This window comes from Pristiophorus japonicus, chromosome 26 (genome assembly GCF_044704955.1).
Source record: "Pristiophorus japonicus isolate sPriJap1 chromosome 26, sPriJap1.hap1, whole genome shotgun sequence".
NCBI lineage: Eukaryota > Metazoa > Chordata > Chondrichthyes > Pristiophoridae > Pristiophorus > Pristiophorus japonicus.
Window position 1 is genome coordinate 10226471 of NC_092002.1, and position 144179 is coordinate 10370649.

At 51.5% G+C, this 144179-nt stretch overlaps 1 protein-coding gene across 2 annotated transcripts; it reads left to right on the forward strand.

Moving 5' to 3' along the window:
* Positions 1 to 32309: 32309 nt before the first annotated feature.
* LOC139239076 (dapper 1-like) lies at positions 32310 to 109857 on the forward strand. 2 transcript variants are annotated; one of them, XM_070867589.1, is made up of 4 exons: positions 32310 to 32589; positions 80187 to 80319; positions 96366 to 96530; positions 107616 to 109857. In XM_070867589.1, exons 1-4 carry the CDS (start codon positions 32329 to 32331, stop codon positions 109535 to 109537), a joined length of 2481 nt encoding a protein of 826 aa, XP_070723690.1. In that variant the 5' UTR covers positions 32310 to 32328; the 3' UTR covers positions 109538 to 109857. The 2 variants fall into 2 exon arrangements, with proteins under 2 accessions (XP_070723690.1, XP_070723691.1); XM_070867590.1 differs by lacking the exon at positions 96366 to 96530.
* Positions 109858 to 144179: the final 34322 nt, after the last annotated feature.

Below are 144179 nucleotides of genomic sequence, written 5' to 3' on the forward strand. Positions count from 1 at the left end.
GGGCCTGGTCTCTCTCCCCCGGGACACCCCCCAGACACAGGGCCTGGTCTCTCTCCCCGGGACACTCCCCAGACCCAGGGCCTGGTCTCACTCCCCCGGATACTCCCCAGACCCAGGGCCTGGTCTCTCTCCCCGAGACACTCCCCAGACCCAGGGCCTGGTCTCTCTCCCCGGGACACCACTCGCTCTCTAACAAAATGGTTGAAAGAACAAAGCTGGTTCTCTGGATCTTTGTGACCAATGGGTGGGGAGGAGGGGGAGGTGGGGGGGTGGGTTTGGAGGGAAGTTGGGGAGGGAGGAGGAAGGAGTGGGGAGGGAGGGGGAGGGGGAGGAGGGAGAGAGGAGGAGGTGGGGAGTGGGAGACGAGGGGGGAGGGGGTGGGTGTTTGGGAAAGGTGGGAATGGATGGGGAAGGGGAGGGGAGGGAGGGAGGACGAGGAGGGAGAAGGGGTGGGGATGGAGGGAGGAGGAGGCGGGGGTGGGGTAGGGGGAGGGAGGGAGGACGAGGAGGGAGAAGGGGTGGGGATGGAGGGAGGAGGAGGCGGGGGTGGGGTAGGGGGAGGGAGGGAGGACGAGGAGGGAGAAGGGGTGGGGATGGAGGGAGGAGGAGGCGGGGGTGGGGTAGGGGGAGGGAGGAGGGGGAGGGAGGTGGAGGAGGAAGAGAGGGAGGAACGGGTGGGTGTTTGGGGAAGTCTGGGACAGACGCTCCTGTGGTGGGCAGTGAAACAGTTAAATCCCTCAGTCGATGTCCCACAGCCGACTCTTGCAATAAGTCGCTGTATTCACTGCCTGGCTCCCTGAGCCTCCCGGGTAATGATCTGGCCGACATCCAGACTCGGCTCCCACCTCCACACAAGGAGATATTAATCCATCGGCAAGTGAGAATCGGGCAACGCAATGTTGATTCAGATTTGGCATTATGAGTATTTTGTTTTATTCCTTCCTGGGATGTGGGTGTCGCTGGCAAGGTCGGCATTTATTGCCCGTCCCTACTGGCCCCTTGAGAAGGTGGTGGTGAGCCGCCTTCTTGAACCGCTGCAGTCCGTGTGGTGAAGGTGCTCCCACAGTGCTGTTAGGGAGGGAGTTCCAGGATTGTGACCCAGCGACGATGAAGGAACGGCCGATATATTTCCCAGTCGGGATGGTGTGTGACTGGGAGGGGAACGTGGAGGTGGTGGTGTTCCCATGAGCCTGCTGCCCTCGTCCTTCTAGGGGGTAGAGGTGGCGGGTTTGGGAGGTGCTGCCGAAGAAGCCTTGGCGAGTTGCTGCAGTGCATCTTGTAGACGGTGCACACTGCAGCCAGGGGGCGCCGGTAGTGGAGGGAGTGAGTGTTGAAGGTGGTGGGTAGCGTGCCGATCAAGCGGGCTGCTTTGTCCTGGATGGTGTCGAGCTTCTCGAGTGCTGTTGGAGCTGCAACTCATCCAGGCAAGTGGAGAGTGTTCCAACACACTCCTGACTTGTGCCTTGTAAATGGTGGAAAGGCTTTGGGGAGTCAGGAGGTGAGACACTCGTCGCAGAATACCCAGCCTCTGACCTGCTCTTGTGGCCACAGTATTTATGTGGCTGGTCCAGTTAAGTTTCTGGTCAACGGTGACCCCCAGGGTGATGATGGTGGGGCAAACGCTGTTGAATATCAAGGGGAGGTGGTTAGATTTTAGCTTGTTGGAGATAGTCATTGCCTGGCACTTGTGTGGCACGAATGTTACTTGCCACATATCAGCCCAAGCCTGATCTGTGGAACTGTGAGGGTCAGTGTGTGTGGGACTGTACCCCAGTGAGAGTCAGTGTGTGTGGGACTGTACCCCAGTGAGAGTCAGTGTGTGTGGGACTGTACCCCAGTGAGAGTCAGTGTGTGTGGGACTGTACCCCAGTGAGAGTCAGTGTGTGTGGGACCCGTACCCCAGTGAGAGTCAGTGTGTGTGGGACTGTACCCCAGTGAGAGTCAGTGTGTGTGGGACCCGTACCCCAGTGAGAGTCAGTGTGTGTGGGACTGTACCCCAGTGAGAGTCAGTGTGTGTGGGACCCATACCCCAGTGAGAGTCAGTGTGTGTGGGACCCGTACCCCAGTGAGAGTCAGTGTGTGTGGAACTGTACCCCAGTGAGAGTCAGTGTGTGTGGGACCCATACCCCAGTGAGAGTCAGTGTGTGTGGGACCCGTACCCCAGTGAGAGTCAGTGTGTGTGGAACTGTACCCCAGTGAGAGTCAGTGTGTGTGGAACTGTACTCCAGTGAGAGTCAGTGTGTGTGGAACTGTACCCCAGTGAGAGACAATGTGTGTGGGACTGTACCCCAGTGAGAGTTAGTGTGTGTGGGACTCATACCCCAGTGAGAGACAGTGTGTGTGGGACCCATACCCCAGTGAGAGTCAGTGTGTGTGGGACCCGTACCCAGTGAGAGTCAGTGTGTGTGGGACCCATACCCAAGTGAGAGTCAGTGTGTGTGGGACCCATACCCCAGTGGGGGTCAGTGTGTGTGGAACTGTACCCCAGTGAGAGACAGTGTGTGTGGGACCCATACCCCAGTGAGAGTCAGTGTGTGTGGAGCTGTACCCCAGTGAGAGTCAGTGTGTGTGGGACCCATACCCCAGTGAGAGTCAGTGTGTGTGGAACTGTACCCCAGTGAGAGACAGTGTGTGTGGGACTGTACCCCAGTGAGAGTCAGTATGTGTGGAACTGTACCCTAGTGAGAGACAGTGTGTGTGGGACCCATACCCCAGTGAGAGTCAGTGCCTGTGGAGCTGTACCCCAGTGAGAGTTAGTGTCTACAACCGAGGACGGGACAGTAGATGTGGAATTAATGCCTTGGCCTTGGCCAATATTGCCCTGCGATGCTGCTGCCACCTGTTGACAGATCACGGAACTTCACAACTGTATGATTGATGAATGTTAAAGTATTTATTAAATGTAGATTAAAGAGGATGTTTTAAACAGTGGCTCTGGATCAATGAGGGGGATAGTGTGAGATAACTAGTAATTAGTAGAGTTATTAAAAACTACCAGCAGTTCACTGATAGTATTTCTCAAGATGCGTTGGAGGATATACTATTTTATAATGATTGGTGTCTCATTAATAATGGGGGTGGGGGAATGGGGGAGTGTGACACAGGAAGTGACACAGGAACTGCGCAACACTTTTAATGCATTATTGGTAAATCAGCCATGATGTTTCCCACAAGCAGTTTATACACTAGAGGGCGACAGAGTTGGGGGAAGAGTTTCAGAAACTTGCTCCATAGCGCCGCCTACTGGCTACCGCCAGCAACTACACCGTTACAGCCAATGATTTACATACAGAATTCTCATTCTAAATGTTCACGTAGTCAGTTTCAATGTTAAATGTTGACCTAAAGGCGTGATCAAAGGAAGTTGGGCAAGAAGTGTGCGGGCTCACAAGATTTTTAATAAGAATATAAGTGTTATGTGTGTAAACATCACCAATGTGTAAGACTTACCACCAGGGGGCGCACCTGTGGGAGACCAAAGGGTCACCTGCACACCCCGGGCAAACAGGTATAAAAGGCAGTCTACCATGCTACCTCCTCACTCTGGAGTTACATTAAAGAGACCAAGGTCACAACAGTTTGAGCTTAAGATATAGAGTCTTGTGGAGTTATTCTAAACATAACAATTGGTGACGAGTAACAGATCACGAACTTTCACGCAGTTATGGCTGCTGTTGGTATTCATGAGAGATTTGTTGAGGGTGATGATTGGGAAGCCTTCGTTGAGCGTCTTGACCAGTACTTCGTGGCCAACGAGCTGGAAAAGGAAGAAACCGCGGTCAAGCGCAGGGCGATTCTCCTCACCGTTTGCGGGTCCACGATATATGGCCTCATCAAAAATCTGCGAGCACCGATGAAACCAATGGACAAGACATATGCAGAGCTGTGCACGCTGGTCCGGGAACACCTCAAACTGAAGGAGAGCATCTTGATGGCCAGGTATCGCTTTTATACGCACCATTGCTCCGAGGGCCAGGATGTGGCGAGCTATGTCGCCGACCTAAGGCGCCTTGCGGGACCGTGCGTATTTGCTGGATTTTTGGGGGAAGTGTTGCGGGACTTTTTCGTGCTTGGAATCGGCCACAAGGTCATTCTTCGCAAACTGCTGTCTGCCGAGTGCCTAGATCTGAGCAAGGCCATCACGATAGCCCGGGCTTTTATGTCCACGAGTGATAACATTAAGCGGATATCTTTGCAGCATCGAAGCTCACCGGCAAGTACTGTGCATAAAATAATGCCTTCAGCAGGCAGAACTGTACATGGCAGGGCCGACACGCCCGCAGAGGCCAGACCTAGGGTGACTCAGAGCCCGCCGTGGGGCGTGAATGCGAATCCATTAACACCATGTTGGCGCTGCGGGGGTAATCATCGAGCCCATCGATGTCGATTCAAGCACTACGTGTGCAAGGGCTGTGGAACAATGGGGCACCTCCAGTGAATGTGCAGGCGTGCTGTGACTCACCGCGTGGCAGAGTCGGCAGAAGGTGAGCGATCTGGTGAGGATCATGCTGAACGAGTGAGAGAGGCAACTCAACCCGAGGCTGAAGAGGAAGTGTATGGGGTACACACCTTCACCACCAAAAGCCCTCCGATAATGTTAAAAGTCAAATTAAACGGCATTCCAGTTTCCATGCAATTGGACACAGGCAGCGAGTCAGTCAATTATGAGCCAGAAGGCTTTTGGGAAACTGTGGGGCAACAAGGCACAAAGGCCAAAACTAAGCCCGATCCACACCAGGCTGCGCACTTACACCAAAGAGCTCATACCAGTCATTGGCAGTGCGGCAGTGATCGTGCGATGGAGCTGTGGATGATTTATCACTGTGGATTGTACCAGGCGATGGCCCAACGCTGTTCGGTAGAAGCTGGCTAGGAAAGATCCGATGGAACTGGGACGACATCAAAGCACTGTCTTCGGAGGATGACGCCTCGTGCACCCAAGGGCGAAACAAATTCGAGCCAGGCATCGGCAACTTCACAGGTGCCAAAGAGCAGATCCACCTCATCCCCGATGCACGACCCGTTCATCACAAGGCCCGAGCGGTTCCATACATGATACAAGAGAAAGCCGAGATCGAGCTGGACAGACTTCAACGAGAGGAGATCATGTCGCCAGTCGAGTTCAACGAGTGGGTCAGTCCAAGTGTTCCGGTGTTTTAGCGTGATGGGACAGTCAGAATCTGCGGGGACTACAAGATAACGATCAACTGAGTCTCGTTACAGGACCAGTACCCACTACCCAAAGCAGACGACCTGTTTGCAACGCTAGCAGGGGGGATGTCGTTCACCAAGCTGGATTTAACCTCTGCTTACATGACACAGGGGCTGGCTGACCCTTCGAAAAAATTGATGTGCATCAACACGCAGAGAGGGCCCTTTGGGATTCGTTCGGCGGCGGCCATCTTCCAGAGGAACAGGGAGAGTCTGCTGAAATCGGTTCCGCGCACCGTGGTGTTCCAAGATGACATCTTGATCACTGGCCGCAACACCACCGAACACTTGCACAACCTGGAAGAGGTTCTCAAGCGACTGGACAGAGTGGGACTCGGGTTGAAACTCTCCAAGTGTGTTTTCCTGGCGTCAGAGGTTGAATTTCTGGGGAGAAAGATTGCGGCGGACGGCATCAAACTCCAAGACGGAGGCCATCAAGAACGCACCCAGACCACAGGATGTGATGGAGCTGCATTCGTTCCTGGGACTCCTCAACTATTTTGGTAACTTTCTACCGGGGTTGAGCACTTTGCTGGAACCAGTGCATTTATTGCTACGCAAGGGTGAAGACTGGGTTTGGGGTAAAGCTCAAGGGACAGCCTTTAACAAGACCAGAAACCTGCTATGTTCTAACAAGTTACTTATATTGTATGACCCATGTAAATGTTTAGTACTAGCTTGTGATGCATCTTCGTATGGGGTCGGTTGTGTTTTACAGCAAGCCAATGGATCAGGCAAACTGCAACCGGTTGCATATGCATCCAGGAAGCTTATCTAAGGCTGAAAGAGCCTAATGGTTGAAAAAGAAGCATTAGCATGCATATACGGGGTTAAGAAAATGCACCAATACCTATTTGGGCTCCAGTTCGAGCTCGAAACCGACCACAAGCCGCTCGTTGTTCTCAGAAAGCAAAGGTATTAACGCCATTGCTTCGTCCCGTATCCTGTAGAATTGATCAATATCTCGCAAAGATTCCAGGTACCTTTCCCCTGCAGAGGAGAAGAATCCCTTTCTGGGCTTTTAAAATGAGTTTAAAGGGGCAGACAAAGTCTGCGGGGGATAAAAGGGGATGCGTTCATGGAGACCCCCCCCCGCACCCCCAGTGTTTGGACTCATAGGAAAGGGAATTCAAAATGGAGCTAAATTACAGAAGCTTGAGATCCCCTAAACATCTACGGGAAGGAGCATATCAATTTTAAGATTCTACAACATTTTGGCTGCGAAAAAGAGTTACCAAATACAGGAGGTGGGGCCAACCTCTGAAGCAAATTCGTGTATTAAAGACCCCAGGCTATTCACCCCCTAAGAGATAATCGAATTACCCAATCAAGCACAATGGGAATCATGGTCAGGAAACGGGACAATCCTAAAACAATGCAAACCCAGTGACAGCACATTCTCACACCCTAATCGAGTTACTGCTGACAAAGGAGACATTGGAAAATCAATGGACAGAACAGTTTAAACAGAGCCCAAGAGATTTTCTGGGAGATAACGGAGCCTTTTTTTGGGATATATTTTACAAGGAAAAAACTAGCAGAACACAGACTGGAACTCGCACTGACCCGAACAGAACACAGACTGGAACTCGCACTGACTCGAACAGAACACAGACTGGAACTCGCACTGACTCGAACAGAACACAGACTGGAACTCGCACTGACTCGAACAGAACACAGACTGAAACTCGCACTGACTCGAACAGAACTCAGACTGGAACTCGCACTGACTCGAACAGAACTCAGACTGGAACTCGCACTGACTCGAACAGAACACAGACTGGAACTCGCACTGACTCGAACAGAACACAGACTGGAACTCGCACTGACTGGAACAGAACACAGACTGGAACTCGCACTGACTCGAACAGAACACAGACTGGAACTCGCACTGACTCGAACAGAACACAGACTGGAACTCGCACTGACTCGAACAGAACACAGACTGGAACTCGCACTGACTGGAACAGAACACAGACTGGAACTCGCACTGACTCAAACAGAACACAGACTGGAACTCGCACTGACTCGAACAGAACACAGACTGGAACTCGCACTGACTCGAACAGAACACAGACTGGAACTCGCACTGACTCGAACAGAACACAGACTGGAACTCGCACTGACTCGAACAGAACACAGACTGGAACTTGTACTGACTGGAACAGAACACAGACTGGAACTCGCACTGACTCGAACAGAACACAGACTGGAACTCGCACTGACTCGAACAGAATACAGACTGGAACTCGCACTGACTCGAACAGAACACAGACTGGAACTCGCACTGACTCGAACAGAACACAGACTGGAACTCACACAGACTCGAACAGAACACAGAATGGAACTCGCACTGACCCGAACAGAACACAGACTGGAACTCGCACTGACCCGAACAGAACACAGACTGGAACTTGCACTGACTGGAACAAGGACACAGACTGGAACTCGCACTGACTCGAACAGAACTCAGACTGGAACTCGCACTGACTCGAACAGAACACAGACTGGAACTTGCACTGACTGGAACAAGGACACAGACTGGAACTCGCACTGACTCGAACAGAACACAGACTGGAACTCGCACTGACTCGAACAAGGACACAGACTGGAACTCGCACTGACTCGAACAGAACACAGACTGGAACTCGCACTGACTCGAACAAGGACACAGACTGGAACTCGCACTGACTCGAACAGAACACAGACTGGAACTCGCACTGACTCGAACAGAACACAGACTGGAACTCGCACTGACTCGAACAGAACACAGACTGGAACTCGCACTGACTGGAACAGAACACAGACTGGAACTCGCACTGACTCGAACAGAACACAGACTGGAACTCGCACTGACTCGAACAAGGACACAGACTGGAACTCGCACTGACTCGAACAAGGACACAGACTGGAACTCGCACTGACTCGAACAAGGACACAGACTGGAACACAGACACAGACACAAGCAACCTGCTTGCTCTACAGTGAAGAAATGGAATAGTGAAGGAAACTACCAGAACTGATCAGAAACTGACCGAGCTCGAGGCCCACGAAACAGAAGATTGTCAGCAACCAAATTGACAACCGCTCTACAATCTACTTCTGAACGACCCAACAGGGGGAGAAATTACCAAAAGGGACTAACTAAAACTATTCCTAACCAAAGAAAGTGGGTACTTACCCCATACATCCAAAACGCAACTTAGCGCATCAACGGACGCACCCCAACCGAAGACTACGCAGTCCGAAGTCCTCTCCTCCGTCCGGGGTGCGGCTCGTCTAGAAGGCCAAGTGCAGCGAACCCCGAAACCGCGATTCACCGGCAACTGTCTAAAGGGATTGGTGAGCATAGCCCCTGAACCCCCAGAGCTATAACTTAGTTAGTTAGGGGAATTGGGAGGGGGGAGGCTGGGATAACTTGTGTAAATGCATTTAGAGTTTAAGCTGTATTCTTTTCCCCACAGGCTGTAATTTGACATTTTATTCAATGTGTTGTACTTCTCAGTGTGTATTGGTCTGTGTGTGTTATTAAAGGTGTGCCTTTTACTTCTTTTTAAACACAATAAAGCCAGACCTGCTTCCTACCTTGAAACCGATTGTCTGTCCAAGTCTGTCACAGTCCCTTCATAATTCCAGTGTCTAGAACCAAGGGTGTGGGAGCGATTCGGAACCACTCATATAAGGTCAGAAGAAAAAGCTGACCCCCTGAAAACCACCCCTTACAATCCAAAGCTGGGCACTAAAGTTATCTGTGTATGATGATGTAATCCGCCACAGACCAGGCACTGAGAACTGTGTGGATGCCCTCAGTCGGCTACCATTGCCCACCATCGGGATGGAAATAGCGTAACTCGCAGACTTGCTTCTTGTAATGGATGCTTTTGAGAGCGAGGGGTCGTCCGTCGCGGCCCGCCAGATCAGGACCTGGACTAGCCGGGACCCGGTGCTATCATAGTAAAACGCTGCGTCCTCAATGGGAGCCGGTCGGCCGTCCCAGGGGAAATGAAAGAAGAAATTAAGCCGCTCCACCGACGCAAGGATGAAATGTCCATCTGTTCGGACTGCCTCCTATGGGGGAATCGTGTAATTTTGCCAAAAAAAGTCAGGGAAACGTTTATACGTGACCTTCACAGTACCCACCCAGGCATAGTCATGATGAAGGCTGCCGGCAGGTCGCATGAAGAGTGACCCTTTGGGTGAGGTGTCAGAGGGAGCTTCCTTCAATTTAATATACCCCGACAAAGAGACATACCCCTTCCAGTCTGATTCTGGGAGGACGAGAGAGAGAAAGAGAATTGATGACCTCTGTAATAACTATGCCATCATAGGCAGTCCCTCGGAATCGAGGAAGACTTGCTTCCACTCTTAGCATGAGTTCTTAGGTGACTGAACAGTCCAATACCAGAACCACAGTCCCTGTCACAGGTGGGACAGACAGTGGTTGAGGGAAGGGGTAGGTGGGACTGGTTTGCCGCACGCTCCTTCCGCTGCCTGCGCTTGATTTCTGCACGCTCTCGGCGACGAGACTCGAGGTGCTCAGCGCCCTCCCAGATGCACTTCCTCCACTTAGGGTGGTCTTTGGCCAGGGACTCCCAGGTGTCGGTGGGGATGTTGCAATTTATCAGGGAGGCTTTGAGGGTGTCCTTGTAACGTTTCCCCTGCCCACCTTTGGCTCATTTGCCATGAAGGTGTTCTGAGTAGAGCACTTGCTTTGGGAGTCTCGTGTCTGGCAGGCGAACTATGTGGCCTGCCCAGCGGAGCTGGTCGAGTGTGGTCAGTGCTTCAATGCTAGGGATGTTGGCCTGGATGAGGACGCTGATGTTGGTGTGTCTGTCCTCCCAGGGGATTTGTAGGATATTGCGGAGACATCGCTGGTGATATTTCTTCAGCGACTTGAGGTGTCTACTGTACATGGTCCATGTCTCTGAGCCATACAGGAGGGCGGGTAGTACTACAGCCCTGTAGACCATGAGCTTGGTGGCAGTTTTGAGGGCCTGGTCTTCAAACACTCTTTTCCTCAGGCGGCTGATGGGTGGACTGGCGCACTGGAGGCGGTGTTGGATCTCATCATCAATGTCTGCTCTTGTTGATAGGAGGCTCCTGAGGTAAGGAAAGTGGTCCACCGTGTCCAGGGCCACGCCGTGGATCTTGATGTCTGGGGGGCAGTGCCTCATCTCTCTCATCTGGAGGGAGGAGAGCATGCCGGGAGATCTTAGAGAGGCAGTGATCGTGACAGTCTTTAAAAAAGGGGACAAGTCCGACTGTGGCAACTACAGAGGAATCTCCCTGCTTTCAGCCGCCACTGGGAAAGTCATTGCTAGAGTCCCCCTCAACCGTCTTCTCCCCGTGGCCGAGGAGCTCCTCCCGGAGTCACAGTGCGGATTTCGTCCCCTCCGGGGCACAAGGGACATGAATAAACTACAACTCGTGCATTGGCTATACATGCAGTTCCATTGTACAGCCACAAGAGGTCAGCAGAGGTACAGTGAAAAAAAAAAGATAGACTTGCATTTATATAGCGCCTTTCATGACCACCGGGCGTCCTAAAGTGCGTTACGTCCAATGAAGCACTTTTCAGACGTGCAGTCACTGATGTAATGTGGCAAACGCAGCAGCCGATTTGCGCACAGCAAGCTCCCACAAACAGCAATGTGATAATGACCCAGATAATCTGTTTTTGTTATGTTGGTTGAGGGATAAATATTGGCCCCAGAACACCGGGGAGGAAGAGGGGAGAGTAAAAGTGGTGGCATGGAGGGAGCAGGGAAGAGTCAGAGAAGCATAGGCCATTCAGCCCTAAAGCCTGTTCTACTATTCAATTGTGTACAGCAGTGTAGTGGTAATGTTACTAGACCACTGATCTGGAGACTGGGGTTCAAATCCCACCATAGGCAGCTGGGGAACTTAATATCAGTTAATTAAATAAATTGGGAATAAAAAGCTAGTATTAGTAATGGTGACCATGTAACTACTGGATTGTTGTAAAAACCCATTTGGTTCACTGATGCCCTTCAGGGAAGGAAATCTGCTGCCCTTGCCTGGTCTGGCTGATATGTGATTCCAGACCCACAGCAATATAGTTGGCTCTTAACTGCTCTCTGAAATGGCCCAGTGAGACACTCAGTTGTATAAGGTGGCTCACTACCACCTTCTAGAGAGCATTTGGGGATGGGCAATAAATAGATGCTGGCCTTGCTGGTGATGCCCATGATGCCCATGTTGCAGGAATGAATAAATAAAAAAAAAAAACAATTAGATCATGGCTGATCTGTATCACTGCACTGGGCGTGTCAGCCTGGATTTATGTGCTCAAGTCTCTGGAGTGGGACTTGAACCCACAACCTTCTGACTCGGAGGCGAGAGTGCTGCCCACTGAGCTACAGCTGACATAACGCAAGTATGTTGTTGATGATCAGACATCAGCCTCTCAATCAGTGTGTATGGGGCCCAGCCCACACTGTGCGATATGTGCAGCAGAGCTGGTCTCCAGTCGTCCTGGTTAACCCTTGCCACTGGACCAAGGCCTCGCTCTGTCAAGCCCCGTGTGGTGGCTGGTGTGCAACGGTCACCCCACGTTAAAAAAATCCACGCACAGGCACCTTCCACCCCTGGAGTTCAGGACTGGAACATCGGGTCCTTCATTGAAACATCTGCAAACTCACCTCCTTTTGGTGTGGAAGCAAGTCACCCTCGTTCGAGGGACATGATGATGACTAGCGAACCAGGATCAATTTTACTGATGGGTGCCGAGGACTTACTACGTCCATAAAGAAGTTTTGGGTGCCTCGGGAAAATGACCATTTTTGCACCTGGGTTTAATCAGTGAGGTGATTAAAGGATGGAGCTGAGTAGATAGTGGGCCACACCCTCGCCTCTGAGTCAGGAGGTCGTGGGTTCAAGTCCCACTTCCAGGAACTTGAGCACATAAATCCAGGCTGACACTCCCAGTGCTGAGGGGGCGCTGCACTGTCGGAGGGGCAGTGCTGAGGGAGTGCCGCACTGTCGGAGGGGCAGTACTGAGGGAGTGCCGCACTGTCGGAGGGACAGTACTGAGGGAGTGCCGCACTGTCGGAGGGGCAGTACTGAGGGAGTGCCGCACTGTCGGAGGGGCAGTACTGAGGGAGTGCCGCACTGTCGGAGGGGCAGTACTGAGGGGGCGCTGCACTGTCGGAGGGGCAGTACTGAGGGGGCGCTGCACTGTCGGAGGGGCAGTACTGAGGGGGCGCTGCACTGTCGGAGGGGCAGTACTGAGGGAGTGCCGCACTGTCGGAGGGGCAGTACTGAGGGGGCGCTGCACTGTCGGAGGTGCCGTCTTTCGGATGAGACGTTAAACAGAGGCCCCATCTGCCCTCTCAAGTGGACCTTAAAGATCCCACGGCACTATTTTGAGGAGGGGAGGTATCCCCGATGTCCTGGGCCAATATTTATCCCTCAATCATCACAACATAAACCAGATTATCTGAACCTGTGTGGATCATTCTCCCAGCACCGACATCCGGATTATTAATGAAAATAGTAAATAGCAACGGCTCAAACACTGATCCCTGCAGGACATCTGTGACAACTGGTCTCCAAACAGATATGTTGACAACCATGTCTCCCGACAGGCTTTTCAACCAATTCTCAATCCACCACAGCATGCTGCCGTTAATTCCATTACAATTTATTTTGCAGTAAAGCCTCTTATCAAAGGCTTTGTGAAAGTTCAGTTAGATACAGTCTATCCCTGGAGTTTACATTACAGACAATTACACCGGATATACAGCACAGAAACAGGCCATTTGGCCCAACCAGTCCGTGCCAGCGTTTATGCTCCACTCGAGCCTCCTCCCGTCCTTTCTCATCTAAATCTATCAGCATAACCCTCTATTCCCTTCTCCCTCATATGTTTGTCAAGCCTCCCCTTAACTGCATCGATACTATCCGCCTCAACCACTCCCTGTGGCAGCGAGTTCCACATTCAGTTAATTCAGAGACTAGAGTCCTGAACTTAGGGAAAGGTAACTTCGATGGTATGAGGCGTGAATTGGCTAGAGTAGACTGGCGAATGATATTTAAAGGGTTGACGGTGGATAGGCAATGGCAAACATTTAAAGATCACATGGATGAACTTCAACAAATGTACATTCCTTCCTGGAGTAAAAATAAATTGGGGAAGGTGGCTCAACCATGGCTAAGAAGGGAAATTAAGGATAGTGTTAAATCCAAGGAAGAGGCATATAAATTGGCCAGAAAAAGCAGCAAACCTGAGGACTGGGAGAAATTTAGAATTCAGCAGAGGAGGACAAAGGGTCTAATTAGAAGGAGGAAAATAGAGTATGAGAGGAAGCTTGCTGGGAACATAAAAACAGACTGCAAAAGCTTCTATAGATATGTGAAGAGAAAAAGATTAGTGAAGACAAACGTAGGTCCCTTGCAGTCAGAAACAGGTGAATTTATAATGGGGAACAAAGAAATGGTGGACCAATTGAACAAATACTTTGGTTCTGTCTTCACGAAGGATGACACAAATAACCTTCTGGAAATACTAGGGGACCGAGGGTCTAATGAGAATGAGGAACTGAAGGAAATTCTTATTAGTCAGGAAATTGTGTTAGGGAAATTGATGGGATTGAAGGCTGATAAATCCCCGGGGCCTGATAGTCTGCAACCCAGAGTACTTAAGGAAATGGACCTAGAAATAGTGGATGCATTGGTGGTCATTTTCCAGCAGTCTATCGACTCTGGATCAGTTCCTATGGACTGGAGGGTAGCAAATGTAACACCACTTTTTAAGAAAGGAGGGAGAGAGAAAACAGGGAATTATAGCCTGACATCAGTGGTGGGGGAAATGTTGGAATCAATTATTAAAGATGAAATAGCAGCGCATTTGGAAAGCAGTGACAGGATCGGTCCAAGTCAGCATGGATTTATGAAGGGGAAATCATGCTTGACAAATCTTCTGAAATTTTTTGAGGATGTAACTAGTCAGGGGAGAACCAGAGGATGTGGTGTATTTGGACTTTCAAAAGGCTTTTGACAAGGTCCCACACAAGAGATTAGTGTACAAAATTAAAGCACATGGTATTGGGGGTAATGTATTGATGTAGATAGAGAATTGGTTGGCAGACAGGAAGCAGAGAGTAGGGATAAACGGGTCCTTTTCAGAGTGGCAGGCAGTGACTAGTGGGGTGCCGCAGGGCTCAGTGCTGGGACCCCAGCTATTTACAATATACATTAATGATTTAGATCAAGGAATTTGCATGTTTGCAGATTAAACTAAGCTGGGTGGCAGTGTGAGCTGCGAGGAGGATGCCAAGAGGCTGCAGGGTGACTTGGACAGGTTAGATGAGTGGGCAAATGCATGGCAGATGCAGTATAATGTGGATAAATGTGAGGTTACCACTTTGGTGGCAAAACCACGAAGGCAGAATATTAGCTGAATGGTGTCAGTTTAGGAAAAAAGGAGGTGCAACGAGAACTGGGTGTCATGGTACATCAGTCATTGAAAGTTGGCATGCAGGTACAGCAGGCGGTGAAGAAGGCAAATGGCATGTTGGCCTTCATAGCGAGGGGATTTGAGTATAGGAGCAGGGAGGTCTTACTGCTGTTGTAAAGGGCCTTGGTGAGGCCTCACCTGGAATATTGTGTTCAGTTTTGGTTTCTTAATCTGAGGAAGGACATTCTTGCTATTGAGGGAGTGCAGCGAAGGTTCACCAGACTGATTCCCGGGATGTCAGGACTGACATATGAAGAAAAACTGGATCGACTGGGCCTGTATTCACTGGAGTTTAGAAGAATGAGAGGGGACCTCATAGAAACATATAAAATTCTGACGGGACTGGACAGGTTAGATGCAGGAAGAATGTTCCTGATGTTGGGGAAGTCCAGAACCAGGGGACACAGTCTAAGGATAAGGGGTAAACCATTTAGGACCGAGATGAGGGGAAACTTCTTCACTCAGAGAGTTGTTGACCTGTGGAATTCTCTACCGCAGAGAGTCGTTGATGCCAGTTCATTGGACATATTCAAGAGGGAGTTAGATATGGCCCATACGGCCAAAGGGAGAGAAAGCAGGAATGGGGTACTGAGGTGAATGATCAGCCATGATCAGATTGAATGGCGGTGCAGGCTCGAAGGGCCGAATGGCCTACTACTGCACCTATTTTCTATGTTTCTATGTTTCTCGTCTCACCCCTCTCTGGATAAAGAAGTTTCTCCTGAATTCCTTATTGGATTTCTCGGTGACGATCTTACATTGATGGCCTCTAGTTATGCTCTTGCCCACAAGTGGAAACATTCTCTCTGTATCCACTCCATCAAAACCTTTCATCATTTTACAGACCTCTATTAGGTCATCCCTCAGTCTTCTCTTTTCAAGAGAAAAGAGACCCAGCCTGTTCATCCTTTCCTGATCTGTATACCCTCGCATTTCTGGTATCATCCTTGTAAATCTTCTCTGCACCCTCTCCAGTGCCTCTATGTCCTTTTTATAATATGGCGACCAGAACTGTACGCAGTGCTCCAAGTGGCACCCCCAGCATTGAAGCACTGACCGCACTCGACCAGCTCCGCTGGGCAGGCCACATTGTCCACATGCCCGACACGAGACTCCCAAAGCAAGCGCTCTACTCGGAACTCCTTCACGGCAAGCGAGCCAAAGGTGGGCAGAGGAAACGTTACAAGGACACCCTCAAAGCCTCCCTGATAAAGTGCAACATCCCCACTGACACCTGGGAGTCCCTGACCAAAGACCGCCCTAAGTGGAGGAAGTGCATCCAGGAGGGCACTGAGCACCTCGAGTCTCGTCGTCGAGAGCGTGCAGAAACCAAGCGCAGGCAGCGGAAGGAGCGTGCGGCAAACCAGTCCCACCCACCTTTTCCCTCAACCACTGTCTGTCCCACCTGTGACAGGGACTGTGATATGTGGGCGCACTAGGCCCGTGCAGCAGAGCTGGTCTCCAGTTGTCCTGGTTAACTCTTGCCACTGGACCAAGACCTCGCTCTGTCAAGCCCCGTGTGGTGGCTGGTGTGCAACGGCCACCCCACGTTAAAAAAGATCCACCCACAGGCATCTTCCACCCTTCAGGATGCAGTTCGGGATCCGGAATATTAGGTCCGTCATTGAAACACCTGTGAACTCATCCCTTTTTGGCGTGGAAGCAAGTCATCCTCGTTTCCAGGGACCGCCAATGATGGATGAATTCCCGTATCGGACTGTTCAGTCACCTAACAACTCATTTATAGAGTGGAAACAAGTCTTCCTCGATTCCGAGGGACTGCCTACGATGATGATGTTCGTGGGAGCTTGCTGTGCGCAAAATGGCAATCGCGTCTCCGACATTGCAACAGTGACTGCACGCCAAAAAGTGCAGCGCGGGCTGTGTCGGGCTTTGCGACGCCCTGAATGCAGGTCTTTCAGCACCACTGCAGACAATACATCTGCCCGATGAGCTGTGCGGAGTAACACATGCTTTCAATCCGGGCGTGGCAACAAGCCCAGGCTTCTTAGAAGACTTAAAGAGCTTCGCAGAGGGAAAAGATAAAAGCCTCAAGGAGCCATTCTCAATTGTTCCTTCCCTCTCCTCGAACGTTCCAATGCCTGGCGCAGACCCACCGGCCCGAAAGATAAAATCCGAGACGTGGAAAAAATGATCCTGTCATTTTTTTTTTCTCTGTTGCTAAATTCCGGAAAACACATTGCCTGTAAAATCGCGAGACGGACGTCCAGGGTCTCGGCGACTGAGAATGCCCCTTCCATTTATCCCCCCCGCTCCCCCCCAACCGACAGCTTTCGACTCTGCCCCGAGCATTATTAGGTCGACAGGATTTAAAAACACACATTTTTATTGACAGCAGCCTGGGACGAACGACATCTGTGGCGGACGCTAAGGTCCCGGCGGAATGCAGTTGCTTTAAGCCTTTTATGGACTTCTGTGCAATTTCTCCGGGCAGCCGGCCAAAATGCTAAGAGCAAACACACAGACAATCATTCTCACAGATTCAATCTCTCAGTACATAGGAGCAGGAGTAGGCCATTCGGCCCCTCAAGCCCGCTCCGCCATTCAATGAGATCATGGCTGATCTTTGACCTCAACTCCACTTTCCCGCCCGATCCCCATATCCCTTGATTTCATTAGCGTCCAAACATCTATAGATGTCTGTCTTGAACATACTCAACGACTGAGCCTCCACAGCCCTCTGGGGCAGAGAATTCCAAAGGTTCACCACCCTCTGAGTGAAGCGGTTTCTCCTCATCTCAGACCTAAATGGCCGACCCCTTATTCTGAGACTGTGTGACCCCTGGTTCTAGACTCCCCAGCCCGGGGGAAACATCCTCCCTGCATCTACCCTGTGAAGCCCTGCAAAAATGTTGTCCATTTCGATGAGCTCATGGCTGATCTGCGCCTTAAAGAAAGAAAGACTTGCATTTATATAGCGCCTTTCACAACCACTGGACGTCTCAAAGCGCTTTACAGCCAATGAAGTACTTTTGGAGTGTAGTCACTGTTGCAATGTGGAAACGCCAAGGGAGTGCTGCACAGTCGGAGGTGCCGTCTTTCAGATGAGACGTTAAACCGAGGCTCCGTCTGCCCTCTCAGGTGGACGTAAAAGATCCCACGGCCACTATTTTGAAGAAGAGCAGGGGGAGTTCTCCCCGGTGTCCTGGGGCCAATATTTATCCCTCAATCAACAGAACAAAAACAGATGATCTGGTCATTATCACATCGCTGTGTGTGGGAGCTTGCTGTGCCCAAATTGGCTGCTGCGTTTCCCACATTACAACAGCGACTACACTCCAAAAGTACTTCATTGGCTGTACAGAGCATTGGGACGTCCTGCGGTCGTGAAAGGCGCTATATAAATGCAAGTTCTTCATTTCTTCATTCTCTTTTTTTCTTTAATTTGCTCGCGCTCTTTTTCTCCTTCTCTTCTCTCAATCCCCGTCACACTCTCTCTCAAGCCGCAATCACTTTAGCAGCACGCCCCCTCAATTTTCATCTCTATCTCGCTTCCGTGATCAAAAGTCCTTTCCCATTTTGTTTCCCCGGATTTCAGTCGCGCACTCTGTGCGAAACTAATTGGAGATACTTGCCTTTATTAGCCGAGGCATAGAATACAAGAGCAGGGAGGTTATGCTTGAACTGTATACAACACGAGTTCATCATCATTATAGGCAGTCCCTCGGAATCGAGGAAGACTTGCTTCCACTTTAAAAATGCTTCCTTAGGTGGCTGAACAGTCCAATACGAGAGCCACAGACCCTGTCACAGGTGGGACAGACAGTGGTTGAGGGAAAGGGAGGGTGGGACTGGTTTGCCGCACGCTCCTTCCGCTGCCTGCGCTTGGTTTCTGCATGCTCTTGGCGATGAGACTCGAGGTGCTCAGCGCCCTCCCGGATGCACTTCCTCCACTTAGGGGCGGACTGGTCTTTGGCCAGGGACTCCCAGGTGTCGATGGGGATGTCGCACTTTATCAGGGAGGCTTTGAGGGTGGTCCCTTGTAACGTTTCCTCTGCCCACCTTTGGCTCATTTGTCGTGAAGGAGTTCCGAGTAGAGCGCTTGCTTTGGGAGTCTCATGTCTGGCATGCGGACAATGTGGCCCTGCCCAGCGGAGCTGGTCGAGTGTGGTCAGTGCTTCGATGCTGGGGATGTTGGCCTGGTTGAGGTCGCTAATGTTAACACTGTCACTTCTTTGACACTGTCAACCGTGAGGGTCTTGGAGCGTCCTCCTCCGTTTCGGATGCCCGTAAAAGTTCGGCACCATCTTCCGCCTGCTCCACGACGACATGCAGGCCGTGATCCTTACCAAAGGATCCATTACAGACCCAATCCACGTCCGGACCGGGGCCAAACAGGGCTGCGTCATCGCCCCCCACCCTCTTCTCAATCCTCCTGGCTGCCATGCTCCACCTCACAGTCAAAACACTGGTTAGGCCACAGCTGGAGTACTGCGTGCAGTTCTGGTCACCACATTACAGGAAAGATGTGACGGCACTGGAGAGGGTACAGAGGAGATTTCCGAGGATGTTGCCTGGACTGGAGAATTTTAGCGATGAGGAAAGATTGGATGGGCTGGGGTTGTTTGCTTTGGAACAGAGGAGACCGAGGGGAGATTTAATTGAGGTGTATAAAATGATGAGGGGCCAGGATAGGGTGGATAGGACGGACCTGTTTCCCTCAGCAGAGGGGTCAACAACCAGGGGGCATAGATTTAAAGTAATTGAGGGGGAGGTTTGGGGATTTGAGGGGAAATTCTTCACCCAGAGGGTGGTGAAGGTCTGGGGCGGAACTCGCTGCCTGAAAGGGTGGTAGAGGCAGAAACCCTCACCATATTTAAAAAGTACTTGGATGTGCACTTGAAGTGCCGTAACCTACAGGGCTACGGACCGAGAGCTGGAAAGTGGGATTAGGCCGGGTAGCTCTTTGTCGGCCGGCGCGGACACGACGGGCCGAAATGGCCTCCGTCCGTGCTGTAAATTTCTATGATTCTATGATAGGTCGTCCCTGTAATTTCCCCTCCCCCACTCCTCCCCGACGTGATTCCCTGACCTGGTGCAGCACCAGCTGTGAATCATTGCTTGGTCACGGGTGCTCGCTCCGACCTGCATTCGAGTGCGTTATTGATGGTGGTGGGGTCACCCGCTGATCACCATCATGAGCAATGATTTCTCCGTCAGCTGTGGGGGGGGGGGGGCGGCGGTGGGGGGGTGGGGGGGGGAGGGCTGACTCTCTGCTCCTGCAGGAGCACAGACTTCCTGACGATCAGCGCCCACTGTCTCTCTCTGTGTCCCGGTTTGTAATGTATTTGCTTCATGGGTTCTTTGCTTAATAATTCATAGCAACACGTTGCCATTAAGAACTAGTTGGTTTATTCGCAAAAGGTTTAACAATCACTCTACACATTACCGGTTCATCCACCAGGCTCACAATCGTGGATCCCCCGAACCCAACTGGCTGGGGTTTTATTGAGTCTTGTGAACATTACGTGACTGGCTAAGCCACTCTCAACTCAACAGCTCCACAACTATTTTAGTTGAGCATAAATGAAGTGCCCCCTTTTTGGCACTAGAACCCACAAATTAACAGTTTAAAACTGTAACAAAAACCTTCAATCAAATTAAAATTTGGTTGCCGGGGGTGATGATGCACTCCAGTCCCTCCGGCGCCCACCTCTCGCGGAAGGCCGCGAGCGTACCGGTGGACACCGCGTGCTCCATCTCCGGGGACACCCCTGGCTCGGATGTAACCGCGGAAGAGAGGCAGGCAGTCGGGCTGAACGACCCCCTCGACCGCCCGCTGCCTGGACCGGCTGATGGCCCCCTTGGCCAGGCCCAGGAGCAGGCCTACGAGGAGGCCCTCCGACCTGCCCGCTCCCCTCAACAGGCTCACAGGTGCATACATTTGTCGGAAGTTGCAGTTTGGGTTCTTCTTTCGAAGCACCTGTGAACTCATCCTTTTTGTGGCGTGGAAGCAAGTTATCCTCATTTTGAGGGACTGCCTATGACTGATGATGATGATGACATTTCATGGTTCATCGCTACTCAGAACAGGTCGCTGCCCATCTTTAGAAACCATTGGATACCGGTATCGGTGCCAGTGCTCCAGATGTAAACTTGCCAGATTTGTTGAGGACAGTAGCAGTTAGTACCCAAAAGCAGGACTCAGTGCCCCTGCCGTAAAGCGAGAAACTTGCATTTATATAGCGCCTTTCACGATCTCAGGACGTTCCAAAGCGCTTTCCAGCCGATGAAGTACTTGTTTTAAAAGTGTAGTCACGGTCGTAATGTACGAAACGCGGCAGCCAATTTACGCACAGCAAGCTCCCACACACAGCAATGTGATAATGACCAGTTCACCTGTTTTATTTTTAGTGACGTTGGTTGCAGGATAAATATTTGCCAGGATACCGGGGGTAACTCTTCTTCGAAATAGTGCGGTGGGGTATTTTACGTCCACCTGAGAGGGCAGACGGGGCCTCGGTTTAACGTCTCATCTGAAAGACGGCACCTCCGACAGTGCGGCGCTCCCTCAGCACTGCACTGGGGAGTGTCGGCCTGGATTTACGTGCTCAACTCCCTGGAGTGGGACTTGAACCCACGACCTTCTGACTCAGAGGCGAGAGTGCTGCCCACTGAGCCACGGCTGACGGATTGCAGCTGGTGTGTGCCAACAACCTTGCCACTTTACATCGGCATACTTCCACATCAGCCAAAAGATCGCTCTGGGATGGCGGAGGATGGGGGTGCAGGGTGGGGAGGGGGGGCGCGATGTGAGGGAGACACCAAGGGGGAAGTGGCACGGGGTGGGGGGGAACAAGCCAGAGTCAGAGAAACAGAGGAATGGGAGGGGGCCATCCAGCCTCTCGAGCCTGTTCCGCCATTCAATGAGATCACGGCCGATCTGTATCTCCATTTACATCGCTCCATAGCCCGCGATACTCTTACCCAACACAGTTCTGTCGCTCTCAGTCTTTAAAGCGGCAATCGGCCACCAGCATCCACAGCCTTTTTGGTGGAGGGAATTCCAGACGGTGCATCCTGGTGTGTAGGCTGAAAGAGATTCTACACAGGGTGAGAACATAAGAAGATAAGAAATAGGAGCAGGAGTAGGCCATTTGGCCCCTCGAGCCTGCTCCACCATTCAATAAGATCATGGCTGATCTGATCTTGGCCTCAGCTCCACTTCCCCGCCCGCTCCCCATAACCCTTCACTCCCTTATCGCTCAAAAATCTGTCTATCTCCACCTTAAATATATTCAATGACCCAGCCCCCCACAGCCCTCTGGGGCAGAGAATTCCACAGATTCACGACCCTCTGAGAGAAGAAATTCCTCCTCATTTCTGTCTTAAATGGGCGACCCCTTATTCCGAGACTATGTCCCCTAGTTCTAGATTCCCCCACGAGGAATCTACCCTGCATCTACCCTGTCAAATCCCTCTAAAGTCTCGCCCTTCCCTATCCCTGGAATCACCTCCAGCCCCGCAACCCCCCCGCCCCCCCGAGATGTCTGCGTTCCTCAGAATCTTATATGTTTTAATAAGATCCCTTCCAATGTGTACAGGCCCAACCTGCTCAATCTTTCTTTAACTGACAATTCCTTCATCTCAGGAATCAACCCCGTGAACCTTCTGTGAACTGTCTCCAATGCAAGTATATCCCTCCTTAAATAAGGAGACCAAAACTGTACGCAGTCCTCCAGGTGTGGCCTCACCAATACCCTGTACAGTTGTAGCAGGACTTCTCTGCTTTTATACTCCATCCCCCCTTGCAATAAAGGCCAACATTCCATTGGCCTTCCTGATCACTTGCTGTACCTGCATACTAACTTTTTGTGTTTCATGCACAAGGACCCCCAGGTTCCCTCTGTACTGCAGCAATTTGTAACCTCTCCCCATTTAAATAGTAATTTGCTTTTTTATTTTTCCGACCAAAGTGGATAACCTCACATTTTCCCACATTGTACTCCATCTGCCAAATGTTTGCCCACTTGCTGAACCTGTCTATATCCCTTTGTAGATTCTTTACGGCCTCCTCACATCTTGCTTTCCCACCTAATCTTTGTGTCATCAGCAAATTTGGCTGCGTTACACTCAGCACGGGCACGGTGGGATTTGACGGCAAGCCTGAGGAGTTTCTGCTTGTGATGATTTTATTGATAGATTTTCCCAGTTTTCCATTCCTTTGCCCATACCCGCCCTCCCTTCCCTGACTCTCCCTGCAGACCGGGTGGTCCCACAGTCCAGCATTCCCAGAGTGCCTTGGTCACCCCGGATTAGGGGCTTTAGTCCCAGCCGTCGAACCCACAACCTTCTGACTAAAGGCATGTACCACTCCCCAGCGGGGGGGCTCCGGGCTGTACCACACCTCAGTGGGGGCTCCGGGCTGTACCACTCCCCAGCAGGGGTTTCTGTCTGGACTATACCACTCCCCAGCGGGGAGGCTCCGGGCTGTACCACACCCCAGTGGGGGCTCCGGGCTGTACCATTCCCCAGCGGGGGCTCCGGATTGTACCACTCCCCGGCAGGGGCCCCCAGACTGTACCACTCCCCAGCAGGGGCTCCGGACTGTACCAAGTCTCGTTCACCCATCAACCCCTGTGCTCGCTGACCTACATTGGCTCCTGGTTAAGCAATGCCTTGATTTCAAAATTCTCATCCTTGTTTTCAAATCCCTCCATGGCCTCGCCCCTCCCTATCTCTGTAATCTCCTCCATCCCCACAACCCCCCGAGATGTCTGCGCTCCTCTAATTCTGCCCTCTTGACCATCATTGATTATAATCGCTCCACCATTAGTGGCCGTGCCTTCTGTTGCCTGGGCCCCAAGCTTTGGAACTCCCTCCCTAAACCTCTCCGCCGCTCTACCTCTCTTTCCTCCTTCATAGAAACATAGAAACATAGAAAATAGGTGCAGGAGTAGGCCATTCGGCCCTTCGAGCCTGCACCACCATTCGATAAGATCATGGCTGATCATTCCCTCAGTACCACTTTCCTGCTTTCCACAGGTTAACAACTCTCTGAGTGAAGAAGTTTCTCCTCATCTCAGTCCTAAATGGCCTACCCCTTATCCTAAGACTGTGTCCCCTGGTTCTGGACTTCCCCAACATCGGGAACAATCTACCCGCATCTAACCTGTCCCATCCCATCAGAATCTTGTATGTTTCTATGAGATCCCCTCTCATCCTTCTAAACTCTAATGTATAAAGGCCCAGTTGATCCAATCTCTCCTCAAATGTCAGTCCGGCCATCTCGGGAATCAACTTGGTGAACCTCCGCTGCACTCCCTCAATAGCAAGAACGTCCTTCCTCAGATTAGGAGACCAAAACTGAACACAATATTCCAGGTGAGGCTTCACCAAGGTCCTGTGCAACTGCAGTAAGACCTCCCTGCTCCTATACTCAAATCCCCTAACTATGAAGGCCAACATACCATTTGCCTTCTTCACCGCCTGCTGTACCTGCATGCCAACTTTCAATGACTGATGAACCATGACACCCAGGTCTCGTTGCACCTCCCCTTTTCCTAATCTGCTACCATTCAGATAATATTCTGCCTTCGCCTTTTTTCCCACAAAGTGGATAACCTCACATTTACCTACATTATACTGCATTTGCCATGCAGTTGCCCACTCACCTAACCTGTCTAAGTCACCCTGCTGCCTCTTAGTGTCCTCCTCACAGCTCACACCTCCACCCAATTTAGTGTCATCTGCAAACTTGGAGATATTATATTCAATTCCTTCATCTAAATCATTGATGTATATCGTAAAGAGCTGGGGTCCCAGCACTGAGCCCTGCGGCACCCCACTAGTCACTGCCTGCCATTCTGAAAAAGGACCCGTTTATCCCGACTTTCTGCTTCCTGTCTGCCAACCAGTTCTCTATCCATGTCAGTATATTACCCCCAATACCATGTGCTTTGATTTTGCACACCAATCTCTTGTGTGGGACCTTGTTAAAGGCCCTTTGAAAGTCAAATACACCACATCCACTGGTTCTCCCTTGTCCACTCTACTAATTACATCCTCAAAAAATTCCAGAAGATTTCTCAAGCATGATTTCCCCTTCATAAATCCATGCTGACTTGGACCGATCCTGTCACTGCTTTCCAAATGCGCTGCTATTTCATCCTTAATAATTGATTCCAACATTTTCCCCACTACTGATGTCAGGCTAACTGGTCTATAATTACCCGCTTTCTCTCGCCCTCCCTTTTTAAAAAGTGGTGTTACATTAGCTACCCTGCAGTCCATAGGAACTAATCCTTAACTGATCAAGATGCTCCTTAAAACCTACCTCTTTGACCAAGCTTTTGGTCACCTGCCCTAATTTCTCCTTATGCGGCTCAGTGTCAATTTTTTTGTCTTATAACACTGCTGTGAAGCACCTTGGGATGTTTCACTACGTTAAAGGTGCTATATAAATGCAAGCTGTTTTTGTTGTACCACTCACCACTGGGAGCTCTGGACTGTGCCAACTCTCTCAAGCTGGATTCCATCCTGACATTGCCTCTCATCCCCCTAAACCCACCCTCCCAGAGGTCATTGCTCCAATAGCAGCCCTCACTATAGATTCAGCCCTCATCCAGACAGTGCAGTACTGAGGGAGAGCTGCACTGCCGGAGGTGCCGTCTTTCGGATGAGACCCCATGTTTGGAAATAAAAGATCCCATTGGCATTATCCGAACAAGGGCAGGGAGTTTTCCCAGTGTCCTGACCAACAGTCCTCCCTGGGACAAAAACACATTATCTGATTACATGTCCCACTGGCTGTTTGTGGGAACTTGCTGTGCGCAAACTGTTAAGTTTGTAACCCTGTAATTACCATGTCTAACCACCAGAGGGCTTATCCCCTGGAGTCCCAAGGGATCCCATAATCCCTTGGGAGCACCTGTATATAAGGAGGCCTCACAGGCTGGAGAGGCACTCTGAGATCTGCAATAAAGAACTACGGTCACACTTACTTTGAGCTTGCAGTATCTGGTCAGATTCTTTATCAAAGACATAACACAAACGTCCAGTTGCATTTCCCTGCGTTACGATAGTGACTGCACTTCAACGTTAGCTGATTGGCTGTGAAGGGCTGGCATGTCCTGAGGATATGAAGGATGCTCCACAGATTTATAGATACATCGGTGTCAGCAGTGGCTCGTTCCTTTAGTCAGAAGGTTGTGGGGCCGAGTCCCACTGCAAGCACGTAAGCCCATAATCCAGTGAACTACTGAGGGAGTGCCGCACTGTCGGAGGCGCCGTCTTTTGGATGAGACGTTAAACCGAGGCCCCGTCTGCTCTCTCAGGTGGATGTAAAAGTTCCTATGGCACTATTTCAAAGAACAGGGGAGTTCTCACCGGTGTCCCCGGCCAATATGTGTCCCTCAACCAGCATCGCTAAAACAGATGATTTCAAAAAAATCATTTTTTAATTCATTCATGGATGTGGGCATCGCTGGCAAGGCCGGCATTTATTGCCCATCCCTAATTGCCCCTTGAGAAGTAGGGCGGTGAGCCGCCTTCTTGAACCGCTGCAGTCCGTGTGGTGAAGGTGCTCCCACACAGTGCTGTTAGGGAGGGAGTTCCAGGATTGTGACCCAGCGACGATGAAGGAACGGCCGATATATTTCCAAGTCGGGATGGTGTGTGACTGGGAGGGGAACGTGGAGGTGGTGGTGTTCCCATGCGCCTGCTGCCCTTGTCCTTCTAGGAGGTAGAGGTCGTGGGTTTGGGAGGTGCTACTGAAGAATGATCTGGGTCACTTATTTTCTTTGCTGTTTGTGGGAGCTTGCTGTGCGCGAATTGGCTGCCGTGTTTCCCACATTACAGCAGTGACTGCACTTCAAAAGAGATGCATCAAATTGGCTGAAAAGTGCTTTGGGACATCCTGAGGTCGTGAAAGGCGCTATAGAAATGCAAGTCTTTCTTTTCGAGTTCAAAGGGGGCGGAATTGACTTCAATGTAAAATATAAATCGAGCGAGGTGTAACACTGTATACTGTATGCACCTGAGAGTGTGCTCACAGGTTTGTAGAGCTTCTGCAAACAGGCAGGTCCGAAGGCCTCCTTGTAGGACCGCTCCTGGGCACGGCCAAGGGGGCCATCAGCCGGTCCAGGAAGCGGGCGGTCGAGGGGGTCGTTCAGCCCGACTGCCTGCCTCTCTTCCGCGGTTACATCCGAGCCAGGGTGTCTCTGGAGATGGAGCACGCAGTGTCCACCGGTACGCTCGCTGCCTTCCGCGAGAGGTGGGCGCCGGAGAGACTGGAGTGCATCATCACCCCCGGCAACCAAATTTTAATTTGAACCACTAATGTAAAAATTAATTTGATTAATTTGTCGATTTTAGTGCCCCTCAAGGGGGCACTTGATTTATTGTTCTACCAAAATAAAGCTGTTGCATTGTGAGTGGTTGAGCCAGACATGTGATGTTCACAAGACTCAATAAAACCCCAGCCAGTTGGGTTCGAGGGATCCATGATAAGGTATGCAGTTGTGAGCCTGGTGGATGAACTGGTAATGTGTCGTATGATTGTTAAATCTTTGATAATAAACCAACTAGTTCTTAATAGCAATGTGTTGCTATGAATTCTTAAGCAAAGAACCCATGAAGCAAATACATTACACGCTGGTGGACGATTCACTACCAGCCCGTTTCACACAGCCGGCGAAGATCAATTTCACCCCTAAATTTCTTTACACATCCAATCACGCAAATATTCGCAGAGGCACAAGAACATGTGCAAAAGAGGTGCACTAGCGTATGCAGTAGCTGGCCACCTCAAGTCGCTGGAGATATATCACCAACGATGTCTCCGCAAGATCCTGCAAATCCCCTGGGAGGACAGGCGCACCAACGTCAGTGTCCTCGTCCAGGCTAACATCCCCAGTATTGAAGCACTGACCACACTCGATCAGCTTCACTGGGCAGGCCACATAGTTCGCATGCCAGACACGAGACTCCCAAAGCAAATGCTCGATGCGGAGCTCCGTCATGGTAAGCGAGCCAAAGGTGGGGCAGCGGAAGCGTTGCAAGGACACCCTCAAAGCCTCCCTGGTAAAGTGCGACATCACCACTGACACCTGGGAGACCCTGGTCGAAGACCACCCGAGGCGGAGAAAGTCCATCCGGGAGGGCGTTGAGTTCTTCGAGTCTCAACACAAAGAGCGTGAAGAGGTCAAGCGCAGACAGTGGAAGGAGCACGCGGCAAACCAGCCCCACCCAGCCCTTCCCTCGATGAATGTCTGTCCCACCTGTAACAGGGTCAATGGCTCTCGTATCGGACTGTTCAGCCATCAAATAACTCACTTCGGGAGTGGAGGCAAGTTTTCCTCGATTCCGAGGGACTGCCTATGATGATGATGATGATGAGGACCAGTACCTCCTGCACTGCTGCATGAATAATTACTCCAACGGGCAACACGACAGTTTCTGTGTACAATTAATTCCAGTTAATGTAGTACTGATATGAAATCATTAATCTAAATTATTTACTTATCTAACAAAAGATTTCTGCAAACTGTTTGGATAAACCACGTGCCACTGTACAAGTTCAGGGACAAGCAAATTCTTTTAAAGTGTGCATTTGTTCACGGAGTGTGGGTATCGCTGGCAAGGCTGGCATTTATGCCCATGTATTGCATGTCAGCTGTGGGTCAGTGGGTACCCCATTGTGAGAGAACACCTCCGCAGGTCGGCAAGTATAAGAGCGGCGTATCACTTCAACCTCCAGCGCGAGCTGCTCCAAGTGTGCGACGTTTTTGAGATGGGCAACTGGGGTGACGTCATCAAAACCCTGCTCGCCGTTTTGGAGCATGGGCAGGAACATCGGCAGGACCCAGGTACAGAGGAGTGGGAAGGTCAGGGCGGGTGAGCGGTGAGAGATCGTGGCGAGATGCGGCGAATGCTTATGGCGGAGGAGCGGCGAGAGATCGTGGCGGAGGTGCGACAGATGAGGGTACGGGGCCCAGAAGAGGCGAGGGCCCAGGGGCAGCACGGGCCCAGCCCACACTGGGGTGGCCAGCTACTGCACGGGCCCAGCGACTTGAGGTGGCCAGCTACTGCATACGCTAGTGCACCTCTTTTGCACATGTTCTTGTGCCTCTGCGAATATTTGCGTGATTGGATGTGTAAAGAAATTTAGGGGTGAAATTGATCTTCGCCGGCTGTGTGAAACGGGCTGGTAGTGAATGTGTGCATGGTCGGTCCGTGCAGCAGAGCTGGTCTCCAGTCATCCTGGTTAACCCTTGCCACTGGACCAAGACCTCGCTCTGTCAAGCCCCGTGTGGTGGCTGGTGTGCAACGGTCACCCCACGTTAAAAAAATCCACACACAGGCATCTTCCACCCTTCAGGATGTAGTTCGGGATCCGGGATATTGGGTCCTTCATTGAAACATCTGTGAACTCGTGGAAGCAAGTCATCCTCGCTCGAGGGACCGCCCATGATGATGATGATGAGTGGGTACCACACTTGCCTCGGAGTCAGAAGGTTGTGGGTTCAAGTCCCACTCCAGGGACTTGAGCACAAAAATCTAGGCTGACACACCCCAGTGCAGTGCCGAGGACGCGCCGTGTTTTGGATGAGGCATTAAATCGAGGCCCTGTCTGCTCTCTCGGATGGCTGGCACTATTTCAAAGAAGAGCAGGGGGAGTTAACCCTGGTGTCCTGGCCAATATTTATCCCTCAATCAACATCACAAAAACAGATTATCTGGTCATCATCACATTGCTATTTGTGAGAGCTTGCTGCCGCGTTTCACACATTACAACAGCGACTACACTCCAAAAGTCTTCATTGGCTGCAAAGTGCTTTGTACAGAAAAACACCTGTGTTGTGCCATGTATAATGAAACTCCCTGCACGGTTTAGTAACTTGTAAAGAACTGTAAATGTATTCTCTTCCGTTCCGTCTACTGCTTTCATCTGCATAGTGCTACATGTCACGTGATTCGTGATCGGTATTGAAATGTATCCTGGAATGTAATGTAAACCTGTTCTTATCTGCTCCATGTAATACCCTTATTTGCACAGTACTACATGTAACGTGATTTATGGATTGTACTAAACTGTACCTTGAAATGAAATGCACACTAGTGCATTGTATGGAACTGCTGTCAGCGTCCAAACGAATTGTTTGGAATTGCTGACCGTAAGGTACTGAGCTATTTTGCAATGTATTGTGAAAATTTTATATGAATAAAGTATATTTTTGAAAAAAAAAGCACTTTGAGACACCCAGTGGTCGTGAAAGGCGCTATATAAATTAAAGTCGTTCTTTCTTCTATCGCTAATTGCCCCTTGAGAAGATGGTGGTGAGCCACCTTGTTGAACCGCTGCAATCCGTGTGGTGAAGGTGCTCCCACAACGCTGACTTTGTCGTAGTGGTTTGGTACAACTGGGTGTCTCGCTGGGCCATTTCAGAGGGGTTGCTGTGGGTCTGGAGTCACATATCGGCCAGACCGGGTAAGGGCGGCAGATTTCCTTCCCTGAAGGGACATTAGTGAACCAGATGGATTTTTATGACAATACGGTAGTTTCATGGTCACACTAGCTTTTTTTAAAAATTCCAAATGTATTCAATTAACTGAATTTAAATCTGTGGTGGGAATTGTATTCACATCTCTGGATCATTAGTCCTACCTCTAGCTGACTAGTCAGCTAGATTACTTACTACCATATCTATCTGCATCAAAAGCCAGCATCACCTGGAGACGTAATAAGGCACAGAGATTTAACACGGATTCCTCTTTCCAACAACACCATCATCATCATAGGCAGTCCCTCGGAATCGAGGAAGACTTGCTTCCACTCTTAACATGAGTCCTTAGGTGACTGAACAGTCCAATACTAGAACAGGTGGGACAGATAGTGGTTGAGGGAAAGGGTGGGTGGGACTAGTTTGCTGCATGCTCCTTCCGCTGCCTGCGCTTGGTTTCTGCACGCTCTCGGCGACAAGGCTCGAGGTGCTCAGTGCCCTCCTGGATGCACTTCCTCCACTTGTGGGCGGACTGGTCTTTGGCCAGGGTCGCCCAGGTGTCGGTGGGTATGTTGCACTTTATCAGGGAGGCTTTGAGAGTATTATGCAGTAAATGTCAGCCATGGCTCAGTGGGCAGCACACTTGTCTTTGAGTCAGAAGGTTGTGGGTTTAAGTCCCACTCCAGAGACTTGAGCACAAAAATCTAGGCTAACACTTCAGTGCACTGCTGAGGGAGTGCCGCACTGCCAGAGGTGCCGTCTTTCAGATGAAGAAAGACTTGCATTTATATATCGCCCTTAATGACCACCGGATGTCTCAAAGCCCTTTACAGACAATGAAGTACCTTTGGAGTGTAGTCACTATTGTATTGTGGGAAACACGGCAGCCAACTTGTGCACAGCAAGCTCCCACAAACAGCAATGTGATAATGACCATCTAATCTGTTTTTGTTATGTTGATTGAGGAATAAATATTGACCAGGATGAAACATTAAACCGAGGCCCCGTCTGCCCTCTCAGGTGGATGTAAAAGATCCCGCGGCACTATTTTGAAGAAGAGCGGGGGAGTTATCCCTGGTGTCCTGGGGCCAATATTTATCCCTCAATCAACATCACTAAAACAGGTTATCTAGGTCATTATCACATTGCTGTTTGGCTGCTGCGTTTCCCACATTACAACAGTGACTACACTCCAAAAATTCCTTCATTGGCTGCAAAGCGCTTTGGACCGCCTGTGGTCGTGAAAGGCGCTATATAAATGCAAGTCTTTTCTTTTAATTGAGGGCTGTTCCTTCATTAAGTGGGCAATTGGATTATTGCTTTACACCGTTTCATTGGAACCCAAAGCTTATTCTCTGAGACACTGAGCAAATTCCATTTTTGTTTTTCAATTTCGAGTCCTGGCTTCCTAGTTTTGGATTTCTGGATTCGATCGCCCATGAAACCAGTGACATCTTCCCCATCAAACATGAGGCACATATACTCCCTCCCTCCCTGCTTCCCTCCCTCCTGTCTGCAGCGGTGAAAATTCAGTCTCTGTGCCCAGCGCCGACTTCCAAGGCAAAACTGGCCTTCATTATCACCCTTCAATAAATATGATCCTCCTTTGATTCAACTTTCAACGTGGCTCCGCTCTCTCGCCTCCCCTTGCAAAATCCACAATTTTAAGAACAAAAATCAACTGTGGACAAAATTCACTTCCAAGTTACAGAGACAGGAGCAACAGAGGGAGGGGGGGAAGAGACAGAAAGAGAGGGAGAGAGAGAGACAGTAATAAGCGCACACACACACACACACACCTTTAACAATGTACCAGCAATAAAAATAGATATTGTAAGAGCTTCATATAAGGAGCTGGCTTTTGAAGGGTGATGTAATGAGAGAGGGAAGTGGACGAATCAGAAGGGATGAGGGGACGGGGCTTGTATGTTAATGACCGATTGAGTGACACAGACCTTTCTACATGTCAGTTTCCCCTAATGAAATTGACCAAAAAAAAAGTGTGACACACACACACACACACACAGACTGTATCAATTGCTCAGGGATACAGTGTCACAACGGGCCACATGGAAACTCTTAGGCTGCTGATGCACTGCTGCTAGAGAGAAAGAGGGAAGGGGAGGTGTGGGAGGGGAGGGATAAAATAAGAGGAATTGTGCCTCAAACAGCGAGATGCTGCCGGCTTTCCCGTTCCCTGCGAGCCTGGAGCGGAGCAGGAATAAAGAGCGGCTGGAAGCCAGTCTGGCCGGCCTCTTGGAGTTGCAGTTGCTGAGACAGAGGCAGGAGTATCTGGTGCAAGAGGCTCTGCAACTGGCCGGCAGCAGACGGGAGCAGGACCCGCTGTTGCTGAACTGGGATTACACCGAGGACGAGAGCTCCTACCTAGCTCCGGGCTTCAGAGAAGCAGAAGGCAGCAGCCTGAGGAGGCATCTGGTGAGTGCAGATTTTCCAGCGTTCCCTGTCTCCCTCCAAACCCACCCCCCTCTCCTCTCTCCTCTCTCTCTCTCACCTCCCCTGATCACCAGCATTAATAATAAGCAGGAGGGGGGGGGGGAAGACATCAGATCCTGTTGCAAGAGCCATTCATGCTTTGCACACTCTCCCAACCCTCCTCCCAGAAATTAATGTTTTTTGTTGCAAATTTCTGGATTTGAAAGCATTTATGTGTGTGTGTGTGTGTGTGTGTGTGTGAGTGACATTGCAAGAGACGTGAATATTTCTTGTACAAGATGTTGTCTCGCCCTTTTCCCCCCCGTCCTTGCAAAATTGCGATTGGGGGTACTTTTGAAGCAGTTTTAGTCTGGCCTCAATCGGCACAGTCTTGAGCTCTCCTGTTTTAACAAAAAAATGCGTGACGATAAAAAGTCCAGGAGAAGGGAGTTTAGCCCACGATTGAAAAATAGGAGGAAAAAAAAATTAAGTGGTAGCACAATTTCAACAAAAAAAAAATGTGTGAATCAGCATTAACCCATTCCCCTCCCCTCTCCCCAAGACCACAATCCAATCTCCAGCCCTTTGAAAATTAAATTGGAACAGGACTTTCAGAGAACCAGTACAGGCATGATGGGCTGAATGGCCTCCTGTGTTGGATCATTCTATGAGCCAATGACATGTAAGCCTAATTTCTGATACCACTTAATTGCAACAGTTTCAAAAAAAATAATCACCCGTGTAAAAAGGTGTGCAGATGTAGGTGTGCTGAACTATAAGAACATAAGAAATAGGAGCAAGGGTCGGCCATTCGGCCCCTCGAGCCTGCTCCGCCATTCAATAAGGTCACGGCCGATCTGATCTTGGCCTCAGCTCCACTTCCCCACCCGCTCCCCATAACCCTCGACTCTCTTATCGTTCAAAAATCTGTCTCGCTCCACCTTAAATATATTCAATGACCCAGCCTCCACAGCTCTCTGGGACAGAGAATTTCACAGATCTACAGCTGTCCGCGAGAAGAAATTCCTCCTTATTTCTGTTTAAAATGGGCGACCCTTTATTCTGAGACTATGCCCCCCAGAAGAAGGGGTCGCCAAATCTATGTGCCAGATCTTGCTCTGAAATAACAAGTTACATAAGGGATATTTTACAGTATTTTAACAGGGATTTAAAAGCAATTAGCTCTTAATATTGTGTTGCATAAACAAAGCAGGCAGTTTCGTCTTAAAAATGATAATTTAACATGCCTGAGAATACAATGTGGAGTGGAGATGTCCCTGCCCAGTGTCAAACAACGGCAGCCCAGTCAGTTTAAATAATCAAGGATGTGTTTCAAGACAGACACACTTTCCCTTTAAGAGTGAAATAATTAAGCCGGTAAAGATCATGTGGAACTTAAAGGGGAAGTGCAAATTATTGGCCCACATGGGATTGTTGCAAACTGGGCGAGTTCAATGAGAGGGCCACAAAGTGGGGTGATGACGTTATGTTTTCGGTCAATTGTGAACTCGTCTTCATCTTGAAACGTACCTCCTCCCTCCCCTCAGTGGGAGCAGTCACCACTCGGTGATGTCCTAAGCCACAAGCACTGAGAGGATGGAGTATAAAAGCAGAGAAGTCCTGCTACAGCTGTACAGGGTATTGGTGAGGCCACATCTGGAGTACTGCATACAGTTTTGATCTCTGTATTTAAGGAAGGATATACTTGCGTTGGAGGCTGTTCAAAGAAGGTTCACTCGGTTGATTCCGGAGATGAAGGGGGTTGACGTATGAGGAAAGGTTGAGTAGGTTGGGCCTCTACTCATTGGAGTTCAGAAGAATGAGAGGTGATCTTATTGAAACTTATAAGATAACGAGAGGGCTCGACAAGGTGGATGTAGAGAGGATGTTTCCACTCATAGGGGAAACTAAAACTAGGGGACATAGTCTTAGAATAAGGGGCTGCCCATTTAAAACTGAGATGAGGAGAAATTTCTTCTCTTTGAGAGTTGTAAACCTGTGGAATTCTCTGCCCCAGAGAGCTGTGGAGGCTGGGTCATTGAATATATTTAAGGTGGAGATAGACAGATTTTTGAGCGATAAGGGAGTCATCATCATAGGCGGTCCCTCAAACGAGGATGACTTGTTTCCACATGAGTTCACAGATGATTCAATGAAGGACTCGATGTTCCAGCCCTGAACTCCACGTGATAAGGGAGTGAAGGGTTATGGGTAGCAGGCAGGGAAGTGGAGCTGAGTCCATGATCAGATCAGCCATGATCTTATTGAATGGTGGAGCAGGCTCGAGGGGCCGAATGGCCGACTCCTGCTCCTATTTCTTACGTTTTTATTTCAGGTCCCTGGTCTGTGCTGAGTTGGCTGTTCCCAGCTGGGACATCAGTGGGGGAAAAAAACAACAGCCTGTGTTTTCACTAGCCATTGATGTCTGCCTGTCGGGTGAGGGGAAGGATATCATTCGGGTGTGAAGCTTCACGCAGCCGAAGAGCCATCCCCTCCCCCACCCGTGGCTCATATGAGTGCGAATGCTTTGGAGGGGACGATTTCAGCACTAGTGAGCAACGTTAGGGAAAGTGAAGAGCTGAGCTCTCTGCAATTCTTCTTTTTAGGCAGTCCCTCAAATCTTGCCTCCATGCCAAAGGGGATGAGTTCACAGGTGTTTCAATGAGGGACCATATTCCATGTCCCGAACTGCATATTGAAGGGTGGAAGATGCCTGTGGGTGGATTTTTTTAACGTGGGTTGGCCGTTGCACACCAGCCACCACACGGGGCTTGACAGAGCGAGGTCTTGGTCCAGTGGCAAGGGTTAACCAGGACGATTGGAGACCAGCTCTGCTGCACGGGCCTAGTGCGCGCACATATCGCACAGTGTGGGCTGGGCCCGTGCTGCCCCCTGGGCCCTCGGCTCTTCTGTTCCCCGTAACTCACACCTCTCCTGGGCCCCGATCACCAAGTGGATCTGCACTCCAGCCCTACTGCAACCCTCCGAGATCTCTGCATTCTCCCCCCCGCCCCTGACTCTGGCTTCCTGTCCAGCGTTCCCGCTAAGTTGTGCGGCCGGGCAGCAGTCTGGAGGCTGTTTCTGGAAGAAACTACGCATGCGCGGAAACTTGAATGGTCTGTGCAGCCAGTTAAAGGGACAGTGCGTGCGGAAAAAAATTAGGGGGACTATTGTTGCTTTCCATCCCTCACTTCCATCATCCCCATCATTGGTGGCCGTGCCTTCAGCCGTATAGATCCTAATCTCCGGAATTCCCTCCCTAAACCACTGCACCTCGCCACCTCTCCCAAAGAGACTCCAACAACAACAACTTGCATTTATATAGCGCCTTTAACGTAGCAAAACGACCCAAGGCGCATCAAAGGAAACAAAAAATTTGACACTGAGCCGCATAAGGAGAAATTAGGGCAGGTAACCAAAAACTTGCTCAAAGAGGTAGAGGTTAAGGAGGAGAGAGAGAGAGGCGGAGAGGTTCAGGGAGGGAGTTCCAGAGCTTGGGCCCAGGCAACAGAAGGCACGGCCACCGATGGTGGAGCGATTATAATCAGGGATGCTCAGGAGGGCAGAATTAGAGGAGCGCAGATATCGCGGGTGGGGTGGGGGGCGGGGGGTGCTGGAGGAGATTACAGAGATAGGGAGGGGCGAGGCCATGGAGGGATTTGTAAACAAGGATGAGAATTTTGAAATGGAGGCGTTGCTTTAAGGCTACCTCTGACCAAGCTTTCGGTCACCTGCCCTAGTGTCTCCTTTTGACTCAGTGACAGTTTGTTGTCTGATTTACGCTCCTGTGAAGCGCCTCGGAATGTTTTACTATGTTAAAGGTGCTATATAAATGCAAGTTGTTATTGTTGTAATTTGAATATGCACATGGCTACTTGTGGGATGAAGCTTTTACTGTAACAGCACCCGTCTCCGCCGTTGCCTCAGCTCATCCGCTGCTGAAGCCCTCATCCCTGCCTTTGTTACCTCCAGACTTGACTATTCCAATACACTCCTGGCCGGCCTCTCACGTTCTACCCTATGTAAACTAGAGGTGATCCAAAACTCGGCAGCCCGTGTCCTAACTCGCACCAAGTCCCGCTCACCCATCACCCCCTGTGCTCGCTGACCTACTTTGGCTCCCGATTAAGCAACGCCTCGATTTCAAAATTCTCATCCTTGTTTACGAATCCCTCCGTGGCCCTCGCCCCTCCCTATCCCTGTAATCCCTTCCAGCCCCACAACCCACCGAGATGTCTACGCTCCTCTAATTCTGCCCTCCTGAGCATTCCTGATTATAATCGCTCCACCATCGGTGGCCGGGTCTTCTGTTGCCTGGGCCCCAAGCTCTGGAACACCCTCCCTAAACCTCTCCGCCTCTCTACCTCTCTTTCCTCCTTCAAGACGCTCCTTAAAACCTCCCTCTTTAACCAACCTGCCCTAATTTCTCCTTATGTGGCTCGGTGTCAAATCTTTTGTCTCATAACACCCCTGTGAAGTGCCTTGGGACATTTCACTACGTTAAAGGCGCTATATAAATACAAGTTGTTGTTGTTATGGGGGGGGGGGGTGGTGTCTGCATCCTGTGTACTGATTGTCTGCTCGCTTGTCGCTGCCCCGTGTCCTAACTCGCACCAAGTCCCACTCACCCCCCATCACCCCCTGTGCTCGCTGACCTACATTGGCTCCCGGTTAAGCAACGCCTTTTTCTGTGTATTCCTTTAAATGGTGCATCAGGGATGAATCATATGCCGGAGCTGGAACAGGCCATTCAGCCCCTCGAGCCTGTTCCTCCACTCAATTAGATCGTGGCTGATCTGTATCTTAACTCCATCTGCCCACCTTGGTTCCGTAACCCTAAAGGCCCTTGCCTGACAAAAATCTGTTAAGCTCAGTTTTGAAATTCTCAATTGACCGCCCCCCCCGCCAGCATTCACAGCTTTTTGGGGTAGAGAGTTCCAGATTCCCACCGCCCTTTGTGTGAAGTGGTGATTCCTGACATCACCCCTGAACGGCCTGGCTCTCATTTCCCCTTGTTCTGGACTCCCCTCACCAGAGGCAATAGTTTTTCTGTCCCTCTCTAACCCTACCAAATCCTTTAATCATAGTAAGCACCTCAATTAGATTGCCTGTTAATCTTTTATGCTCCCGGGAATACAAGCCTAATCTATGCAACCTGTCCTCATAATTTAATCCTTTTAGCCCCCGGTATCTTTCCGGTGAATCTGCACTGCAGCCCCTACAAGGCCATAATATCCTTCCTAAGGAGCAGGACCCAGAACTGAATGCAGTACCCCAGGCACAGTGCCACTTAAGGGGGTTTTCAGGGGACATAGATGGGAGTTGAAGAACTGCTGCATTCTCGCTGACATTTACTCTCATGTGAGACTTACCTCTGATTAACGGAGTTCGTCAGGCCCAGCTTGGGAGGGGGGGGGGCAGGGTTGGACCATTGAGCTATCGATAATGCTTATGGCGTACGATTCACACCGCAGCCGAATATCCAGCAGCCACTCCCAATGTCGAGGCTCATATATATTGTGTAGACCACTTGGGTAATGTCAAGAAAGAAAGGATGAAGGAATGAAGGAGGGAGGAAAGGAAGAGAGAAGGAAGGAAGCAAAGAAAGAAAGAGAAAAAAAAGACAGACTTGCATTTATATAGCGCCTTTCACGACCACCGGACGTCTCAGTGCTTTACAGCCAATGAAGTACTTTTAGAACGTAGCCACTGTTGCACTGTAGGAAAGTGGGGTATGTCCAGTGTGTAACCCTGGCAAGAGGTAGCAGCTTCGAGGGGGAGGTGGGGGGGAAATTGGGGGAAGGGGCAATCAATTATATTCTGATAGTAAGGCGGGAGGAGCAAGTGGCAAATCTCGGGGGGGAAGGGTGGTCAGCGAGCAAAGCAAACACCCAGGCAGAGTCCGAGTTCACAATCTGCTCCAGTCTACCAGCGATTCCATGATTTCCTGCTCCCCCACCACTTCAAATCTAAATGCAGATTGAAAGGAGGGCGACACCAAACTGATATCTGTTGCCCGGAGACGTGCTTGTAGATGAAAGGCCCACGCTGGTGTCGGACCAAACACCATCCTGCTGTCGGGTGTGGGATCCAAAATCAGCTGCCCCGTGTCCTAACTCGCACCGAGTCCCGCTCACTCATCACCCCCTGTGCCTTGTGTCCTAACCCGCACCGAGTCCCGCTCACCCATCACCCCCTGTGCTCGCTGCCCCGTGTCCTAACTCACACCGAGTCCCGCTCACCCATCACCCCCTGTGCTCGCTGCCCCGTGTCCTAACTCACACCGAGTCCCGCTCACCCATCACCCCCTGTGCTCACTGCTCCGTGTCCTAGCTCGCACCGAGTCCCGCTCACTCATCACCCCCTGTGCTCGCTGCCCCATGTCCCAACTCGCACCAAGTCCCGCTCACTCATCACCCTCTGTGCACGCTGACCCCGTGTCCTAACCCGCACCGAGTCCCGCTCACCCATCACCCCCTATGCTCGTTGCCCCATGTCCTAACTCGCACCAAGTCCCGCTCACCCATTACCCCTTGTGCTCGCTGCCCCGTGTCCTAACTCGCACTGAGTCCCGCTCACCCACCACCCCCTGTGCTCGCTGCCCCATGTCCTAACTCGCACCGAGTCCTGCTCACCCATCACCCCCTGTGCTCGTTGACCTACATTGGCTTCTGGTTAAGCAACGCCTCGATTTCAAAACTCTCACCCTTATTTTCAAATCCCTCCATGGCCCTCGCTATCGATGTAATCTCCTCCAGCCTCACAACCCCCGAGATGTCTGTGCTCCTCTAATTCTGCCCTCCTGAGCATTCCTGATTATAATCGCTCCACCATCGGTGGCCGTGCCTTCTGTTGCCTGGGCCCCAAGCTCTGGAACTCCCTCCCTAAACCTCTCCACCTCTCTACCTTTCTTTCCTCCTTCAAGACGCTCCATAAAACATACCTCTTTGACCAAGCATTTGGCCACCGGCCCTAATATCTCTTTATGTGGCTCGGTGTCAAATTTTGTGAAGCGGCTTTTACGACGTTAAAGGCGCTATATAAATGCAAGTTACTGTTGCTTGCTGTATGGCCAATTACACTTGGGAACCCCTGCAGGCTGCAGGGGACCACTAAGGTTAGAAAGATTGTGAGAGAAGGAGAACAAGGGGACATAACTGTAAAATTCGAGCTAAGCCGTTCAGGGCTGATGTCAGGAGACCTTTCTTCACAGGAAGGATAGTGGACATTTGAAACTCTGTCCCCCAAAAAGGCCAGTGGGGGGGGGGGGGGAGCCAATTGAACATTCCAAAACTGAGGATTGATAGATTTTTGTTAGTGAAGGGTATTAAGAGTAATGGAACCAAGGCGGGTAAATGGAGCTATGATATAGGTCAGCCATGATCTCATTGAGCTGCAGCGAGAGATCGTGGCGGAGGTGCGGCGAATGTTTGTGGCGGAGGAGCGGCGAGAGATCGTGGCGGATGTACGGCGAATGGGGCTACGGGGCCCAGAAGAGATGAGGGCCCAGGGGACAGCACGGGCCCAGCCCACACTGTGCGATACGTGCGTGCGCTAGGCCCGTGCAGCAGAGCTGGTCTCCAGTCGTCCTGGTTCAACCCTTGCCACTGGACCATGACCTAGCTCTGTCAAGCCCCGTGTGGTGGCTGGTGTACAACGGCCACCCCACGTTAAAAAAATCCACCCACAGGCATCTTCCACCCCCTCAATTGGAGTTTAGGATCTGGAACATCGGGTCCTTCACTGAAACATCTGTGAACTCATCTCCTTTTGGTGTGGAAGCAAGTCATCCTCGTTCGAGGGACCGCCTATGATGATGATGATGATGATGAGTGGTGGAGCAGGCCTGAGGGGCTGAATGGCCTCCTCCTGTTCCTATGTTCCTAAACAGCATCTAGCCGACACAAAGCGTGGGGTTTGGAAGTTGGAGGACGTTGAGGCTGAAGGTTTTGAGAGGTGATGTATAGTTTTTGCGATCTTGCGAAAGAATGAGATGCTGCGATAAGTTTGGGTCTCCTAACCTAAGGAAGGATATACTTGCCGTTGAGGGAGTGCAACGAAGGTTCACCAGACTGATTCCTGGGATGGGGGGATTGTCCTACGAGGAGAGATTGAGCAGACTGGGCCGATATTCTCTAGAGTTTTGAAGAATGAGAGGTGATCTCATTGAAACATACAAAATTCTTACAGGGCTTGACAGGGTAGATGCAGGGAGGATGTTTCCCCCCGGGCTGGGGAGTCTAGAACCAGGGGTCACACAGTCTCAGGATAAGGGGTCGGCCATTTAGGACTGAGATGAGGAGAAACTTCTTCACTCAGAGGGTGGTGAATCTTTGGGATTCTCTGCCCCAGAGGGCTGTGGAGGTTCAGTCGTTGAGTATATTCAAGACGGAGATCGCTAGATTTTTGAACTCTAGGGGAATCGAGGGATATGGGGATCGGGCGGGAAAGTGGAATTGAGGTCGAAGATCAGCCGTGATCTCATTGAATGGCGGAGCAGGCTCGAGGGGCTGAATGGCCGACTCCTGCTCTGATTTCTTATGTTCTTATGAACAGTGAGGAGGCAGGGAGAATTCCAAGATATGTCGGATGTGATATTTGAGCTGAGGTGGAACAAGAATGGAAAATTCAGAGAAGCGCCAACAACAATAGAAACTTGCATTTATATAGCGCCTTTAACATCGTAAAACGTCCCAAAGCGCTTCACGGGAGCATAGTCAGACAAAAATTTGACACCAAGCCACTTAAGGAGATATTGGGAAAGTGACCAAAAGCTGGGTCAAAGAGGTCGGTTTTAAGGAGCGTCTTAAAGGAGGAGAGAGAGGCGGAGAGGTTTAGGGAGGGAGTTCCAGAGCTTGGGGCCCAGGCAGCTGAAGGCACAGCCACCGATGGTGGAGCGATGGCAATGGAAGCTGGTCAAGTGGCCAGAATTAGAGGAGCTCCGAGATCTCGAAGGAGGTTACAGAGAGAGGGAGGGGGGAGCGGGGGGCGAGGCCATGGAGGGATTTGAACACAAGGTTGAGAATGTTAAAACGCGAGGCAGCAAAAGGGTGAAGAACATTTGTGGCGGCCCAGGCAGAGGATGGATGCCCACAGCCCTGGATCGCGGGTGAACAGAAGGATCGAAGGTCCCGACACTAGGACTCATTGGCTAATCTGCGACAGACGAAATTTTAGTCTGGACTACCCATCTGGTTCACTCATGCCCTTCGGGGAAGGAAATCTGTCGCCCCTTACCCGGTCTGGGCCGATACGTGACTCCAGACCCACAGCAATGTGGTTGACTCGTAACTGCCCCCCTGAAATGGCCCAGAGAGTCACTCAGTTGTATCAAGGGGCAATTAGGGATGGGCAATAAATGCCAGCCTTGCCAGCGATGCCCACATCCCGTGAACGAATTAAAAAAAAAATAACAAAATGCCACTTTAAGACAGGAAAAAATTGAGGGGTTTAGGTAAAGAATAGGAGGAGCCTCATTGGATAACTCTTTCAAAGAGCTGGCACAGGCACGATGGGCCGAATGGCCTCCTTCTGAGGTTCTGTAAGATTCTGAGGTGTCTACTTTGTACAGTAGGCCCCTCAAAGCACCAACGTCGGTGTCCTCGATCAGGCCAGCATCGGAGCATTGACCACACTCGACCAGCTCCGTTGGACGGGGCCACATTGTCTGCATGCCCCGACACGAGACTCCCAAAAGCAAGCGCTCCACTCCGAGCTACAACACGGCGGGCGAGCTCCAGAAGGGGCAGAGAAAACGCTTCGAGGACACCCTCAAAGCCTCCTTGGAAAAAATGCAACGTCCCCACCGACTCCTGGCGATCCCTGGCCCGAGACCGCCCAAAGTGGAGGAGGAGCGTCCGGGAAGGCGGCAGACACCTCGAGCCTCTTCGCCGGGAAGCCAAGCACAAACAGCGGAAGGAGCGCGCGGCAACCCAGGTTCCCCCACCCGTCGTCCCTCCAGCCACCGTCTGCCCCACCCGTGACCGAGGCTGTGGGTCCCGCATCGGACTCATCCGTCACCTGGGAACTCATGTTAGTGCGGAAGCAAGTCATCCCTCGACTCCGAGGGACTTCCGAAGAAGAAGACCGGCACGATGGGCTGAATGGCCTCCTATAGACTGTCAGATTGTGAATTGTGTACTGTACGTCATCATCATGGTAGGCAGTCCCTTGAAACGAGGATGACTTGCTTCCATGCCAAAAAAGGATGTTCCCAGGTGTTTCAATGAAGGACCCAATATCCCGGATCCCGAACTACATCCTGAAGGGTGGAAGATGCCCTGTGGGTGGATTTTTTTAACGTGGGGTGACCGTTGCACACCAGCCACCACACGGGGCTTGACAGAGCGAGGTCTTGGTCCAGTGGCAAGGGTTAACCAGGACGACTGGAGACCAGCTCTGCTGCACGGACCCAGTGCGCGCCCACATATCGCACAGTGTGGGCTGGGCCCGTGCTGTCCCTGGGCCCCTCGCCTCCACTGGGCCCCGATCACGTCGCTCCGCGATCTCTCGCCGCTCCTTCGCCCCGACCTCGGCCGCTCCCGCTGTACCTGCCCACGCTCCAATCACCGACCCGGACCTTGATGATGTTACTCTTCGATGCCGTCGCCCTCCTGCACCAGATCGCGCTGCACCTTGCCGTGGTAAGTCGCCATGCTGCTCCAGAGGCCGCTCGCCACTCCTTTAATGGCCCCGACCTGCCGCTGATGGTCGCTCGCAGGTCGCTCCTGCCACGATGTATACATCGACTGTATCATCGGTACTGTAAGTACCCATCGCGCAGTCTCTGGTGAGAGAGCATGCCTTGCTTTTTGCGGTCTGGACTCGAGGTTGTCGTGTAGCCGGTGTTGGACGAAGTCAGCAACACTCCCCTCCCCCACCCAGCGATCGAGGGAGAGGAGAGGCTCTCTCCGAGGGGGATGGACTGATCTTCGGTGCTGCTGGGAATGTTAAACAGCACAGGGTTGCGACAGTAACACTTTGCTGGGCTCCATCTCGCACCTCGGTGTTTGGTTACACAGACAAGCGTCTGGCATGGGCTTGTACACACAGCGCCGTGTGAAGGCAGATGTTCCCGTGTCCGAGCCACATGTTCCGCACTTTGCCTTTTGACCCCCCCTCTGCTCTCCCGCTCGGATAACGCCAGAAAGAAAGACACACTTGCATTTATATAGCGCCTTTCATGACCACCGGACAACTCAAAGCACTTTACAGCCAATGAAGTACTTAGTGTACTCACTGTTGCAATGTGGGAAACGCGGCAGCCAATTTGTGCACAGCAAGCTCCCACAAACAGCAATGTGATAATGACCCAGATAATCTGTTTTTTGATTGATATTGGGCCAGGACACCGGGGAGAACTCCCCTGCTCTTCTGCGAAATAGTGCCGTGGGATCTTTTACGTCCAACCGGGCTATTCGACCATGGGAGGAGCATCTCAATGGAGGGCCGATCCAGCAGGGGGGTCACAAGATCGGGATCAGAAGTAGGAACCCTGCCTGATTTATTCCTCTCCCTCGTCCCGGAATACTGACAGTTGTAGCGTTCCCTGGCGACGACTGGAATGAAAACTGAGACACAGAATGAGGAGGGCAGAGAGAGACCGAGAGAGAGTTACTTGATCCCAGCTCATCCGAAAGACGGCACCTCCGACAGTGCGGCGCTCCCTCAGCACTGCACTGGGAGGGTCAGCCTAGATTTATGTGCTCAAGTTCCTGGAGTGGGACTTGAACCCACAACCTTCTGACACAGAGGCGAGTGTGCTGCCCACTGAACCACAGGTGACAACAATCCAACAAAGTATTTCTTGGGGTGTAGTCACTGTTGTAATGTAGGAAACGCAGCAGACAATATACTGAGCGAAGGAATGGAGGGAGACAAAGGGAAGGGGGAAGAGAGAGAAAGGGACTGGGACAGACAGAGAGAGAGAGTGCTGGACAGACAAGAGAAAGGGATGGGACACAAAGGGAGAGAGCTGCAGAGATTCGGAGGGAGAGAAGGAAAAGGAGAGCAAGTACAGGAGAGATGAGAAAGGGGAGAGCGAGACGGGGTGGAACAAGGAAAATAGAGAAAGAGGAAGAAAGATTGGCGGAGGGATGAGAGAGAGAGAGAGAGAGAGAGAGAGACGAGGGGAGCAGACAGAGTGGTGTAGGATGTGCGAATGTATTTAACTGTGACAGACAGGAAATGAATTGTCTCAAGTTCCTTGTGGAGATGTTTTTACAAGCTGCAGGATGTGAAGAAAGTCCAGGGCAAGACCTCCCTCTGAGGGGCTCGTGGCCCCGGAACCCTAGCACGGAGGTTCTGGGCGGGGGGGGTGGGGGGAGGTCCCTCAAAGACCATCCGCCTGTTCTGTCTCTGAAACTGACTGTGTCATGTAGCGAGCTCCGGAGGGGGGCGATGGTGGGGGGGGGGGGGGGCTTTGTCTCTACCCATGAGTTATGGTCAGTCTCACAGGGGCCGCATAACACTGCGGCCATTCAGTGCCTTGTACGACAGTCGCAAGTCAATCGCTCAGGTCAGCGACCTCCCCAGCCTCACTCCAAACCCCAACTGACCTTTGAACTTGACCTCGGACCGGCGTGGTTCTTTTGCCTCTCCCCCTGCTGCCCAGCGGGATGCCAGCTGCTCTCCAGTACTTCACCCGCAAGGGCCATCCTCCATTTGGACGTGGCATCAGCCGGGCTATTCGATCACGGGAGGAGCATCCCAGCGGATGGCCGATCCAGCAAGGGTCACTGGACCGGGGTCAGGATCAAGAACCCTGGCTGATTTATTCCTCTCCCTCGTCCTGGAATACTGAGACCAATTGTAGCATCCCTGGCCACGACTGGAATCAAAACTGAGAGACAGAAAGAGGGGACAGAGAGAGACAGAGCAGGAGTTACAGATAGAGAGACAGAAAGGGACAGAGAGAGAGACAGAGGGGCAGAGAGAAACAGACAGACAGAGATACGGACAGAGAGGTAGAGAGAGAGAGCGAGAAACAGAGAGAGAGAGAGAGGGAGAGAGCGACAGAGAGACAGGCAGATGGGCAGAGAGAGATAAACACAGAGAGACACACACATAATAACATACAGACAGGGAGAGAGAGAGAGAGATAGATACGGACAGAGGGGTAGAGAGAGAATGAGAGACAGAGGGAGAGAGAGATGCAATCAGGGGTAGAGGGAGAGACAGACAGGGAGGGACAGAGAGAGATACAGACCGACAGGCAGAGTAATAGACAGAGTAAGGGAGGAACAGAGAGAGGTGCGGACAGAGAGACAGAGAGAAAGAGAGTCTGAGGTACAGAAATGCACAGGAAGAGAGGAACAGAGGGAGAGACACACACTCTCTCTCTCTCTCTCTCTCACACACACTCTCACACAGGAACAGGGAGAGTGAGAGTCAGTTACAGAGGGAGAGACACACACACTCTCTCTCTCTCTCTCTCTCTCTCTCTCTCTCACACACACTCTCACACAGAAACAGGGAGAGTGAAAGTCAGTTACAGAGGGAGAGACACACACTCTCTCTCTCTCACACACACACACACACACACACAGACAGGGAGAGTGAGAGTCAGTTACAGAGAGAGACACACACTCACAGGAATAGAGACAGAGAGAGTGAGATCAGATACAGGGAGAGACAAAGTTTGACGGACACAAGAGTGAGAACGAAACAAAGACACGGAGAAAGAGGATTATCATGTTTGTCAGAAAAGTCTCACCGTGCTTAACATACAATGAGCACAAAGCATACGACCATTCAGTGCTCGCCCAGTTCATAAACCCTCCGTGGATCTCTCCCTCCAACTCCCGGTGTCTGGGCCAGGGACTACCTGTGGCCAATTCCAGGAGAAGCCGACACTGTCCTCTCCACCGCCTGGACATCAGCAAGCTCGGTTAGATCACCTTTCTTCAACTTGTTCTTGCACTGTGGGTGATACATCTCCACTTGCCCCTGTGAAGGTGGTGTGGGGGAGTTTCCCCTCGGCCCGCGTGCTGATGGTGATGGGTGGGGAGTTCCAGGATGGCGATAGCAGTCCAATAGGGAATTCAGAAGAAAGAAAGAAAGACTTGCATTTATATAGCACCTTTCACAACCACTGGACATCTCAAAGTGCTTTTCAGCCAATGAAGTACTTTTGGAGTGTAGCCACTGTTGTAATGTGGGAAACGCGGCAGGCAATTTGCGCACAGCAAGCTCCCAGACACAGCAATGTGATAATGACCCAGATAATCTGATTTTGTTGTGTTGATTGAGGGATAAATATTGGCCCCAGGACACCGGGGAGAACTCCCCCTGCTCTTCTTCGAAATAGTGTCTTTTACTTCCACCTGAGAGAGCAGACGGGGCCTCGGTTTAACGTCTCATCCGAAAGACGGCACCTCCGACAGTGTGGCACTCCCTCAGCGCTGCACTGGGAGTGTCAGCCTGGATTTTTGTGCTCAAGTCCCTGGAGTGGGACTTGAACCCACAACCTTCTGACTCAGAGGCGAGGGTGGGCTGCCCACTGAGTCACGGCTGACATCTAGATGATTATTCGAGGGAAGCTAGATAAAGACATGAGGGGGGAAAGGAATAGAAGGATATGGTGATGGGGTGAGATGAAGGAGGGTGGGAGGAGGCTGGAGTGGAGCACAAACCCAGGCACGGAGCGGTTGGGCCCAATGGCCTGTTTCTGTGCTGTAAATACGAAGGCCGAGAAATCCCGTGCATTTACATCTCCCGTAGGCGCCCCCGCTAAATGGGACGCTAACGCCTTTGCGCCTGCGGGGGGGTTTAGTGGCAGCGCTCCAGCGTTACGCCCTGATCTCCTGCGCCCGGAGACCGTGACATCATCGGCGTACGCGCCAACCCCCCCCCCCCGCCCCGTTAACGCCCCGAACCCGAAATGGACATTCGCCCCCGTGCAGCGGGCGAAAACACCGGCAGCCGCAGGGGAGGGGGGCGCGTCTCGGGCTGTTACCGGGGGCGACTGTTAAAGGCGAGGTGGCCGAGGGGAAAAATGTAAAAAAAAAAGTAGCTTTGTTTACGCTGTGTTCGTTTGCTTCGAGAGTTCCTGCTCGCGATCGCTCGTCGTGACGCTCTGCTCGAGTGTCGAGCTGACTGCGTGTGTCCCCCCTGGTGGTCCAGGGAGGTCCATTTTAATTTGCAGGGCCTACAGCGATGCCCCCTGTCCCTTTTTAAGGGGTGTGGAGGGGGGGGGAGGGAGGAAGCGGTCCCTTTGCACATGGCTCGGACCAGCATGCAGCACTGTCGAAGTGCTGCCCCTCCATTAGCGCTCTGAGAGAGAAGTGTAGCGCTCGATTTAGCTCCACTTCCGTCCGGGCAGCGCTAAAGCCCGTTGTTTGAAAGCGGGGGGCAGCTTCAGGGCCGGGCGCCAAGTTACCCCCCCCCCCCCACCCCCCCAAACGGGGCGAGAATCCACTTCTCCCCCTTTGGAACACTTTGTGACAGATGTCCAAGTCGGGCTGGCGTGTGACCTGATGGGGAACTTGGAGGGGGTGGCGATCCCACGACATCGCTGCTCTGGTCCAGCTCAGTATCGGAGATCACCACGACGCATCCACCAGCGAGACTCAAACGCCCCACCCTCCCACCCACCACCTCCACTCCCCATATGTTTCAGTCACCCTCAGTAATGCGGGGTGACGGCGACCATCTCTGCCCTGTCAGCCTCGCTCTCAATGGTCACTCGCCCTGACTGCCTTCAGTAGCCCTGCCGGCCAAACATGGGTCCATCAACCCCTTAACATGCCTCACAGCCTCTGCCTCCACCTCTCCTGGATCGCCATTCCACATGCCACAACCCGCTTGGTCCCTCTCTCCCTCTCTCCCTCTCTCCCTCTGTCGGTCTCGCTCAGTTCCTCTCTCCCTCTCCATTTCCCTGTCTTCTCCCTTCTCTCTCCCTCCCTCCCTCCCTCCCCCTCTCTCTCTGTCTCTCTCTGTCTTCCTCTCTCTCTGTCTCCCACTCTCCCTCTCTCTCTCTCTCTCTCTCTCTGTCCCTGTCTCTCTCCCTCCCTCTCTCTCTCTTTCTGTCTCCCTTTCTCTCTCTCTCTGTCTCTCTCTCTGTCTCCCGCTCTCCCTCCCTCTCTCCCTGTCTCCTGCTCTCCCTCCCTCTCTCTCTCTCTTTGTCTCCCACTCTCTCTCTCTCTCTCTCTCTCTCTCTCAGTCCCCCTCTCCGTCTCAAAGTCCCTGTCTCTCTCCCTCTCTCTCTGTCTCCCTTTCTCTCTATCTCCTGCTCTCTCTCTCTCTTCCCCCCCCCCCCCCCCCACCTCCGCCCCTTATCTCCCACTCTCTCTTTAACCAAACCTTTGGTCATCTGCCGTAATTCCTTCGTATCTGGCTCGGTGTCAAATTTATATTTTGTCTTAAAACACTCCTCTAAAGAGGCTTGGGACATTTTGCTAGGTTAAAGGCGCTATACAAATGCAAGGTGTTGATGTTGGAGATGATATTGTGACTGCACGTCCCCAGGGGGAGCTTGCCAGGTGGGAGCAGTCTCTAAAACTCAGGCCGCATTGCGCTTCGAGTTCCCAACGCTTCAACGGAGAAGGTGGAAAATTGCGGGAGAGTGTGAAGGAGACCGAGAGAGAGAGGGACGAGAAAGAGCGGGAGCGAGAGAGAAAGAACGACAGAGACAGAAGCAGAGAGGGAGAGGAAGAAGAAGACAGAGCGTAGGGGGAAGGGAAGGGAGAGACAGAAATAGAAAGATAGACAGGGGCAGGAGGAACGAGGGAGAGACGGAGAAAGATAGAAATTGAGCATGTGTACGAGAAAGAGTCAGCGATGGAGAGTGCGAGACAGAGAAAGTGTGTGTGCAAGAGACAGAGGGGAGAGAGAGAGAGAGAGAGAGAGAGAGAGAAACAGAGGAATTGTGAGAGACGGGGAGACAGACGGAGAGGGGGAGAGCGAGCGAGCAGGAGGGAGACGGACGGAGAGGGGGAAACGGACGGAGAGAGGGAGACAGAGGGAGACAGACGGAGAGAGGGAGAGCGGGAGACAGAAAGAGAGAGAGAGAGCAGAAGGAAGATAGACAGGGAGAGGCCTGGGGCACTAGAGATGTGCTCCTTGTGGCTATTGTACCTGCCTACCCCACGATAACTCAATGTTCCCCCCCTCTCCCCATGGTCCCCACAAACTCCTGTGGGGTCCACACTGAGGGTCCATGCCAGTGCAATCCTGGAATAATCGTCATTGCGAGCCGAGGAAGTTCAGGGACAGACTCTTCGAGACGCTGCAGAGAAACCTGGAACGGGAATCAGTGACGGAACTCAGGCAGGAAGACATTAATCGCTGGCGTGGCTGAGATTAAAAACAGAGGGAGAGGGAGAGGGAGAGGGGGAGGGGGAGAGGGAGGGAGGGGGAGAGGGAGAGGGAGAGAGGGAGAGAGAGAGGCACACAGAGACAGGAAGAGAGAGAAAGAGACAAGGAGAGAGAGGGACACAGAGACAGGGGGAGAGAGAGAGAGAGAGAGAGAGAGAGAGAGAAAGAGACAAGGAAAGAGAGAGACACACAGAGACAGGGTGGGGGAAAGAGAGAGAGACCAGGAGAGAGAGAGAGGGAGAGAGGGGGGGAGACAGGGAGAAGGGAGACCGAGACAGACACAGACTGGGAGAGACAGAGACAAAGAGGGAGGGGTGGAAGAGGTTGGAGAGCACAACACTAAGAAATAAAACACACATCTTGGGGCTGAGGGAAATTGAAAGATTTATTTTTTAATATTATAAATGTGATGTAATCAAATCTGTTTAAATGAAAAGCAAAAGATTGAATTTAAAATTAAATTATGTGCTGCTAAATCAACATATAAGTATTTCTTAAAGGTTTTCTGCCTGAGCGTGATTTATTTCCGAGTGTTATTGTATATGAGCTGATTCCATTACCCTTGTGTGTATTTTAGGCCGTCGGTTCGGTTAAGGGAGGTAAGGATTACTGCAGGCTCCGTTGGAGTAAATGGTGTCTAGCAGAGAATAAAGGGGTCTTCAAAGTGGTCAGAAAATCAGGCGAGGACCACAACTACATTTCTAGAGGTGCGTTTTGTGTGGGGAAGGTTACTGACAGGAGCGAGTAGTCAGAAAACTCGGCCAAATACTCACGTTTTGACGTGTTTGCTCACGGAATGTGAAGCTGATGACCAGGCCGCATTTATCGCCCGTGACTAGTTGCCCTGGGAACATCAAGGTGGTGAAATTGGCCATCGGCAGTAGCCCGAAACTAGCAGCCTGTTTTTCTCATCCTTCATCAAAGTGGCAATTGAGCTCTGGCTGACCCCGGCCTCTGAGATAAAGAGCTTGCAATGATACAGCACCTTCCATGCCTTGGGGATGTCCCAAAGAGCATCTCAGTAAGTGAAATGCACCCAAACTGTAGTCAGTTTTGCTATGTAGGAAAGCATTGCAGTGCTGAGAGAGCGCTGCACTGTCGGAGGTGCCGTCTTTCGAATGAGACCTTAAACCGAGGCCCCCGTCTGTCCTCTCAGACACAAAAGATCCCATAGCTACTATTTCAAAGAAGAGCAGGGGAGTTCTCCCCAGTGTCACGGGGCCGATATTTATCCTTCAACCAACAAAACTAAAAACAGATGACCTGGCCATTATCTCATTGCTGTTTGTGGGAGCTTGCTGTGTGCAAATTGGCTGCTGCGTTTCCCACATTACAACAGTGACTACACTTTGAAAAGAGGTGCATTATATTTGCTGTAAAGCGCTTTGGGGACGCCCTGAGGTGGTGAAAGGCGCTATATAAATGCAAGTTCTTTCTTCCGTTCTTATTTCCACTGTTTTGTGGGAGCTTGCTGTGCGCAAGTTTGCTGCTGCGTTTTCCCACATTATGACAGTGCCTGCACTCTAAAAGTACTTCACGGGCTGTAAAGCGCTTTGGGATGTCCTGAGGTGACGAAATGCAATCCTTGTTTTATTATTATTATTTTTTAAAAAACCACAAGTTCGGTTTTTAGTGCATGCTGGACCCTTCCGTGATGTGTGAATACAGATTATTCCTGCATCTTTAAGCCAGCGGTTTGTAACGAGAGTACTTGCTGGAGTCAATAACATAGTCAGTGTCAGACCAAATTGAAAGTCATTTACAATCAGCCCGGGCTGATTGCTTGTTATAGGTTTAGCAGTGAGGAAATGATTACTCTGCTACAACTTCCACTGGCAACGAATGTTTACGTGACAGCTGGATATTAGGAGTCCGCAGCCAGCTCTATCAGGGCTCTTTAAACACGGCCCACTGACTCTCTCTGTTTTTATGCATTTTAAACAATTTGTGAATTTTCTGGCCTGGAGTGGAATATTTCTGCTGCTTCTGCTCACTGGCTCCCTTCACCCCCCCCCCCCCCCACACCGCCCCCTCAGTCGCTCAGCCCGTGGCTCAGTGGGCAGCACTCTCGCCTCCGAGGCAGAAGGTTGTGGGCCAGGGACTCGAACGCAAAAAATCCAGGCTGACGCTCCCAGTGCAGAGCTGAGGGAGTGCTGCACTGTCAGAGGGGCAGTACTGAGGGAGTGCCGCACTGTGGGAGGGTCAGTACTGAGGGAGTGCCGCACTGTCGGAGGGGCAGTACTGAGGGAGTGCCGCACTGTCGGAGGGACAGTACTGAGGGAGTGCCGCACTGTTAGAGGGACAGTACTGAGGGAGTGCCGCACTGTGGGAGGGTCAGTACTGAGGGAGTGCCGCACTGTCGGAGGGTCAGTACTGAGGGAGTGCCGCACTGTCGGAGGGACAGTACTGAGGGAGTGCCGCACTGTTGGAGGGACAGTACTGAGGGAGTGCCGCACTGTCGGAGGGACAGTACTGAGGGAGCGCCGCACTGTGGGAGGGGCAGTACTGAGGGAGTGCCGCACTGTCGGAGGGACAGTACTGAGGGAGTGCCGCACTGTCGGAGGGACAGTACTGAGGGAGTGCCGCACTGTCGGAGGGACAGTACTGAGGGAGTGCCGCACTGTCGGAGGGACAGTACTGAGGGAGCGCCGCACTGTCAGAGGGGCAGTACTGAGGGAGTGCCGCACTGTCGGAGGGCAGTACTGAGAGAGTGCCGCACTGTCAGAGGGGCAGTACTGAGGGAGTGCCGCACTGTCGGAGGGCAGTACTGAGAGAGTGCCGCACTGTCGGAGGGCAGTATTGAGGGAGCGCCGCACTGTCGGAGGAGCAGTACTGAGGGAGCGCCGCACTGTCGGAGGAACAGTACTGAGGGAGTGCCGCACTGTCGGAGGGGCGGTACTGAGGGAGTGCTGCACTGTGGGAGGGGCAGTACAGAGGGAGCACCGCACTGTGGGAGGGGCGGTACTGAGGGAGTGCTGCACTGTCAGAGGGGCAGTACTGAGGGAGTGCCGCACTGTCGGAGGGCAGTACTGAGAGAGTGCCGCACTGTCGGAGGGGCAGTACTGAGGGAGTGCCGCACTGTCGGAGGGCAGTACTGAGAGAGTGCCGCACTGTCGGAGGGCAGTACTGAGGGAGCGCCGCACTGTCGGAGGAGCAGTACTGAGGGAGCGCCGCACTGTCGGAGGGGCAGTACTGAGGGAGTGCCGCACTGTCGGAGGGCAGTACTGAGAGAGTGCCACACTGTCGGAGGGCAGTACTGAGGGAGCGCCGCACTGTCGGAGGGGCAGTACTGAGGGAGCGCCGCACTGTCGGAGGAACAGTACTGAGGGAGTGCCGCACTGTCGGAGGGGCGGTACTGAGGGAGTGCTGCACTGTGGGAGGGGCAGTACAGAGGGAGCACCGCACTGTGGGAGGGGCGGTACTGAGGGAGTGCTGCACTGTCTTTCGGACGCAACGTTAGACTGAGACCCTGTCTGTCCTCTCTGGTGGGAAAGATTCCGTGGGGCGGGCGGGGGGGGGAGCAGAGGAATTCTCCCGGGATACACGTGCTGATGTTCCCAGGGAAGGGAAAGGTTAGGGTGTGTGCCTGGGGCTGGAACCTTTTGTCATGGCACCGTGTTTGGGCGGGGGGTGGGGGCGGTGCACAGACCGCTCCACGCGGCCAATTTATCGAGGTTCCATTTCAAGCTGCCCCGTCTCTCGCTCCTCAGTTATTCACACATTCCGTGTCTCGTAAATGTCGTTCAATTCTCTCATTCCACCTCCGATTGTCTCCTGTCAATATCCCTCCTGCCAGTTCACCCTCTCCTGCTTTCCACTTAAGCACTTTGCTGCTCATTTATTTCTAATGTGTGTATCTGTCAGTGTGTGTATCTGTCAGAGTGTGTGTCTGTGTGAGTGTGTGTCTGTGTGAGTGTGTGTCTGTGTGAGTGTGTGTCTGTGTGAGTGTGTGTCTGTGTGAGTGTGTGTCTGTGTGAGTGTGTGTCTGTGTGAGTGTGTGTCTGTGTGCATGTGTGTCTGTGCATGTGTCCGTGTGTATCTGTCAGAGTGTGTATCTGTCAGAGTGTGTGTCTGTGTGCATGTGTCCGTGTGTATCTGTCAGTGTGTATGTCTGTGTGAGTGTGTATGTCTGTGTGAGTGTGTATGTCTGTGTGAGTGTGTATGTCTGTGTGCGTGTGTGTCTGTGTGCACGTGCCTGTGTGAGTGTGTGTGAGTGTGTGTCTGTGTGCATGTGTCCGTGTGTATCTGTCAGTGTGTATGTCTGTGTGAGTGTGTGTCTGTGTGTGTGTGTTTGTGTTTGTGTGTGTGTCTGTCTGAGTGTGTCCATGTGTGAGTGTGTGTGTCTGTCAGTGAGCGTGTTTTTTATCTTCCCCTTCCCTTTGTTCTGAGTTTATTTAAATGCTGTTCATCAGTAATATCCTCCAGTTGTAACGAAGAGCTGGTACAGGAATTGTTACCTTACATGTTCTGTTCCATCTGCCCCGCTGAATGTTTGCAGCAATTTCTGTTTTTAGTTCAGAATCTCTGTGGTACTTTGTTAGTCTTTGTTTTGGAGGCGGTTCCAGCAGGGAGCGCGGTGTCAGCATGGGGGGATGGGACATCTTCCCAGTTTGGACACGGAGCATTGAGTGATCCCAGGCCAGGTACAGCACGGGTTAAATAGATTAACCCCCAACCCGGGAACGATTCCCCTTCGCTGCACCTATTGTGACATTTTAATTTCCCACACCAAGCCTCTCTGAACAACAATAATAACTTGCATTTAACTAGCATCTTTAACAAAGTAAAACATCCCATGGTGCTCCATAGGAACGATTATCAAACAGATTTGACCCCGAGCTACACACGGAGATATTAAGGCCAGTGACCAAAGACTTGGACAAAGAGGTCGGTTTTAAGGAGTGTCTTTAAAGGAGGAGAGAGAGGCGGAGAGGTTTAGGGAGGGAATTCCAGAGCTTAGGGCCCTATAGCTGAAGACACGGCCACCAATGGTGGAGCGATGGAAATCAGGGACCAGAATTGGAGGAGCGCAGAGATCTCGGCTGGAGGAGGTTACAGAGATAGGGAGGGGGCCAGGGAGGGATTTGAACAGGAGGACGAGAGTTTTGAAATCGAGGTGTTGCCGGACCGGGAGCCAATGTAAGTCAGCAAGCACGGTGGGGGGTGATGGGTGAGCGGGACTTGGTGCGAGTTAGCACACGGGGCAGTGGGGTTTTGGATGAGTTTGCCAGTTCAGTGCTGAATTGTGTCCCGGTGACAACTGGCAAGTTTATTGTCAAATGATTAATCTCATAATACACTCCTGTGAAGCGCCTTGGGGACGTTTCACTACGTTAAAGGCGCTATATAAATGCAAGTTGTTGCCGCAAGCTTGTTGAACGCCCTCACAGTCGAGCCTGATCCCTTCCTCAGCCCTCCCCTCCCCCAGTGTCTTTCCATCAGCGGGCGGGGACAGGGTGGGGGCGCTCACTGCATGGTGACCAGGAGCGGAGGAATTTCACCCCCACCCCCTCATCCAGTTGTAGAATTCGTGCCGACAGGGAGCCTGGCTTCAGGTAGTCGCACAATTCCGAATTCTCATCCCCGATTTTCATCGCTCCGCGATTGGCGGCTGTGCCTTCCGCTATCTGCGACCCAATCTCTGAAAGGTTCTTGGGTGAGCACTTAGAAACCTAGAAACATAGAAACTAGGTGCAGGAGCAGGCCATTCGGCCCTTCGAGCCTGCACCACCATTCGATATGATCATGGCTGATCATGCAACTTCAGTAACCCATTCCTGCTTTCTCTCCATACCCCTTGATCCCTTTAGCCATAAGGGCCACATCTAACTCCTTTTTGAATATATCGAACGAACTGGCCTCAACAACTTTCTGTGGTAGAGAATTCCACAGGTTCACCACTCTGGGTGAAAAAGTTTCTCCTCATCTCGGTCCTATATGGCTTACCCTTTATCCTTAGACTGTGTGACTCCTGGTTCTGGACTTCCCCAACATCGGGAACATTCTTCCTGCATCTAACCTGTCCAGTCCCGTCAGAATTTTATATGTTTCTATGAGATCCCCTCTCATTCTTCTAAATTCCAGTGAGTATAAGCCTAGCCGATCCAGTCTTTCTTCATATGTCAGTCCTGCCATCCCGGGAATCAGTCTGGTGAACTACAGGGCTACGGACCAAGAGCGGGATTAGCCCGGATAGCTCTTTGTCAGCTGGTGCGGTCACGATGGGCCCAAAATGGCCCTCTTCCGTGCTGGAACTGTCTATGGTTCTACAGTCCGGGGATTCAAGCTGGGGCCTCCCTGGTGTACAAGTGTGATCAGCTCCGCTGGGCAGACCACATTGTCCACATGCCAGACACGAGACTTCCAAAGCAAGCGTTCTACTCGGATCTCCTTCACGGCAAGCGAGCCAAAGGTGGGCAGAGGAAACATTACAAGGACCACCCTCAAAGCCTCCCTGATAAAGTGCACCATCCCCACCGACACCTGGGAGTCCCTGGCCAAAGACCAGTCCACCCTAAGTGGAGGAAGAGCATCCGGGAGGGCGCTGAGCACCTCGAGTCTCGTCGCTGAGAGCGTGCAGAAATTAAATGCAGGCAGCGGAAGGAGCGTGCGGCAAACCAGTCCCACCCTCCCCTTCCCTCAACCACTGTCTGTCCCAACTGTGCCAGGGACTGTGGCTCTCGTATTGGACTGTTCAGCCACCTAAAATTTTTCGAGTGGAAGCAAGTCTTCCTCGATTCCGAGGGACTGCCTATGATGATGATGATGATGATGATAAACGTTGAACACCCTGGGCCGGGGGAGCTACAGTCTAATTGCTCCCAGCTATCAGTAGGGTTGTAAACTCCAGTTGGGCCTATTTCTGGAGGTTTTATCACATGACTTCCCTGCTTCAACCACCCGGTCAAACAGCCTCTTTGTAACGTTTCCCACATTACAACAGTGACCACACTCCAAAAGTACTTCATTGGCTGTAAAGCGTTTTGAGACGTCCGGTGGTCGTGAAAGGCGCTATATAAATGCAAGTTATTAAATCGTAGTTCGGCCCCTCGTGGTCATGAAAGGCGCTATATAAATGCAAGTCTTTCTTTTCCCCATTACTATACCTAATTAACAAAAAGTCTTCAAAGAGTATGAAAAAATAACGGAATTGTTTTTATTTCTCCGAGTGTTGCTGGCAGCAGTGTTCTGGACATTAAACTTCATTTCCTGGGGACTCCAGGCCAATCCTGGAGGAGTTGGCAACCAATGCTCCCGCTAAGGTGCGCACATGCTTGGCCGCTCACCGGCTGTTACACTGTGAATACTGCGCATGCGCAGACATTTAAAGGGACCACGCATTCATTGAGACAGGCCGCGGAGAGCAAAACGCAGCTTGCAGGGAACACTGCTTTTTTTTATATGTATTCATTCACAGGATGTGGGCGTCGCTGGCCAGGCCGGCATTTATTGCCCATCCCTAATTGCCCCTTGAGAAGGTGGTGGTGAGCCGCCGCCTTGAACCGCTGCAGTCCTGTGTGGTGAAGGTGCTCCCACAGTGCTCAAGTCGCTGGAGAAATACCACCGACGATGACTCCGCAAGATCCTACAAATCCCCTGGGAGGACAGACGCACCAACGTTGGCGTCCTCGACCAGGCCAACATCCCCAGCATCGAAGCACTGACCGCACTTGATCAGCTCCGCTGGGCAGACCACATTGTTCGCCTGCCTGACACGAGACTCCCAAAGCAAGCGCTCTACTCGGAACTCCTTCACGGCAAATGAGCCAAAGGTGGGCAGAGGAAACGTTACAAGGGACCACCCTCAAAGCCTCCCTGATAAAGTGCAACATCCCCACCGACACCTGGGAGTCCCTGGCCAAAGACCGCCCTAAGTGGAGGAAGTGCATCCGGGAGGGCGCTGAACACCTCGAGTCAATCGCCGAGAGCATGCAGAAACCAAGCGCAGGCAGTGGAAGGAGCGTGCGGCAAACCTGTCCCACCCTCCCTTTCCCTCAACCACTGTCTGTCCCACCTGTGACAGGGACTGTGGTTCTCGTATTGGACTGTTCAACCACCTAAGGACTCATTTTAAGAGTGGAAACAAGTCTTCCTCGTTTCTGAGGAACTGCCGATGATGATAGGGAGGGAGTTCCAGGATTTTGACCCAGCGATGATGAAGGAACGGCCGATATATTTCCCAGTCGGGATGGTGTGTGACTCGGAGGGGGACGTGGAGGTGGTGGTGTTCCCATGCGCCTGCTGCCCTTGGCCTAAGTTTTGGCAGATGGAATACAATGTCAGAAAGTGTGAGGTCATCCACCTTGAGAAAAAAAACAGTAAAAGGGAATATTATTTGAATGGGGAGAAATTACAACATGCTGCGGTGCAGAGGGACCTGGGGGTCCTTGTGCATGAATCCCAAAAAGTTAGTTTGCAGGTGCAGCAGGTAATCAGGAAGGCGAATGGAATGTTGGCCTTCATTGCGAGAGGGATGGAGTACAAAAGCAGGGAGGTCCTGCTGCAACTGTACAGGGTATTGGTGAGGCTGCACCTGGAGTACTGTGTGCAGTTTTGGTCACCTTACTTAAGGAAGGATATACTAGCTTTGGAGGGGGTACAGAGACGATTCACTGGGCTGATTCCGGAGATGAGAGGGTTACCTTATGATGATAGATTGAGTAGACTGGGTCTTTACTCGTTGGAGTTCAGAAGGATGAGGGGTGATCTTATAGAAACATTTAAAATAATGAAAGGGATAGACAAGATAGAGGCAGAGAGGTTGTTTCCACTGGTCGGGGAGACTAGAACTAGGGGGGCACAGCCTCAAAATACGGGGGAGCCAATTTAAAACCGAATTGAGAAGGAATTTCTTCTCCCAGAGGGTTGTGAATCTGTGGAATTCTCTGCCCAAGGAAGCAGTTGAGGCTAGCTCATTGAATGTATTCAAGTCACAGATAGATAGATTTTTAACCAATAAGGGAATTAAGGGTTACGGGGAGCGGGCGGGTAAGTGGAGCTGAGTCCACGGCCAGATCAGCCATGATCTTGTTGAATGGCGGAGCAGGCTCGAGGGGCTAGATGGCCTACTCCTGTTCCTAATTCTTATGTTCTTATGTTCTTGTCCTTCTAGAGGGTAGAGGTCGCGGGTTTGGGAGGTGCTGCCGAAGAAGCCTTGGCGAGTTGCTGCAGTGCATCTTGTAGACGGTGCACACTGCAGCCAGGGGGCGCCGGTGGTGGAGGGGCAACCTCACCTACCAGCGGTAGGAGTCTGTTCATTTAATATTTTGGGAGAGAATTCCCTCGAGGCCCATGTGACAGAAAGAACAAAGGTATAGACTGCCTGGACTGTGAGTGTGAAGAAATCAGGGATTGGTGAATCTGTCTGGGCACCGTGGTGTGGGTGAATGAGACCGACAGGAAACTTGAGGCAGTCAATAAAGATCGTGCAAAGATACTTAAACGGGGACTGGAATCAATACATGAAGCAAAGCAGAAATAGGTGTAGTGATTGCATGGCCGCATAAGGAGAGCTATCTCAGCGGACAGGAAAGGGTTAATGCAGATTGGTATCAATTCCGAGGGAGCGTGGTTAAAAAGGTTCAGAATTATTGGGTCAGGGAAAGAGAGAGAGTGAAACGGATGGAGGCAGATGTCGGGAAAACGACATAAAGGAGAGAGGCGGACATGGAGACAGAGAAACGTTAAGGGAGAGACAGTCATGAGACAATAAAAGAGAGGTGGTCGGAGATGGAGAGCTCGTGGAACAAATGGAGAGACGGACGGAGGCAGATAGCCAGAGAGACAGCAAGAGAGACAAACAGAGAGGCAGAGACCGAGAAACAGTCAAATGGTTCACAGACAGAGACAGACACAAAGGGAGAGAGAGAGAGATGCAGTAACAGAGAGAAGGTAGAGACAGACAGAGACAGATGGACAGAGAGAGAAGCACTAAGACAGAGAAAAGATAGATTAAGGTCACAGCAACAGGGAGACAGAGGGCAAGACAGAGAGAGAGAGAGACAGGAAGATACAGATGCATAAAGAAACGGAGAACAAGCAAAGGAAGAGACAGAAAGACACCTCAGACAGAGAAACATGCAAAACAAAAAGACAGGCAGACACAAAGACACAAAAGCAAAACAGAATGAAAGAGTGTGGCAGAAAGGGGGTGGGCGAGTGGGAATGCAAACACACAAAAGGCCGAAGGAGCGAGAGAGAGAGCGAGAAATCTGACCCACTCTGGGGTGAGCGGATTGAGGTCAGCAGCAGGTTCCACAGGCTGCTCACCAATAACCTGTGCAGACGTAGTCCCCCACCCCCCCCCCATCAGACGGACTGACTGCAGCCATACTAAACACAGCCCCCCCCCCCCTCCGCGTCTCCCAGCCCCGAGAGCCCACGAGCTCAGTGCAGCTCACTGCAGGGCGGGTAATTAGTATCCGGTACATGTCACTCTGACCCGACCTGGCTGGGGCCTGTTCCAGTCTGGGAACCGCAAGCGAGGGGGGGGAGGGGGTTCCTTGGAGACAATTCATAATCCGACATCACGGATGTAATGTATTTGCTTCATGGGTTCTTGGCTCAAGAATTGAAGAACCCATTGCTGTTAAGAACGAGTTGGTTTATTAGTGAAAGGTTTAACAATCACGCTACACTCTCAAAGCCTCCCTGATAAAATGCAACGTCCCTGGTCAAAGGCCAGTCCGCCCTAAGTGGAGGAAGAGCATCCGGGAGGGCGCTGAGCACCTCGAGTCTCGTCGCCGAGAGCGTGCGGAAACCAAGCGCAGGCAACGGAAGGAGCGTGCGGCAAACCAAACTCCCCACCCACCCCTTCCCTCAACCACTGTCTGTCCCACCCTGTGACAGAGACTGTAATTCCCGTTCTGGACAGTTCGGCCACCTGAGAACTCACTTTTAGAGTGGAAGCAAGTCTTCCTCGATTTCGAGGGACTGCCGATGATGATGATGATAATATATATAGCCCCACCCAGTGGACCACTGGGGCATTGCAGCTATTGCTGTTTACAACAATGAAGAGGGAACAAGGCAGGTGACTGGGCTTCCTGAAGTCTTCAGCCTTCTTAGAGCCTGCGTGTGTTTGTGATGTCGTACCGAAAACAGCGGAAGGGGCGTGCGGCAAACCAGTCCCGCCCACCCTTTCCCTCAACGACTATCTGTCCCACCTGTGACAGAGACTGTGATTCTCGTATTGGGCTGTTCAGCCACCTGAGAACTCACTTTTAGAATGGAAGCAAGTCTTCCTCGATTCCGAGGGACTGCCTACGATGATGATGACTGTAAACATAACATTCGGGTGCAGAGAACGCAGAGCTTGGGCCCTTCCCGTTAATTGAGGGAGGCGGCCCTCGTACCCCGGGATGGATGTACAGCGCGAGTGATTCAGAGCCCCACTTCCTTTCCGGAGCGGGGCGGTAACCCTGATTTATCCCGGGGGGGGTGGGGGGGGGGGGAATGGGCGGGGGGAGGGGGCGCGACTTTTCTCTTCAGTCTCGTGTCTCGCGAGCGTTACCGTTCCCCACCAGCCCCACCCCCCCACCCCCCACATGGCGGCACCCATTTTCTCGGCCCTTCTGTCCATCGATCCTATCCTTCCCTTACCAACCCTGCTGGCTTTCTCTTTCAGCAGCTGACAGCTTTCCTGGCCACTTCATCCAGCTGTTAGCCGTCCTTTGTGCCAGGAAATACTTCTTGGCCTCGGTCCCAAAACTGGCGTTTTGCCTCGCTGAATCAGAGTCCACATTGTCCTGGGCAGGAACTGGGAACAGGGAGCCAGGCTGGAATTTTTCCCCACCCGAGTCGACAGGGGGCTGGAAAGCCAACTGGGCCAGCCCTGGCTGGGGGGGCGTCGGCTGACTCAGGATTGACCAGGGACAGAAGCTCAGCTGCTCCCCAGGCCAAAACCCTCTGCTCACTCACTGACGTTCCGCAGTTCCTTCAGTTCAAGAAAATAATTACAGTGGAAGGCCCCAAGTCTATAAAAGCAGGAAGACATAGCTGGTCGATGCCAAGTCTGGGCCATAAACGTCTGCGGATTCAAGCCGGAAAGGAAGACTGAGCGGAATTAAGAGCTTTAATGGGCTTGAGGTCCTGGCAAAGGGCGCGAGACAAAGTCATAGTTGGTTCGATGGAGCCTTGATTTCGACACAGTGAGGCTGTAGAAAGACTTGCATTTACGTAGTGCCTTTCACAATCAGCACACGTCTCAAAGCGCTTTTTGGAGTGCAGTCACTGTTGTAATGTGAGAAACGCGGCAGCCAATTTGCACACAGCAAGCTCCCACACACAACAATGTGATAATGACCCAGGATTATGAGGAAAGGTTGAGGAGGTTGGGCCTCTACTCATTGGAATTCAGAAGAATGAGAGGTGATCTTATCGAAATGTATAAGATTATGAGGGGGCTTGACAAGGTGGATGCAGAGAGGATGTTTCCACTGATGGGGGAGACTAGAACGAGGGGGCATGATCTTAGAATAAAGGGCCGCCCATTTAAAACAGGGATGAGGAGAAATTTCTTCTCCTGAGGATTGTAAATCTGTGGAATTCGCTGCCTCCGAGAGCTGTGGAAGCTGGGACATTGAATAAATTTAAGGCAGAAATAGACAGTTTTGAAAAATTAAGGGGTTACGGGGAGTGGGAGCTGAGTCCATGATCAGATCAGCCATGATCTTATTAAATGGCGGAGCAGGCTCGAGGGGCCGTATGGCCTACTCCTGCTCCTATTTCTTATGTTATTAGTATAATCTGTTTTTTTTGTTATGTTGATTGAGGGATAAATATTGGCCCCAGGACACCGGGGATAATTCCCCTGCTCTTCTTCGAAATAGCGGCCGTGGGATCTTTTACGTCCACCTGAGAGAGCAGACGGGGCCTCGGTTTAACGTCTCATCCAAAAGACAGCACCTCCGACAGTGCGACGCTCCTTCAGCACTGCACTGGGAGTGTCCAGTCTAGATTTATGTGCTCGAGTCCCCGGAGTGGGACTTGAACCCACGACCTTCTGACTCGGAGGCGGGAGTCCTGCCCACTGAGCCACGGCTGACACTGTCGGGAGGGCGGGTCTGATACCATTCGGAAAGTCGCGGCCCGATGATGTCATCAGTGCTGCGACGGAGGCCCGCATGGGAACCGTTCCCATGGCAACACGGGGGGGGGACGGACCAGAAGAGGCCAAGGCAGCAAAAATCCGTGGAATCCTTGCGGGCCGGGAGGAGCTGGATACTCCCGGAATAATGTTCCCAATCCCACAGGATTGACCTGGAGTTTCCAGGAATTGCAGACTCATCTCCAGCTCACGAGCGAAGCACAGGAGAAAAATCCCAAGAGCGTTCATTTAAAAAAAAAAAATTATGAGGTTATTTTAATCTTTTGCTTGTTCTGAAAATATTGGCGATGGCGGAGGTTAGCGGGGGTGGCGGGGGGAGGGGGAGGCAACAAAGTGGCCATCTGACTGACAGTCAAGAACCATCCAATCGGGCGACAGAGCGAAGAGCCTGCTCGCATTCCGATTGGCTGAGGGAAGGCGGGGCGCCACGGGGGGGGTGGTCATGTCGGGCAACCAATGGCGGGAGTGGGGGCGGTGGGGGTGGGGGGGGACAGTGCAGGGCGATTTAAAGGCGGGAGAGTCAGGTGACGACGCCTCCGGAAATACAACCAATCGGAGTTGGTAATTCCCGTCTCCGCGCCTCGGATCCCGGAACAGCCCGGAACCTCCGCCTGTGTCCTTCACGCGTGGGTCTGGACATGATTGGCTAGCTGTTTGACAATGGGGAAAGAGAGGCTGCAACGAGACTTCGTGACTGCTCCTGGCAGTGCCATTTTCAGCTGCAGTGTATTTGCTTCATGGGTTCTTTGCTTAAGAATTCATTGCAACACATTGCTATTAATAACTAGTTGGTTTATTAACAAAGGTTTCACAATCACACTGGGCAAAATCCTACAAAAAACCCCTGGGAGGACAGACGCACCAACGTTAGCGTCCTCGACCAGGCCAACATCCCCAGCATCGAAGCACTGACCACACTCGACCAGCTCCGCTGGGCAGGGCCACATTGTCCGCATGCCCCCGACACGAGACTCCCAAAGCAAGCGCTGTACTCGGAACTCCTTCACGACAAGCGAGCCAAAGGTGGGCAGAGGAAACGTTTCAAGGACAACCCTCAAAGCCTCCCTGATAAAGTGCAACATCCCCACCGACACCTGGGAGTCCCTGGCCAAAGACCGCCCCTAAGTGGAGGAAGTGCATCCGGGAGGGCGCTGAGCACCTCGAGTCTCGCCGCCGAGAGCGTGCAGAAACCAAGCGCAGGCAGCGGAAGGAGCGTGCGGCAAACCAGTCCCACCCACCCTTTCCCTCAACCACAGTCTGTCCCACCTGTGACGGGGACTGTGGTTCTCGTACTGGACTGTTCAGCCACCTAAGGACTCATTTTAAGAGTGGAAGCAAGTCTTCCTCGATTCTGAGGGACTGCCTATGATGATGATGAACAATCACACTACACATTATCGGTTCATCCACCAGGCTCACGACTGCTTACCTCAGCGTGGATCCCCCGGACCCAACTGGCCGGGGTTTTATTGAGTCACGTGACTGGTTAAGCCACTCCCAACTCAACAGCCCCACAAACCTGTGAGCGTACTTACATGGTTCGTACATCACAGCAGTCTTTAACCGCATCGATACTGTAGACACAAGGTGATGCCCTGGAGTGACTGACTATCCCACACTGCTGGTTTGCTGGACGTTGCTGCTAATACTGGTGGTGTGGAGTTAGCCAGTGGTTGCTGGGCTGGACCTGGATTCCAACAATGGGGTCATTCAGAGCCTCCTCGAACCAGTGGCTCGCATTGCTCCCTCTCGCCGCCCTGCAGGCCACTGACAGGGTTGCGTCTCGGGCTGAGCAACCCTTTGTATTCAGCTTGTGAAAGGCTGAATTCGACTCCCGATTTCACCTCCTTGGGGGTTTAGTGCAAAAAGCAAGAGTAAAATACTAGCTGATCTCCCGTGGCATTGCTCTCTGCTATGAAGAAAAGAACAGGCTTACATTTATATAGCGCCTTTCATCGGGATGTCCCAAATCGCTTTACAGCCAAGTACTTTGGAAGTGCAGGCATGAACATTATATAAACCCCACAAACCCCTCGATTAGATTCCAGCCTGTAACTCACTCCCAGGTATCTGTTATTCTATATATAAACCCCCGAACCCCTCGATTAGATTCCAGCCTGTAACTCACTCCTGGGTATCTGTTATTCTATATATAAACCCCCCGAACCCCTCGATTAGATTCCAGCCTGTAACTCACTCCCAGGTATCTGTTATTCTATATATAAACACTCCCGAACCCCTCGATTAGATCCCAGCCTATAACTCACTCCCGGGTATCAGTTATTCTATATATAAACCCCCGAACCCCTCGATTAGATCCCAGCCTGTAACTCACTCCCAGGTATCAGTTATTCTATATATAAACCCACCGAACCCCTCGATTAGATTCCAGCCTTTAACTCACTCCCGGGTATCTGTTATTCTATATATAAACCCCCCGAACCCCTCGATTAGATTCCAGCCTTTAACTCACTCCCGGGTATCTGTTATTCTATATATAAACTCCCCGAATTCCTCAATTAGATCTCAATCTGTAACTAGGCCTGTAGTGTCACTTGGGAGAAACACGCAATGCCAAGTGGGAACACTGTTCTGACTGAGTGGAATGATTAAGTGCGCCTATATTTAACTCGTCTCTCTCGGGTTATTTTCTTTATATGGAAGCCGAGCGTCCTCCGAACAGAAATTATGTATTTGAGTCGGGCTGCCCGTTGCTAGTCTCGCTGCCCCTTCCTCTTGTAGTTGGAATAACATGAGTCTTTCCATTTTTGTTTGACCCCATGCTGCCCGACAGGCAAAGAAAGACTTGCATTTATATAGCGCCTTTCACGGCCACCGGACGTCTCAAAGCGCTTTACAGCCAATGAAGTACTTTTGGAGTGTAGTCACTGTTGTAATGTGAGAAACTCCAATTTGCGCACAGCAAGCTCCCACAAACAACAATAATAAAAAAACCAGATCATCTGTTTTTTTTTGTTATGTTGATTGAGGGATAAATATTGGCCCCAGGATAACTCCCCTGCTCTTCTTCGAAATAATGCCATTGGATCTTTTACATCCACCTGAGAGAGCAGACGGGGCCTCGGTTTAACGTCTCATCCAAAAGACAGCACCTCCGACAGTGCGGCGCTCCCTCAGCACTGCACTGGGAGTGTCAGGCCTAGATTTATGTGCTCAAGTCCCTGGAGTGGGACTTGAACCCACAACCTTCTGACTCAGAGGCGAGGGTGCTGCCCACTGAGCCACGGCAACCCTGAGAGCGAGACTGAGCTTGGGATACTCCCCCTCCCCCAAATCTCTCCCGAAGGCTTTGGGGGTACGGTTTCGTGGTAGCTGGCTGGCTATCAGCACCTGGCCATTGTACGCAAGTCAGCAATCATCATCATAGGTAGTCCCTCGGAATCGAGGAAGACTTGCTTCCACGCTAAAAGTGAGTTCTCAGGTGACTGAACGGGAATTACAGTCCCTGTCACAGGAGGGACAGACAGTGGTTGAGGGAAGGGGAGGGTGGGACTGGTTTGCCGCACGCTCCTTCCGCTGCCTGCGCTTGGTTTCTGCACGCTCTCGGCGACGAGACTCGAGGTGCTCAGCGCCCTCCCAGATGCTCTTCCTCCACTTAGGGCGGTCTTTGGCCAGGGACTCCCAGGTGTCGGTGGGGTCAGCAGTAATGTTCTCTCTAATGGTGTTTTGGCCCACGTGGTCCCTTTATCGGGCTGCGCGGATCCGTTCAAAATCTCGCCCTCCCCCCCACCCCCCGCGTGGTTTTTCTGTTTGAGCGCTGGCTCACAGGCTGCACGGGACCTCCAGAGCACTGCATGGCCGCCCAGCTTAAAAGGGGGAACGTTGGCGGGTGGGCTCTTTGACCGCAGGAGGCAGCACAGGACGAACACGATCCAGCCGGAGTGCGTGCTTACCCGTTCCGTGAGGGTGGGGAGTCACCAGCTCACGATCTCGGAGCGGAGTGTGGGGGGGGGTGGGGTGGGGTGGGGGAGCCCCGGCTGACCTTTCACCTCAGCAACCTCAAGGTCGCCATCACTTCTCTCCATTGTCGCTCCACTCGAGAGAGAGAGAGAGAGAGAGAGAGAGGGGCTGACGCTTTGAGGTCCTCCTGGACCCACGGGAATAAAGCTGCGGCTCGCTGCAGGCACATTCGAGAACACCCCCAGTTCGACAATGCCCCCGCCCACCGCAGGGTTGCCAACCCCTCCAGCACCGGCCTGGAGTCTCCAGGAATTGATGATTAATCTCAATGGACACCGCCCCGAACAAAACCAGGAGAAATATCACGGGGCTGTCTGTTTATTAGCTATAAACTTATTGGAGATAAGAATCTTGTGTGACTGGCAGTCAAGAATCAGCTAATCGGGCTCCAGAGTCCGTTCGATCACCAATTGGTGGAAGGCGGGGAGACACAAGGATTGCGGGCGGCCAATGGTGGGAGAATGGGGGTGGGGCAGTTGGAGGTGAGAGGTCAGGCAACGAAAGCTCCAGGAATGCGGCCTACCAGAGTTGGCAACCCAGCTCTCCCCCGCTCGGGTCTCAGACCAGCACGGGTGGTTGCCATGGTAACTTTGCTCCCCGGAACCTCCCCCGCCCCCCCCCCACAGTGATCCCGTGGTGTTTCTGGGGGTTACTCTGCTGGCGAGCGAGGGTATCGCTGGATCAGGTTCAGTTCTTTATATAAATTCATTTATGTAATGTATTTGCTTTGTGGGTTCTTTGCTTAAGAATTCATAGCAACACATTGATATTAAGAACTAGTTGGTTTATTAGCAAAAGGTTTAACAATCACACTACACATTACCGGTTCATCCACCAGGCTCACAACCACCTGCCTCATCGTGGATCCCCCGAACCCAACTGGCCGGGGTTTTATTGAGTCTTGTGAACATTACATGACTGGCTAAGCCACTCCCAACTCAACAGTTCTACCAACATGTGAGCATACTCACAGGGGCATACATTACACTTTACAGGATGTGGGCATCGCTGGCAAGGCCAGAATTTATTACCCATCCCTAATTGTCTTTCAGTGTCTCAGTGGGCCATTTCAGAGGGCAGTTAAGAGTCAACCACATTGCTGTGGGTCTGGAGTCACATTTAGACCCAGACTGGGTAAGGGCGGCAGATTTCCTTCCCTAAAGGGACATCAGTGAACCAGATGGGTTTTTTACAACAATCCGGTAGTTTCATGGTCACCATTACTGACACTAGCTTTTTATTCCAGATTTATTTAACTGAATTTAAATTCCCCAGCTGCCGTGGTGGGATGTGAACTCTTGTCTGCGGATCATTGGTCCAGGCCTCCTTGTGTCAGCTTGGTGCTGTTGGCTCAGAGCCGTGGACCATGCACAGTAGACACCTCAAATCGCTGGAGAAATGCCACCAACGCTGTCTCCGCAAGATCTTGCAAATCCCCCTGGGAGGACAGACGCACCAGCGTCGGTGTTCTCGACCGGGCCAACATCCCCAGCATCGAAGCACTGACCACACTCGACCAGCTCCATTGGGCAGGCCACATCGACCGTTTGCCCGACACAAGACTCCCAAAGCAAGCGCTCTACTCGGAACTCCTGCACGGCAAGCGAGCCCCAGGTGGGCAGAGGAAACGTTACAAAGGACCACCCTCAAAGCCTCCCTGATAAAATGCAACATCCCCACCGACACCTGGGAGTCCCTGGCCAAAGACCGCCCTAAGTGGAGGAAGCGCATCCGGGAGGGCGCTGAGCACCTCGAGTCTCGTCGCCGAGAGCGTGCAGAAATCAAGCGCAGGCAGCGGAAGGAGCGTGCGGCAAACCAGTCCCACTCACCCCCTCCCCTCAACCACTGTCTGTCCCACCTGTAATTCCTGTATTGGACTGTTCAGCCACCTGGGAACTCATTTTTAGAGTGGAAGCAAGTCTTCCTCGATTTCGAGGGACTGCCTATGATGATGGTTGCCACGAGTCAGAAGGTAGTGGGGGTGGGGGGCCGAGCCCCCTACTCCATGGCCCTAGGCTCTGCTGCCCCTTCAGTGTAGACATGACGGAGGGGCATCATTGTGAGAGGCGCTCTTTGATTGAGCCATTAAACCAAAGTCCGCCTGTCTGGACAGGAGATGCACTGATACTGGTTTGAAGAAGATTAGAGGAGTTTTCCTGGCTAACATTCCTTCCGTGTTCTGTCAGCTGTGGCTCAGTGGGCTGCACACTCGCCTCTGAGTCAGGAGGTTGTGGGTTCAAGTCCCACTCCAGGGACTTGAGCACAAAATCCAGGCTGACACTCCCAGTGCAGTAAACGAAAGAAATACTTGGATTTATATAGCACCTTTCACAACCACCGGACGTCTCAAAAGCGCTTTACACCCAATGTAGTACTTCTGGAGTGTAGTCACTGTTGTAGCGCGGGAGTGCCGCACTGTCGGACGGGCAGTACTGAGGGAGTGCCGCACTGTTGGAGGGACAGTACTGAGGGAGTGTCGGAGGGGCAGTACTGAGGGAGTGCCGCACTGTCGGAGGGGTAGTACTGAGGGAGCGCTGCACTGTCGGAGGGTCAGTACTGAGGGAGCGCTGCACTGTCGGAGGGGTAGTACTGAGGGAGCGCCGCACTGTCGGAGGGGTAGTACTGAGGGAGCGCCGCACTGTCGGAGGGGTAGTACTGAGGGAGTGCTGCACTGTTGGAGGGTCAGTACTGAGGGAGCGCCGCACTGTCGGAGGGGCAGTACTGAAGGAGCGCCGCACTGTCGGAGGGGCAGTACTGAAGGAGCGCCGCACTGTCGGAGGTGCCGTCTTTCGGATGAGACGTTAAACCGGGGCCCCGTCTGCTCTCTCAGGTGGATGTAAAAGATCCCAATGAACTATTTTGAAGAAAAGCCGGGGGAATTCTCCCCGGTGTCCTGGGGCCAATATTTATCCCTCAACCTATAGTTGATTGGGCCATTTATTTCTTTGCTGAGTGTGGGAGCTTGCTGTGCGCAAATTGGCTGCCGCGTTTCCCACATTACAACAGTGACTACACTCCAAAAAAGTGCTTCATCGGCTGAAAAGCCCCTCGGGACACCCCGAGGCTGTGAACGGCGCTATAGAAATGCAAATGCTCTCTTCCTTTTGACCCAAAAGAGCTGCCACGAGGAGAATTCTTTTCACTCCGAGCGTTGTCGGGGTCGGGAATGTTTTGCCGGAAAGGGTGGTGGTAGCTGATTTGATCAGTAATGTGAAAAGGGAGCTGGACGAGTTTTTGAGGTTTTTGGAGCTTACAGGGTCCCGGACAAAGAGCGGGGCAGTGGGCTGAATGGCCTCCTTCTGGGCCGATTAACTGGTCAGGGACGAAGGGACTTCAGTGACGTGGAGAGACTGGAGAAGCCGGGGTTGTTCTCCTCGGAGCAGAGAAGGTTGCGAGGAGATTTGATCGAGGTGTTCAACATCATGAGGGGTCCGGACAGAGTCGATCGAGAGAGACTGTTCCCCATTGGCGGAAGGGTCGAGAACCAGAGGGACACAGATTTAAGGCGATTGGCAGAAGGCAACATAAGAAAAAAAAAAAGATTTTTACGCAGCGAGTGGTTAGGATCTGGGAGGGTGGTGGAGGCAGTCTCAATCGTGGCTTTCAAAAGGGAGTCGGATAAGTACCTGAAGGAAAACATTTAGCAGGGTTACGGGGAAAGGGCGGGGGGAGTGGACTTAAAAAAAAAAAAAAAAATTGTTCCTGGGATGTGGGCGTCGCTGGCAAGGACGGCATTTATTGCCCATCCCTAATTGCCCCTTGAGAAGGTGGTGGTGAGCCTCCTTCTTGAACCGCTGCAGTCCGTGTGGTGAAGGTGCTCCCACAGTGCTGTTGGGGAGAGAGTTCCAGGATTGTGACCCAGCGACGATGAAGGAACGGCCGATATATTTCCCAGTCAGGATGGTGTGTGACTGGGAGGGGAACGTGGAGGTGGTGGTGTTCCCATGCGCCTGCTGCCCTTGTCCTTCTAGGGGGTAGAGGTCGTGGGTTTGGGAGATGCTGCCAAAGAAGCCTTGGCGAGTTGCCGCAGTGCATCTTGTAGACGGTGCACACTGCAGCCACGGTGTGCCGGGACTGGCTTGAGGTGGTCTCGCAGGGAGCCGGCATGGGCTCGATGGGCCGAATGGCCCCATTCTGTGCTGTCGCCTTTCTGTGATTCATTGACCGCATTGTTGCTTGTGGGCCCTCGCGATGTTTGTCCATGACTGAACTTCAAGGGGCGACCATTGGCAATGAAGAGGGAGTGGTCCTCTTTCTGGTGGTCTCCAGGGTCAGCTCAGAGTCAGCCTTCCCTTGGCCTTCTCGTTGCAAGCAGCAGCTCGGGCAGGTCCTGAAAAAGGAGATATGATCGCAAAGATGAAAGGAGAAAAGCTTCTCCAATGCTCCATAAATATATCAGCAAGTCCACATGACTCACCTTTCTCGATGATTCACACATCATTAGGAAATTATTGAAGGTCTGTTTCTCTACAAGCTGTACTCCAGAGGGATTATAAACAGGCTGACAGAAGTGCCTCGGTACAGTAATGATATAATCGTTGAAAGATCTGGAAACTCATTCCCTGCCTTAGTGTAGAGAAAGATTAGAAGTGAGGCAGGCTGCCTGAGGGTGATGGAGGAGCGGGTATCTGAGAGTGGGACAATGTGTGTTTGTGTGTGTGTGAGATAGAGGAGCAGGTATCTGTCAGTGGGACAGTGTGTGTGTGGGTGTGTGTGTGGGTGATGGAGGAGCGGGTATCTGTCAGTGGGACAGTGTGTGTGTGGGTGATGGAGGAGCAGGTATCTGTCAGTGGGACACACTGTGTGTGGGTGATGGAGGAGCAGGTATCTGTCAGTGGGACAGTGTGTGTGTGTGTGATGGAGGAGCAGGTATCTGTCAGTGGGACAGTGTGTGTGTGGGTGATGGAGGAGCAGGTATCTGTCAGTGGGACAGTGTGTGTGTGGGTGATGGAGGAGCGGGTATCTGTCAGTGGGACAGTGTGTGTGTGGGTGATGGAGGAGCAGGTATCTGTCAGTGGGACAGTGTGTGTGTGGGTGATGGAGGAGCAGGTATCTGTCAGTGGGACACACTGTGTGTGGGTGATGGAGGAGCAGGTATCTGTCAGTGGGACAGTGTGTGTGTGTGTGATGGAGGAGCAGGTATCTGTCAGTGGGACAGTGTGTGTGTGGGTGATGGAGGAGCAGGTATCTGTCAGTGGGACAGTGTGTGTGTGGGTGATGGAGGAGCGGGTATCTGTCAGTGGGACAGTGTGTGTGTGGGTGATGGAGGAGCAGGTATCTGTCAGTGGGACAGTGTGTGTGTGGGTGATGGAGGAGCAGGTATCTGTCAGTGGGACACTGTGTGTGTGGGTGATGGAGGAGCAGGTATCTGTCAGTGGGACAGTGTGTGTGTGGGTGATGGAGGAGCAGGTATCTGTCAGTGGGACACACTGTGTGTGGGTGATGGAGGAGCAGGTATCTGTCAGTGGGACACACTGTGTGTGGGTGATGGAGGAGCAGATATCTGTCAGTGGGACAGTGTGTGTGTGGGTGATGGAGGAGCAGGTATCTGTCAGTGGGACACACTGTGTGTGGGTGATGGAGGAGCAGGTATCTGTCAGTGGGACACACTGTGTGTGTGGGTGATGGAGGAGCGGGTATCTGTCAGTGGGACAGTGTGTGTGTGGGTGATGGAGGAGCGGGTATCTGTCAGTGGGACAGTGTGTGTGTGGGTGATGGAGGAGCAGGTATCTGTCAGTGGGACACACTGTGTGTGTGGGTGATGGAGGAGCAGGTATCTGTCAGTAGGACACACTGTGTGTGGGTGATGGAGGAGCAGGTATCTGTCAGTGGGACACACTGTGTGTGTGGGTGATGGAGGAGCAGGTATCTGTCAGTGGGACAGTGTGTGTGTGGGTGATGGAGGAGCGGGTATCTGTCAGTGGGACAGTGTGTGTGTGGGTGATGGAGGAGCGGGTATCTGTCAGTGGGACAGTGTGTGTGTGGGTGATGGAGGAGCAGGTATCTGTCAGTGGGACAGTGTGTGTGTGGGTGATGGAGGAGCGGGTATCTGTCAGTGGGACAGTGTGTGTGTGGGTGATGGAGGAGCGGGTATCTGTCAGTGGGACACACTGTGTGTGTGGGTGATGGAGGAGCGGGTATCTGTCAGTGGGACAGTGTGTGTGTGGGTGATGGAGGAGCAGGTATCTGTCAGTGGGACACACTGTGTGTGGGTGATGGAGGAGCAGGTATCTGTCAGTGGGACAGTGTGTGTGTGTGTGATGGAGGAGCAGGTATCTGTCAGTGGGACAGTGTGTGTGTGGGTGATGGAGGAGCGGGTATCTGTCAGTGGGACAGTGTGTGTGTGGGTGATGGAGGAGCAGGTATCTGTCAGTGGGACAGTGTGTGTGTGGGTGATGGAGGAGCGGGTATCTGTCAGTGGGACAGTGTGTGTGTGGGTGATGGAGGAGCGGGTATCTGTCAGTGGGACAGTGTGTGTGTGGGTGATGGAGGAGCAGGTATCTGTCAGTGGGACACACTGTGTGTGGGTGATGGAGGAGCAGGTATCTGTCAGTGGGACAGTGTGTGTGTGGGTGATGGAGGAGCAGGTATCTGTCAGTGGGACAGTGTGTGTGTGGGTGATGGAAGAGCAGGTATCTGTCAGTGGGACAGTGTGTGTGTGGGTGATGGAGGAGCGGGTATCTGTCAGTGGGACACACTGTGTGTGGGTGATGGAGGAGCAGGTATCTGTCAGTGGGACACACTGTGTGTGGGTGATGGAGGAGCAGGTATCTGTCAGTGGGACACACTGTGTGTGGGTGATGGAGGAGCAGGTATCTGTCAGTGGGACAGTGTGTGTGTGGGTGATGGAGGAGCAGGTATCTGTCAGTGGGACAGTGTGTGTGTGGGTGATGGAGGAGCAGGTATCTGTCAGTGGGACAGTGTGTGTGTGGGTGATGGAAGAGCAGGTATCTGTCAGTGGGACAGTGTGTGTGTGGGTGATGGAGGAGCGGGTATCTGTCAGTGGGACAGTGTGTGTGTGGGTGATGGAGGAGCAGGTATCTGTCAGTGGGACAGTGTGTGTGTGGGTGATGGAGGAGCAGGTATCTGTCAGTGGGACACACTATGTGTGGGTGATGGAGGAGCAGGTATCTGTCAGTGGGACAGTGTGTGTGTGGGTGATGGAGGAGCAGGTATCTGTCAGTGGGACACACTGTGTGTGGGTGATGGAGGAGCAGGTATCTGTCAGTGGGACACACTGTGTGTGGGTGATGGAGGAGCGGGTATCTGTCAGTGGGACACACTGTGTGTGGGTGATGGAGGAGCAGGTATCTGTCAGTGGGACACACTGTGTGTGGGTGATGGAGGAGCAGGTATCTGTCAGTGGGACAGTGTGTGTGTGGGTGATGGAGGAGCGGGTATCTGTCAGTGGGACAGTGTGTGTGTGGGTGATGGAGGAGCGGGTATCTGACAGTGGGACAGCTTTGTTAACAATGCTGGTTCCAGTTGATACCATTTGGGACTCCATTGCTTACATGACATGACCAGCCTGCAATATCAATATCATTCCAGGAGTTCCATTGCTAAATGTTCCCAAATTTGGCTTCCAGCATCGTGCCGAGAACATGACTCGAACTCGGGAGTTAATGATGAGTAACTTCCCCCTTTGCTTGTGGCTTCAAAATCACTGATGACTTAATAAATGAGATGGGTGTGAAGGCAGCCTATCCCCGTCGAGATTAGACGATCTTTGTACATCAGTTGACGATGGATGGTTAAAACGTGGACTCGAGGCAAGAATGCCAACCAGACTAGCTGCACAGTGCGGTCTAGACGGAGCTGGGGGAGTAATCTCTCTTCATACACGTCCATGTGCATTGAGTCATTTTATTTTTGAAGCTTTACTCTGTCCACAGTATGAGCAAGGACGGAGACACTCCCAGCCCGTTTTAAACAGGAGCAAGGCGATCATTTAAAGAAATATTTACATCTCAAGAATCTTTTTTTAATCCTCGTTTCCCCCCCCCCCTCTTCTTCGAAATAGCGGCCGTGGGATCTTTTACGTCCACCTGAGAGAGCAGACGGGGCCTCAGTTTAACGTCTCATCCGAAAGACGGCACCTCCGACAGTGCAGCGCTCCCTCGGTACTGTTTTTAGTGATGTGGATTAAGGGATAAATATTGGCCCAGGACACCATGTCGAACACTTCTTCAAAATAGTGTCCAAGGATATTTTACATACAACTGAGAGGCCAGACGGTGTCTCGAGCCTACAGTCTTCCGACTCGGAGGCAAATCATGCTACCCACTGAGCCACGGCTGACACTGACTGATATTTTAAGATGCTTTGACGGTGCTGCCTCTTGTTGGGGTACCATCCAGCCCCTGACCCAAAAGGCCGTTCTACCTGTGAAAGCCTCATCATAGGCAGTCCCTCGGAATCGAGGAAGACTTGCTTCCACTCTAAAAATGAGTCCTTAGGTGACTGAACAGTCCAATACGAGAGCCACAGTCCCTGTCACAGGTGGGACAGACAGTGGTGGGAGGAAAGGGAGGGTGGGACTGGTTTGCCGCACGCTCCTTCCGCTGCCTGCGCTTGGTTTCTGCATGCTCTCGGCGACGAGACTCGAGGTGCTCAGCGCCCTCCCGAATGCACTTCCGGCACTTAGGGCAGTCTTTGGCCAGGGACTCCCAGGTGTCAGTGGGGATGTTGCACTTTATCAGGGAGGCTTTGAGGGTGTCCTTGTAACGTTTCCTCTGCCCACCTTTGGCTCGCTTGCCGTGAAGGAGTTCCGAGTAGAGCGCTTGCTTTGGGAGTCTCGTGTCAGGCATGCGGACAATGTGGCCCCCTGCCCAGCGGAGCTGATCAAGTGTGGTCAAGTTTGAAGACCTGGCCCTGTGAAAGCCTAGATGGTGCTCAACAGCAGGCTATTGAACCATGAGGATATCACAGCTGAGCTTGAGCCTGTCCTCTGCCCAATGTCCAGATCCAGGCATTTGCCAGCAGGTTTTTTTTTTCACACTCTTAATTCAATCTTGGGATGTGGGCGTCGCTGGCAAGGCCAGCATTTATTGCCCATCCCTAGTTGCCCTTGAGAGGGCGGTGGTGAGCCGCCATCTTGAGAGCGGTTTGATACAACTGAGCCGCACACTAGACCACTTCAGAGGGCAGTTAAGAGTCATGGGAATTGGGAGCAGGAGTCAGCCATGCGGCCCCTCGAGCCTGCTCCGCCATTTAATACGATTCATGGCTGATCTTCTAGCTCAACTCCACTTTCCTGCACTGTCCCCGATATCCCTTGATTCCCTTAAAATCTAAAAACGTCAACCAGTTGGTGGGGGACTGGAGTCACGTATAGGCCCAGATCAATAGCAGATCAGGAGCAGGGACCCTGGCGACAGTAACTGAGGGAGTCACTCCCGGCAAGAGTAAGAAAATTCAGCAGGGGCGGAGAGAAAATTGGAGCCCTGCTAGGCCTCAATTTATTCGTTATATAAATTCCCAAAATAGCCGCATATTTTCCTTTGACAGATTAAATGTCTCTCTCTCTCTCTCTCTCTCTCTCTCCCTCCTTTCCTCTGTAGACGCAGCTGATGCAGTGTTTTGTTGTGTGTGGGCCAACATTAACAACAGATAAAAAACAAGCTTTTCATTTACTGCAGATCAGGGCTCAATTTGAGCCTTGGACAACGCCGACTGCACTCTGAAGGGAGTTCAATAAAGGTTCACTAGATCGATCCCTGCGATGAAAGGGCTGGCCTCTGAGTGGAGATTGAGTCGAAGAGGTTTGGTCCATTGGGATTCTGTACAGTGGGAGTGAATGGGAAGGGGTTGGGTCCATTGGGATTCTGTACAATGGGAAGGGGTTTGGTCAATTGGGAGTGAATGGGAAGGGGTTGGGTCCATTGGGATTGTGTACAATGGGAGTGAATGGGAAGGGGTTGGGTCCATTGGGATTGTGTACAATGGGAGTGAATGGGAAGGGGTTTGGGTCCATTGGGATTCTATACAATGAGAGTGAATGGGAAGGGGTTTGGGTCCATTGGGATTGTGTACAATGGGAGTGAATGGGAAGGGGTTTGGTCCATTGGGATTCTGTACAAGGAGTGAATGGGAAGGGGCAGGGGAGTTCTCTTTGGTGTCCTGGCCCAATATTTATCCCTCACTTAAAAAGCAGATGATCTGGCCATGATCAAATTGCTGTTTGTGGGAGCTTGCTGTGCGCAAAGTGGCTGCTGTGTTTGCTAAATTTATAAGACTCACTACATTGCAAAAGCATCTCATTGGGTGAAAAGCACTTTGGGATGTCCTGAGGTCATGAAAGGTGCTATATAAATGCAAGTCTTTCTATCTTTTCCTCTCTCATCGCTTTCTAGTGATTGCTGGTGGAATAAAGACTTCGTTGAAAAGAAAGAAATGAAGACTTCATTTATATAGCGCCTTTCACGACCACCAGACATCCCACAGCACTTTACAGCCAATGAAGTACTCTTGGAGTGTAGTCACTGTTGTAATGTGGGAAACGCGGCAGCCAATTTGCGCACAGCAAGCTCCCACGAACAGCAATGTGATAATGACCCTGATCATCTGTGTTTGTTATGTTGATTGAGGGATAAATATTGGCCCCAGGACACCAGGGATAACTCCCCCTGCTCTTCTTCAAAATAGTGCCATGGGATCTTGTGGCCTCGGTTTAACATCTCTTCTGAAAGACGGCACCTCCAACAGTGTGGCACTCCCTCAGCACTGCACTGGGAGTGTCAGCCTGGATTATATGCTCAAATCACTGCTGTGTGGTATTTGAACCCACGACCTTCTGACTCAGAGGTGAGAGTGCTGCCCACTGAGCCACAGCTGGTCATGAACGGTGCTGTATATTTGCAAGACTTTCTTTTTACCACAACAAGAAGCTATGCCTTGGGAGAGAAAGGGAGAAAGATAAGGCTGGCTGGAAGAAAAATGGGACACTTCAGACTAGAGGGAAGTATTTTAAAGGCTTGCTCCGTTTCATCGATTGTCCTATCCTATTTTAGGACTTTACTGTCAATCTTTCTCGCATTTCTCCCCTTTGTTCCTGCGTCTCTTCCTCACTTCCCTCAGCACGCTCTGGCCCAACGCCCCCCCCTGCCCTCCAATACCCGGCATAGGCCGTATGGCGTAACTCATCGAGCACAGCCATTATATTGACGAGATTAGCATTGTCTCTTTCGCCGAGATGAAAATGTGAGTTTGGGAAGACAGATTGGCTGAAGTTCATTAACACCATTCCATTTGCTCCTTAGCCCCTGTTTGCAATGCAAGGTGACCTCTTGGCTCGGTTCCGCTTGGCCTGTCTCTTGAAGCCCCGGGAACGATTCCTCGTTCACCAACCTTTCCTCCCTTGTTCCTCCGAAAACCCCAACCTATGAGCTCTTCCTCCCCCCCCCCCCCCGGCCGCCCCCTCTTCCCGCCCCCCCCCCCCCCTCTTTGCAGCTTCACCGCGTTGAATTCGAGACCGATCTCCTGCTCAAACCGTCTCCCGATCCGACTCGCCTCATCTTTGTCTCTCCTCTGCCAACTTTGAGGGCGGCCTAAGTGATGGACCTTGACTGACTGTGGGAGAGAAGGATGGGTTTTCTGAACAGGCTTCAGTGTCTGCAAAGCAAGACTTGAGAAAAACGAAACCCCTGAGAATTGCTCGGAATTGAAAAAAATACGAACCTTTCAGCATCCGATTGAATAGCAATAATGGACTTCTTGACAAATTGGGCGATGGGCTCGGAAGATTGATGGACTTGACCTCCGACCTTGTTCTTCAGTCACCCCGGCCTATCCTCAGTCTGCCGAGGCTGGTCACATGACACGCGGTGTCCATAGTGACTTAATTCCACGGGCTGGAGGCAATTCTGACTGGTGGTGGGGGGCGGGGGGAACATTTACATTGTGGAGAGGGGCAGCTGCGTGCTGGCTTCAACAAACATTTGTTAGACTTTACTAATTAGTATGAATCCGATTTTGAATTTTGACCCTGACACAATGCGCGCGACAGGGAGAGACAGATGGTCTCATTATTGGGCGAAAGGGTCTTTCTCTTTTGTTTTCTCTTTGTGCCCTCTCTCGTTGCCGTTGCCCCCCTCCCCCGAACCACCCCCCCCCACCCATCCCTCCTCTCTTGACAGTACCGGCTCTTACTATGGCCCATGGGTTCCACCGGCCCTGACCGCCCTTTGGCCCAGTCCGGCCGTGCCCGCAAACTCTTCACGCCCGAGGTCCGGGCGGTGAGCTATTCAACTGTGGGGGGGAGTCGCACCCCACGCCCAATCCCGCCCCCCCGCCATGCCCAACACACCCACACTCACCGGGATCGCTGCATGGTGGTCGAGTGAGAATTCTGTCCCCCTCGTTTGCCCACAGATCAGGAGTTTGAGGCCGATTTGGCACGTGGGAGCCGCACCCACCCTCACTGAGATCAGCTGAGCCAACGTAGAATGGGGATCGAGGGGGAGCTAGTTCTGGAGGGAGGTATGACACGACGTACGTACGCGCACGGTACCGTTCGAAGAAGAGCAGGGAGTGTTCTCCCCGCTGCCCTGGCCAATATTCAACCCCGCAACCCTGTGGCTCAGTGGGTGAATGTACTGCCTTGTGTGCTAGTGGTACTGAGCTACGCAGGCCGGAGAGGTCCCAGGTGCCATCGCAGTGTCAGCCATGGCTCAGTGGGCGGCACCCTCGCTTCTAATTCAGAAGGTCGTGGGTTCAGGTCCCACTCCAGGTGCAGTGTCGAGGGAGCGCCACACTGTCGGAGGTGCCGTCTTTCGGATGAGACGTTAAACCGAGGCCCCGTCTGCTCTCTCAGGTGGAAGAAGAGCAGGGGAGTTATCCCCGGTGTCCTGGGGCCAATATTTATCCCTCAACCAACCTCACTAAAAGAGATTATCTGGTCTTTATCACATTGCTGTTTGTGGGAGCTTGCTGTGCACAAATTAGCTTCCGCATTTCCTACACTACACCAGTGACTACACTCCAAAAAGTGCTTCATGGGCTGTAAAGCTCTTTGGGTCAGTCTAAGGTGATGAAAGGCGCTATATAAATGCAAGTCTTTTCAGGCAACGACGCTAGTTTTCGTAATATCCTCTTTATGATCATTAACGTAATACAATATGGCCATCCCATATCTAACACTGTCTTTCTTTCCTTCTGTTTCCCCCCCCCCCCACTTTCCTGCTCTCTCCCTCAGAATGGACTCCGACGACAGGAACTCTCATTCCTCACCCCCCTGCAGCAATTGGAGAGGCAGGTCAACGACCTCCGACTGGATGTGACCCAGACGTCTGGCGGGGAGCCGGAGATTGACAGCCGCCCGAGCTCGGGTAAGACACGAGCAGGGGAGACAGAGGCGGGGGAGGGGGGGGGCGCGGGGAAGGGGAGAAACGGGTGTTCATTGTATGCAATGCGCGTTTGTTTACGGGTCATTCTCACGCTGCTGTTTGTGGGAGCTTGCTGTGCGCAAATAGGCTGCCGCGTTTCCCACATAGGCAACAGTGACTTTCACTTCATTGGCCATAAACCAATGTGGGGAATGGTGGCATAGTGGTTATGTGACTGGACTAGTAATCCAATGACCTAGAGATATAAGTTCAAATCTCATCATGGCAGCTGGGGAATTTAAATTAAATTAATTAAATAAATCGGGAATAAAAAGCTTGTGTCAGTTATGGTGACCATGAAACTACTAGATTGTGGTTAAAAACCCAACTGGTTCATTAATGCCCTTTGGGGAAGGAAATCTGCTGCCCTTACCTGGTCTGGCTGATATGTGACTCCAGACCCACAGCAACGTGGTTCAATCTGAAATCTGTGAGACACTCAGTTGTAGACAAGAAGATAACTCACCACTACCTTCTTGAGGGCAATTAGGGACGGGCATTAAATGCCGGCTGTAATGTATTTGCTTCATGGGTTCATAGCTTAAGAATTCAGAGCAACACATTGCTATTAAGAACTAGTTGGTTTATTAGCAAAAGGTTTAACAATCACACGACACATTACCAGTACAACCACCTGCCCCATCGTGGATCCCCCGAACCCAACTGGCTGGGGTTTTATTGAGTCTTGTGAACATCATGTGACTGGCTAAGTCACTCCCACTCAACAGTTCCACAACTATTTTAGTTGCAATACTTTAAACAAGTGCCCCCTGATTAAAGGGTGGGGGCGGGGAAGGGGGGGTCACACGCCAAAAACTTTTCAGGTGCCCCCTTGTTTTTTTTGCATTTTTTTTTGAGGGCACCAACACACAAATTATACAAGTGCCCCCTGGCTAAAAGGGGGGAGGGGCACTAAAACCGGCACAATAAACAAATTAAACTTTAGACAAACATCAAATTAAAATTTGGTTGCCGGGGGTGATGATGCACTCCAGTCCCTCCAGCGCCCACCTCTCGCGGAAGGCCGCGAGCGTACCGATGGACACCGCGTGCTCCATCTCCAGGGACACCCTGGCTCGGATGTAACCGCGGAAGAGAGGCAGGCAGTCGGGCTGAACGACCCCCTTGACAGCCCGCTGCCTGGACCGACAGATGGCCCCCCTTGGCCGTGCCCAGGAGCAGGCCTACGAGGAGGCCCTCCGACCTGCTCGCTCCCCTCCGCACAGGGTGCCCAAAGATCAGGGGTGTGGGACTGAAGTGCAACCAGAATATGAGGAGCAGCCCCTTCAGATATTGGAATAGGTGCTGGAGCCTCGTACATTCAATAAAAACGTGGAACACGGACTCTTCCAGACCGCAGAAATTGCAGGCGGCCTGGGAGCCCGTGAACCGACTTAAAAACTTACTGCACGGGACTGCTCCGTGCACCACCCTCCAGGCCAAGTCCCCGATAAATAGTGGGAGGACTCCCACGTAGAGTGCACTCCATCGGGGCCCCCCGCCTCCTCCGGACGGCAAGATGGTGCGCCATGGCGTGTCCGGACGGCAGACGAGGATGGCAAGGCGGAGAGTGTGCAGGAGCAGCCTGTACAGGAATCCCCTCCGCGCAGAACTGAAAGGCATGGAGGGGATTTCCCCGAGGCGGCTCAAGTTGTGAGGCGCCAGCTCCCGAGGGAGGTTCCGAGGTTTGGCGCCGATGAGGAATTCCGTCCGGACGGGGGTCAGTTCGGACGGGATCTCCCCCACGTGCTCGAGCCTCCTCGACACACCTAACGGAGTCAGGGCCCAGCGCTGTTTTTAGCGACTCGATGGCATTGGCCGCACATCTGACGCCGGCCCAGGATAGGCGCCGTGCCAGCAGGCCTGGCGCCATCCAGCCCGCTCCTCCGCCGTCGAGCAGGTCCCTGAACCTGGTCACCCCGCCAGCCACAGCCCTCTCGTCCGCCTGCCGCCTCAAACCGCGCTCGTGGAGGTACGGATTCCCGAGCAGCGGCTCCTGCAGGACAGCCGCCACTCCAGACGGGGGGGGGAGAGCCGTGCTTGGTGGCGACTCTGTTCCAGACCCTGATGAGTTCCTGGTAAAAGACAGGCGGGCCCCGCAAGGCGGTCCTGACGCCCCCCAGGCTCACAAACAGGAGCTGCGTGTCGTAATTGAGGCTATACTGCTGGTGGAAGAAATATTAACAGCTCCACAAACCCGTGAGCATACTCACAGGTGCTTACATTACAACCGGTCTTGCCAGCGACGCCCACATCCTGTGAATGAATTTATTTAAAAAAAAAGAAATTTAAATGAGTTCGAGTGATTCAAGGATTTTCAGACCAAGCATAGAGATCTAAATGCCTCTCAAACAGAATGTCTTTCAATTATCTTCTTGCATTTCTTTCTAACTCTTTGGCCAGATTACACATTCCACAAACGGACAGGATATCTAATGATCTGAAGCCGATGTCTTTATTCATTGTGTGTACAGGCTAGTGTGCCCTGGTTTAGCAATCAAGGCTTATTTGCACACAACTCCTTAATGGAGAATACATGGGAATCCCACCAATGTTCCCGCAACACTGTTTGAAGGTGGAAAACGCCATCTGACTAAAATCGCAGACTTGCATTTATATAGTGCCTATCACGACCTCTGGACGTCCCAAAGCACTTTACAGCCAATGAAGTACTTTTTGAAGTGTTGTAATGTAAGAAATGCGACAGCCAATTTGCACACAGCAAGCTCCCACAAGCAGCAACGTGATAATGACCCAGATCATCTGTTTTTAGCGATGTTGATTGATGAATAAATATTGTCCCCCAGGACACCGGGGATAACTCCCCTGCTCTTCTTCGAAATAGTGCTATGGGATCATTTACATCCACCTGAGAGAGCAGACGGGTCCTCGACTTAACATTTCATCCAGAGGATGGTACCTCTGACAGTGCAGCGCTCCCTCAGTACTGCGTTGGAGTGCCAGACTAGATTTTAGCGCTTAATTCTTTGGAGTGGGACTTGAACCCGCAACCTTCTGACTTAGAGGCGAGAGAGTGCTGCCCACTGAGCCATGGCTGACACCAGTGACTGAACCAACGGCAACAGGTTAAGTCGACTTGGTTGGGTTTATTTACGCGTGAAAGAATACACAGAAGCAGAAACGGCACGGCGAATTCTGGCTGCCTGCCGCTAACCAAGTTACTAGGCATCTCCAGCCGTAGAAATGTGGAAATTGGCAGCAGGGCTGTCACGAGTTGGCATGCCCACCATTTCCCCGAGATGTGGGGCCACTGGATGAGGCTCTGAGCCACTATCAGGCATTCAGCAAATTGGCCCTCGTATGTGAACAGACAAGGCTGAAAATACCCAGCACATCTGCCTGGATCCGTAAGGAGAAAAGATAGATTCCAGATGTACATGTTAGGGATGTACAATGCCCCAAGTCAAGGGTTTGAGGTCAATTTAGGGGCAATGTTGGATTTCTTTGCCCGTGAGTTTTTCCTGATCTATTTTCCAACATGAGTTGCTTGTCAGTGCCACTGAAATCTAGTTGGATTGTCTAGCCTCTTTGTCTTAACCTTTTAACCATTTCTCTGTCTGTTACTTCCTCCTCTTTTGTCTAATCCCTAATCTCCATTTCTATTTCCCTCTGAATTAGAGCTTTTGTTTTCTATCTGTCTCTACTCTGTGTGTGTCCCCGCCTCTTTCGATGCCTGTTTCACTTACTCCCTCATTAATAGTGTCTTTGCCTCTGCCTGTGCGTTTCTGTCTATCTGTATCGCCTTGTCCTGTTCTGTCTCTCTCTGTTCGTGTCTCTCCCTCTTTGTTTCTGTCTCTGTCTCTCTCTGCCGTTCTCTATCTCCAGCTCGTTCCCTCCCTCTCTCGACTTGCATCTGTTTCTTGTCTTTGCATGCCTCTTTCCCTGCATCATTATCGTAGGCAGTCCACTCTAAAAATGAGTCCTTAGGTGGCTGAACAGTCCAATACGAGAACCACAGTCCCTGTCACAGGTGGGGCAGACAGTGGTTGAGGGAAGGGGTGGGTGGGACTGGTTTGCCGCACGCTCCTTCCGCTGCCTGCGCTTGATTTCTGCACGCTCTCGGCGACGAGACTCGAGGTGCTCAGCGCCCTCCCGGATACACTTCCTCCACTTAGGGCGGTCTTTGGCCAGGGACTCCCAGGTGTCGGTGGGGATGTTGCACTTTATCAGGGAGGCTTTGAGGATGTCCTTGTAACGTTTCCTCTGCCCACCTGGGGCCCGTTTGCCGTGAAGGAGTTCCGAGTAGAGCGCTTGCTTTGGGATTCTTGTGTCGGGCATGCGAACAATGTGGCCCCGCCCAGCGGAGCTGATCGAGTGTGGTCAGTGCTTCGATGCTGGGGATGTTGGCCTGGTCGAGGACGCTAACGTTGGTGCGTCTGTCCTCCCAGGGGATTTGCAGGATCTTTTCCTGCATTACAACAGCGACTGCACTTTCAAAGGTGCTTCATTGACCGTTACGCGCTTTGGGGCTCCCTGAGATCGTGAAAGGTGCTATAGAAATGCAAGTGCTTTTTCTCTCTTTCTGTGCCTCGTTCTGTCTGTCCCACACTGTCCTCGCACCTCCCTCTGTCCAAGCCCGTTACTCTGCGCCTCTCTCCGTCCCTTTCGTCTCAAAGCTATAAAGACACCTTCACTGATCCAATTATTTCACAAAGCATCTCAATGATGGCCCGGAGCACACCATGTCGCTGACAGACAGACACATCTACTGCCGTCGGCAGCAGCCAAGCTAATCTGTGAAAGTGGGTCATTACTGTCTCCAATTCTGTCTCAGTACCTTCTGTGAGAGCCATACCTTCATGCACTCGGCTCCGATCCGGATAAACGGAATCGTGGGGCGCACGCAACGTATAGTACCCGTGATTGCACGGGAGAGGGTGCAGAGGAGAGTTACGAGGATGTTACATAAGAACGGAAGAAATAGGCGCAAAGAGTAGGCCATACGGCTCCTTGAGCCTGCTCCGCCATTTAATCATGGACTCAGCTCCACTTCCCTGCCCGCTCCCCATAACCCCTTATTCCCTTATCGCTCAAGAAACTGTCTATCTCTGTCTTAAAGTTATTCAATGTCCTGGCTTCCACAGCTCTCTGAGGCAGCGAATTCCACAGATTTACAACCCTCCTGAGAGAAGAAATTCCTCCTCATCTCGTGTTGCCAGGACTGGAGAATTTTAGCGATGAGGAAAGATTGGATAGGCTGGTTTTGTTTTCTTTGGAACAGAGGAGGCTGAGGGGAGACCTGATTGAGGTGTATAAAATTATGAGGGGCCTGGATAGAGTGGACAGGAAGGACTTGTTTCCCTCAGCAGAGGGGTCAACAACCAGGGGGCATAGATTTAAAGTAAAGGAGGTTTAGAGGGGAATTTCTTCACCCAGAGGGTGGTGGGGGTCTGGGGCGGAACTCACTGCCTGAAAGGGCGGTAGAGGCAGAAACCCTCACCACATTTAAAAAGTACTTGGATGTGCACTTGAAGTGCTGTAACCCACAGGGCTACGGACCGAGAGCTGGAAAGTGGGATTAGGCTGGGTAGCTCTTTGTCGGCCGGCACGGACACGATGGGCCGAAATGGCCTCAGTCCGTGCTGTAAATTTCTATGCTCTTTGACCTCACCATTGAGCCAACAGCAGAGGTCATTGGCTCTGACCTCTCTCGAAGGCAACGGACGGCGCTTGACACTGTCCTCTCGGGGCACGGACCGTACGTCCACACGTGGGAAGGTGGGGGGCCGACCTAAAGTGTGAGTGTGGCCCTGAGTCCCAGACCATGGAGCACGTCGCATCAACCGGCCCCCACTGAGATCTGTGGCGGGACGCACCTCATTCATCCACTCGGCCTCTCCGTCAAATGGAGAGCCAAACTAGACATCCCATAATAAGAAAGAACGTCCTACATTTACACAGCGTCTTGAGGAGAAAGTTCTTCACTCAGAGAATTGTGAACCTGTGGAATTCCCTGCCGCAGAGAGTTGTTGAGGCCAGTTCGTTAGATATATTCAAAAGGGAGTTCGATGTGGCCCTTACGGCTAAAGGGATCAAGGGGTATGGGGAGAAAGCAGGAATGGGGTACTGAAGTTCCATGATCAGCCATGAGCATATTGAATGGTGGTGCAGGCTCGAAGGGCCCAATGGCCTACTCCTGCACCTATTTTCTGTGTTTCTTTCACGACCAACAGACCGTGCAAAGCACTGTTGTAATGTGGGAAACACGGCAGCCAATTTGTGCACAGCAAGCTCCCACAAAAAGCAATGTGAGAATGACCCAGGTAATCTGTTTTTTTTGTTATGTTGATTGAGGAATAAATATTGGCCCCAGGACACCGGGGATAACTCCCCCTGCTCGTCTTCGAAATAATACCAGGGGATCTTTTACATCCATCTGAGAGAGCAGACGGGGCCTCGGTTTAACGTCTCATCAGAAAGACAGCACTCCCTCAGCACTGCACTGGGGAGTGTCAGCCTGGATTTATGTGCTCAGGTCCCTGGGACTTGAACCCACAACCTTCTGACTCGGGGGCGAGAGTGCTACCCGCTGAGCCACGGGCTGACACTGTCGACGACGCGGAAGCTGAGAGAGCACCCTCAGTACGAGTGTGGCCCTCGAGCCCCAGACCATGGAACGCAGATTCACAACCCTCTGGGAGAAGAAATTCCTTCTCAACTCGGTTTTAAATTGGCTCCCCCGTATTTTGAGGCTGTGCCCCCTAGTTCTAGTCTCCCCCACCAATGGAAACAACCTCTCTGCCTCTATCTTGTCTATCCCTTTCATTATTTTAAATGTTTCTATAAGCCACACTTCGACCCAAACATCCCCTCCATTTCCCCAAGAACCCTTGGGCTGGAAATTCGGTTGGGAGTGTTCCTGAGGCGCGAATGGCAGGCGGGCGCTAAAATTAGCGCCGGGGAATCTTTAGCGACGGGAACAGCAAAATTCAGTGTTTGCTCCCTGAGAGTGAGGCAGAGAGCACTAAGGGAAGCGTTCTACACCTCTCTTGGGGCGCTAGGCCGGGAGAGCAACTGAATATCCCGTTGCTCAAGACCCGCCCGCTGAGCTCTGTGGCGGGAGGCTGTCGAACGGGCAGCCAAGCCAGACATCCTCGTTGTAAGCTTTTCCCGTCCTCCGAACGTGTCACGCTGACAGTAACGAGGCAACGATCGACCAAGTGTGCTGTCACATAAGAACATAAGAACATAAGAATTAGGAACTTAAGTAGGCCATCTAGCCCCTCGAGCCTGCTCCGCCATTCAACAAGTTCATGGCTGATCTGGCCGTGGACTCAGCTCCACTTACCCGCCCGCTCCCCATAACCCTTAATTCCCTTATTGGTTAAAAGTCTATCTATCTGTGACTTGAATACGTTCAATGAGCTAGCCTCAACTGCTTCCTTGGGCAGAGAATTCCACAGATTCACAACCCTCTGGGAGAAGAAATTCCTTCTCAACTCGGTTTTAAATTGGCTCCCCCGTATTTTGAGGCTGTGCCCCCTAGTTCTAGTCTCCCCGACCAGTGGAAACAACCTCTCTGCCTCTATCTTGTCTATCCCTTTCATTATTTTAAATGTTTCTATAAGCCACACTTCGACCCAAACATCCCCTCCATTTCCCCAAGAACCCTTGGGCTGGAAATTCGGTTGGGAGTGTTCCTGAGGCGCGAATGGCAGGCGGGCGCTAAAATTAGCGCCGGGGAATCTTTAGCGACGGGAACAGCAAAATTCAGTGTTTGCTCCCTGAGAGTGAGGCAGAGAGCACTAAGGGAAGCGTTCTACACCTCTCTTGGGGCGCTAGGCCGGGAGAGCAACTGAATATCCCGTTGCTCAAGACCTGGCTTCGTAGCGCCCTGAGAGAGGCCTCCCGGCAAAAACAAAAATCGTTGACAAAAGACATTAATAGCAACGGGAACTCCGTATCTACCAGTTCTCATTGCTATTAATGGGACAAAAAAACCCAAACACACTAAACACATAATAAAAAATTAAAAAAAACACATCTCACATCATTAAAATTAATTGAAATTAAAGTTAATAAATGCCTTTAGGAAAAAAAAAATATTTTTTACAATTTTTAAAAAAGTTTTATAATTAGGATTATAAATAAACTTACCTTTAGTGGGCAGGGTTTTTAACAATAAAATGTGTTTTTTTTAAATTAATTAAATTATATTTTTGTATGTTTTGAAACTCTTATGGCTGTAAAAGTGGACTATACGCCTGCTTTTATCAGGCGCAAGAGTTTTGAGAATATCGGCTGGGCAAGATATGGGTAAATCCCACAATCTCGCCCGTGCAAACGTCCTCGCTCCCGAGATACGGAAGCTCTGTCGAGCTCCAGCCTGACAGATCGGAAAAGCCGGTTTACAGTGCATGCGCATTGTGCGCCGAAAACCGGCTTTTGTGATGCCTTCCCTGGTCCGTAGACACTCCGTACACACCCCCTGTACACACCCCCTGTACACACCCCCTATACACACCCCCTATACACACCCCCTGTACATACCCCCTGTACACACTCCGTACACACTCCGTACACACCCTGCACGCACCCCATACACACCCCCTGTACACCCCCCCTGTACACACCCCGTACACACCCCCTGTACACACCCCGTACACACCCCCTGTACACACCCCTGTACACACCCCCTGTACACACCCCCTGTACACACCCCCTGTACACACCCCCTGTACATACCCCCTATACACACCCCCTGTACATACCCCCTGTACACACTCCGTACACACCCTGCACGCACCCCATACACACCCCCTGTACACCCCCCTGTACACACCCCGTACACACCCCCTGTACACACCCCGTACACACCCCCTGTACACACCCCGTACACACCCCCTGTACACACCCCGTACACACCCCCTGTACACACCCCTGTACACACCCCCTGTACACCCCCTGTACACACCCCCTGTACACACCCCCTGTACACACCCCGTATGGACCCGGGGAGGCCGTGATTTCCATGCCATAATATATCACTCCCACTTAACTCACGCGGTCATTCCTTCCCTCACCGCCGCCGGTACCGGCAGACGGAATTTGTCGAGCCGGCGCGAATGCCGACGCTCACGCCCACAAGCCCTTTAGCGCCTCCGGCGAGCGGCGCCGTCCAACCGGATTTCCCCCCATGTTGCGTTTTCTCTCACCGGTGAGATTTTCGTTCCTTTTGTGACGCTCGCATGTTCTCGGGGACATTCAAGCACCGCCTTTCTGGCTCGTCCCCAGTCGCCCTGCGAGGGGCGGGCCTTCTACCGAGGAAGGCCCGCTCTTCACGGCCTTACGCACATCCCAAAAGTGCTTCCACGGAATCGCAGAACGGGCACAGCACGGAAGGAAGCAACTTCGGCCCATCGTGCCCGTGCCGTGTTACAGCCAATGAAGTACTTGTTTTTTTTTTTGAAGCGTAGTCACCGTTGCAATGCAGGAAAGGCGGTTTGAGCAATTTGAGCACAGCAAGATCCCACGAAGAGCCCATGCGCTAATGGCCAGATCATCTGATTGTGGGCTGAGGGACACCCCGGGTCCTTTGTTCGAAATAGAGTTGTGAGTTCTTTTACATCCGCCTGAGAGGGCAAGACATCTCATTCAAAAGATGGGTATTATTTCGCAGCCATAGTTTGTACAATTCAGTGGCTTGTTCCATCACCCTCGAGGGTATCAGGCGTTAATCACAGAGTCAGCTAAACCAGGTAAGGGTGGGGGAGAGGGGAGAGGGGTGTGGGGAGGTTCCCTACCCATCCAGGCCTTTGTTACCTCCAGACTTGGCTACTCCAACGCACTCCTGCCTGGCCTCCCACATTCTACCCGACGGAAACTAGAGGTGATCCAAAACTCGGCTGCCCCATGTCCTAACTCGCACCAAGTCCCGTCGCCCATCACCCCCTGTGCTCGCCCCTCCCTATCTCTGTAATCTCCTCCAGCCCCACAACCCCCCCGAGATGTCTGCGCTCCTCTAATTCTGCCCTCTTGAGCAGTCCCTGATTATAATCGCTCCACCATCGGTGGCCGTGCCTTCTGTTGCCTGGGCCCCAAGCTCTGGAACTCCCTCCCTAAACCTCTCTACCTCTCTTTCCTCCTTCAAGACACTCCTTAAAACCGACCTCTTTGACCAAGCTTTTGGTCACCTGCGCTAATTTCTACTTATGTGGCTCGGTGTCAAATATTTATCTCATAATACTCCTGTGAAGCGTCTTAGAACATTTCACTACATTAAAGGCGCTAATTATTGTTGTTAAAAGATGTTACTGAACCAGTTGGGTTTTTCAACAGTTTTGCAACTTTCGTGGTCATTTTTCTGGGATCTTTCCAATAATTATTGAATTCCTCTCGCACAACTTGCTGAGGTTGGACTTGAACTCTTGCTCTCTGGTTTGTTAGTCCAGTGCTGTAAGCACCACGAGCTGGGATCAAGCTCACAACCTCATGCCTGTAGGGTCCGTGTCTATCTGTGCGCCTCTTGTCTCGCTGGCGAGCAAAGGAATGGCAATGGAGGAAGGGGCTGTGCCAGCAGTATTAGCAACACTAAATGTCCTCTATTAAAACTGAAGGCCCCCTTTACCGCCAAGTGAAAAGATCTTGCAGTTATAAAGCGCCTTTCACGACCACCGGACGTCCCAAAGCGCTTTACAGCCAACGAAGCACTTTTGGAAGTGTCGTCGCTGCTGTAATGTGGGAAACGTGGCAGCCAAATTGTGCACAGCAAGCTCCCACAGGCAACAATGCAATAATGATCAGATATTAAAATCTCAGCGCGGTCTGGCAGCATCTGTGGAGAGACAAACAGAGCTCACGTTTACGGGTCGACGGCCCTTTGTCAGAACCGGCGAATGTTCGAAAAGATCACATTCTTAAGGAGCACTGAAAGGGGGAGGGGAAGAATGAGCAAAAGGGAAGGTCTGTGGCAGGGTGGAAGGCAGGAGAGATTAGAGAGACAGAAGCGATCAGATAATCCGTTTTCGTGATTGCATTGAATTGTGGAGTACTGTGTCCAATTCTGGGCCCCGCACTTTAGGAAGGATATGAAGGCCTTAGAGAGGGCGCAGAAAAGATTTACGAGAATGGTTCCAGGGATGAGGGACTTCAGTGACGGGGATAGACCGGAGAAGCTGGGGTTGTTCTCCTTGGAGCAGAGAAGGTCGAGAGGAGATTTGATCGAGGTGTTCAAAATCATGAGGGGTCCGGACAGAGTAGAGAGAGAGAGAGAAACTGTTCCCATTGGTGGAAGGGTGGAGAAGCAGAGGACACCGATTTAAGGCGATTGGCAGAAGAACCAAAGGCGACATGAGGGAAAATGTGTTTACGCAGCGAGTGGTTAGGATCTGGAACGCGCTGCCTGAGAGGGCGGGGGAGGCAGACTCAATCGCGGCTTTCAAAAGGGAGTTGGATAAGTATCTGAAGGAAAAAACTGTGCAGGGCTACGGGGAAAGGGCGGGGGGAGTGGGACTGGCTGAGATGCTCTTGCAGAGAGCTGGCATGGGCTCAACGGGCCGAATGGCCTCCTTCTGTGCTGTAACCGTTCTATCAACCCGTCCCCTGGTCTGATTGAGGCAACTGAGAGGCTCCGTTGACCTCTGCACTCCCGGGGAGTGGGGAGGGCTGGGAAATGGGAAAATCAGCCCAGCTCTCCCTGCTATCCTGTGCACAGGATCAGGGCTGGGTGGTGATGCCGGCCAGAGTCGAATAGCTCAGCGCCGCTCGCCAACCCGTGCACGACGAGCCGGAACCTGGGTCAGTCCCAGGAGAGGGAGCGGCAATTTGCCGACGGGAGGGGAGAGAGAAATGTATTTTTTTTTTGGTTCTTTAAAGAAAAACATAGTTCACAATCCACAGATATCCCTCCCTCTTTAGTGGCTTTTGGCAGACAGCCACTGGGAGACTGAGAGCTATTTTGAGGCTGAGAGGGCAGTAATTATCTAGCTCACCGCTCAGCTCTTTTAGTGCCTGCAGCCTCTGATATCATTCATCCCGTGAACACATCGCCCGTGAGAATCACTACAAATCCTGACTTATCCATTTTCCCCCCTTGCTCCCCCTTTCCCCCCCCCCCACCATCCCCGATCACCCCTGGAGGGGTCTGGTTGCTCTCCCACCGCCTCGTACTCGAGGCGGGAGCCAACACAGCGAGTCTCGACCGGCTATTCGCCCGGGGGAGGGAGGAAACCATCGGTGCTAGGCCCAATGGCATCCCTCCCCTGAAGCCCATCTAAACACGCACTTTGCAGGAGGATTCGGTCGGTGGGGGCGGGGGAGGGCAGGCAGTTGGGAGCGGGAAGCTGTTTTTATTATTTTTTTAAACCCCCCCCCCCGCCCAGCCCAGCGGCACTGAGGCTAAGTGTAGCATCCCCCCTTGCCCCCCACCCTGTGAGAACAGATAACTCACCGCGGACCACGGATCAAATCCGGGACCTTTCTCGGTCGGCACGGCAACGCGACTGCCCGTGGGAGGCCAGAGTGGGTCAGATCTGTGGCCAGGGGTCAGTTGGCAACGAGGAAGCCCCTCTCCTTACCCCCGTCCCGCGGGAAGCAGCTAGGCCCGAGAGGCCTGGCTCACCCTGCCGAAACTCTCAACGCTGGGCAGCCCAAGTAGCAAGCAGCGATTCCGAAACCTGGCATGAGACACTTGCATTTATATAGCGCCTTTCACACCGTTGCAAACATCCCAACAGCACAGCACGGCAGCGATTATCCAGCAAAATCTGACCCTGAGCCACATAAGGCGATATTAGCGCAGGTGACCAAAAGCGCGGACAGAGAGGTCGGTTTTAAGGAGCGTCTTGAAGGAGGAGAGAGAGGCGGAGAGGTTTAGGGAGGGAATTCCAGAGCTTGGGGCCCAGGCAGCTGAAGGCACGGCAACCGATGGTGGTGTGATTAAAATCGGGATGCGCGAGAGGCCAGAATTAGAGGAGTGCGGAGATCTCGGAGGGTTGTTGGGCTGGAGGAGATTACAGAGACAGGGAGGGGCAGATCAGAGCATGCAGGAAAACACACTTAATTACATTTGGCTTTATTGCCTGTCTATTATTGCCTGAGAACTGTGTTGTCACTTAGTTTAGTCACATTTAACCAAACACAGGTAATAGTTGTGAACTATCTTTAATACATCCCCTCAAATTTGTCCCTATCATTGATCCACCAGTCCTGTACCCCAGTGTTATATAGTGACAGACCTGTACCCACCAGTACTGTACCCCAGGGTTATACAGTGACAGACCTGTACCCACCAGTACTGTACCCCAGTGTTATACAGTGACAGACCTGTACCCATCAGTACTGTACCCCAGTGTTATACAGCGACAGACCTGTACCCACCAGTACTGTACCCCAGTGTTATACAGTGACAGAGCTGTACCCACCAGTACTGTACCCCAGTGTTATACAGTGACAGACCTGTACCCACCAGTACTATACCCCAGTGTTATACAGTGACAGACCTGTACCCACCAGTACTATACCCCAGTGTTATACAGTGACAGACCTGTACCCACCAGTACTGTACCCCATGTATTACAGTGACAGACCTGTACCCACCAGTACTGTACCCCAGTGTTATACAGTGACAGACCTGTACCCACCAGTACTGTACCCCAGTGATATACAGTGACAGACCTGTACCCACCAGTACTGTACCCCAGTGATATACAGTGACAGACCTGTACCCACCAGTACTGTACCCCAGTGTTATACAGTGACAGACCTGTACCCACCAGTACTGTACCCCAGTGATTTACAGTGACAGACCTGTACCCACCAGTACTGTACCCCAGTGCTATACAGTGACAGACCTGTACCCACCAGTACTGTACCCCAGTGTTATACAGTGACAGACCTGTACCCACCAGTACTGTAACCCAGTGTTATACAGTGACAGACCTGTACCCACCAGTACTGCACCCCAGTGTTATATAGTGACAGACCTGTACCCACCAGTACTGTACCCCAGGGTTATACAGTGACAGACCTGTACCCACCAGTACTGCACCCCAGTGTTATATAGTGACAGACCTGTACCCACCAGTACTGTACCCCAGGGTTATACAGTGACAGACCTGTACCCACCAGTTCTGTACCCCAGTGTTATACAGTGACAGACCTGTACCCACCAGTACTGTACCCCAGTGATATACAGTGACAGACCTGTACCCACCAGTACTGTACCCCAGTGTTATACAGTGACAGACCTGTACCCACCAGTACTGTAGCCCAGTGTTATACAGTGACAGACCTGTACCCACCAGTACTGTACCCCAGTGTTACACAGTGACAGACCTGTCCCCACCAGCACTGTACCCCAGGGTTATACAGTGACAGACCTGTACCCACCAGTACTGTACCCCAGTATTATACAGTGACAGACCTGTACCCACCAGTACTGTATCCCAGTGTTATACAGTGACAGACCTGTACCCACCAGTACTGTACCCCAGTGTTATACAGTGACAGACCTGTACCCACCAGTACTGTACCCCAGTGTTATACAGTGACAGACCTGTACCCACCAGTACTGTACCCCAGTGTTATACAGTGACAGACCTGTACCCACCAGTACTGTACCCCAGTGTTATACAGTGACAGACCTGTACCCACCAGCACTGTACCCCAGGGTTATACAGTGACAGACCTGTACCCACCAGTACTGTACCCCAGGGTTACACAGTGACAGACCTGCACCCACCAGTACTGTACCCCAGTGTTACACAGTGACAGACCTGTACCCACCAGTACTGTACCCCAGTGTTATACAGTGACAGACCTGTACCCACCAGTACTGTACCCCAGTGTTATACAGTGACAGACCTGTACCCACCAGTACTGTACCCCAGTGTTATACAGTGACAGACCTGTACCCACCAGCACTGTACCCCAGGGTTATACAGTGACAGACCTGTACACACCAGTACTGTACCCCAGGGTTACACAGTGACAGACCTGCACCCACCAGTACTGTACCCCAGTGTTACACAGTGACAGACCTGTACCCACCAGCACTGTACCCCAGGGTTATACAGTGACAGACCTGTACACACCAGTACTGTACCCCAGTGTTATACAGTGACAGACCTGTACCCACCAGTACTGTACCTCAGGGTTATACAGTGACAGACCTGTACCCACCAGTACTGTACTCCAGTGTTACACAGTGACAGACCTGTACCCACCAGTACTGTACCCCAGTGTTATACAGTGACAGACCTGTACCCACCAGTACTGTACCCCATGTTATACAGTGACAGACCTGCACCCACCAGTACTGTACCCCAGTGTTATACAGTGACAGACCTGTACCCACCAATACTGTACCTCAGTGTTGTACAGTGACAGACCTGTACCCACCAGTACTGTACCCCAGGGTTATACAGTGACAGACCTGTCCCCACCAGTACTGTACCCCAGTGTTACACAGTGACAGACCTGTACCCACCAGTACTGTACCCCAGTGTTATACAGTGACAGACCTGTACCCACCAATACTGTACCTCAGTGTTATACAGTGACAGACCTGTACCCACCAGTACTGTACCTCAGTGTTATACAGTGACAGACCTGTCCCCACCAGCACTGTACCCCAGTGTTATACAGTGACAGACCTGTCCCCACCAGCACTGTACCCCAGGGTTATACAGTGACAGACCTGTCCCCACCAGCACTGTACCCCAGGGTTACACAGTGACAGACCTGTCCCCACCAGTACTGTACCCCTGTGCAACGCAGCAAAATGCACTCTCTACAGCCACCGCCCACATTTGGAAGGATCTCTTCTTGCTTACAGTGGCTACTGGCTTTTTTTGAACAAATCGAGGGACAAAGATTGACATGGCTGTCGTTGGTGTGACTGAAATCCGTGCGAATGTTCGAGCCACACCCTAACGTTCTGATTTTGTTCTACCACCCCACTCCACCTTTTCCTCCTTTTCTCTCCCTCTCCCCCCCCCCCCCCCCCACCCCTCCGCTTCTCCCTGCAGGCTTCTATGAGCTGAGTGAAGGTCCATCTCCAGCACTGTCTGACTCCTCCGCCTCCATCTTTGCCGAATGCTTTTCCAACTTTCAGTCTGCCGCGTGCAGCTATCCGCGGATTGGCTTGGCTGACGCTCGCATTAGTTATGCAAATGAACGCCCCAAATCCTTAGGTAGGTGCTAACTGGCGGACACCCAGGGGAACCCCTCCGATCGGGAGTGGGGGACGGGGCGGTTGGGGAGCGTTTCGTACCCAGCGTCTCAATTACTCTGCCCGGCGGCTAGACAGCTATTTTAAAAAAAAAAAACAGCACTTCGCTTTCATCCAACGATACCGGCAACGGTGGCATAGTGACTATTTTACTGGGTCAGTAATCTGCAGGACTAATGATCCCGAGACCCGAGTTCAAATCCCACCGCAGCAGCTGGGGGAATTTAAATTCAGTTAACTAAATAAATCTGGAATTAAATAAAGAGCTCGTATCAGTAATGGTGACCATGAAACTACCGGATTGTCGTAAAAACCCATTTTGTTCACGAATGTCCTTTGAGGGAAGGCAATCTGCCGCCCTTACCCGGTCTGGGCCGATATGTGACTCCAGACCCACAGCAGTGTGATTGACTCTTAACTTTGCTCTCTGAAATGGCCCAGCGAGCCACTCAGTTGTATCACCACCTCCTTCTCAAGGGGCAATTAGGGACATTGAAACACAGAAAATAGGTGCAGGAGCAGGCCATTCGGCCCTTCGAGCCTGCACCGCCATTCAATATGATCATGGCTGATCATGCAACTTCAGTACCCCATTTCTGCTTTCTCCCCACACCCCTTGATCCCTTTAGCCATAAGGAGCCATATCTAACTCCCTTTTGAATATGTCTAACGAACTGGCCTCAACAACTCTCTGCAGTAGAGAATTCCACAGGTTCACCACTCTCTGAGTGAAGAAGTTTCTCCTCATCTCGGTCCTAAATGGCTTACCCCTTACCCTTAGACTGTGACCCCTGGTTCTGGACTTCCCCAACATCGGGAACATTCTTCCTGCATCTGGGCAATAAATGCCGGCGAAATCCACATCCTGAGAATTATTGAACAGAAATGAAGCATAGAAGGAGGCCATTCGGCCCCTCGTGCCTGTGTGGCTCTTTAGAAGAGCGATCTAATTGGTCCCACTCACGGCCTCCCCACCTTGCTCTCTCCCCATAGTCCTGCAAATGTTTCACCTGCAAATATTTATCCAATTCCTCTTTTGAAGGTTTCTGTTGAATCTGCTCCCTTTCAGGCAGCGCGTTCCCGATCACCACAACTCGCTACGCAAAATAAAAAGTCTCCTCGACTTCGGCCGATTATCTTAAATGACTTTCAGCGATTGTTTTGCTCAGAGAACATTTCTGTTCAGTTTAATTCCCCGTCACGTTGACAGGGAGTTGGCTAAGTACCTGAAAGAAGACAAATTTGCAGGGCTACGGGGGAAGGGCGGGGGGGAGTGGGACTGGCTGAGAGTCGGCTCGAGGGGCCGAATGGCCTCCTCCTTCTGTGCTGTAACCATTCTGTGATTCTCTATCTTTCTCCCCCCCCCCCCCCCCCCCCACCGACCTGGCCTCCCGCCCCCCACTGCTGTGAGGAATAAGTCTTGCTGGGGTTCGGCCCCGTGAGTGCCTTCACACCCTCCAGTACCTCATGTGTGGGCCTGGAGGGTGCCTGTCACCAGGATATTCGACTGTGCAAGGCCTCACAGCCCAGCCCGATCCTGTCCGTGGCGACTCCCGTTCAGAGACCTTTCCGGAAGGAGTCGCCGGGTTGAGGTCGGGGTTCAGGTGTCCAAACTCAGAGACGGGCAGGGATCGCAGGAACAGGAGGAGGCCATTCAGCCCCTCGAGACTGTTGCGCCATTCAAGGAGATCATGGCTGATCTGTACCTCTACGCCAGTTACCCACCTTGGTTCTATAATGCTTAATAGACTTACCCAGTAAAAGTCTATCCGGCAATGGAACCTGGCACCTGGATTTGGACTTGGCAGTAGGGGTTTCTCTTGAACTGACGGAATATGTAGAAGATGCAGTATCATGTGACTCATACACCAACACTAACGTGTAATGTGCATGGCTTCTGGCTTCCACACAAAAAGCATGTAACCTCCCCCACCATAACAGTCCCCCGTCCCCCGGGACCTTTACTCTGTATCTAACCCCGTGTTGTACCTGCCCTGGGAGTGTTTGATGGGACAGTGTAGAGGGAGCTTTACTCTGTATCTAACCCCGTGTTGTACCTGCCCTGGGAGTGTTTGATGGGACAGTGTAGAGGGAGCTTTACTCTGTATCTAACCCCGTGTTGTACCTGCCCTGGGAGTGTTTGATGGGACAGTGTAGAGGGAGCTTTACTCTGTATCTAACCCCCTGCATCTACCCTGGGAGTGTTTGATGGGACAGTGTAGAGGGAGCTTTACTCTGTATCTAACCCTGTGCTGTACCTGCCCTGGGAGTGTTTGATGGGACAGTGTAGAGGGAGCTTTACTCTGTATCTAACCCTGTGTTGTACCTGCCCTGGGAGTGTTTGATGGGACAGTGTAGAGGGAGCTTTACTCTGTATCTAACCCTGTGCTGTACCTGCCCTGGGAGTGTTTGATGGGACAGTGTAGAGGGAGCTTTACTCTGTATCTAACCCCCTGCATCTACCCTGGGAGTGTTTGATGGGACAGTGTAGAGGGAGCTTTACTCTGTATCGAACCCCATGCTGTACCTGCCCTGGGAGTGTTTGATGGGACAGTGTAGAGGGGGCTTTACTCTATCTAACCCGTGCTGTACCTGCCCTGGGAGTGTTTGATGGACACAGTGTAGAGGGAGCTTTACTCTGTATCTAACCCCCTGTACCTGCCATGCTGTACTTCCTTAAGTACTCTGGGATGCGTGCAATAAAGGTACAGCAGTTATCATGGGCGACTTTAATCTACATATAGATTGGGCGAACCAAGTTGGTAGCAATGCGGTGGAGGAGGAATTCCTGAGTGTATTAGGGATGGCTTTCTAGACCAATATGTCGAGGAACCAACTAGAGGGCTGGCCATCCTAGACTGGGTGATGTGTAATGAGAAAGGACTAATTAGCAATCTCATTGTGCGAGGCCCCCTAGGAAAGAGTGACCATAATATGGTAGAATTCTTTATTAAGATGGAGAGTGACACGGTTAATTCAGAGACTAGGGTCCTGAACTTAAGGAAAGGTAACTTCGATAGTATGAGACGTGAATTGGCTAGAATAGACTGGCGAATGATACTTAAAGGGTTGAAGGTGGATAGGCAATGGCAGACATTTATAGATTACATGGATGAACTTCAACAATTGTACATCCTTGTCTGGAGTAAAAATAAAAAGGGGAAGGTGGCTCAACCGTGGCTAACAAGGGAAATTAGGGATAGTGTTAAATCCAAGGATGAGGCATATAAATTGGCCAGAAAAAGCAGCAAACCTGAGGACTGGGAGAAATTTAGATTTCAGCAGAGGAGGACAAAGGGTTTAATTAGGAGGGGGAAAATAGAGTATGAAAGGAAGCTTGCTGGGAACATAAAAACTGACTGCAAAAGCTTCTAGAGATATGGGAAAAGAAAAAGATTAGTGAAGACAAACGTCTTGCAGTCAGAAACAGGTGAATTTATAATGGGGAACAAAGAAATGGCAGACCAATTGAACAAATACTTTGGTTCTGTCTTCACTAAGGAAGACACAAATAACCTTCCGGAAATACTAGGGGTTCGAGGGTCTAGTGAAAAGAAGGAACTGAAGGAAATCCTTATTAGTCAGGAAATTGTGTTAGGGAAATTGATGGGATTGAAGGCCGATAAATCCCCAGGGCCTGATAGGCTGCATCCCAGAGTACTTAAGGAAGTGGCCGTAGAAATAATGGATGTATTGGTCATCATTTTCCAACATTCTATTGACTCTGGATCAGTTCTGGACTGGAGGGTAGCTAATGTAACACCACTTTTTAAAAAAGGAGGGAGAGAGAAAACAGGTAATTATAGACCGGTTAGCCTGGCATCGGTGGTGGGGAAAATGTTGGAATCAATTATTAAAGATGAAAAAAAGCAGCGCATTTGGAAAGCGGTGACAGGATCAGTCCAAGTCAGCATGGATTTATGAAAGGGAAATCATGCTTGACAAATCTATAATTTTTTGAGGATGTAGAGTGGACAAGGGAGAACCAGTGGATGTGGTGTATTTGGACTTTCAAAAGGCTTTTGACAAGGTCCCACACAAGAGATTAGTGTGTAAAATTAAAGCACATAGTATTGGGGGTAATGTATTGACGTGGATAGAGAACTGGTTGGCAGACAGGAAGCAGAGAGTCGGGATAAACGGGTCCTTTTCAGAATGTCAGGCAGTGATCAGTGGGGTGCTTCAGGGTCCAGTGCTGGGACCCCAGCTGTTTACAATATACATCAATGATTTAGATGAAGGAATTGAGTGTAATATCTCCAAGTTTGCAGATGACATTAACTGGGTGGTGGTGTGAGCTGTGAGGAGGATGCTAAGAGACTGCAGGGTGACTTGGACACGTTAGGTGAGTGGGCAAATGCATGGCAGATGCAGTATAATGTGGATAAATGTGAGTTATCCACTTTGGTGGCAAAAACAGGAAGACAGAATTTTATCTGAATGGTGACAGATTAGGAAAAGGGGAGGTGCAACGAGACCTGGGTGTCATGGTACATCAGTCATTGAAAGTTGGCATGCAAGTACAGCAGGCGGTGAAGAAGGCAAATGGCATGTTGGCCTTCATAGCAAGAAGATTTGAGTATAGGAGCAGGGAGGTCTTACTGCAATTGTACAGAGCCTTGGTAAGACCACACCTGGAATATTATGTTCAGTTTTGGTCTCCTAATCTGAGGAAGGACGTTCTTGCTATTGAGGGAGTACAGCGAAGGTTCACCAGATTGATTCCTGAGATGGCAGGACTGACATATGAGGAGAGACTGGATCAACTGGGCTTGTATCCACTGGAGGTTAGAAGAATGAAAGGGGATCTCATAGAAACATATAAAATTCTGAAGGGATTGGACAGGTTAGATGCAGAAAGAATGTTCCCGTTGCTGGGGAGTTCCAGAACCAGGGGTTACAGTCTAAGACTAAGGGGTAAGCCATTTAGGACCGAGGTGAGGAGAAACTTCTTCACTCAGAGAGTGATTAACCTGTGGAATTCTCTACCGCAGAAAGTTGTTGAGGCCAGTTCGTTGGATATATTCAAAAGGGAGTTAGATGTGGCCCTTACGGCCAAAGGGATCAAGGGTATGGAGAGAAAGCAGGAAAGGGGTACTGAGGTGAATGATCAGCCATGATCTTATTGAATGGCATGCAGGCTCGAAGGGCCGAATGGCCTACTCCTATTTTCTATGTTTCTATGTTTCTGCCCTGGGTGTGTTTGATTGGACAGTGTAGAGGGAGCTTTACTCTGTATCTAACCCCGTGCTGTACCTGCCCTGGGAGTGTTTGATGCGACAGTGTAGAGGGAGCTTTACTCTGTATCTAACCCCGTGCTGTACCTGCCCTGGGAGTGTTTGATTGGACAGTGTAGAGGGAGCTTTACTCTGTATCTAACCTGTACCCAATGAGAAGGAAAGACTGTAAGAGAAGGGGTAACCATCCCTGGCTAAGTAAGGAAATAAGGGATGGTATCAAATTGAAAAAAGTGCATAAAATGTGGCCAAGATTAGTGGGAGGCCAGAGGATTGGGAAACTTTTAAAAGCCAGCAAAGAATGACTAAAAAATGCTAGAGAGGGGAGTAAATGAGCATAAAATATAAAAACAGATAGTAAGAGTTTCTGCAGGTACATAAAAAGGAAAACGGTGGCAAAAGTAAATGTTGGTCCTAGATGATGAGACTGCGGAATTAATAATGGGTAACAGGAAAAAGACAGAGACCTTGAACAAATATTTTGTTTCGGTCTTCACAGTAGAAGACACTAAAATCATCCCAATAGTGGATAATCAAAGGGCGAAAGGGAGAGAGGAACTTAATACAATCACTATCACTAATGAAGTAGCACTCGGTAAAATAATGGGACTAAAGGCGGACAAGTCCCCTGGACCTGATGGCTTACATTGTTGGGTCTTAACAGAAGCAGCTGCGGAGATAGTGGATGTATTGGTTGTAATCTACCAAAGTTCCCTGAATTCTGGGGCGGTCCCAGTGGAAAACCGCAAATGTAATGCCCATATTTTAAAAAAGAGGTAGACAGAAAGCAGGAAACTACAGACCAGTTAGCCTAACATCTGTCGTTGGGAAAATGCTGGAGTCCATTATTAAGGAAGCAGTAGCGGGACATTGGGAAAAGCATAATTCAATCAAGCAAAGTCAACATGGATTTATGAAGGGGAAATCATGTTTGACAAATTTGCTGGAGTTCTTTGAGGATGTAACGAGCAGGGTGGATAAGGGGGAACCAGTGGATGTGGTGTATTTGGATTTCCAGAAGGCATTCGATAACGTGCCACATAAAAGGTTACTGCACAAGATAAAAGTTCACGGGGTTGGGGGTAATATATTAGCATGGATAGAGGATTGGCTATCCAACAGAAAACAGAGAGTCGGGATAAATGGGTCATTTTTCAGTTGGCAAACAGTAACTAGTGGGGTGCTGCAGGGATCGATGCTGGGTCCTCAACTATTTAGAATCTATATTAATGACTTGGATGAAGGGACCGAGTGTAATGTAGCCAAGTTTGTTGCTGATACAAAGATGGGTGGGAAAGCAAGTTGTGAGGAGGACACACAAAATCTGCAAATGGGATATAGACAGGATAAGTGAGTGGGCAAACATTTGGCAGATGGAGTATATTGCGGGAAAATGTGAGGTTATCCACTTTCGCAGAAAAATAGACAAGCAAATTATAATTTAAATGGAGAAAAATTGCAAATTGCTGCAGTACAGAGGGACCTGGGGGTCCTTGTGCATGAAACACAACAGTTAGTATGCAGGTACAAGTGATCAGGAAGGGAAATGGAATGTTGGCCTTTATTGCAAGGGGGATGGAGTATAAAAGCAGAGAAGTCCCGCTACAACTGTACAGGGTATTGATGAAGCCACACCTGGAGTACTGCGTACAGTTTTGGTCTCCATATTTAAGGAAGGGTATACTTGCATTGGAGGTTGTTCAGAGAAGGTTCACAAAGTTGATTCTGGAGATGAGGGGGTTGACTTATGAAGATAGGTTGAGTAGGTTGGGCCTCTACTCATTCGAGTTCAGAAGAATGAGAGGTGAAATTATTGAAACATATAAGGCAATGAGGGGGCCAAACAAGGTGGATGCAGAGAGGATGTTTCCACTGATGGGGGAGACTAGAACTAGGGGGCATGATCTTAGAATAAGGAGCCGCCCATTTAAAACTATGAGGAGGAATTTCTTCTCTCAGAGGGTTGTAAATCTGTGGAATTCTCTGCCCCACTGAGCTGTGGAGCCTGGGTCATTGAATATATTTAAGGTGGAGATAGGCATCATTTTGAGCAATAAGTGAATAAAGGTTTGAGCATAAGAACATAAGAATTAGGAACAGGAGTAGGCCATCTAGCCCCTCGAGCCTGCTCCGCCATTCAAAAAGATCATGGCTGATCTGGCCGTGGACTCAGCTCCACTTACCCGCCCGCTCCCCATAACCCTTAATTCCCTTATTGGTTAAAAATCTATCTATCTGTGATTTGAATACATTCAATGAGCTAGCCTCAACTGCTTCCTTCTCAACTCGGTTTTAAATTGGCTCCCCCGTATTTTGAGGCTGTGCCCCCTAGTTCTAGTCTCCCCGACCAGTGGAAACAACCTCTCTGCCTCTATCTTGTCTATCCCTTTCATTATTTTAAATGTTTCTATAAGATCACCCCTCATCCTTCTGAACTCCAACGAGTAAAGACCCAGTCTACTCAATCTATCATCATAAGGTAACCCCCTCATCTCCGGAATCAGCCGAGTGAATCGTCTCTGTACCCCCTCCAAAGCCAGTATATTCTTCCTTAAGTAAGGTGACCAAAACTGCACGCAGTACTCCAGGTGCGGCCTCACCAATACCCTGTACAGTTGCAGCAGGACCTCCCTGCTTTTGTACTCCATCCCTCTCGCAATGAAGGCCAACATTCCATTCGCCTTCCTGATTACCTGCTGCACCTGCAAACTAACTTTTTGGGCACAAGGACCCCCAGGTCCCTCTGCACCGCAGCATGTTGTAATTTCTCCCCATTCAAATAATATTCCCTTTTACTGTTTTTTTTCCCAAGGTGGATGACCTCACATTTTCCGACATTGTATTCCATCTGCCAAACCTTAGCCCATTCGATTAACCTATCTAAATCTCTTTGCAGCCTCTCTGTGTCCTCTACACAACCCGCTTTCCCACTACCGATGGATGTGGTGTATTTAGATTTCCAAAAGGCATTCGATAAGGTGCCACACAAAAGGTTACTGCAGAAGATATCCTCAAAGAATTCCAGTAAATTAGTTAAACATGATTTCCCCTTCATGAATCCATGTTGCGTCTGCTTGATTGCACTATTCCTATCTAGATGTCCTGCTATTTGTTCCTTAATGATAGCTTCAAGCATTTTCCCCACTACAGATGTCAAACTAACTGGCCTATAGTTACCTGCCTTTTGTCTGCCCCCTTTTTTAAACAGAGGCGTTACATTAGCTGCTTTCCAATCCGCTGGTACCTCCCCAGAATCCAGAGAATTTTGGTAGATTATAACGAATGCATCTGCTATAACTTCCGCCATCTCTTTTAATACCCTGGGATGCATTTCATCAGGACCTGGGGCCTTGTCTACCTTGAGTCCCTTTAGCCTGTCCAGCAATTTTTGGCATGGTTTTTGTGTCTTCCACTGTGAAGACCGAAGCAAAATAATTGTTTAAGGTCTCAGCCATTTCCACATTTCCCATTATTAAATCCCCCTTCTCATCATCTAAGGGACCAACATTTACTTTAGTCACTCTCTTCCGTTTTATATATCGGTAAAAGCTTTTACTATCTGTTTTTATGTTTTGAGCAAGTTTACTTTTGTAATCTATCTTTCCTTTCTTTATTGCTTTCTTAGTCATTCTTTGCTGTCGTTTAAAATTTTCCCAATCTTCTAGTTTCTCACTAACCTTGGCCATCTTATACGCATTGGTTTTTAATTTGATACTCTCCTTTATTTCCTTGGTTATCCACGGCTGGTTATCCCTTCTCTTACCGTCCTTCTTTTTCTCTGGTACATATTTTTGTTGAGCACTATGAAAGAGCTCCTTAAAAGTCCTCCACTGTTCCTCAATTGTGCCACCGTTTAGTCTGTGGTCCCAGTCTACTTTAGCTAACTCTGCCCTCATCCCACTGTAGTCCCCTTTGTTTAAGCATAGTACGCTCATTTGAGACACTACTTCCTCACCCTCAATCTGTATTACAAATTCAACCATACTGTGATCACTCATTCCGAGAAGATCTTTTACTAGGAGATCATTTATTATTCCTGTCTCATTACACAGGACCAGATCTAAGATAGCTTGCTCCCTTGTAGGTTCTGTAACATACTGTTCTAAGAAATAATCCCGTATGCATTCTATGAATTCCTCCTCCAGGCTACCCCGTGCGATTTGATTTGACCAATCGATATGTAGGTTAAAATCCCCCATGATTACTGCCGTTCCTTTTTCACATGCCTCCATTATTCCCTTGATTATTATCTGGGGGCCTATAAACTACGCCCACCAGTAATTTTTTCTCCTTACTATCTCTAATCTCCACCCACAATGATTCAACATTTTGTTCATTAGAGCCAATATTGTCTCTCACAACTGCCCTGATATCATCCTTTATTAACAGAGCTACCCAACCTCCTTTCCCTTCTTGTCTATCCTTCCGAATTGTCAGATACCCCTGTATGTTTAATTCCCAGTCTTGGCCACCCTGCAACCACGTTTCTGTAATGGCCACCAAATCATACCCATTTGTAATGATTTGTGCCGTCAACTCATTTACTTTATTTCGAATGCTGCGTGCGTTTAGGTAGAGTGTTTTAATACTAGTTTTTAAACCATGATTTTTAGTTTTGACCCCTCCTGCAGCCCCTTTATATTCATACATATTGTCCCTTCCTATCACCTTGTGGTTTACACTTACCCCAGTGCTACTCTGCTCTGTTGCCTCATGCCTTTTGCATTCTTTCTTGGGGTCCTGTTCATCTGAGCTCTCACCCACTCTAACTAGCTCAGAGCCCTCTCCGGGGTTCCGAATACTCCTCGCATTGAGGCACTGAACTTTCAGGCTTATCTTTTTATTACACTTTGACCCTTTAGAATTTTGCTGTACAGTGGCCCTTTTTGTTTTTTGCCTTGGGTTTCTCTGCCCTCCACTTTTACTCATCTCCTTTCTGTCTTTTGCTTCTGTCTCCATTTTGTTTCCCTCTGTCTCCCTGCATTGGTTCCCATCCTCCTGCCATATTAGTTTAACTCCTCCCCAACAGCATGAACAAACACTTTCCCTCGGACATTGGTTCCGGTCCTGCCTAGGTGCAGACCGTCCGGTTTGTACTGGTCCCACCTCCCCCAGAACTGGTTCCAATGCCCCAGGAATTTTAATCCCTCCCTGCTGCATGGGGAGCGGGCAGGGAAGTGGAGCTGAGTCCATTATCAGATCAGCCATGATTTTATTAAATGGCGGAGCAGGCTCGAGGGACCAAATGGCCTACTCCTGCTCCTATTTCATATGTTCTTATGTTGTTCTTATGCCCTGGGACCGTTTGATGGGACAGTGTAGAGGAAGCTTTATTCTGTATCTAACCCTGTGCTGTACCTGCCCTGGGAGAGTTTGATGGGACAGTGTAGAGGGAGTTTTACTCTATATCTAACCCTGTGCTGTACCTGCCCTGGGAGTGTTTGATGGGACAGTGTAGAGGGAGCTTTACTCCGTATCTAACCCTGTGCTGTATCTGCCCTGGGAGTGTTTGATGGGACAGTGTAGAGGAAGCTTTACTCTGTATCTAACCCCATGCTGTACCTGCCCTGGGAGTGTTTGATGGGACAGTGTAGAGGGAGCTTTACTCTGTATCTAACCCCATGCTGTACCTGCCCTGGGAGTGTTTGATGGGACAGTGTAGAGGGAGCTTTACTCTGTATCTAACCCCGTGCCGTACCTGCCCTGGGAGTGTTTGATGGGACAGTGTAGAGGGAGCTTTACTCTGTATCTAACCCCTTGGGGAGCGTTGGAAACTGTTGGCTAACGCTGGGTGTCCGTTGTTGTTTCAGCCGAACCGCTGCACCTGGACCGCGAGGAGAGCCTGAGCTACGCGGACAGCGACTACGTCTCCTCCGTGCCCCGCTCCTTCTCGGCCACCCACTCGGACTCGCTGGAGGCACTGGCGGAGGTGCGGCCCAAGTACCAGTGCGACCTGATCACCCGCGACGGCCTGGACCTCTTCCCCTACCCCAGCCCGCTCCACGCCATGGCCGTCCAGAGCCCGCTGCTGTGCCAGGCGTTACGGGCGGGCAGCGAGGAGAAGCCCTTCTCCCCCACCGCCTTCCTGAGCGGCTACAAGCTGGGGGCGGAGGGCGAGGTCTACTATGGCTCGCAGGCCGAGCTGGCCCAGGGCCTGGAGGCCGTGCACTCCAAGCGGCTGGAGAATTACATCGCCGGCCTGGTTCACCGGCGGATATACCCGGTGCGCTCCAACAAGCCAAGGACTAGCCTCAACGCTGAGCCCATAAAGGGCCTAATCTGGCAGAGCAGCATGTGCCAGAGGAGCGTGGAGCTGGCCAGTCCGCAGAGCGCCAATTGCGAGCCAACGTTCTCCTCGTCGGAGAGGGCCAACATCTCGGGTTCCCACAGCCACGACGGGAGCCTGCCGACGGCAAAGTACAGGCCTCAGTGGAATCCCGCGGGGGATCAGTTGCCGGCCAAGAAGAACATCCCCGGCTGCCAGACGCCAGACGCCTTCATCAGCGCGGCCCAGCAGCCAAAGGGCAGCGAGGAGTCCCAGCGCTCCCAGAGTCTGCGGAAGCCGATCAGGCTGATGGCCAGCACCCCTCCCATGAGGCCGACCTCGCTGGAATACCACGAGCTGAATTACCACCCGGCCATGAGGGGCTCGCCCCAGGAGAACTATTACCAGAACGTGTACGAGCTGGACGACCGGCCTCAGGCTTTCCTGCCCGCCAGGCCCGAGTCCCTCGAGGTCCACTCGCCGCCCTTCGAGCAGCGGCTGGGGTCGGAGGTCAGGGAGAAGAGGTCGCCCTCGCAGGGCGCCGACGAGGCCGGCTACCAGATGGTCAACGCCCAGTACATCCCGGCCCAGCAGCCCTACAAGGGCCACGCCGTCGGCAGGGCCAAGGGCCCGGGCCTGCTGAGCAAGGGCCGCCCGGCCGACCTGTCGCCCGAGGGAGGAGGGGGCTGCCCGCTGCTGCCGTGCGGCCTCCGGGAGAAGGGCAAGGCCTCCAGCAAGAAGTGTCGCTTCAGCGAGGAGGCGGAGGCGGCCAAGCGCAGCGGGCGCAAGCCCTCGCCCCGGGGCAAGAAGACGTGCCGCTCGCAGTCGGAGAACAGCCTGCTCCAGCGGCAGGGGCCGGCCGGGATCAAGTACAACACGGTGGAGCGGGACGAGGCCACGCAGGCGCGGGCGGTGAGGCCCAGGCGTCACCCCGGGGGGGCCGGCGGCGGCGGCGGCGGAGGAGGAGGAGGAGGAGGGGGCTACCGGCGGTGGCGCTCGACGGCCGAGATCTGCCGGGAGGAGGCGGCGGCGGCGGCGGCGGCGGCGGCGGCGGCGGCGGGAGTCACGGCGACGGCCTGCGACCCCTACCCGCCGGCCGAGAGCCAGCGGCGGGCCAAGAGGTACCCCAAGGGCCAGCCGGGGGGGCCGGGGCAGGCGGGCAGTGACTCGGAGTACACGGCGGGCGGCGAGGAGGGGGCCGCGGGGAGCGGGGCCTACGCCGCTAACTGCTTCGGCGACAGCGAGTCCAGCCTGAGCGAGGCCGAGTCCCCGGGCTTCAGCACCTGCTCCAGCGACACGGACGAGGAGGGCGGAGGCCTGGTGTGGCCCCAGCAGGTGGCTCCGCAGGCGGCCGGCCACAGTGCCCCCCAACCCAAGGTCTTCGTCAAGATCAAGGCCTCCCACGCCCTGAAGAAGAAGATCCTGCGCTTCCGCACCGGCTCGCTCAAGGTCATGACCACCGTCTGACGGACCTCGCGTTTAACGCACACAGCGCCTTTTGCTTCCTCAGGACATCCCCATACCCCCCCGCCCCACCCACAACCCCCACTCCCCTCCCCCTGAAAGCCCGCCGAAGCCATTGAAGTACACTTTTTAATCTCTTCTCGAAGCGGAAGGGGCGACGCGGACTGCCGATTTCCCCCCCCCCCCCCCCGGCCCCCGCGCGCACAGAAAGATCCCAGAGACTGACGACCAACGATCGCCTGCTTTTTTTCCCCCCCCCTTTTTTTGTTTTTTTTTTATTCGTAAGTGATGTTGGTCGGAGGGATTATTTTTGGACACCGAAGAAGAACTCTCTCCCCTCCCCCCCCACCCCCCCCCCCCCCCCCCACCCCCGCCACCCTCTCCACCACTGCCCTCCGCTCTTCCTTTCCAAACGGCAGACGTAGGATCTTTTACGTCAACCTGAGCGGACACGTGGGCAGTGGGGGGGGGGTGGAAATGGGGGGGGCGGGGGGGGGGTGGGGGTGCACCTCGGTTTAACGTCTCCTCCGAAAGACGGGTACTCCCTCGGTACTGGCGCCGGGCCTGGAGCTTTGGGGCTCAAGTCTCTCTGGAGTGGGAGTCACTGCAAGATGGCGGTGTTTGAAGGACGGTGTGAGGGCGAGCAATGCCAGAATGTTGTTCCTTTTTTCGCCAGGCCAACGGGCTAATCGATCGGACCGATTGGAGGGCTGTGCATTAATTTTATATAGCGTGTTAGCGGACTGCCATTTTATTTAACTCTACGTTACCACAGAAAGTGTTTGATGTTCTAGCTGGCACGAGGCTCCGACAGCCGACCAGTTTGCCCCTCTCCCTCATTCCCACTCTAAACCTCTCCAGCTCGCCTGCTTCAAGGCGCTCCTTCATCCCACCCCCTCTCCCCCCCCCCTCCCCTGCCCCTGCCCCTGTGCTTACCGACTTGCATCGGATCCTGATCCAACCATGTCTCGAATGTAAAATTACCACCCTCGCATTCAAAAATCCCTCCATGGTCTCCTAACCGCCTCCCTATCTCTGCAACCTCCTCCAGCCTTACAATCTCTGCGCTCCTCCAATTCTGCCCTCTAGCAACCCCGATTTCCATCGCTCCACCATCGGTGGCCGTGCCTTCAGCTGCCTGGGCCCCAAGCTCTGGAACTCCCTCCCTAAACCTCTCTCTCCTCCTATAAGACACTCCTGAAAACCTACCTCTTTGACCAAGCTGTCCTAATATCTCCTCATGTGACTCGGTGTCAATTTCTGTCCGATTTATGTTCTTTTGACGCGCCTCGGGACGTTTAACTACGTCAAAGGCGCTATATAAATGCAAGTCGACGTTGATGCAATGTTTTTCGTTTTGGCCGTTTTTTTTTTTTTTGTTGTTTTGGAAGTGAAGGGCTGGGGAAGACTCGGGCCAAATCCCTCAGGTCGTCATTGGCCAATGCCAGTCACATGATGGGCACAGTTTTCGAGTCGGTTATGTTTTCCCGCCAACCTCCGGCCCAGGGTGACCCTCCCTTTGTACGGCTCGTGCCCGCGGCAGCCTTGGGCCTAGCTGAGTGGCAGGGCGGGGGGGAAGGGAAATGTCAGGGGCCTGCCCCAACATCTGCCCACGCCCCAAACCCGCTCGGAAACCGCTGGGGGCCCCGGGGTGGAGCGAGGCGACGACCGGGAACTCCCGTTTCCTGCGGGCAGTGAGGAAAATCCACGGAAAACCTTCAGGACGAACGTCTCCCTATCCCCGGGGCATAAAAGCAAGGAAAAATACATTCTAGAGGTTTCTGGATGGCCCACTTTATTTTTTTTACCTTACCGAGTGGGTGTGAATCTGAATTGAGGGAAGGAACAGGAAGAGGTCTGGAGGCTGAGGGGTGACCTTACTGAGGGAGCTAGATTAGAGGGGCCTAGGAGAGACCTATTTCCCTTAGCAGAGGGGTCAACAACCAGGGGGCATAGATTTAAACGAATTGCGGGAAGGTTTAGAGGGGATTTGAGGGGAAATGTCTTCACCCGGAGGGTGTTGGGGGTCTGGGGTGGAACTCGCTGCCTGAAAGGGTGGTAGAGGCAGAAACCCTCACCACATTTAAAAAGTACCTGGATGTGCACTTGAAGTGCCGTAACCCGCAGGGCTACGGACCGAGAGCTGGAAAGCGGGATTAGGCCGGGTAGCTCTTTGTCGGCCGGCGCGAACACGATGGGCCGAAATGGCCTCCTGTAAATGTTAATGATTCTATGTATAAAACCCCTGCTGCAGTCCTAATCTGGGGCGGCGTGAGTCCGGGACCATGTTTTCTGACTGCTCCTTTTACCTGCCCTCCTCGGGCTGGTGATACTAAATATTAAATGCGTATATGTAACCGGTATGAGTGTTTAATTCAGTTATGTATTCATTATGCAGTGCGGCAAATTGCGTGATGCAGGTAGGACTGTCGATGGGGCTCGGAGTTTTGAAAGGCCGCGGGTTTATCTAAAGCCCGGCTTACAACACGTGGATCCGACTGTGTGTGTGTGTGTGTGTGTCAGAAAAGGCGTTTTGACATTTTTTTTGCGGGGGGGGGGGGGTTTATTACGATCTGGAGGGCGGCGGAAGCAGATTTAATAACTTTCAAAAGCGACGTGGACACATACTCAGAAGCGGCGACGTTTGCAAGGGGCTACGGGGAAAGACTTTGGAGCGGGAGCGGGGGACTAAGTTGGACATCCCCACCTGGGGGTCCCCGGCCAAAGACCAGTGACCGCCCTAAGTGGAAGAAGTGCTTCCGGGAGGGGCGCTGAGCACCTCGAGTCTCGTCGCCGAGAGCGTGCAGAAAGCAAGCGCAGGCAGCGGAAGGAGCGTGCGGCAAACCAGTCCCACCCACCCCTTCCCTCAACCACTGTCTGTCCCACCTGTGACAGAGTCTGTGGTTCTCGTATTGGACTATTCAGCCACCTAAGGACTCATATTACGAGCGGGAGCATGTCTTCCTCGATTCTGAGGGACTGCGTACAATGATGATGACATGCGCGATGGCCTGTGTCATTCCACGATTCTAAATTACGTTTTGCAGGTCTGGGATGGACGGGAGTCAGAGGGGGGGGGAGAAAACTCTGACACAGGATCCAGTCTCTCTCTTCCTCTCCACATTCCTCCCCCCTCCTCCCTCCACTCCACCCCCCCGCAAAACGGGAACAAGCTCTGAGCGTGACTGTCGGAGGGGAGTGCGCGTTAAGCTAGTTGTGGAAATATTAGTGTAAATATGTTGGAGCTGGGGTTGGGTGCATGGGGGCGGGGGGGGAGGCCTTTTCTGACACACAGTCGGAGCCACCGGAAAAAGATTACGGGGACATCTTCGCCGAGATGAAGCAGAGCGAGGCGAAGGAGTAGGATTGAATCGACTTTTAACATAGAAACATAGAAACATAGAAAATAGGTGCAGGAGTAGGCCATTCGGCCCTTCTAGCCTGCACCGCCATTCAATGAGTTCATGGCTGAACATTCAACTTCAGTACCCCATTCCTGCTTTCTCGCCATACCCCTTGATCCCCCTAGCAGTAAGGACCTCATCTAACTCCTTTTTGAATATATTTAGTGAATTGGCCTCAACAACTTTCTGTGGTAGAGAATTCCACAGGTTCACCACTCTCTGGGTGAAGAAGTTCCTCCGCATCTCGGTCCTAAATGGCTTACCCCTTATCCTTAGACTGTGACCCCTGGTTCTGGACTTCCCCAACATTGGGAACATTCTTCCTGCATATTTTATATGTTTCTATGAGGTCCCCTCTCATTCTTCTGAACTCCAGTGAATACAAGCCCAGTTGATCCCACCTCCCGGTACGATATGGCGCTTACTTGGCCCTGGTTTGGTGAGGGCCGTTTATGATGCGGCCCCCGCTGTCGCCACCCCACCCCCCCCCCCCAATTCCCCCGTTAGCCCCTCCCCCCCCCCCCCCACCCTCGAATGTCCCACACTCGCCCACAAACACCGCCGTTACTAACCGCCGAGGTGGGGGCGTGGCAGAATTCCCCCTCGCCCACCTTTTACAGGCAGCGGCTCCACCTCCACGGGGTGGGGGGGGGGGCATGCGGGGCCCACCCGGCCATTTAAAGGAGGAGGTGGGGTCCAGTGGGCCATTTAAAGGAAGAGGTGGGGCCCACCTGGCCATTTGAGGGAGGAGGTGGGGCCCAGTGGGCCATTTAAAGGAAGAGGTGGGGCCCACCTGGCCATTTGAAGGAGGAGGTGGGGCCCAGTGGGCCATTTGAAGGAGGAGGTGGGGCCCAGTGGGCCATTTAAAGGAAGAGGTGGGGCCCACCTGGCCATTTGAGGGAGGAGGTGGGGCCCAGTGGGCCATTTAAAGGAGGAGGTGGGGCCCAGTGGGCCATTTAAAGGAAGAGGTGGGGCCCACCTGGCCATTTGAGGGAGGAGGTGGGGCCCAGTGGGCCATTTGAAGGAGGAGGTGGGGCCCACCTGGCCATTTAAAGGAAGAGGTGGGGCCCACCTGGCCATTTGAAGGAGGAGGTGGGGCCCAGTGGGCCATTTAAAGGAGGAGGTGGGGCTCAGTGGGCCATTTAAAGGAAGAGGTGGGGCCCACCTGGCCATTTGAGGGAGGAGGTGGGGCCCAGTGGGCCATTTAAAGGAAGAGGTGGGGCCCACCTGGCCATTTAAAGGAGGAGGTGGGGCCCACCTGGCCATTTAAAGGAAGAGGTGGGGCCCAGTGGGCCATTTGAGGGAGGAGGTGGGGCCCACCTGGCCATTTAAAGGAGGAGGTGGGGCCCACCCGGCCATTTAAAGGAAGAGGTGGGGCCCAGTGGGCCATTTAAAGGAAGAGGTGGGGCCCACCCGGCCATTTAAAGGAAGAGGTGGGGCCCACCTGGCCATTTAAACAGGCCGCAACCCACACCGTCAATAATTCAACCGGGCCTGTACAGAAGGACCTGAGAGGGAGAGAGGGGGAAATGGGGCCGGGCACCGGGGCCAGCAGGTAGAGCTCAGGTTTGCTGACTTTTTGGGGTAGATTTGCGACCAGCTGCGGTGCCCACCCTCACGACCAGAGTGAACTCCTCCCGCCCAGAGGCCGTCAGTGATGTTGGTCGGGAGGGGGGAGGGGGGAGGGGGGAGGCGGGGGATCTGGAGGGCGGGAAGCCCCCTCTAGCGGTAGACGTGGGCAGCTGCAGGTGGCGATACCCAAGTGGGAAGTGTGGGGGAGGGGGGGTCCCACGGAGTACGTTGGGATAGTCGTCGAGATGTCTGATCTAGCGCGGGGGTGGGGGGAGGAGGGGAGAGCCCGGGGGGGGCGATGGGGGGGGGGGCAGGTGGATGCATATTCTATTTGACCTCCTGTGGCCTCGTGCTGAGATCCGACGGGGCTTAAAGCCGAGTGTTGTAGCCGACGTGTCCATGATTGGGGTTGCCAACTCTGGGGGAGGCGTTACCACGTGACCCTGGGCCCCGCCCTCGCACTCCCGCCATTGGCCTGACGTCAAGGTGGCCCCTTCTTGCCACGGAAAATTGGAATGGGATCGGACTCGAAACTGGACGATTGTTGACCCTCGAGGCAAACAGGCCTCCCCTCCCCATCACCCTCCAACCTTTTGGCAACGAGTTAAGCTGGATTTTCTCTTGGGGATTGCGTGGCCGGGATTAATTGGCGATTCCTGGATACTCCAGGGCAAACCTGGAGGGGTTGGCAACCCACCTGTCCGCCTATTTTATCTTCGTTCTGAAACGGTGGGCCTGGAGCCCAGCCCGGCCCTGGCTGGTTTACATTGTCACCTGCTGTCGCCGTGTCATGGTCAAAACTAGTGTTTATGGAGTATTCAAAGATATTAAAAGTTTTATCATGAAGTGAGTGCGGAAAACAAAAAATGAAACTGCTCCAAATGATTATTATTATTTTTTTTGAAGCTTTAAATCCTCTCTCCCTTTTGTGACTAGAACGATACCGGGGCCAACAAGGGTTAAATTACAAGGGCGGGTAGCACAGACTCGGCTCACATTCTGGAATCCTTGAGTATAGAAGATTAAGCAAGAAAGACTTGCATTTATATAGCGCCTTTCACGACCGCCGGATGTCCCAGGGTGCGTTACAGCCAGTGATGTACTTTTTAGAGTGCAGTCACTGTTGTAATGTGGGAATCGCAGCAGCCAATTTGTGCACAGCAAGCTCCCACAAACAGCAAGGTGATCATGGCCGGATAATCTGTATTTTTGTGATGTTGATTGAGGGATAAAATATTGGCCCCAGGACAACTCCCCTGCTCTTCCTCAAAATAGTGGCCGTGGGATCTTTTACGTCCACCTGAGAGAGCAGACGGGGCCTCGGTTTAACGTCTCATCTGAAAGACGGCACCTCCGACAGTGCGGCGCTCCCTCAGCATTGCACTGGGAGTGTTGGCCTGGATTCTTGTGCTCAAGTTCCTGGAGTGGGACTTGAACCCACGACCTTCTGACTCAGAGGCGAGAGTGCTACCCACTGAGTCACAGCTGACACTCTGTGATACTGGGACTAAAAGGGTTAAATTATGAGGACAGGTTGCCTAGAAGAAGGTTTGCTATCCTTTGAGTACAGACAATTAAAGGGTGATCCAATTGAGGCATTTAAGATGATGAAAGGATTCAATAGGGTAGAGATAGAGAGGAACGATTTCCTCTGGTGGTAGGGGTCCAGAACAGAGTAGGGGGCATAACTCTTAAGGTGGTTGACTCTTAACTGCCCCTCTGAAATGGGCCCAGCAAGGCACTCGGTTGTACCAAACCTATAAAGGACAGCGGTTCAAGATAGCAGCTCACCACCACCTTCTCAAGGGGCAATTAGGGATGGGCAATAAATGCCGGCCTTGCCAGTGACGCCTAATATGTCCTTACTATACAGTATAAATGCACACGAGGCCCATACTTGAGAAAAGATCACTCTGTGACCAGTTACCTTTATTACCAAGACCTCAAGAGGCAGATGGTGGGTGGAGCTTCCCCTTTTATACCTGAAAGTCCAGGTTAGGAGTGTCTCCCACAAGTTCGCCCCCTGTGGTCAGTGTTCTCAAGGTGTCCAACTTAGGTCAGCTTATACTTGGATTACAATGACAGTTGAATATATGACATCACCTCCCCCCCCCCCCCCAAAGTCTTATTGGGATCACAGGTTAAGTCTCTCTGGTGGTTTACGCTCCCTTGTAGAGCGCCTGAGTTGGGGCTCTGGTTGTTGGGCGCTGGCCTGAGTGTCTGCTGTTTGCGGTGCCTCAGGCCTGTCCGGACTGCCCACAGTGACTGGGCTCTCCTCCACTTGGTTCCTGTGTTCGGTCACCTGTGGTGGAGTAAACTCTACGTCATGTTCTTCCTCTGCTTCTTCTATGGGGTTGCTGAACCTCCTTTTAGTTTGATCCACGTGTTTGCAGCAGATTTGTCCATTGGTAAGTTTAATTACCAAAACCCTATTCCCCTCTTTGGCAATCACAGTGCCTGCAAGCCATTTGGCCCCTGCAGCGTAATTAAGGACAAAAGCAGGGTCATTGACATCAATACATCGCGCCCTCGCATTCCTGTCATGGTAGTCACATTGTGACTGACGCCTGCTCTCAACAATTTCTTTCATAGTAGGGTGTATAAGGGATAACCGGGTTTTGAGCGTCCTTTTCATTAGCAGCTCTGTGGGTGGAACCCCTGTGAGCGAGTGTGGTCGGGATCTATTGGCCAACAGGAGGCGTGATAAGCGGCTTTGTAGGGAACCCCCTTGGATTCTGAGCATCCCCTGTTTGATTATCTGCACTGATCGTTCTGCCTGACCGTTTGAGGCTGGCTTGAACGGTGCCGTTCTGACATGGTTAATTCCATTGCCTGCCATGAAGTCCTGGAATTCAGTGTTTGTGAAACACGGGCCATTGTCGCTGACCAAGATATCCAGTAGACCGTGGGCGGTGAACATTGCCCGTAGACTTTCTACCGTGGCAGAGGATGTGCTTGAATTTAAAATGGCACACTCAATCCATTTGGAATAGGCGTCTACTACAACCAAAAACATTTTTCCCATGAAAGGACCTGCGTAGTCCACATGGATGCATGACCAAGGCTTGGTAGGCCAGGACCAGCTGCTAAGGGGGGCTTCCCTGGGTGCATTGCCCAGCTGAGCACACGTGTTGCACCTGTGAACATCAAAGTTCCAGGTCTGCATCTATCCCTGGCCACCAAACGTGTGACCTGGCAATTGCCTTCGTCATGACAATGCCCGGGTGCCCATTGTGAAGTTCTCTGATAAACACCTCTCTGCCCTTCTGGGGCATGACTACTCGGTTTCCCCACAGTAGGCAATCGGCCTGAATCGAGAGTTCAGCCATGCGCCTGTGAAACAGTTTAAACTCCTTAGGGCATGTCCCGTACGTGGCTGCCCAGTCCCCATTCAGGACACATTTCTTAACTAAAGACAGTAGCGGGTCTTTATTTGTCCAGACTTTAATCTGACGGGCTGTCACGGGAGAGCCTTCGCTTTCGAAAGCTTCAATAGCCATGACCATCTCAGCAGCATGCTCGGTTGACCCCTCGGTGGTGGCTAGTGGGAGCCTGCTGAGTGCATCGGCGCAGTTTTCGGTGCCCGGTCTGTGCCGAATTGTGTAGTCATAGGCGGCTAACGTGAGTGCCCACCTCTGTATGCAGGCCGATGCATTCGCATTTATGGCCTTGTTGTCGGCCAAAAGGGACGTTAGGGGTTTGTGATCTGTCTCCAGCTCAAACTTCCTGCCAAACAGGTTCTGGTGCATTTATTTTTTACTGCATATACACATGCAAGCGCCTCCTTTTCTACCATCCCGTAGCCCCTTTCTGCCTGGGACAGACTTCTGGAGGCATAAGCTACCGGCTGTAACTGACCATTGGCATTCACATGCTGCAACACACACCCGACCCCATAGGACGACGCATCGCATGTTAAAACTAGGTTCTTACACGGGTCATATAACGTTAACAGTTTGTTAGAGCACGCAATTTGTTATGCTCCATCAAAGGCCCTTTCCTGGCTGTCCCCCCAGACCAAAGCACGACCTTTGCGTAGGAGCACGTGTAGCGGCTCTAACAGTGTGCTCAATTTGGGAAGAAAGTTGCCAAAATAGTTCAGGAGCCCCAGGAATGAATGCAGCTCCGTCGTGTTACGGGGTCTGGGTGCTTTCTGGATCGCTTGCGTTTTGGACGCAGTAGGTCTGATCCCGTCTGCTGCTACCCTCCTCCCCAGGAATTCTACCTCTGGAGCTAAGAAGATGCACCTCGCCTTTTTCAGTCGCAGCCCTACCCGGTCCAGTCTGCGTAGCACCTCCTCCAGGTTGTGGAGGTGTTCTTCAGTATCGCGACCCATGATGAGGATGTCGTCTTGAAAAACCACTGTCCTTGGAATCGACTTGAGGAGGCTTTCCGTATTTCACTGAAAGATCGCGGCGGATGAGCGAATCCCGAAGGACATCTGTTGTACTCAAACAACCCCTTGTGTGTCGTGATGGTGGTCAGCTTCTTCGACTCACTCGCCAGCTCCTGGGTCATGTAAGCTGAGGTCAGGTCCAATTTTGAAAAAAGTTTGCCACCGGATAGCGTCGCAAAGAGGTCCTCCGCTCTCGGTAGCGGGTACTGGTCTTGGAGTGACACCCGATTAATGGTGGCCTTGTAATCGCCACATATCCTGACCGACCCATCCGCCTTGAGCACCGGCACGATCGGGCTCGCCCAGTCACTGAATTCGACTGGCGAGATGATGCCTTCCCTCAGCAGGTGGTCCAATTCGCATTCTATCTTTTCCCGCATCACGTACGGCACCGCTCTGGCCTTGTGGTGTACTGGCCTGGCGTCCGGGTTTATGTGAATCACTACCTTGGTCCCCATGAAAGTGCCAATGCCGGGTTGAAATAGTGAGTCATATTTGTCCAGGACCTGTGAGCATAATACTCGCTCCACAGAAGAAATTGCATTGACATCGCCCCATTTCCAGTTTATGACAGCAAGCCACATCCTCCCCAGTAGTGCGGGACCGTCCCCCGGGACAATCCAGAGTGGTAACCGGTTCTCCGAATCTGTGGGTCACGACTACCGTGGCGCTGCCTGGCACCGGAATGATCTCCTTTGTATATGTCCGTAGCAGTGCGTCAATCGGTAATAATTTTGGCCTCCTGGCCTTGGACGCCCACAACCTTTCGAACTGTTTGATACTCATCAGGGACTGGCTGGCCCCCGTGTCTAGCTCCATTGATACTGGGATGCCATTGAGGAGCACTTTCATCATTATTGATGGTGCCTGGTATATGAACTGTATACGTGCTCCACATGAACTCGCTGAACTTCAGCTTCCAGCGATTTCCCCCAGTATTCATTTGGCCTCGTAGGGCTTACATCAGGCCTGTCCTCCTCGTCATCAACCTGGCTGCAGGCTTCCTGCACATACGCACCAAGTGACCGCTGATGTTGCAGTTTCTGCAGGTATATTGCTGATACCTGCAAGCACTGGCTGGGTGTTTGCCTCCACACCTCCAGCATAAGCTGGAGGCCCCGTTGTTGGAAACAAAAGGTCCATTACCAGTCGATCGTCTCTGACTGTCTCTGTAACTGTCTTTAAGCGCACCATTAACAGGTGTTGATGGCCCCATTACTGGCCGCATTGTCCATTGCAATGGCAAGAATCACCGTTCAGCTAGCCATTGTCTCCGTTGAATTTTGCCTTTAAGTTCGACTGCATGCTGGGGCATGTCTGATTGCCCTTGTCTGCCTAGAGAACTGTGTGCTGCATTAACAATGTTGACTCCCTGGTCGTTTGCCGCATTTGAGCCAAGATTTTTGCCATAAATCATTCTGGTCTCTTCCTCCCCTGAGATAAATGTCTGGGCTATCAGAGCCGCCGCTTCCAAGGTCAAGTCTTTGGTCTCAATCAGTTTTGTGAAAACCCCAGCGTGCCCGATGCCCTCAATAAAAAAGTCTCGCAGCATCTCCGCTCTGCATGCATCTGGGAACTTACATAGGCTTTTCAGTCGCCGGAGACCTGCCACGAAGTCTGGAACGCTTTGCCCTTCTCGCCGCCGGTGCATGTAAAACCGGTGTCTCGCCATGTGCATGCTGCTCACCAGTTTATGGTGTTCCCCGATCTACTTGCTGAGCTCTTCGAACGTCTTGTCCGCCGGCTTCTCTGGCGCTAGAAGGTCCTTCATCAGGGAGTACGTCCTGGATCCACAAACCATCAGGAGATGAGCCCTGCGTTTGTCGGCCGAATCCTGTCCCAACCATTCCTTAGTGACAAAACTTTGCTGTAGTCTCTCAATAAAGTCGTCTCAATCATCAACAACACAGTACCTCTCTTCTGTCCTGCTCGTGGCCATGCTCGCGTGGTTTAAATCCCAGTTTCTCATCGCCAATGATATGTCCTTACTATACAGTATAAATACACACGAGGCCCATACTTGAGAAAAGATCACTCTGTGACCAGTTACCTTTATTAGCAAGACCTCAAGAGGCAGACAGTGGGTGGAGCTTCCCCTTTTATACCGGAAAGTCCAGGATAGGAGTGTCTCCCACAAGTTCGGCCCCTGTGGTCAATGTTCTCAAGGTATACAACTTAGGTCAGCTTATACATGGGTTCCAATGACATCCCATGGAAGAACTTTAAACAAAATGATGAGGACAGGTTGCATTCCCTCGAGTGTAGAAGTTTGGGGGGTGATCTAACTGAGATGTTTGGGATGACTGAAGGAGTTGATAGGCGGTCACAGTCTCAGGATAAGGGGTAAGCCATTTAGGACCGAGATGAGGAGAAACTTCTTCACTCAGAGAATTGTGAACCTGTGGAATTCTCGACCACAGAAAGTTGTTGAGGCCAGTTCGTTAGATATATTCAAGAGGGAGTTAGATGTGGCCCTTACGGCTAAAGGGATCAAGGGGTATGGAGAGAAAGCAGGAATGGGGTACTGAGGTTGCATGATCAGCCATGATCATATTGAATGGTGGTGCAGGCTCAAAGGGCCGAATGGCCTACTCCTGCACCAATTTTCTATGTTTTTATGATAGGGTAGATAGAGAGAAAATATTTCCTCTGGTGGGGGGGTGTCCAGAACAAGGGTGCATCACCTTAAACTTAGAGCCAGGCCGCTCAGGGGTGAAGCACTTCTTCACGAAAAAGAGTTGTGGAAACTTCAAACTCTCTCCCCCAGAAAGCTGTTGAGGCTGGGGGCCAATTGAAAACATCAAAACTGAGATTGATAAGACGTTTGTTCGGCCAGGGTATTAAGGGATATGGGGCCGAGGCGGAGAGATGGAGTTAAGGCGCAGATCAGCTGTCAACTAATTGAATTGGAACAGGCTCGAGGGTTTTGGAATGGCCTCCTCCTGTTCCCATGTCCCTAACCTGGTTTCATGTTTCATAAACTCACTCAATGTCAACAGTGAAACTGGCTCACTCAGCCACTCGCTTCGCTGTGAATCGCCTTGGGCTGCATTTCTACATTAAAGGCACTGTATCAACACGAGTTGTTGTCGGGACTCAAGGCGGCTGACTCGAAGGAGGAAGTTTGCTTTTTATTGCAGCTGTGGGACGCTTCTCCATATCACAGTGGGTAGGTACATTGTACAGTTGTACTAAGCTGTACAGAGCGGGTATTAAAAAAACAAGTACTTATTTTTTTATTTGTTCATGGACATCGCTGGCAAAGCCCAGCATTTATTGCCCATCCCTAATTACCCCTTGAGAAGGTGGTGGTGAGCCGCCTTCTTAGAAACATAGAAAATAGGTGCAGGAGTAGGCCATTCGGCCTTTTGAGCCTGCATCACCATTCAATAAGATCATGGCTGATCATGCAACTTCAGTACCCCATTCCTGCTTTCTCTCCATAGCCCTTGATCCCTTTAGCCGTAAGGGCCACATCTAACTCCCTTTTGAATATATCTAACGAACTGGCCTCAACAATTTTCTGTGGGTAGAGAATTCCACAGGTTCACAATTCTCTGGGTGAAGAAGTTTCTCCTCATCTCGGTCCTAAATGGCTTACCTCTTATCCTTAAACTGTGACCCCTGGTTCTGGACTTCCCCAACAGCAGGAACATTCTTCCCGCATCTAACCTGTCCAAACCTGTCAGAATTTTATATGTTTCTATGAGATCCCCTCTTCTAAATTCCAGTGAATATAAGCCTAGTCGATCCAGTCTTTCTTCATATGTCAGTCCTGCCATCCCGGGAATCAGTCTGGTGAACCTTCGCTGCACTCCCTCAATAGCAAGAATGTCCTTCTTCAGATTAGGAGACCAAAACTGAACACAGTATCCCAGGTGAGGCCTCACTAAGGCCCTGTGCAACTGCAGTGCTGCAGTACAACTTGAACCGCTGCAGTCCGTGTGGTGAAGGTGCTCCCACACAGTGCTGTTGGGGAGGGAGTTCCAGGATTGTGACCCAGCGACGATGAAGGAACGGCCGATATATTTCCCAGTCGGGATGGTGTGTGACCGGGAGGGGAACGTGGAGGTGGTGGTGTTCCCATGCGCCAGCTGCCCTTGTCCTTCTAGGGGGTAGAGGTCGCGGGTTTGGGAGGTGCTGCCGAAGAAGCCTTGGCGAGTTGCCGCAGTGCATCTTGTAGATGGTGCACAATTGTACAGTGCCTTTCACAACACTGGGGCAGCCCAAAATGCTTCACATGGGGATAAAATAATGCTGCTTTTTGAAGTGGAGTGGGAGTGGGGGAGGGGGGCGAATCATTCCTCGAGTCCCTGATATCGGAGCGATGGGGCCAGACTGCTGAGCCTGCCTCTGCTTTCCTGTTGCCGTGGTGATGGCTGGAGAAAGGCATCTTGGGAATTGTTTCAGAAAAAAAAACACTTTTTTGGTGTGTGCAAATCGCTCGGCAAAAAAAAAAAACCCAAGAAAAGCCTGCGCCTGACTCCCGGCCCCCACCCCTCATGCCCATGGGCACGTCCGCCACTTGGGGCAGTCACCTTACCCGGGGGTTAAAGGTCACGCATGCTCTCATTTGGGGGCGAGGGAGGCGAGAATCTTCACGGAGGTGGCCAAGGTCTTCCGCCTCAATTAATTGTTTTTCCTGCAGTTTCTCCCTCCTCTCCCGAAGGTACCGAGCCAATCCGGGGCGACAGTTCCAGAAACACCAGCTCAAGCCAACTGGCCCGTCTCCATGTGGCTTCCTTATCTTGCAGTGCAAAAGAAAGAAAGATTTACATTTATATAGCGCCTTTCACGGCCACCGGACGTCTCAAAGCGCTTTACAGCCAATGAAGTACTTTTTTGGAGTGTAGTCACTGTTGTAATGTAGGGAAACGCGGCAGTCAATTTGCGCACAGCAAGCTCCCACAAACAGCAATGTGATAATGACCAGATAATCTGTTTTTGTTGTGCTGATTGAGGGATAGATATTGGCCCCAGGACACCGGGGAGAACTCCCCTGCTGTTCTTCGAAATAGTGCCATGGGATCTTTTACGGCAACGCGAGACAGCAGACGGGACCTCGATTTAACGTCTCATCCGAAAGACAGCACCTCCGACAGTGCGGCGCTCCCTCAGCACTGCACTGGGGAGTGTCAGCCTAGATTGTTGTGCTCAAGTCCCCGGAGTGGGGCTTGAACCCACAACCTTCTGACTGAGAGGCGAGAGTGCTGCCCACTGAGACACGGGCTGACACTATAGGGTCACTGGGCGGCATTGACAGAGTCAGTTTATGCGATCATTCATTCCGCTGCGAGGAAACGAGAAGACTTGAGATCTTTTATTCGGCCCTGGGGTCAACTCAACTAAGGTAAATACAACGACGTTCTGCAAACGTTGGGCGAATGTCACCTGATCAGACGTCTCGTGATCACTGTCACACGGTTGAATACCTCATGGCCAAACATCACCTGATCTCACGTCACGTGATCAAACACCCAGGATTATGCCCAACCAATGTTGATGGCCCTACTCCACCTCTTTCAGTCCTGATGGTTGGGTTGCCAACTCTAGTTGGGCCTATTCCTGGAGATCCCAGGACAACCCTGAAATTTTGGCACCCCCACTTGTTGGTGTCCTGGCCTTAAGGCCTCGGCCTTCGCCTCAGTTTCTCAACGGACAAAAGACAAGTGTCTCTTTTTTTTTTGACCACCCACACACACTGTCACCTTTGACCCCGAATCTTGCCCTTCGCTCCTTTGGCCTCCCTCACAGAACCGTTCCCGGGGAAACACGAGGAATTGTGGGAAGAAGCATCTAGCCCCTCCCCTTCTTCTGTGACCGAACAGGGAGAGGCCGGTGAATCAACTCAAAGCCATCACAGGCCACATACACAGGTTCATCATCATAGGTGGTCCCTCGAACGAGGATGACTTGCTTCCACAAGAGTTCACAGATGCTTCAATTGTTAAGTATGCAATAAAGGTTCAAACTGAGTACTGTTTAACTAAGCAAGGTATAACCTTGGCTCTGCTTTATTTAGGCCCAAAAGTGCCTGACTCTCAAAATGGCTGGCCTTTTATACCAGAGCAGCACCGTGTGCGTGCTGCTCAGTGGTCTCCAACAATAACGCCATCTGGTGGCTACAAACAGAATGTACATACATGGCATCAATGAAGGACCCGATGTTCCAGTCCTGAACTCCAATTGAGGGGGTGGAAGATGCCTGTGCGTGGATTTTTTTTAACGTGGGGTGACCGTTGCACACCAGCCACCACACGGGCTTGACAGAGCTAGGTCTTGGTCCAGTGGCAAGGGTCAACCAGGACTAACTGGAGACCAGCTCTGCTGAACGGGCCTAGTGCGCGCACATATCGCACAGTGTGGGCTGGGCCCGTGCTGCCCCTGGGCCCCCGGCTCTTCTGGGCCCCGTACCCTCATTCGCCGCACCTTCACCCACCATGTTCCAGGGCCCAGTGCTCCAGTTCTATTTATAGCCCTGACCTGCGGGGGTGGTCTCACACACAGGTCGGGGCGGCCCACGGGTAACAGAGACAATGACACACGCCCCTTCAATCTGCGAGCAGAGCGGGGAGCAGGAGGGTGAAGCATTCAGCCAGTGTTTGCACTCAGTCGCGGGTCACCATAGGAGTGCGTACTTCTCATAATCCTTACATTCCTCCCGTGTGGTGTTACATCCGTGAGGAGTGCACGCTATGTATCCGATAGGGGCCGGTACTTACAGGGTGAGCTTTACTGGTGGGCAGCGGTTTACCCAAGAGGGTACTATACCCAGAAGGGATGTGTATCATATAAAGAGGGTTGTGTTATATATAGAGCGTGTGTGTTTTATGTATATATATATATATATATATAGATGTGTGTATTGCTGGTATGTTTTGTACATATATTTTTTATAGAGGGTATGTTATGAGAGGGTATGTATATATATACAGAGAGGGTGCGTGTTATGCACAGCGAAGGTGTGTGTTATATACAGAGAGAGTGCGTGTAATACAGCGAGGGTGTTATACACAGAGGGTGCGTGTAATACGCAGCGTGCAGGTTATACACAGAGAGGGTGTGTGTTATACCCAGAGGGTGCGTGTTATGCACAGCGAAAGTGTGTGTTGTATACAGAGAGAGTGCGTGTAATACAGTGAGGGTGTTATACACAGAGGGTGCGTGTTATACACAGGGTGCAGGTTATACACAGAGAGGGTGTGTGTTATACCCAGAGGGTGCGTGTTATGCACAGCGAAGGTGTGTGTTATATACAGAGAGGGTGCGTGTAATACAGCGAGAGTGTTATACACAGAGGGTGCATGATATACACAGGGTGCAGGTTATACACAGAGAGGGTGTGTGTTATACCCAGAGGGTGCGTGTTATGCACAGAGAAGGTGTGTGTTATACACAGAGAAGGTGTGTGTTATACACAGAGAGGGTGCTTGTTATACTCAGAGGGTGCGTGTTATACACAGAGTGCGGGTTATACAGCGAGGACTATTTTCACGGGTTGTGCCCCCCAGTTACAGAGCGGTGCTCTCGGTGCTGTGTGTGTGTGGGCAGTGCTGGGACACCCGAGCATGATGCAGTGAAGGTGGCCCGGCCATCCTGTGCTGAAAGTCTCCGTGTTTTTGGGTCCCACATAATACAGCTCTGGCGTCTCCATGGAAACAGGTGGATCTGGAAAACAAACCCAGATGCTCCTTAAATACCTCGCCTGCTTCAACTCAAACCTCAGGGCCTGCAATCCACTCAACAACTGATCTTCGACCTTGCTCTCAACTTTGACCTTGCTCTCAACTTTGACCCTGCAATTAAAGGGGAAGCGCTTGGGTCTCAATGGTTCAGTTGGTCCAGTGTGGCTCTAAGTCTATATTCGCAGCCCTCCTGGATTATTCTGGGGTCTCTACGAATGAAAGATTCACTTCCTGGACACTGCATGAGGGAATTCTGAGGGGTGATTGACAGGGTAGATGCTGAGAGGGTGTTTCCCCCTGGCTGGAGAGTCTAGAACCAGGGCTCACAGTCCCAGGATAAGGGGTTGGCCATTTTGGATTGAGATGAGAATAATTTCTTCACTCAGAGGGTGGTGAATCTTTGGAATTCTCTACCCCAGAGAGCTGTGGATGGTCAGTTGTTGAGTATATGCAAGGCTGAGATCGATCGATCGATAGATTTTTGGACTCTAGGGAAATCCAGCGATATGGGGATTGGACAGGAAAGTTGAGTTGAGGTAGAAGATCAGCCGTGATCTTATTGAATGGTGGAGCAGGCTCGAGGGGCCGAATGGCCGACTCCTCCTATTTCTTGTGTTCTTATGTGCCATGTATGTACATTCTGTTTGTAGCCACCAGATGGCGTCATTGTTGGAGGCCACTGAGCAGTGCGCACATGGTGCTGCTCTGGTATAAAAGGCCAGCCATTTTGAGAGTCAGGCACTTTGGGCCGAAATAAAGCAGAGCCAAGGTTGTACCTTGCTTCGTTAAACAGTACTCAGTTTGAACCTTTATTGCACACATAACATTTAGCGACGAGAATACAAGAACCTTTGTTTGCAAAATGAGCACGATTGGATTTTTAAAGCGATTCGTGGAGGGAGAAGATTGGACAGACTTTGTGAGGCGTTTGAACCAGTACTTCGTGGCCATCAAAATGAAGGGGGTCGACAATGCAGATCAGCGCTGGGCCGTGTTCCTCACGGTGTGCGGTTCAAAGATCTACGGTCTGATAAAGAATCTACTCATGCCTAGTGATCCAACAGAGAAAACGTACGAGGAGTTGTGTACATTGGTACGGGAGCACCTCAAGCCAGACGACAACATCATCATCTCGAGATACAGGTTTTATACACCCGTTCGATCGGAGGGCCAGTGCGCGGCTGCGACGTCTAGCCGGACCGTGCAAGTTCGGGACGGCGTTGGCAGACATGCTGCGGGACTTCTTTGTTATCGGTATCAACCACGAGGTGATCCAGCGCCAACTTCTGGCGGTGGAGGAGTTGGATTTAAAAAGGGCCGCCCAGATCGCTCAATCATGTGTGACGACGGACAGGAGTCTAAAGCAAATAGCGGTGAAGAACCAAACCTCGGCAAGTACCGTAAATGGGATTGATTTGCCGTTCGGCAGAGCGGCACATGGCAGGGCCTATCCGGCAGCGTTCGCGAAACCTGTGGCTGCCCAAAGTCCACCAGCGGGAATGTATCCGACTTCTCCGTGTTGGCGTTGTGGAGGAAATCATCGGCACCAGCAGTGCCGATTTAAGCAATATAGTTGCAAAGGCTGCCTGAGAGTGGGACATCTCCAGCGCAAGTGTCCGCAGATGAGCAAGCGTGCTGCGACACACCATGTGGAGGATGAGAGTTAGACTAGCGCGGATCCGGATACGCAATCCGAGATGCCAGGGGAGGAAGTAAATGGACTGTACTCCTTCATAACCAAGAGTAAACCAATTTTGATTAATGTTAAGTTTAACGGGATACCGATATCAATTGAACTGGACACGGGGGTGAGTCAATCGATCATGAACGAGAGGCCATTTTATAAGCTGTGTCTAAGACTGTGAGGCCCAGGCTGAGCCCTGTTAACGCCAAGCTGCGCACATACACCAAAGAACCGATAAAGGCGATTGGCAGTGCACAAATTAATGTGTCGTATAACGGTGCGGTTCACGAGTTACCGCTGTGGATTGTTCCAGGCAATGGCCCAAAGCTGCTCGGCAGGAGCTGGCTGGAGAAAATCAGATGCGACTGGAATGACATAAAGGCGTTGTCGGAGGAGGAAGATACGTGTGTCCAAGTATTGAGCAAGTTCCCCTCGCTGTTCAAACCAGGCATCGGCAACTTCACGGGAGCCGAGGTGCAGATCCACGTGGACTCGGGTGCAAGACCCATCCATCATAAAGCTCAGGCAGTGCCGTGTATAATGAGGGAGAAGGTCGAAATTGAACTGGACAGACTCCAGCGTGAAGGGATCATATCATCGGTTGAATTTAATGAATAGGCCAGCCCCATTGTTCCTGTGCTGAAAAGTGATGGCACTGTCCATGTTACGCTCATAATAAAGGATGAAATTGAGTAATGTGTAAGTGTGACCTTAGCTCCTTTAATCAGACTCCAGAGTGTAGGTACCGCGTGGGTGGCCTGCTTATATACAGTGCTTCCAAGGGATGCTGGGATCCCCTTGGGACTCCAACAGGTAGGCCCTCTGGTGGTGGTGTGATACAGGTTGTCAAGGGTTAAATACATAACAGTCAGAATCTGTGGCGACTACAAGGCTACGATCAACAGGGTTTCGAAACAAGATCAGTACCCGTTACCGAAGGCTGATGACTTGTTTGCGACGCTAGCTGGAGGGAAGTCATTCACAAAACTGGACTTGACGTCGGCCTATGTGACACAGGAGTTGGTCGAGACATTGAAGAGACTTGCGTGCATTAACACGCACAAAGGACTGTTTATTTACCACAGGTGCCCTTTCGGAATTCGCTCGGCTGCAGCAATATTCCAGAGGAATGTGGAAAGCCTACTGAAGTCCGTTCCCAGATCCGTCCTGTTCCAAGATGACATCCTGATCACCGGTCGTGACTCCAAGGGACATCGGAACAGCCTGGGAGAGGTTCTACTGCATTTGGACAGAGTGGGACTCAGACTGAAACGCTCGAAGTGCGTCTTCATGGCACAGGAGGTCGAATTCCTCGGGAGGAAAATCGCCGCTGATGGCATCAGACCTACTGACGTGAAAACCAAGGCCATCAAGAATGCACCCAAGCCGCAGAATGTGACAGAGCTGCATTCGTTCCTGGGTCTACTCAACTACTTTGGTAACTTCCTACCTAAACTGAGCACCTTACTAGAACCACTACACATGCTATTGAGAAAAGGTGACAACTGGGTGTGGGGTGCTTCACAAGACAGAGCTTTCGAGAAAGCCACCAATCTGCTTTGCTTGAACAAGCTGCTGGTACATTATAACCCATGTAAACGTTTAGTTTTGGCCTATGACGCATCGTCATATGGAATTGGTTGCATACTCCAACAAGCCAATGAGTCGGGGAAACTTCAATCTGTCGTGTATGCATCCAAAAGCTTGTCTAAAGCAGAAAGAGCCTACAGCATGGTAGAAAAAGAAGCTTTAGCATGTGTGTACAGTGTTAAAAGGATGCATCAATACCTGTTCAGTCCGAGGTTTGAATTAGAGACTGATTACAAGTCGCTCATTTCATTGTTTTCCGAGAGCAAAGGTATCAATACCAACGCTTCATCCCACATCCAAAGGTGGGCGCTGACATTATCTGCCTATGATTATGTCATTCGCCACAGACCTGGCACAGAGAATTGTGCCGATGCTTTAGCTGGTTGTCGTTGCCCATACCGGAGGTGGAAACGCTACAACTGGCAGATCTAATGTTAATCATGGATGCTTTTGAGAGTGAAGGAACCCCTGTCACGGCTCAACAAGTTAAGACCTGGATCAGCCAGGACCTGATTTTATCGGTGGTAAAGGAATGCAACCTCAAAGGGGATTGGTCTGCCATACCTAAGCAAATGTGCGAGGAGGCCAAACCGTACATTCGTCGCAAGGACAAACTATCTATTCAAGCAAATTGCCCCACAATATGCAATCACGTTGTAATGCCCAAGAAAGGGAGAGAGAAGTTTGTGCGTGAGTTACACAGCACACATCCGGGTATAGTGATGAGGAAGGCCATCACCAGGTCCCATTATGGTGGCCAGGAATTGATTCTGAGCTGGAAGCATGCGCGCATCAGTGCAAGACCTGCATGCAGCTCAGCAAAGCACCAGCGGAATCGCCGCTGAGTCTGTGGTCATGGCCATCCAAACCTTGGTCCAGGATCCATGTAGATTTTGCAGGCCCCTTCCTGGGCAAGATGTTTTTAGTGGTGGTGGACGCTTATTCGAAGTGGATAGAATGCATAATCATGTCATCCAGCACGTCCACGGCAACCATGGAGAATCTCAATGTCATGTTCGCGACACATGGTCTGCCTGACATAGTAGTGAGCGACAATGGGTCGTGCTTCACCAGTCAAGAGTTTCAGGATTTTGTGAAACTTAATGGCATAAAACATGTAAGGTCAGCGCCGTTCAAGCCTGCGTCCAACGGGCAAGTTGAACGTGCAGTACAAATTATCAAGCAAAGCATGAGGAGAGTAACCCAAGGGTCACTGCAGACCCGCTTGTCCTGCATACTGCTGAGTTACAGGACAAGACCCCACACACTCACAGGGGTTGCGCCTGCTGAACTCATGATGAAAAGAGGTCTTAAGACCAAGCTGTCTCTGGTACACCCGGATTTAAATAATCATGTTGAATACAGAAGATAAAGTCAACAAGGGTACCATGATCGGGCAACTGTGTCACACGAGATTTCTGTTAATGATCCTGTATATGTGTTCAACTATGGTCAGGGTCCCAAATGGATCGCTGGTACGGTCATGGCCAAGGAGGGCAACAGAGTATTCGTTATTAAGCTCAAGAATGGGCAAACTTGCAGGAAACACATGGATCAGACAAAGCTGAGGCAGACAGACGAGCCAGAACAGTCGGACAAAGAAACCACTGACGACCAACCAACCTACCAGCAGTCTTCAGAGGACTCAAGGGTCATCAGTGCACCCGGAATTTCCATCGCGGACCTGTTCAATAAAAATGGACTTGCAATTCCTGACATGGCCACTACCACCCCTAACAAGTCAGTCATTCAGCCATCAGCCACAACAGACCCCGCACACTCACCCAAGGCTGGAATCGAACTGAGAACTGCAAAGCACCGGACCAACTCAACCTGTGAAAGACTGTGATAAGATCTCAGAGGGGGGGGCGGTATTGTCATGTATGTACATTCTGTTTGTAGCCACCAGATGGCGTCATTGTTGGAGGCTACTGAGCAGCATGCACATGGTGCTGCTCTGGTATCAAAGGTCAGCCATTTTGTGAGTCAGGCACTTTGGGCCTAAATAAAGCAGAGCCAAGGTTATACCTTGCTTAGTTAAACAGTTCTTAGTTTGAACCTTTATTGCATACATAACATTATGTAAAACCTGGGAGTATAAATCAAAGGGGCATTAAAAATAATGTTTTTTAAATCGTTTTTGTTCATTAATTATAGACATATTGGAGATAGGAAGCAGGCTGTGTGACTGAGGCCAAGAATCATCCAATCGGGTAAGGAGGAGCCTGATCGCTTTGCAATTGGACATGGGAACAACACGGGGTTAAATACAGAGTAAAGCTCTCTCTCTACACTGTCCCATCAAACACTCCCAGGGCAGGTACAGCACAGGGTTAGATACAGAGTAAAGCTCTCTCTCTACACTGTCCCATCAAACACTCCCAGGGCAGGTACAGCACGGGTTAGATACAGAGTAAAGCTCTCTCTACACTGTCCCATCAAACACTCCCAGGGCAGGTACAGCACAGGTTAGATACACTCGTTCTACACTGTCCCAACCTTTGAACTGCACTTGCTTACTCCACTATGCCAGGGTGCCATTTACCCAGCTGCAAAGCAGCAAGTCTGTGGGCTCTCTGCGCAAGGTTGCCATGTGTGGGTTGAGGAATTCACGGGGTGATCTCCTGTCCCAGCAAACACAGCCACTGCCTCTCTGAGATTGGCAGTTCAGAGTCAAATTGCGATGTAATTTTATGTTGCTGACTTATGCTCGTGGACTGAGACACCCAGGAACTCAGTCCAAGTCGGAGTTACAGTGTAGCAGACAGAGGACGTGTTCACCTCAGTGCTGTGTGCTGCATTGGAATTCAGATCCTGGGATTATCTGTAGCTCTCTGACAACCCTCAGGGCCCTATCGGTCAAGATTAAGTATGAGAATCCAGATGCACCCTAAGTGCCCATCTGCTTTGAGGTGAGCCTGGCATCGAACCAGTCCACACCCCGCAGCAAAGGTGGCACAGATGCTATCCCTCAGAATAAATGATTTAAATGCTCTCTTATACCGAGAGCAAAAGATGCTGGGAGTGGGCTTTACAGTCAGTGTTGGGACACTCAGTCCTGTTACACATACACACACACAGTCAGTGCTGGGACATTCAGTCCTGTTACATATACACACACACACACAGTCAGTGCTGGGACATTCAGTCCTGTTACATATACACACACACAGTCAGTGCTGGGACATTCAGTCCTGATATACACACAGTCAGTGCTGGGACATTCAGTCCTGTTACACACACACACACACACACGCAGTTAGTGCTGGGACACTCAGTCCTGTTACACACACACACAGTCAGTGCTGGGACATTCAGTCCTGTTACACACACACACAATCAGTGCTGGGACACTCAGTCCTGTTACACACACACACAGTCAGTGCTGTGATGACAGAAAAGTGATTGACAAGATGGAACTCGTGTCATTTGATTGCTCCCTGCGATATCAAACCTGTCCCCTTGAGTGATAACCAATTAGCGCTCATGTTTAAATGAGTATTACAGCGTCTCCGACATTTAGCCCGACTGTGCTGCTAATGTAATTAATTTAGACCACATATTGACAGCTTGTCTCCGAGTGTGCTTACGAGTCCTGGTTTGGGACGATGCATAAAATGCTTCATCCCTGGCACTGTGAGGGGCAGCTTTTTCTGCGGAAGATGGCCCCGTTTGCCCCTCCGTGAATTGTCAGCACACGGTCTCTGTGTTTCCTTCTCTCATTGGCTGCGTCGAGCGCCCGGCTGCCCCTTGCTGGCCGTGCCGTCCCTGGTGAGGGTTCGCATTTACGGTAGTGACCCCGGTCCCTTGCCCCATCGGCGTGTCCTCGCCGGTAACGGGTGAATCCCCCGCAGAGACGGGAAGGTCCCGCCGTTTTTTCCCTCGCCGGTGCCACGTTTCGCTTCCCGGTGCACTGCGACGACCTCCGGGGTGGCGTCCGAGCCCCTCGTTGTGCCTTTGTGAGTTGTCGGGGGTAACGTGTACACGTGTGGAACATAGAAACATAGAAAATAGGTGCAGGAGTAGGCCATTCGGCCCTTCGAGCCTGCACCGCCATTCAATGAGTTCATGGCTGAACATGCAACTTCAGTACCCCATTCCTGCTTTCTCGCCATACCCCTTGATCCCCCGAGTAGTAAGGACTTCATCTAACTCCTTTTTGAATATATTTAGTGAATTGGCCTCAACTACTTTCTGTGGTAGAGAATTCCACAGGTTCACCACTCTCTGGGTGAAGAAGTTTCTCCTCATCTCGGTCCTAAATGGCTTACCCCTTATCCTTATCCTGGTACTGGACTTCCACAGCATTGGGAACATTCTTCCTGCATCTAACCTGTCTAAACCCATCAGAATTTTAAACATTTCTATGAGATCCCCTCTCATTCTTCTGAACTCCAGTGAATACAAGCTCACAGGTCTGTAGGGTCGAGGGTCAACCGTGGCTCCCTGGGAGTCCCTGGCCAAAGACTGCCCTGAGTGGAGGAAGTGCATCCGGGAGGGCGCTGAGCACCTCGAGTCTCGTCGCCGAGAGCATGCAGAAACCAAGCGCAGGCAGCGGAAGGAGCGTGCAGCAAACCAGTCCCACCCTCCCTTTCCCTCAACGACTATCTGTCCCACCTGTGACAGGGGCTGTGGCTCTCGTATTGGACTGTTCAGCCGCCTAAGGACTCATGTTAAGAGTGGAAGCAAGTCTTCCTCGATTCCGAGGGACTGCCTATGATGATGATGAGTGGGTAGCACCCTCGCCTCTGACTCAGAAGATTGTGGGTTCAAGTCCCATTGAGTACAAAGATCTCGGCTGACACTCCCAGTGCAGTGCTGAGGGAGTGCCGCACTGTCGGAGGTGCCGTCTTTCACACGAGGCGTTAAACCGAGGCCCCGTCTGCTCTTTCAGGTCGTGGTAAAACATTTCATGGAACTATTTGACGAAGAGCAGTGGTGTTATCCTGAACAATATTTATCCCACGCTCCTGATCTTTGGGCACCCTGTTCGTGTCATGTATGTAACCTCTATGTAACACCACTGCAATACTGTATATACTGAAGCAATTGACCACAGGGGGTGAACTTGTGGGAGACACTCCTTACCTGGTCATCCAGGTATATAAAGGGAGGTCCCACGCAGAGTCATCACTTCTTGTCCTGTGAATAAAGGTTCAGGTCATAGAGTGACCTTGTCCATAGAATGTGCCTTGTGTGGGTTTTGTGCCATTGAGTAAGAAGTTTACATTGGCGACGAGAAACGGGAATCAACGACCCACGGGAATGGCCACCGGTAGCACAGAGGAATGGTACTGTGTTGGTGAGGACTAGGACGATTTCATTGAGAGGCTCCAGCAAAGCTTTGTCACGAAACAATGGCTGTGTGATGCAGTGGCCGACAAGCGAAGGGCCCATCTACTGACCAGCTGCGGACCGAAGACTTACGCACTCATGAAGGACCTACTAGCACCCGAAAAGCCGGCGGACAAAACCTTTGAAGAGCTCAGCAAACTAATCGGTGAGCACCTCAAACCGGCGAGCGGCGTACACATGGCCCGACACAGATTCTATACCCACCGACGTCGTGAAGGACAGAGCATACCGGACTTCGTTGGGAATCTCCGGCGTTTGGCCAGCCTCTGTAAGTTCACAGACGCCTGCAGGGGGGAGATGTTAAGGGATTTCTTTATTGAGGGCATCGGTCATGCGGGGATTTTCCGAAAGTTAATTGAGACCAAGGACTTGACCTTGGAAGTGGCGGTGTTGATGACTCAGACTTTCATGGCGGGGGAGGAGGAAACCAAAATAATATACGCGGACAATTCTGCCTCCAACGCGGCGGGGGATCAGGGAGTCAATATCATAAACGTGACTCAGAGCCCCGCAGGCAGGCAAGGTCAGTTCGACACACCCCAGGCATCAATAAACCCCAGAGTAGGTTTTCAACAGAGACAATGGCAGGCTGAACGGACATTTACGCCATCACAGTGGACAATGTGGTCCGGGATGGGGCCATTGACACCCACTAACAGGGTACTCAAGAGCAGTCAAAGGGACAATCAGCGAGGAATGCCGGGTCATTGCTCCTTTGTTCACAACAATGGGAATCTCAGCTAATGCTGGAGGTGTGGGGGCAAACACTCTGCCAGGATTTGCAAGTTTAAACAATTTGTCTGCAGAAATTGCAACCTCAGTGGCCATTTAGCTCGAATGTGCAGGAAGCCTGTAACCAGGCTAATTTACGGGGTGGATGGACCAGAAGAGGGGTTTGTGAGGCAGGATGACTCTTGGGGCAAATCAATGGATGCTGAAGTTCAGCGGGTTCATGTGGCAAACATTCACAGCTCATGCACCAAAACGCCACCAATGATGATGAAGGTTTTATTAAACGGCATCCCTGTACACATGGAGCTGGACACGGGGCCAGTCACTCATGAGCGTTCAACAATTTGAAAAGCTATGGCCACACAAAGCCAGTAGACCCAAACTAGAACGCGTTGAGACACAATTACGGACGTATACCAAAGAAATCATTCCAGTGCTAGGCAGTGCAATGTTGGTGGTCACACACAATGGATCAGTGAACCGGCTGCCGCTCTGGATTGTCCCGGGCAATGGTCCCGCACTGTTGGGGAGGAGCTGGTTAGCTGAGATGAACTGGAAATGGGGGGATGTGCACGCAATATCATCTGTGGAGCGAAGTTCGTGCTCACAAGTCCTACAACAATTTGAGTCACTATTCCAACCTGGCGTCGGGACGTTCAAAGGCACCAAAGTAGTGATACGCATCACCCCGGACGCCAGACCAGTGCACCACAAAGCCAGAGCGGTGTCGTATGTGATGCGGGAGAAAATTGAAAGCGAATTGGACCGCTTGCTGAGAGAGGGCATCATCTCGCCCATTGAATTCAGCGACTGGGCGAGCCCCATCGTTCCCGTCTTAAAAGCAGATGGTTCTGTCAGGATCTGTGGCGACTACAAGGCCACCATCAATCGGGTATCCCTACAAGATCAATACCCGCTCCCGAGAGGCGGCAGGCTGTTCACCAAGTTGGATCTCACTTCAGCCTACATGACCCAAGAACTGGCCAACGAATCTAAACTACTGACCACCATCACCACGCACAAGGGACTGTTCGTTTACAACAGGTGCCCATTTGGCATTCAATCAGCGGCCGCAATTTTTCAAAGAAACAAGGAAAGCCTGCTTAAATCCATTCCTGGAACAATCGTATTTCAGGACGACATCCTCATCACGGGTCGTGACACCGAGGAACATCTCCACAACCTGGAGGAGGTGCTACGCCGACTGGACCAGGCAGGCCTGCGACTCAAGAAGTCTAAATGTGTGTTTTTGGCTCCTGAGGTTGAGTTCCTGGGCAGGAGGGTTGCTGCAGATGGGATTCGGCCCACCGAATCCAAAACAGAGGCGATTCAACGAGCGCCCAGGCCCGGCAACACATCGGAGTTGCGTTCATTTCTGGGACTCTTGAACTATTTCGGGAACTTTCTGCTGAACTTAAGCAAGTTGTTGGAGCCGCTTCATGTGCTCCTGCGTAAGGGTTGTGATTGGTTTTGGGGGGACTGTCAAGAACGGGCTTTCAATCGGGCGCGGAACCTACTTTGTTCAAACAAGTTATTGACCCTGTACGACCCCTGTAAGAAATTGGTTCTGACATGTGATGCATCGTCCTATGGGGTCAGGTGCGTGTTGCAGCAGAGTAATGCTGAGGGCCAACTACAACCTGTGGCTTTTCCTTCCAGGTCGCTCTCTCAAGCAGAACGGGGATATGGGATGGTTGAGAAGGAGGCACTCGCGTGTGTCTATGGTGTAAAAAAAATGCATCAGTACCTTTTCGGCAGGAGGTTCGAATTAGAAATGGACCACAAGCCGTTAACATCCCTGTTGTCAGACAGCAAGGCTGTCAATGCCAACGCGTCAGCCCGCATACAGCGATGGGCTCTCACACTGGCTGCTTATGACTACTCCATCTGGCACTGGCCTGACACCGAAAATTGCGCTGACGCGCTCAGCAGGCTTCCACTGGCCACCACCGAGGGGGCAGCGGAACAAAACGCTGAGATGGTCATGGCCGTCGATGCCTTTGACAGCGCAGGCTCTCCCATCACAGCCCGACAGATCAAAATCTGGACCAACAGAGACCCCCTCCTATCTCTGATTAAGAAATGTATCCTGACTGGGGATTGGGCGCCCGCACATGGAGCATGCCCTGAGGAGGTCAGACTGTTTCACAGGTGGATGGATAAGCTCTCCATTCAAGCCGACTGCCTACTATGGGGCAGCCGGGTAGTCATGCCCCAGACGGGCAGGGAGGCATTCATCAGGGAACTCCACAGCGAGCACCCAGGCATCGTGCTGATGAAGGCCATTGCCCGGTCACACGTTTGGTGGCCGGGAATTGATTCAGACCTGGAACACTGTGTTCGCAGGTGTATGACGTGTGCCCAGCTGGGTAATGCCCCCAGGGAGGCCCCGCTCAGCCCGTGGCCCTGGCCCACCAGGCCATGGTCACGTATTCATGTAGACTACGCGGGCCCGTTCATGGGAAAAATGTTTCTCATTGTGGTTGATGCGTACTCGAAATGGATCGAGTGCATCATTTTGAAATCGTGCACGACATCCACCACCGTGGAGAGTCTACGTGCGGTCTTTGCAACCCACGGCTTGCCGGACATCCTTGTTAGCGATAATGGCCCATGTTTCATGAGCTACGAATTCCGGGAGTTCATGTCGGGCAATGGCATCAACCATGTCAGGATGGCAACGTTCAAACCGGCCTCCAATGGCCAGGCAGAACGTGCGGTCCAAATCATTAAACAAGGCATGCTCAGGATTCAAGGACCCTCCCTTCAATGCTGCCTATCGCGCCTCCTGCTGGCCTATAGGTCCCGACCGCACTCGCTCACGGGGGTCCCGCCCGCAGAGCTACTTATGAAACAAACACTCAAACTCGGTTGTCCCTCATTCACCCAGTTCTGACCGACATAGTTGAGGGCAAGCGCCAGTCCCAAAAACAAGTACCATGACCGAAATTCAAGGGGGAGATGTATAGAAATAAATGACCCCGTATTTGTCCTCAATCACGCCGTGGGGCCCAAATGGCTTGAGGGTAGTGTAATTGACAAAGAGGGGAACAGGGTCATCGTGGTTAAACTTAACAATGGGCAGATATGCCGTAAGCATCTGGACCAAGTAAAAAAACAGGTTCAGCATGAACACTGAGGAACCCGAGGAAGATCATGAGATGGCGCTCACACCACCGCTAGTGAATGAGCAACAAGAACATTCAGCAGCATGCACAGTCCCGGCGGTCAGCCCGGATAGGCCGGAATCAACACAGGTGACAGACACTCACGCCAAGGTTCAACAATCAGAGCCCCAACTGCGGCGCTCCACGAGGGAGCGTAAACTACCTGAAAGACTTAACCTTATGATCCCAATAAGACTTTGGGGGGGAGGTGATGTCATGTATGTAACCTCTGTGTAACACCACTGCAATATACTTAAGCAATGTGTATACTTAAGCAATGCACACCTTGACCACAGGGGGTGAACTTGTGGGAGACACTCCTTACCTGGTCATCCAAGTATATAAAGAGAGGTCCCACGCAGTGTCATCACTTCTTGGTCCTGTGAATAAAGGTTCAGGTCACAGAGTGACCTTGTCCATAGAATGTGCCTCGTGTGGGTTTTGTGCCATTGAGTAAGGACTTTACAGTTTGGAGGGGAGCGGGAAGGTCAGAAGGCCTCCTCGTAGGACTGCTCCTGGGCCTGGTCAAGGGGGCCATCAACCGGTCCAGGCAGCGGGCGGTCGAGGGGGTCGTTCAGTCCGACTGCCTGCCTCTCTTTCGGGGTTACATCCGAGCTAGGGTGTCCCTGGAGATAGAGCACGCGGTGTCCACCGGTACGCTCACGGCCTTCCGTGAGAGGTGGGCGCCGGAGGGACTGGAGTGCATCATCGCCCCCGGCAACCAAATTTAATTTGAGGTTCAGAAACTTTTATTTAATAATTTGTCCCTCATTCACCCAGTCCTGACCAACATAGTTGAGGGCAAGCGCCAGTCCCAAAATGAGTACCATGACCGAAATTCAAGGGGGAGATGTATAATAAGAGGGCAGTCGATCTTATAGTTTCATTAAAATAGTTGTAGAGCTGTTGCACTGGGAGTGGCTTAGCCAGTCACGTGATGTTCACAAGACTCAATAAAACCCCAGCCAGTTGGGTTCGGGGGATCCACGATGGGGCAGGTGGTTGTGAGCCTGGTGGATGAACTGGTAATGTGTCATCATCATAGACAGTCCTTCGGAATCGAGGAAGACTTGCTTCCACTCTAAAAATGAGTCCTTAGGTGGCTGAACAGTCCGATACAAGAACCACAGTCTCTGTCACAGGTGGGACAGAGCGTGGTTGAGGGAAAGGGTGGGTGGGACTGGTTTGCCGCACGCTCCTTCCGCTGCCTGCGCTTGGTTTCTGCGCGCTCTCGGCGACGAGACTCGAGGTGCTCAGCGCCCTCCCGGATGCACTTCCTCCACTTAGGGCGGACTGGTCTTTGGGCCAGGGACTCCCAGGTGTCGGTGGGGATGTTGCACTTTATCAGGGAGGCTTTGAGGGTGGTCCCTTGTAACGTTTCCTCTGCCCCACCTTTTGGCTCGTTTGCCGAGTAGGAGTTCCGAGTAATGTGCAGTGTGAGTGTTAAACCTTTTGCGAATAAGCCAACAAGTTCTTAATAGCAATGTGTTGCTGTGAATTCTGAAGCAAAGAAGCAAATACATTACAGCGAGACTGTTTATCGACGCCCCCTTGACACACTGAGCACTCGCTGACTGGAAACAGCAGGCTGGTGACTGGCTTCAGTGCTGCCCGGCAGAGTCTGGGCTGCGATCCTACCATTTAACGTGACTCACTTCCCAAACCTGATTCCTCCCCATCGCCTACCCCACATGCAATAAAAAAAAAGCCAGCACATGCCAACCAGCAGCAACACGGTTCTGTGAAGGACCCGCACCTTCTGGGACTGACGGCTTGCAAGCCAAGAAACTGCTGCCGTGCCTAACACGGACCATTCGCGAGAATCCAACCCGAGAGTGAAGGACGCGGGGCAGTTACGAAGCGAGCGGCCTCAGATACAAAAAACGGAACATTTTCACCACGATCTTGTCAAACGTTTCGTGCGTTTTCCATTCCACTCTCTCACACACTCACACACTCTCTCTCTCCCTCTCCCTCTCACACACTATCTGCATCGCTCCTCTCTCCTGCCCTAAATTATACTCCACGTACCGTGAGTCGCTGTTTATTCAGGGTAAGGGTCACTCACTGTGTAACTGTACAGAGTCGCTGTTTATTCAGGGTAAGGGTCACTCACTGTGTAACTGTACAGAGTCGCTGTTTATTCAGGGTAAGGGTCACTCACTGTGTAACTGTACAGAGTCACTGTTTATTCAGGGTAAGGGTCACTCACTGTGTAACTGTACAGAGTCACTGTTTATTCAGGGTAAGGGTCACTCTCTGTGTAACTGTACAGAGTCACTGTTTATTCAGGGTAAGGGTCACTCACTGTGTAACTGTACAGAGTCACTGTTTATTCAGGGTAAGGGTCACTCACTGTAACTGTACAGAGTCACTGTTTATTCAGGGTAAGGGTCACTCACTGTGTAACTGTACAGAGTCGCTGTTTATTCAGGGTAAGGGTCACTCACTGTAACTGTACAGAGTCACTGTTTATTCAGGGTAAGGGTCACTCACTGTGTAACTGTACAGAGTCGCTGTTTATTCAGGGTAAGGGTCACTCTCTGTAACTGTACAGAGTCACTGTTTATTCAGGGTTAAGGGTCACTCTCTGTAACTGTACAGAGTCACTGTTTATTCAGGGTAAGGGTCACTGTTTATAGAAACATAGAAAATAGGTGCAGGAGTAGGCCATTCAGCCCTTCTAGCCTGCACCGCCATTCAATGAGTTCATGGCTGAACATGCAACTTCAGTACCCCATTCCTGCTTTCTCGCCATACCCCTTGATTCCCCGAGTAGTAAGGACTTCATCTAACTCACTTCTGAATATACTTAGTGAATTGGCCTCAACTACTTCCTGTGGTAGAGAATTCCACAGGTTCACCACTCTCTGGGTGAAGAAGTTTCTCCTCATCTCGGTCCTAAATGGCTTACCCCTTATCCTTAGACTGTGACCCCTGGTTCTGGACTTTCCCAACATTGGGAACATTCTTCCGGCATCTAACCTGTCTAAACCCGTCAGAATTTTAAACGTTTCTATGAGGTCCCCTCTCATTCTTCTGAACTCCAGTGGATACAAGTCCAGTTGATCCAGTCTTTCTTGATAGGTCAGTCCCACCATCCCGGGAATCAGTCTGGTGAATCTTCGCTGCACTCCCTCAATAGCAAGAATGTCCTTCCTCAAGTTAGGAGACCAAAACTGTACACAATACTCCAGGTGTGGCCTCACCAAGGCCCTGTACAACTGTAGCAACACCTCCCTGTCCCTGTACTCAAATCCCCTCGCTATGAAGGCCAACATGCCATTTGCTTTCTTAACCGCCTGCTGTACCTGCATGCCAACCTTCAATGACTGATGTACCATGACACCCAGGTCTCGTTGCACCTCCCCTTTTCCTAATCTGTCACCATTCAGATAATAGTCTGTCTCTCTCTTTTTACCACCAAAGTGGATAACCTCACATTTATCCACATTATACTTCATCTGCCATGCATTTGCCCACTCACCTAACCTATCCAAGTCACTCTGCTGCCTCATAGCATCCTCCTCGCAGCTCACACTGCCACCCAACTTAGTGTCATCCGCAAATTTGGAGATACTACATTTAATCCCCTCGTCTAAATCATTAATGTACAATGTAAACAGCTGGGGCCCCAGCACAGAACTTTGCGGTACCCCACTAGTCACTGCCTGCCATTCTGAAAAGTACCCATTTACTCCTATTCTTTGCTTCCTGTCTGACAACCAGTTCTCAATCCATGTCATCACACTACCCTCAATCCCATGTGCTTTAACTTTGCACATTAATCTCTTGTGTGGGACCTTGTCGAAAGCCTTCTGAAAGTCCAAATATACCACATCAACTGGTTCTCCTTTGTCCACTTTACTGGAAACATCCTCAAAAAATTCCAGAAGATTTGTCAAGCATGATTTCCCCTTCACAAATCCATGCTGACTTGGACCTATCATGTCACCATTTTCCAAATGCGCTGCTATGACATCCTTAATAATTGATTCCATCATTTTACCCACTACTGAGGTCAGGCTGACCGGTCTATAATTCCCTGTTTTCTCTCTCCCTCCTTTTTTAAAAAGTGGGGTTACATTGGCTACCCTCCACTCGATAGGAACTGATCCAGAGTCAATGGAATGTTGGAAAATGACTGTCAATGCATCCACTATTTCAAGGCCACCTCCTTAAGTACTCTGGGATGCAGTCCATCAGGCCCTGGGAATTTATCGGCCTTCAATCCCATCAATTTCCCCAACACAATTTCCCGACTAATAAGGATTTCCCTCAGTTCCTCCTTCTTACTAGACCCTCTGACCCCTTTTATATCCGGAAGGTTGTTTGTGTCCTCCTTAGTGAATACCGAACCAAAGTACTTGTTCAATTGGTCCGCCATTTCTTTGTTCCCCGTTATGACTTCCCCTGATTCTGACTGCAGGGGACCTACGTTTGTCTTTACTAACCTTTTTCTCTTTACATACCTATAGAAACGTTTGCAATCCGCCTTAATGTTCCCTGCAAGCTTCTTCTCGTACTCCATTTTCCCTGCCCTAATCAAACCCTTTGTCCTCCTTTGCTGAGTTCTAAATTTCTCCCAGTCCCCAGGTTCGCTGCTATTTCTGGCCAATTTGTATGCCATTTCCTTGGCTTTAATACTATCCCTGATTTCCCTAGATAGCCACGGTTGAGCCACCTTCCCTTTTTTATTTTTACGCCAGACAGGAATGTACAATTGTTGTAATTCATCCATGCGGTCTCTAAATGTCTGCCATTGCCCATCCACAGTCAACCCCTTAAGTATCATTAGCCAATCTATCTTAGCCAATTCATGCCTCATACCTTCAAAGTTACCCTTCTTTAAGTTCTGGACCATGGTCTCTGAATTAACTGTTTCATTCTCCATCCTAATGCAGAATTCCACCATATTATGGTCACTCTTCCCCAAGGGGCCTCGCACAATGAGATTGCTAATTAATCCTCTCTCATTACACAACACCCAGTCTAAGATGGCCTCCCCCCTAGTTGGTTCCTCGACATATTGGTCTAGAAAACCATCCCTTATGCACTCC

What these genes read in the sequence shown, in the direction of transcription:
- LOC139239076 (XM_070867589.1), top strand. Translation starts at nt 32,329, where the DNA reads ATGCTGCCGGCTTTCCCGTTCCCTGCGAGCCTGGAGCGGAGCAGGAAT. An exon ending in TGACAGCCGCCCGAGCTCGG is followed by an intron (nt 80,320 to 96,365) that starts GTAAGACACGAG and finishes TTCTCCCTGCAG; the next exon opens with GCTTCTATGAGCTGAGTGAA. An exon ending in TGAACGCCCCAAATCCTTAG is followed by an intron (nt 96,531 to 107,615) that starts GTAGGTGCTAAC and finishes TTGTTGTTTCAG; the next exon opens with CCGAACCGCTGCACCTGGAC.